This window comes from Strix uralensis, chromosome 24, assembly GCF_047716275.1.
Source record: "Strix uralensis isolate ZFMK-TIS-50842 chromosome 24, bStrUra1, whole genome shotgun sequence".
Lineage (NCBI taxonomy): Eukaryota > Metazoa > Chordata > Aves > Strigiformes > Strigidae > Strix > Strix uralensis.
Window position 1 is genome coordinate 4,266,999 of NC_133995.1, and position 108,389 is coordinate 4,375,387.

General features: G+C 51.4%; 6 protein-coding genes and 1 long non-coding RNA gene across 8 annotated transcripts; 4 read left to right on the forward strand and 3 right to left on the reverse strand.

The window, feature by feature from the left end:
• The first annotated feature begins 23,673 nt into the window (after nt 1-23,673).
• RBM15 (RNA binding motif protein 15) lies at nt 23,674-26,866 on the forward strand. The gene has a single exon (XM_074893667.1). The coding sequence runs from the start codon at nt 23,703-23,705 to the stop codon at nt 26,580-26,582; it is 2,880 nt and encodes a 959-aa protein (XP_074749768.1). The 5' UTR covers nt 23,674-23,702; the 3' UTR covers nt 26,583-26,866.
• Nucleotides 26,867-32,295: 5,429 nt separating this feature from the next.
• LOC141954307 (uncharacterized) lies at nt 32,296-41,138 on the forward strand. Its single transcript, XR_012632145.1, has 3 exons — nt 32,296-32,720; nt 38,886-38,989; nt 40,805-41,138. It is a non-coding gene; the product is annotated as an uncharacterized LOC141954307 (long non-coding RNA).
• Nucleotides 41,139-41,262: 124 nt separating this feature from the next.
• Nucleotides 41,263-54,676, reverse strand: SLC16A4 (solute carrier family 16 member 4). The gene is given in 12 exon segments (XM_074893674.1): nt 41,263-41,472; nt 41,474-41,613; nt 45,714-45,807; nt 47,090-47,301; nt 48,595-49,143; nt 49,663-49,824; nt 50,301-50,444; nt 51,007-51,139; nt 52,692-52,798; nt 53,316-53,602; nt 54,448-54,522; nt 54,646-54,676. Coding segments are annotated over 10 exon segments (1,596 nt in total). The 5' UTR covers nt 53,332-53,602; nt 54,448-54,522; nt 54,646-54,676; the 3' UTR covers nt 41,263-41,433.
• Nucleotides 54,677-55,383: 707 nt separating this feature from the next.
• LAMTOR5 (late endosomal/lysosomal adaptor, MAPK and MTOR activator 5) lies at nt 55,384-57,181 on the reverse strand. The gene is made up of 4 exons (XM_074893681.1): nt 57,094-57,181; nt 56,870-56,931; nt 56,257-56,374; nt 55,384-55,749 (listed from the first exon to the last, which is right to left on the reverse strand). Exons 1-4 carry the CDS (start codon nt 57,126-57,128, stop codon nt 55,689-55,691), a joined length of 276 nt encoding a protein of 91 aa, XP_074749782.1. The 5' UTR covers nt 57,129-57,181; the 3' UTR covers nt 55,384-55,688.
• Nucleotides 57,182-60,725: 3,544 nt separating this feature from the next.
• On the forward strand, nt 60,726-63,914 carry PROK1 (prokineticin 1). The gene is made up of 3 exons (XM_074893680.1): nt 60,726-60,797; nt 62,757-62,882; nt 63,795-63,914. Exons 1-3 carry the CDS (start codon nt 60,726-60,728, stop codon nt 63,912-63,914), a joined length of 318 nt encoding a protein of 105 aa, XP_074749781.1.
• A 3,706-nt stretch (nt 63,915-67,620) lies between these two features.
• Nucleotides 67,621-71,405, forward strand: LOC141954304 (embryonic pepsinogen-like). Its single transcript, XM_074893679.1, has 9 exons — nt 67,621-67,676; nt 68,013-68,175; nt 68,486-68,603; nt 69,093-69,211; nt 69,319-69,518; nt 69,955-70,068; nt 70,568-70,712; nt 70,974-71,072; nt 71,268-71,405. The coding sequence occupies exons 1-9, from the start codon at nt 67,621-67,623 to the stop codon at nt 71,403-71,405; spliced, it is 1,152 nt and encodes a 383-aa protein (XP_074749780.1).
• Nucleotides 71,406-76,075: 4,670 nt separating this feature from the next.
• KCNA10 (potassium voltage-gated channel subfamily A member 10) lies at nt 76,076-87,040 on the reverse strand. Of its 2 annotated transcripts, none has more exons than XM_074893675.1 (2): nt 86,903-87,040; nt 76,076-77,890 (listed from the first exon to the last, which is right to left on the reverse strand). In XM_074893675.1, exon 2 carries the CDS (start codon nt 77,815-77,817, stop codon nt 76,267-76,269), a length of 1,551 nt encoding a protein of 516 aa, XP_074749776.1. In that variant the 5' UTR covers nt 77,818-77,890; nt 86,903-87,040; the 3' UTR covers nt 76,076-76,266. The 2 variants fall into 2 exon arrangements, with proteins under 2 accessions (XP_074749776.1, XP_074749777.1); XM_074893676.1 differs by lacking the exon at nt 86,903-87,040 and adding an exon at nt 81,515-81,573.
• Nucleotides 87,041-108,389: the final 21,349 nt, after the last annotated feature.

The following is a 108,389-nucleotide window of genomic DNA, read 5'->3' on the forward strand; positions in this document are numbered from 1 at the left end:
GACAGGCAGTAGAAAAGGAACATGGGGAGAAAGACCCGATATAACGGGGCGGGGGAGGGGGGGGGTAGTGACAGCATCTCTGGCCTCGGGGCTGGGATTAGCCATCGGGTGCACTTAAAGGAATTTTAATCAGCAAAGATGGTGCTGTCAATAAAAACAAGCGAGAGGCTCCGTGGCGTTGCGCCAAGGAGATGAGCGCATGATTTTTAATCTAGGAAAGTAGCTGTCGGGAGGGGAACGGCACAGGGCTGGGCAGCATCTCCCAGGGAACTGCGTACATGCCAGGGATAACCAAGGGGCTGGATCTGAGCTGGGAGAGGGGCTTCCCCCCCCAGAGCCAGGCCACCCTTTGGGGTGCTGTTGCAGTGGGAGGTGGTGGGGAAAGGGATGGGGGGGTCTGGTGATTGCGTGGGGATGTTGGGTTCCTCTGCAGCTGGTTTCCTTGGGGATGGTTCTCCCATGCCTCAGTTTCCCCTTTCCTAAGTGAAGATGCTTAATCACCCCTTTAAGACAGGCAGATTTGCTGGGTGGGGGTATAAAAAGAGGGACTGCTTGCAGGGTGCTGGGTGAATGCAGCAAGGGGCTGTGGGACAAGCCTGGAGCAAAGCCCAGGGGAAGGGTAGCAGGAGCCGAGCATCCCTGCCATGAGCAGACACCAGGGCTGAGCCAGCTCCGGGTGAGGACGGGTTTCCAGAGCCTTGTGCTGCATTCCCATCCCGTGGCTGCTGCGCTGAGCATCGGTCTGCCCGTCAGGCCCGTCTGAACCAGGCAATTGCTGTAATCTGTAAGGGATTCTGAGCGGGGAGACAGCTCGATGTGAGCAGATCTGCGTGTGCTTCTCAGCCGGCTGGAAGTCGCCTGCTAAACTCAGCCTTACTCTGAGCCCAGAGGGGGAAGAGCTCTCCCCACTGCCCCTGCGCTTCTCTTGCAGGGACCTGAGCAGGGTGACAGCTCTCTGATGGCCACGTAGGCACCGAGATACGGGAAACCCCAAAACACTGGGCCCAGCTCACATCCCCATCAGGTGCATACAAGCCCGGCAGCGGTGCTCGCTCTATTGCCTCTCTTAAACCCCCAGAAGCAGCAGGCACCTTCCCTTGCATTGCCCTGGTTGACTTGGCCCCACACCACACTCATCTCTGGGGCTGTGGTAGGAGGTTGTGGCATCACCTGGGGGTATTTCGGAAGGGGGAGGCTCCCTGGCAGGCAGGTGTAACTCCTCTTTCCTACTGAATACCTGTGGAAAGATGAGGAGGTTGTTTGCCTGCCCTAATCCCAGCTCTTAATAGAGGATACCTGTGCTTGCCACTGCCTGGAGGAGCCTGTGGGTTGCAGGAGGTGGAGCTGGGAGCACTGGAGAGATTATAATCCCACCTCAGAGCAGCCTCTGGGCTGTCCAAGTCTCTGGCAGTTGGCATCACTGGTCATGGCCTTGGAGCAGGAGTGATGATAGTAAGAAAAGTGAGCACTTTGTTCCATTTGGGACTGGGGGGACCCTACGAAGCCCCCTCCTCCTGCTGAGCCCTGCTGCAGCACAATGGAGCCCCAACCTCATGGGCTGGGTGAACATCGACATCGGGTGGAAAACCCCCCCCAGAAGCTCTGTGCAATTGCTCTCCAGTTTCCCAGCAGCTTTATTCCCACCATCCCTACTTCTACCAGAGCATCTCCCCAACTCCAAAGCAACTGGAACCAGTTTGCTGCTGGGAAGAAGCGCTCAGAATTTCTCCCAAGTGGCATTTCAGTGCCCAATGAGCTCACCGGGGTCTGTCCCAGCACCTCTGGCATGGCTCTGCCTGGCAAACTGCTGCTGTATGCACAGGGTGCTGAGCCAAAGACGGGGCTGGGGTGGATGAACCCCGCCTCTTCCCACCCACACAGAGATTTACAGCTGCTGAACTCGGCGGTGGTCCACGGCTGCTGCATCTCGGCATGTCCCCTCCTCGTTAGTGATGCTTCAGGCTCTTAGTTTAATAGGGCTGGTGCTGAGGATTTTGGCATGGAGGGCTAGGGACGGTGGTGTTGAATGTGTCCAGTTCCCACTCATTTAATGTGATGAAATCTAATAAATAACTCAAGCCCAGAATGGTGTTTCTTTACCACCGAGGAATGAATGAGACTTGCAGCTCATTTCTGGCTGGGCCATGTGAGCCTTGTGTGGATTTATTTTACCTTTCTGGTTATTCAGAACCAGTGGCTTTAATCCTACTAGTGCTGGAGGAAGCCTCTAGAAACCACAAAAAGTGACATAAAATGTTCTTTTTTTTCCCCATCCCTACTTTGCACTATTGTAACATGTGCTGAGAAAACCAGATAAGCAGGGGAGAGGCTTAGGAGGGGATGCCAGGGATGGCTGAGCCAGCAGCAAGAAACCCTGGAGCAAGGGCTCCTCTCCCCAAAAGCAGCTGCCTGGAAAAATTCACCTGAAATGGTTTTTACTGGGAAACTGACTTTTTCTTCTTTGGGCGGGGGGGGGAATTTTCTACTGCAAAACCTCATTTATCACCCACCCTGAATCCTCTGACTGTGAGCTGGGGATGCCGTTTCTCCTGCTTCTCTGGTTCCCAGTGGAAGTAAAGGTTTTTAAAGCAGCTTCCTGGGAATGTCGGCTGTTCCCCTGCAGCTGGGACAAAAGCAAACGTGTAAATGCAAAGTTTCCCCAGAAAAATCAACCCCCACTCTCCAGCCAGCTGCTGGGTTGGATGAGCATCCATGCAGCAGTTTGGATGTGGGTTCATCCCCCTGCCCTGTGGTTTTGAAAGCCTTCTAATTAGGAGGCAGTGCTAATTAGGGGTAGGAGGGCTGCAGTGATGGGTGCAGAGGTGTTGCAGGCTGCAATGTTTTGGGGGGAGCTGGGAAACTTGGATTTGCTCCCAGCTTGCAGACAGGTCTGCAGCAAGCAGGTTTGTGCCTCAGTTTCCCCATCTGGATGTTCCTTCCCAGGGAAGGGTGTGCTGCTGAGAGAAAGCCTTTAAAAAAAAAAAAAAAAAAAAGGTGTTTGTGTATTCTGCAAAAAGAAGCTCTGGGAGTCAGCTGAGGACAGTCCTGGCTAATTGGAGAGAGGAGAGCACGATCTTATTTGCCTATTACGGTCCCAGTAACGCTGGGCTGACACATGGCTGCGAGCACAGTGAGGGGGCTGGCAGCGTAGACGGCCCTGATGTCCCGCATCCGGGAGGTAACCATTTGCTGGACCTCGGCATCTTTTTCTCAAAGAGATGATACGACTGAGAAAGGAAAGCACTGTGCCAGGTCACGGCTTGTCACTGGGCAGCCAAGTTCACCCCTCCCCAGATTGTCCCCAAACTCCTTGCTGGGGACAGTTGGCTCCTTCCCCCAGCCTGTGTTAGTGCTACGTGTGGAGCTTGGCATGCCAATGAATACACTGCTCCTCCCGGCTGGCTGGGGACACAGAAAAACCTCATTTTCTTGCTTTTACACCTGGAGAAGGGCATCTTGGAGAGGTGAAACAAGCCCCCAGGGACCCGTGTGGCGCACATCTCCACTTGCTCCTTCTCCTCCATCCCTGGAGTGGGGATATGCTCTTCCCCACCGAGCTGGTGCTCCCTATGCCATGACAAGGGCTGAGACCCCACCATTACCTCCCCCACCCCTTTTTTTTTTTTTTAGCTGATTCATGAAATTTCTGCTCTGGCAGCGCTGTGTTGCTTTAAGCTGTTTACGCGAGTTCAGGAGGCGACAGCGCGTGGGGTATTTTTAGCTCGCCGGGTAGCGGAGCGGGATTAAAATGCAGTCAGTGTTACAGACGCTGGGGCTGAATCAGTATTCCTCCACAAGCCTCTCCGTGCCAGCGTTTTCCATTGAGTGTCTGAAAAACCCAAGTTTCCATGGAGACCCAGCTCCAGGGCAACCCGTTTTCCTTGCAAAAAAAAAAAAAAAAAAAAAGCAGCAGGTAGGGAGCGGGCGCAAGAGATGGCCAAGCTCTGGCTCCAGAAGGAGAATGGTGACTATAAATCCTGGTGATTTCTCAGGAATGCAGGTGTGGAAGCAGAGATGTGGGCGTTAGGCTGTGAAATGCTGTTAAAAGGTTGCTTGGGTGCGAGCTCAGTTGTTCATCCCATCCCAAACCCCTTTGGTGGGTTTTTTGGGTGGTGGGTTTGCTAAGCTGGTGGTGGAGGCTGGCGGGAGGTCTTGGTGTCTCGCTGCAGCGAAAAGGAGTCGATGTGGTGCTGAGGAGAAGGTGGGTTTGGGTTTGCTCTCCTGGAATGGTGGAACCAGGAATTTGCCCCCCATCTCCAGGAATTAAATGAGTTAAATCAGCAGATCCTCTTACCCATGTGTTCTCTTCTGCCTTGAGGCACTTCTGAAGGGGCTTTGCCAGGGGCAGGTTGTCTCCAGTCCACAGTGGGCATGGAAACAGTCTAAGAGGACGTGAGGATGAAGACAATTTCTTAGGATCTCACTGCAGAACCCTCCTGTCTTGGTTTGTCAGTTGGCTAATGTAGACATGTCAGCCACAAGAGTCCTCCATGGAGAAGAAACTGAAACACTGCTGTTCTCTTTCATTTTCTAGCTCTGCAGATCTCCTCTTCCTGCTCTATCTATCTTGGAAATTGGAGGAAAAAAAAAAAATTAGTTCTTGCTAGATATTTATATAATTTCTCCTGCCTGTGCCCAGCACTGTGGTTAGGACTCATCTCAGCTGGTGCAGTGACAATGCTGGGTGGCAAAGCGGGTCAGTGCGCAGAAAACTCAGTGCTCCAGGTTTGGCACTGGAGAAGATTTGACAAGAGAGACCCAGGGCTGGCTGGTCTGCAGCAATGAGATGATCACTGGCTTGTCCTAATAACCGCAAGATGGTTGGTCTGTGAACTCAGTCGGTGGCACCCTTGGAGATATTGTTTTGATGGGGATGTGGACACGGGTTGTATGTTGAACCCCAGGAGCTGGTCTCTGCTCGTAGGGCCCCCAGCAGTGGGGTCCTGCCTTGGCCATGAGTTTTCCAGGCAAGCTCCATCCTTGAACCCACTGAGATCCAAGCTGCAGCCAAGGCATTTCCTCCCAGTTGCTTTCTCTTTACTATGATGGGATTTTTCCATGTGGTGATCCAGCATGTAGAAACCTAGAAAACCCAGCCTGGGACTGCTTGTGGCTGCCCCAGCGGAGGCTGAAGCCAAGTAGTAGAGCACGATGACATGAAGCACAAAGCAAAGGCCAGCTCTTGGAGTGGTCAGCCCCATCGCTGCCTCCTTGCATGGTGCTGCTGGATCTGCAGGGACAGATCCATGGGTGATGTGTAACATGGCACAACTTCTGGGCAGGGTTGGGACAGATCATCTCGGAATCACAGAATCACCTCGGTTGGAAAAGCCCTTGAAGCTCCTCCAGTCCAACCATGAACCTCACCCTGACCGTTCCCAACTCCACCAGATCCCTCAGCGCTGGGTCAACCCGACTCTTCAACCCCTCCAGGGATGGGGACTCCCCCCCTGCCCTGGGCAGCCCATTCCAACGCCCAACAACCCCTTCTGCAAAGAAATCCTTCCTAAGAGCCAGTCTGACCCTGCCCTGGCGCAGCTTGAGGCCATTCCCTCTTGGCCTGGCGCTGGTTCCTTGGCTCAAGAGACTCCTCCCCCCTCTCTGCACCCTCCTTTCAGGGAGTTGTAGAGGGCCATGAGGTCTCCCCTCAGCCTCCTCCAGACTAAACAACCCCAGAGGGATGAGCTGCCTCTGGGAGCAGAAGGGCTCCCCAAATCCAGAGATCCTGGTGAGATCCCGTCCTTCAGCAGGATGTGAGGGTAGGTGGGCTTCACGGGGGGATGGAGCGGAGATTTTGCAAGAAGGGCACTGACAGACAAGAGCCACCAAACCTTCAATGTGGTCAAGTACCTCGAGGTCACGTTCTCTGCAATGTGGTTTGGTATTTTGATTTTTCAAACCAGTCAAAAGCAGCCACGGTTGAACAAATCTACTCAGTTTTCAAAGCAGAGTTTGTGCTTTCCCGTCCTTTACCTAGGGAAAAAAATGAAATCCCATCTGAAGAAAAACTTCTTCAGTTTCTCAAAGGTGTTTTCATTAAAAGAGAAATGGATGTTTAAAACCCCAAGTCCTCCAAGCAAAATCCAAGTTGAGAACTTGTACCAAACAAAATTATTTTTACTGCAGCATTTTTCAGTCTGATTGATTAATATTTTTGCCCAAGCAGAATACTTTCTGTGAAAAGGCTTCTTTTGATCTAAAAACTGTTGTCATTGGCTTTTTTTAATTGAAAACCACTTCCACTTTCATTAATAGCTGTTCTCCCATCCCTAGCCTGCACTCAGCATGCCTGAAACAGCTCCTATCCAACGGGTTATTTTCCAGGATTGGAAACAGCAGACACGATGGGCTTTTATCTATGTTCAGAGCAAATTTAGGCAGACTTGTTCCTATTCAGGCTGCATTCAGAAAATGGTCTGTTTTCCTTGTTCTGGGTAATAAAAGGGGAAAGAAGTCATATTTCAGCCCAGCTCCTTGTTCTTGTGTTGTCTTGGAAACTGTGTCTCCCCATGGAGTCAAGGGGGTGCTACTAGAGGGACTTTGGTGTCTGAGGTTCATGGTTCAGCTCTTGGATCTTGGCTTTGGCCAACGCTTGGCATGGGTTAGTAGAGGACTAACACCCAGCACTCGTGATGCTGCTGGGTTTGGGGCCAGGCACTCAGCTGGGATGCAAGATGTGACCCGGCTGGGTACCTGGGTATGGTGTCACACCATGGCTGGAGTGTCCCAGGGAGTCCCCAGTGTCCCTGGGCTTGGGGACCGTGTGCTGAGGCCATACTCTTAACCCTGCCAGATGCTCAGTGGTAACAGGGGCTTTTTTCACGTGTGTCTTGGAGGCTGCATGAGGCACATGCAAATGAATTGCCTCTTATCGCTGCCGGCTGCCTGGGCTGCTTCATCATCAGCCTTTTGTTTTTTCCTGAGGTGAGCTAGTCTTCATCTTTGCTTTCTGCTCACAGAAAATTATATTTGTGGAACAGCCTGCAGCAAAGAAAAAAAAAACAAACAACAATAAACAAAACCAAACCCAAACTAAATTGCAGGACTCCAGATATCCATTGACTTTATTTCGGTAACCTGGCTAAATTCTCTGTGGGACCCTGTGGCCCTCCTTTGGGAGAGGATGACTTGTGCAGCTTCTTTCCCAGCACCGATGGGAATCAGGGATGGTTGAGCAGGAGTGGGAAGTGCATAGAGTGGGAAACATCGCCCTGTTTGTGCGTGGAGGTTGCAGGAGGCTTGGCTGGGGGAAGAAGGGAGAAGCCCTAAGAGCAGCTTGCAGTAAGGATGCTCTGGTTGCTTCCAGCTGGAGTAAATACCATCTCCTTCCAGACTGCAAAAAAAAAAAAAAGGGAAGGTCAACCGTGTCGGAGCAGCTTTGCCAGGCTGCGGTGGCACCTCGCAGGGTCAGCGCCGGCATCCTCCACTTTGAACGTGTTCCCCTTCTCGCTGCAAACCCCGTGGTTCCTCCCTGCGGGACCTCCACACTCCAGCCTCTGCTTTGCATTTATAGCTGCCATTTGCAGCTCTTTTGTTATTTTCTGCTGTTCATTTAAAAAAAGCAGCTGACACCATCTCACTGTTTGTAGAAGGAAACTATTTAGGGACACAACTAGTGGGTTTTGGAAAACTTACCATAACAAGAGAGCTGTGGTTCCTTCCAGCCTTGCATCTGCCCAGCTCCCTGCCAGCCAGCTCTGTTTAACGGATGCTTTTAATGGGATGTTAACGACTCAAAAAAAAAAATAATTAAATACCACAAAGCAATTTCTGAGCAGAATAATTGGGAGTCAGCTGGAGCTGGGGGTTCTTCGTGCTTCCCGAGTGCTTGTCCCTCTTGCTGAAGGGTGTCACATTCCTGTAACTGGCTTAAACCATGTCCTCGGTGCTGACTGGCACATCAAAAGCCAGTGTGAGCTGAGGAGCCTGGCAGGGCTGGGTTTTGTGGGGAGAAATGGCCTTTGAAGAGGCTGGGGCTGAACTGAAACAACCCCTCCAGGGCAGCGCTTGGGAAGCGATGAGGGAGAAGCTGGGAGAGGTGCACGTTCTCCTCTCTGGTCTTGGTGGTGGCTGTGATGGTGGGGAAAACGTGTTGGCTCTGCAGCAGAACAAGGGCTCCTGAATCCCAGTAAATGATGGGTATAAATTGGGGGTGAATAGTGAGGACCCCCCCTCAGTGTCCCCCATAGTCTGCTAAAACTCATCAGGAGACACCGTGGGCTAAATGCGCCTGGTCATGGGGCTGCTGCTCTGCTCTCAGGCAGCATCCACTGCCCCTTACTTGCAATTCATGGGGTTTTTTGCTTCTAAATTTAGTCCTTTTGGGGCAGGAGGGGTATGGAGGAGGGTGGATGGGGGAAACAGAGTAGGGGAAGCATTTATCTCTCTGGGCCCATTGTCTAATCAAAGGGAGCCCGACTTTAAAGGCTTCCCGTTCGGTGCGGAGCTGACAGGGAACATGCATCATTAAAAATGTTCAAGTGCTTCTGTTCGCCAGCACCTCTTTGAAATCGCTGGCGACTGCACGGCCTCAGCGTGGCAGGGGGAGCCGTCGGCCACCCCACAGAGCCATGCTGTGCCCTCCCCTCCACGCCAGCCCCTAGGTACAGCAACAGGGACCCGGCTTCTATGAAAAGCAATTTAAATGCAGGAGCTCTCTGGGCTGCAGACATCTCCCCATCCTGAAATGTAGCACATGCGCAAGGAATTGTCTTGTTTGCATGTTCACCCCCTCTCCCCATTTCCCTCTGGAGTTGCACAGATGTTAACCAGAGCCAGTGAGCCATTTGGGGATAAAACAGCCCCCTTTGGTCCTAGGGATGATTTTCTCTCTTATATAAGAAAACAGCTTCGTCCTACAATAGTCATACCCAAAAAACCAAGCTAGCAGGAGGGAGGTGATGCACACATCGGAGCTCAGCTCTCAAAGCTGAGTGGTATATTTGGGTTAAGACCCACTTTTTTACTCTTTGATGGGCAGCGTTTGGGGCAATGTGGGGCCAAGGCACTGCAGAAAGATCTACTGGTGGCTGGGTGGGGAGAAGAGGTGTGGGTATGGTGGATATGGAGGCTGGGAGGGAGCCACGGGGGTGGTGGGTGCTCTCGGCTGCTCAGAGAAGCACACGGAGCCCGTGCTGAGGATGCTGCTCCCAGCAAATCGATGCTAATCCCGTTGTCTCTGCTGCAGAGACGGCACCGCCCCGGCAGGCTGAGGGCGATGGGCTGGGCAGGAGCGAAGGGGGTGCAGGGGAGAGCTGAAGTGCTGGCGTAAATCACGATGGCTCACGTGTCTCTGAGGCACTTCGGTCCCTCATTGCTGCTGGGTGATCCTCGAAGAGGTGCAACGGGGGATCCCGAACTTCCACAGTGGGCAAAGAGCTGCCCGTGCTGTTGAGGGAAGGTCTCCTGCCTCTCATGGTCAGGGTCTGTGCCCAACCTTCTCAAAACCTCACCAGGAGGAAGGAAAAAGAGAGAAGTTTCTTAGTGAGCCCATCACCTTTGCTCCTGGCTCCTCTCCCCATGTTTCCTTGCTGCTTTTACCCTCTGGGTTTCCAGCCTCCAGAACAAAACCATCCCCTCCGCAGCTGCCTCCCACCCTGCCACCCCAGCAGGCACCCACACCCCGTCCCACCTTGACACCCCATTGCTGACTGCATTTCCATAGGATCAGAATCTTCCCAAGACGTAGGAAGAAGCATCTTCTGGGCTTCTCCTCCCCAAATTTCTCCTGTGGAGGATGCAGGTGGATGGATTTTGCTTGGCCTGATTGAAATTCGGATCAGGGTGTCCTGGCTGGCTATCAGCCCTGTTAATCACCACCCTGAGCCGCTGCAAAGCAGCTGCTTCATGCTGACACAGCACCGAGCAGCTCCCCAAGACCCCCCGGCATCAGTGGAGCCACGCAATCAGGCTGGCAACAAGGGCAACCCGCTGTGGCTGGGGGGGGTCTAATTAGTCTAATGGGGGAGAAAATTGCTGGGGGGAGATGGGAATGATCGAGCCACATTTGGCATAAGCCCATTGCACCCGAGGCAGGCTCGTGGACACGGGTGAGAGAAGAGCAAATCGCCAGCCATGGGTTCTGCCACCGGTGCACTTTTTAGCCTCGGGCACATCGCTTAACTCCCAGACTCGGCTTTGATATTCCAAATCAAGGCTGCCAGCATGCTCTGCTGCTTCCAAAAGGTTGCTTTGTCGTTTTTCTTGGATTATGCTTATTTTTGTGGCTAGAAGAGACCATTGTGTTCAGTAACTTTGACTTCCTGCATTAGACAGGCCATAAAATGCTGCGTGGTACTAAGCCTTATTATTAGCGTTTATTACTGCGGAGGGAACAGGCATGGCAAGCGCAGCTCCATGGGTGGGGAGCTTTTTAAAGCAATCACCTACGGCCATGCAACCTGTTATGAAAACTCTCTGCATAACCAGGATGGATTTGTTATGTGCATAGGGGATGTGGGTAATTATAGGAAAATCACCGTCTCTTGACAGATAACAGCCTGCCGTGTTTGTTCTGGAAATGAGGGGGGTCGGCGCAGTTGTTGAAGGTGTTTTCCCCCCCACCTCAGGGTTGTTTTGCTTGTGCAGGCGGGGATGGTGGTGGTTGGCAACCCAAGGTGCTGGGTTTGCTTCTGCGATGCCTGCCCAGACCAGGGCTGGCTGCCTGGCTCTCCTCGTGAGAGCAGGGAGCCGTGCTGGGTTAATTCCTGGGTAGGAAACTAGTGCTGAACGCTTGATCGTACCTTTGCCTGATCATCCTCTGTGTTCACCACCGGGCTCTGCTGATGGTTTCAGCTCAGATCTGCCTCCTCTGCCCCTGCTGACCGGCATGTCCAAGAGGGTGCTGGTGGTTTTTAGCACTGGAAGCTCCAGCCTGGGCAGGACCTTGCTGTGCAAGGGGCTTGATGGGCATAAAATGGGACCTGTGTGGCTAAAGCCTGAGCAGGCTTTGGTTTTGGGTGGAAGACAAGAGCCAGGAGGTGCCCTGTGATGGGGAAACACCTTGAGATATGGAAGAGCTGGAAGTGTGATGAGGTCTTGTGGGGAGGCACAGTCTGGGAGCACAACTTGGATGGGAGTTTAAGAAGGCACCATGATCGCTGGGATGTCCCCAAGGTACAGAATAGGAGGAGGAAGGAATTTAGCTGAGTACAGATTAGGAGCCACAGTCCCTTTGGTCTTTATCCTGCCCTTCTGCTCAGCAGCTTCCCTGCACCCACATTCCACCTCAGCAGGTTTCCCCTTAACTCTGCCCACCTCAGCCCCTCTCTCTCTGTCACTGGCCTCTGCACCTACAGCCCCTGGGACACAGCACCGCTGGGTGACTGTGCCACCACCTCTAACTGTGCAAATACCTGTCATCAGTCAACCCAACCCCCAGGGCAAAGATCTCAAGAGCTTCTGTAGACCAAACCGAGTGGCAAAGGAGCTTGGGAGAGTTTCGCATTTTTGCTGCACCTGGATATTTTTTTGCCTCCTTCCAAGTGAAGCTTGGGGAGGAGAAAGGATGACAGGACCTGAGGAGCCTTTGGGGCTGGATCCAGTCCTGCGTTGGGGTGCTGCCATGCGCTGGGCAGCATGGGGACCTTACCTGCTGCTGGGGAAGGGCAGTGCAGGGATGGGGAGAGATGGGAGAACAGGCTGAACTCATCAAGACATTCACAGACTGGCTTCCCTCCCCTCTGATTTTGTTTAAATTAAGCCATCTGCCCACATTAAATGGTAAATTATCTTAGCTGCTGCCTGTCTCCCTGTGGGGACAGTGGCCAGAGGAGTGGGGGGAGAGGGTGAGCGCTGCAGGGCTGCACCCCTGGCCTTGGACCTGGGGAAAACGTGGCTCCTGTGGAGGTGGGTGTCACCTCCCCTTCTGTGTACTGGAGATCAGCCCCAGGCAAACTGGAGCCAGTCACTTGGGAAGATCACAGCCCTGCTCCACTGCCCATGGAGGAGGGTTAGGAACTGGTCTCTAATCCATCTAATCAAGCTGAGCGTGGTGTGACCTTCCTTGGCTCGTGTCCTTGGGAGTCCTTTTCTGGGCAGCAGCGCCTGCTCGAGCGGTAAGAGCTCTCTCCATGATGCTGTGGCTTGGAGGAAGGAAGGGGTGCAGTGTACCAGGACAGAGGGTCTGGAGCCGCCACGGGGAAGGGCAACATGGGGCCAAGGCAGGACCCGGATTAACTCGGGGTGGGCTCTTGCTTGACTTCTGCCTTTGCAAGCAATGCCTGCAAAGAGGGGAGATGTGTGTTGGTCTGGTGGCTGAGGGAGGACCTTATCCGCTTCCTGGTCCCTCAGGGATGTGTTCAGAGGTGAAGCCTGCTCGGGGTGAGCACCCGCAGTCAAGGTGGGGGGACCCTCTTGCCTTTGGGCACCACGGAGCCAGTCTCAAACCCTGCTGTGGGTCCCAGGCAGGACCCTCACCATGGGCTGTCAGCCTCTGGCAGTGGATTCTGCTTCACTTGGACCCTTCCACTCCTGCCACGATGGATGTTCTCCTCTGGCAGTGTCACCACTTTAGTAGCACACGCAACTGCCACCTCGCCCTCCATGCAGCACCCAATGCTGTGCCAGCACCCCGAAAATAGCCACTCTCCCTATATGGCTCCGGGGAGGACACGGGCTCTTGGTGCTCATTGCCGGCTCCTCGCTGAGACCTGGCTCTTGTCATCACTGCAATGAGTTGTGTGGTCTCTATTTTCCTTTGAATGTGTTCCCAGGATTGGGATGAAAGTATTGGGTGAGAAAAAAAGACAGCTGGAGGTAGAGGGGGCATTAGGTACTCCAAAGCACCCTGTTGTCTGGTCACTGGCAAAACCCCAGCCCATGTGCTCGGGCTCCCATGCTGATCCGGGGAAGGGTTGGGATGGGTGCTGGTACTCAAGGGAAGAACCTCCCCACTCCACAGTGTCCCAGCTGAGTTTGCGTCTCCGTCTCTCTGAGTCTGCTCTTGGAGAGCGTCTCTGGCCCGCTGTGCAACGCAGCCACCAGCTCTGAGCACTCTGGATCTGAAGTGCAGAGGATGACTGCGCTCCCTCAATTAAAACTGACTAAATAGTGAACGAGACTGTTTCTCTGGCTATTTTTCTCCCTCTGCCTTGCCATCGCTTGGCCTCTTGCATCCCTCTTGCATCTGCACCACTTTAAGTGTAGTGGGAGCCAGGAGCAGGCAGCCTGGGTCTGCTCTGCGCTGCGTGCCCGGGTCTGCCTTGCAGCAGCTTGGGGTGTCCTGGACCTGCACCAAGAACATCTGTGAGCAATTCGTCTTTGCAGAAGCTGCTGGCAGCCAGCCTGGCTGGTCCAAGGGCATGGTCTGGGGCTGTCCCAGCCCCAGCAGGATTGCCGAGGGCTTTGGCCATCCATGTGATGGTGAGGAAGGTGGTTAGATTGGTGTGTGGGTTGCAGCATTTAAGCTTTCTCACTTGGTATAATGTTTTCTGAAGCTCTAGGGTCTCCTCTCCAAGTCTCGGTGGTCTCCTGGGGTTAGGTTCCCCCTGTTAGAGGCATTTCAGAGCATCTCGCCCCCCCTGTACTTGGTCTTGGTGTGTCAGGCTGTAGCACATGGGTGCTGCTGAGCTCCTAAGAGAGAAGGGTCCCGGATCTGTCCTGTGCTGAAACACAGATGCAGGAGTTGATGGAGCATCTCCAGGACTGATTGTGCAAAAGGACTTTCAAAGGACCTTGGCTGAGAAGTTTTACAGTGAGCCACGCAGTTTCCTCTGTCCTATCTCCCAGCCAGAATTTGGGGAGATTTTTTTTCCAACAAGCAAATATTCACAGCAGCTCCAGCCTGCATTTGCCTGAGGTGTGAGAAACAACCTCAGTGCCAAACCCTGAGCGTGAAGCAGGCGCTCAGGGAGGAGCGGGCTGCACCAGCTCATGCAATTTAGTTTGCTGTGAAAGCACAGAGAGTGTTGGTGGTGGTTATTGCGTCTCAGCGGAGCGATGGTAACCTGATTACCAGCAGCCTCTACCTTGGGGTCATTAAGCACCAAGAAAGAGAAACTAGAGTGTCTTAAAGCTTTCTGGAGAGATTTGGAGCAAAACTGAAGCTCTGAGTGTCCTCAGGCGATGTTTGCTCCTGTATCTGTGCTCCTCCACCTGCCCTGTGGGACAGTTTGGAGGAGTCTGAGTTGGAAATCCAGGCTGGACCCTGATGGTTAAATCTCACTTGTGAAATGCTGGGACTGCTCACCCAGGATGGTGAAGGCACAGGTTAAAATCCTGCCCTGGGGCAGAGGGGCTGGAGGAGCTCCATGGGAGGCAGGACCTCTGCAGGGATCCATTCCCTCACTGGGATCCCCATTTTCTGGTTTACTACATGCTCTTGTCTGTATTTCCTGAGGGATTCTGGAGAGTCAGCACTTCGCAAGTGCTGGAGGTGTCTGAGCAGCCGGGTAAGTACCAAAAAAAGCTAAAGGTGGGTTGCAGGTGAGGAAATTTGGGAGGGAAGTCAGGGATGGAAGGCCGCAGAGAAGCAGCCAGGAGCATTTTCCCCTTTTCTGCTGGAAGCCAACAGGGAATCCTGCTGCTTCCCACTCAACCCACCCAAAGGAGCCAGACAAAATCCCCACAACCACCAAAGAAATGCCCAAACCAAAGCAGTCAGGATGAGGGGGAGTCTACTTCGGGGGGAGATGGACATTGGTGGGCAGGATGGAGCTTAGTGCTGGGAGTTAATCGCCTGTGAAAAGGAGGGATGGTAAGGGTGAGGGGCAGAGCCTGAAGGGCAAATCACACCTGCAGGGAAGATGAATGAGCCGATGGCCCAAGATGAATGATGGTGGCTTCTCAAGGGCATCAGTGGGAAAAGGATGGGGCAGGAGACTGGTGGACATGAAAGGGTTAACCTAACGAAGAGGTTTCTCAGCAGCAGCAAAGACTTGGGTTTTCCACTCATTTGTATTTCTCTCCTGGCAGTGTTTAGGTGCAATAAACCCACATGTGTGTGCGCGCGTGCACACACACACATTGCCCTTCCCCTGAGGGCTGCCTTGGAAAATAACCTCTTCCAGCTGCGGGGTCTGTGCGTGGCTCGTGGCCAGGAGGCACCGGGGCCTTATTAGCTCCAGGGATGGGTGATTATCCACAGGTGTCAGATGGGAAAATTGAGATGTAAAGCAGCGAAAGCATTCTATGATTCGATGATGAAATGGCTGGACCCAAGGTGGAAAGTAAATTGGTTTTGGGGCTATGGATGGACCTGCTGTTTTCTTGCAGCAAGCTGAGTGTAGTGGGGATGTGCCTTTGCTTTTGAGCAGGGACTAAAGGTTGGCCCAAAGCATCAGGACCACGAGCAGATCTTGTCCTGACTGCGTAGGTTTAATCTAAGGCTACAGAGGGGCTAAAAGCCCTGTTGGGTGCCTGGGTAGGGCTGCAGAGGGGAATATTTCACCCCGGTTGCTCTTGGCTGGGGATTAGCAGCACCCTGAAGCAGGAGGGGGGATGGACCCCGCCGTGCTCTTCCCCGGGGCCAGCCCTGGCTGCTATTCTCGCTCAGCCGTGTCTGCTTTTTTTTTTTGGACTGTTTTTTGTCTTCAGCCAGCCAGGCACCCCATCTCCCAGACAGGAGAGATGAAAATGAGCTCTCGTCCTCTGTGGAGGAGAAGATGAGGGAGAGACACGGAGGAAAAGTGAGGGAAATTAAGCAGAAATAGCTTCAGGGGTCATTTAAAAATATCCCCACGACTCCCTTAAATATATATTTAGCAAGAATTCATAGTCCATGGCTGACAGAGCTCCAGGCACCAAATGTACAGAGTGGTTTTTGATAAAGACCCACGGGATCTAGCACAGCTTAGAGGGGAAGGAGGTCTGTGGGATGCAGATGGGGAGATCCAAGGGCAGGAGCAGGAGGCTGCAGGGTTGCTCTGAGCCACCCTCCTGTGCCCATGAACTGCCCCCACACTGCATAAAGCCTCATGTTGAGCCTTTTGGGTCTCTAAAACAAGGTCCTTTTCCATCAGGGTCTACCAGCAGGCCTAATGCAGGGCTTCTGCTGGTGGGGTAGGGCTGGCAACACAACCCTTGGAGACTCCGTGCGCTCTCACCAGCCTGCGTGTGGCAGGTTCGTGGTGCCACCACCCCGTCCATCGTAGTTTTCCTCCTTTGGGATTAACCTGTGCTGGTTCCTCTGCCTGAGTGACAGCCTGGCTTGGGTTCTTGTCCCCATGAAGGCTGGGAGCAGATGAGGAGGTGTTGGACTGAGCCCAGCCCTTCTGGAGAAGGGAGCTACTGACGGACCAGCCAGAGGGTTGGAAAGGCGTGGGATTGAATCAGTAATGAAACACCCGCGAGGAGACATGAGTGGCAGGTACAGTCCCGTGGGAGGAAGAGTACGAAGCCACCGTGGGGCTGACGCTCAGCAGGTTTAAAGCACCAGGGTGGCTGGGAGCAGCACTACACCCCTCGCACCAGCTGGCCCATTGGCATTGAGATCCCAAAGTGTTTTCCAGCTCCAAGTGCCTTAAAAGTAAGAAGATCCCCTTGTTCCTAGGAGCAGCCCGGGCTAAAGACCCCGTCCCAGAGCAGCCCTCACTGCCCGGCTCCCAGATCCGCCCCAGGAGCTTCGTGATCAGCCAGAGTCCATGAATTATTCATTGCTCCTTCGTGGTGCACAGGATTCTGTTACACCATGGAGAAGGGTCTCCTTGAGCAACAAAGTCTTGCCCAGGGCTGTCGGCTTGGAAACCCAAGAGCTAGAGGGAATTCAGCTCGCACGTTCCTTCCTCAGGTCCAGCATTGCTCTGACAGTAAAGTCAGGCGGGTTTTTGACTTTGGGGCCCTGACTGAAGGTTGGTGGGTGTCTCCTTACAGACCTGCGGGCTTTATTGATTGTCTCCTGCCTGAATTCCCACCCCGTCCAGATTGTAACTGTTCCCCTCAAGATGACAAATGGAGCTGCCAGCCTCTGATTTATTTTAATTGCCATTTTTCCCTCCTGCTAGCAACATAAAGACATGATGAACGCATGCTGGAGTATCCAAGCTGGGAGATGCTGGGCTGGAGGGTGTTTGGTGCTTGGTGGGGGCATTGTCCGTCTCCACCTTCCTGGCACAGAAAAACCCCTCTCTGAAAACCCCCAGTGTGGGGAAACTGAGGCAACAGAGCTGGTTAGGAGGAGGTGGGAATTTGCGCACGGGTGATGGGGAAGAGAAAACAGCATCAGGCTGCCTGTGCATGGCAGGGGGTGGTAGGATTGGAAGGGGGATAGCTAGTTAAAAAAGGCATGTGTATCCGCAGGGCAGAGGGGTTCCAGGTACCTTCTGGGCTCCTTGCCTGCCGATGTGTTTCACCACGACGCCTTTATTGCTTGGGGAGGTGTCGGAAGGAAGATGTTGTGAAGACTTGGTCTTTTCTCCTCTAGGGCTGCAGGCAAAAATGCCCTGACGGGACAGGAGAGGACGTGCTGTTTGGCATGATGCTCCCCGCTCCCACCGCGCTGGAGCATGTCACAGGGAAGAGCTGTGAGACATGACACACACCACCCTGAAGACTAAAGGGAGGTGGGGGACTTCTGCATTTTTGTGACAGCGTCTGGCACAGCAGGAACAAGGTGCCGATCCTTAGTGGGGTGGAAGAGAGGCGCGAGGTGCCTGGGAGCTGGCCGGCACATGGCGCCATCTCCTTGGTCCCCTCGTGTGAGTGCTGGGCTCCCTGCAGGCTTCTGACCAGCTTCTCCTTTCCCAGCTGCTTGTGCAAATGGTTGAGAAATGTCTTTTGCTGCAGGCTGTGTCCTTGCTTTCCTCCCCGCTGGGACACGGGGAAAGGGCGCAGGTCTCAGCTGCGGGGAGCAGGGCACTGGTGCCGCCGGCTGGCTTTTCACAGCATCCCTTAGCACTGCCTCTCCCCTCCGGACCTAGTGCCACTTATCCTGCAAACACGTCACACTCGACGGTGACGTTATAGCTAGCGCAGGGATGGGGGGGGGGGGTCTCCCCCCCATATTCCCCCTCTCTCCATATCCAAGGAGAATCCTCCTCCACCAAAGGCACTCAAGAGCCCTGGCTGAGACCAAGCCACACCGTGGGTGTTTGGGTCATTTTGGGGCCCCGTGGTTATGTGAGGTCCCCCTCCTCCAGAGCTGCCACCTGTTTGCCGTCTGCCCAGCAAGACCCAGCTCGTGCGAGGCTGCTGCGGCGCTCGTTCGTCATGTCCCGGCCGTGGCAGCATGTCACCATGCGGTGACATGGCAATGGCTCGAGCGGAGGCTCCAGTGTTTAAAGGCGCCGGCCTGCCGGGATCGTGGCGGGTCTCGGCTCTGCTCGGTGTGAGCACAGACGGGCCAAGTCCTTCTGGGCTGTGCTGCTCCTCGCTGAGAGGACAGCTTCGTTTTCCTCCTGAGGAGGGAGAGGAACCGAGACACAGCGTGATGATGGACCAGATCGCTGCCTCTCGGTGAAAGGGTCTCTGAGCGGAGTAGGATGTAAAACGGGGCTCCTCTGAGCACAGGCAGCGATTGGAAGGCAAAGGCACCAGCTTGCAGGGGGCAGATGGACCGGAGGCAGACATGAGCCAAACCACCTGAAGCCCAGTGGCTTCCCAGGGCGCTGCTTGGCTTCCTCGGGCTGCATCCCCACAGGAGGAACCAGGTGGGCACCCAAAATCAGGTGTCTCCATGCCGTACAGACATCGCTGTCCTGAGCGGGGCCATCCCAGGGAGGGCAGCTGGGGACTGGAAAGGGCAGGAGGCCAAGGGCAAGGAGGGTCCCTGGGTGTACAAATCTTTGTAATTACAGATTCACGTCCGTGCACCAGCTATCCTCAGGACACAGGGCTTTGGTGAAGGATGTGACCCCGCAACGTGATCCTGGATCCCCGATCCTGCCTTAATTCTCTCTGTACTTTGGGGGTTTATTTTTCCCTCTCCATTAATCTCTGAATATTAGGTGGAAAGCGAACAATTACTGTGCTAATGGCTCCATAAATTCCTTCATTACTTATTAAACTCGATCACTCCCCATGCAGCAGAGGAAAAGAGATGAAATGGAGAAGAAAAGGGAGCGGAGCGGGGGTTAGGAGGGGCTGCGCCAGGGCAGAGGGCGCAGCTCCTGCGGCCGGCCCCGGGCAGGGCTGCGGCAGCGGGGCCGGATCAGGCCCCGGTAATTCCTGGGCTGCCGTTGCCCTCTGCCGGCAGCGGGACAGGCAGGGGCTGCCTGCTCTGCCCGCCGGGCAGGAGGGGACAGAACCCCGGGGCTGGGGGGGTCCCCGGGGGGCAGGAGGCTGGGGAGCACCGGGGTGTCTGGGGCTGCTCGTTGTGAGGATGTTCCGAGGAGGTTGACGGGCAGGATGGGGCGCAGGGACCACCCCTGCTTGCAAAAGCTGTCCCAAACCCGCAGGGACGGTGCTGAGCAGAGCTGAACCAGGGCAGGTTGAGGAGCCTGGCTTTAGGCTGCGCTTAACCTGAGGAGAGGCCCAGGGCAGGTTGAGGAGTCTCGAACCACAGCCCATCTCCAGGCCGCCGGCGAGCACCGGACACCGTTTTCCCGGTTGCAGGAAGAAATCCGCTCTCTCCCGGCTTTCCTCGAGGTGCTGGGAGCTGCCTTGTGGTTTGCTGCCAAACCTCACCGGCATCCCACAGGGTGGATGTTCTCCAGTTTGGTTTGTTTGTTTTGGTTTTTTTTTTTTTTTTTCTGCTGGCGAAGGCGAGGTCTGGGTCGCTGTGGAGATCGTCGCAAGGATTGCAGCGACGGTTCGAGGGAAGCTTTCACCTCCTCTCCGGGTCAGAGTCCACGACAGCTCACTTCTGGGCTGGCAGCTCCGCTCCCAGGAGGGCTCTTGTGGCCTCGCCTAAGTGAAGCTAATGTATTTCGACGTCTCTAATGGCCAGCTGGGATCCAAGCGCATCTCCAGGAAGAAAGGCAGCTCGTCTGAATGCAAAACTGCAAACAAGCAAACGCCTCCCCAGCCGAGATGCTCGCAAGTCTTCTGCCTGTGTCGATCAGCGGGGCTCAGAGCGGGGGCTTTGGGATCCTGCCAGGGAGCCTTCTTCGCTTCTCCTCCTCCATCAGGCTGACCTGTTCCTCTGCAGTCATCTCCAGCCAGGTTTTGAAAGGAAGAGGCGCAGTTAAAGTCCTAGAGAATGGGTTTTGCAGGAAAACGGCAAGTTTCTATGGTTCTGCAACACCCAAATATTGTCTGGGATGAGCCCAGCTCCGCAGAGGGACCTGGATGCCCAACTCCCATGGACACCAAATGTAATTAGACATTTCTATCTAGGCCAGGGGCTCAAGGGCCATCTGGCACCTTAATTATTCATACACATATATAAGCACAGACAGAGCGCTCTTTATCTAGCCTGGGCCTGGGGGGAGATTCCTGCTTACGCCGGGTCGTTTCTCATGGCCTGACACAGCGTGCTCTGCTCCGGGGCTGGTTTCAGGTGCTGCGTTGCCTTTTCCTGGTGCCAAAACCAGCTCCAAAACGCACCAGTGCTGCTGAACTAGGCACTGCAGAGATCCACGTCGATGGTGGCTGACGCAGAGATGGAAAAATCCAGGAGGAGAAGAGTTCCCCCTTGGAAGGAGCGGGTCAGGAGGACTGAAATCAGATTAAATGTCTGTCAGGAGGGCCTGTCCCTGTGGTGATGTGGCCCAGCGCTCCCCCAAGGTGTCTTTTACGCTGTGACTCATCAGCTGAGGAATTTCAATTTCTGTCTTTCTCTCCCAACCCGAGGCACCACGAGGAAGCGGTTAGGACCTTGGCAGATAGAAGTCTCTATCACTAGCTGTTTAAAGTGATGCATTTTCTCTCAAGCCAGTGGAGCTGTGCCAGGTTTTACCAGATGTAACCTCAAAGATGAAGCTGAAATATGGTAGAATAGGTTTTTCCCCACAGTTTCATCTTACCCAGCTGAGGAGTGATTCCTCAGCTCCTCTGCGATGCTCTGACAGACACCATGGGACAGGCAGGAGGGGAGCTGGCAGGGAGGGGTTCTGCATGGGATGTGGGTACATCTGATCCAGACTGAAATGATGGTTTTTTTTAAATTGTAAACTGGGATATTCTGGTCCCCAAAGCATGCCGTGGGCTGGGCCTCCTTCCTCGGTCATTTCCCTCCCAGCCTCCAGAAACCTTTCTAGCAACCCTGGCCTTGGAAGCAAGGAATTTCTGTAAAATGGTAACACCTTGACAAAACAGCATTTTTTTCTAGGGGGAAACAATAACGCCTGAGCTTTATCCTTTAGTTGTGTCTCCCCAGGAAAGCGGCTCGACCTGGACAAGAGCAGCGGTTGCGATAAGCCTGTCTGACAGACTCCATGTCTCGCTCAGCCGAGGCTCCTCTGCGCCGGTGATGCCGCCCCTCCCGCACATACCTTTGTATCACTTCATCTGGATGATCTACATCCACCTAATTGTATCTGTCTTCCATATACTTTATGATAATTATATCCACATGAGCCAAGCTCCCATATCATTGCAGGTCTGTCTCCGATACGCCTGTTGGGTTAACTCAGTGTTGTTGCATAGGAGGATCTCATTTTCAGAAGCTCAACATATATTTCAACCACAATTTCTATCACTCCTAGGTCTATATTTAGACATCAGCTATTTACCCACCACTGAAAACCCACCCACAATTTCAGGAGCCTCTGTGTACCATCTCTGTCAGAAGATGATATGACAGGGAGAAACGCGGTCTAATGGACCGCTATTAAAAAATCTGATTCAATTCTCCCTCGGTTGGATTAAGACGTTTCTGGGGAGCGATCCTATTTCCATGGGGTGACACAGAGATGCGAGGACATTTCACTCAGAGGCCCAGCGAGGGAACATTGTGCTTTCTGCTCTCCTTATTTTCAAACCACTTAGGCTGTGATTATAAAACATGGCTCAGGGGGGCCGTAGCATCGCTGGGTTAGAGGAAGTTCTTCCTACTGCAGTGTGGTTGCAGGTTTTTGTTTTTTTTTTTTCTCCTCAGGTACTGCTGGATTTCAATGTTTTCATGGCAGCCAAGAAGAACGAAGGGATAATTCTCCAGCATAACCCTGAGGGTGTGAAATTACGGTTTGGGGAGGGTGATTTATGGGATAGTAGGATGCAGGGGCAGCACTTCCATCAGGGACAGCAGCTTTCTCACCCTTTGAACCTTTTTTTTTTTTTCCCTTCTACACTACGCACAGGCAGAGTAGGGAGGAAAGAGGAGCAAAGTAGGACAGGGGCCCATGTGGCAGCGCTCGGGGGAGTGGGATCCTCACAAGATACACAGATTAGAGCTGCTTCTGTTCGATGAGGACTGGGTTTCCCTGTTCTGGAGGTCGCTGCAGCTCCAAACCTCAGAGGAAGGCCCAAAATAAAGCTCTTTCCTAACCACCTCAACCTTCAGCTCCCAAAAGGTAACACTGGCAAAAGTGAAAATGTATCAGCGTAACTAACGTTTTCTATGAAGCTTTATACAGGGAATACTGCCCGGGGTTTGATTGCCTCGAGCGAGGCAGTAACAGGGCGAGGTGTGACCGTGACCTGCGGTCAGTCCCCTGCTCCCTGCCGCTCCTCCTCAGGCTCCAGCACCCAGGAGGGGAGGGCCGGGCCCCGGGGCTGAGCCCGGTGCTGGCGGCCCAGAGGCCTGCGGGGCTCTGGTGTGTATTTCCCGGGGTGGACATGGACAGGGCACCAGGCACAGGGCGGAACAGGCACTGACTGCAGGCCGAGCTTTCGCTCCCTGCTCGAACGCTCTCTCCTTTCCCCCTCCGGTGAAGTTGAGCCCCAGCCCGCCCCGCTGGCGCTTATCCCCCGGCCGTTCGCGCGTCCCTGCGGGCTGAGGAGACGGGCGCAGACCACGCACCCGCCCACGCCCCCTCCCCGCCGCAGCCCGGCGCGCTCTGAGCCCTCAGCCGCGGCCGCACGGCGAACTCCGCCGGGGAACCGCCCTCTTCCCCTTTGCGACCAATCAGAGTCAGAGAAAGCGTGATTGATCGCCACTGTAGCCTATCTGCAAGCTACCTGACTGCACTCAATCAGATGCCTGGGGAGATTTTTCTCGCCCAATGATAAACGAAGAGTGGAGCTTGGGTAGCGGCCCGCGCTTCTTCGGGAGCGGCGTAGACTTCAGCCAATCAGAGCAGCGCAGGGAAGGTTACCCCTGACCAATGAGGAAAGGGGGCGGGGAAAGAGCGGCTCGCGAGAATTTGAGAGGGACGATGGGAACCCGCGTCTAAGCGAGCGGGCCAATGGGAAAGGGCAGGGCGGGGCCGCAGCAGGACCATTATAACTGGCAGGTAAGAGAGCCAATCAGAAGAAGGAGGTACGTTCGGCCCAATGGTCAATGAGCAGGGGAAGTCCTCCCAGCGTTGAACTGCTACGATTGACAGGGATGCCCCCAATCAGAAGGCCGCGCCCTTTCTAACCGTCCAATGACCGAGCGAGGCGGGGAGGAGTGTGGCGAGGGGAGGCTCTTCCCGCCCCCTCCTCGCTGGCGCTCGAGGCCGGCCGGTGGAAGGACAGCCTGCTAAGCCAATTGAAAACGGCAAAGAGGGGGAGTGGGCGGGCCTTCCGCCCGGCGGGGGCGAGGGGGTGGGGGCGCCTCGCTCGGCGGCCAACGAGGGCGTCGGGCCGGCGCCGAGCGCCCAATGGGCGCTGAGGGGGCGGGGCTCGCTGCCGCCGCGGCTTCCAAGATGGCGGCGGGTGCGTGAGCGCGGCGGTCAGTCAGTCGGTGAGGCCGCCGGCGGGAGCAGGGCCGGGGGCGGGTGGGGGCCCCGCCGCCCGCCGCCATGAAGGGCAAGGAGCGCTCGCCGGCCAAAGCCAAGCGTTCGCGGGGCGGCGGGGGCGGCGAGGACTCGGCGTCGTCCTCCTCGTCGGCGCGGGGCGAGCGGAGCAGCAAGAAGCCGAGCGGCTCCGGCGGCTCCAACGGCAGCGGCGGGAAAGCGGCGGCAGCGGCGGCCTCCACCGAGAGCAACAGCGGGAGCAGCCGGCGCGGCCCCCACCCGGAGAAGGCCGGCCGCGCCGGCAGCCGCGAGTACGAGGCCGGGGCGGCGGCGGCGGGCGGCGGGGGCAGCCGGCACGGCTACGGCGGCGGCAGCGGCAAAACCGCGGAGGCGTCGCGGAGCAGCAGCAGCCGCGGCGGCGGGGGTGAGTCCCGGGCGCCGGCAGCGGCCCCGTCCTCCTCCTCCTCCGAGTCGGGCGGCGGCGGGGAGTACAAGACGCTGAAGATCAGCGAGCTGGGCTCGGCGCTGAGCGACGAGGCGGTGGAGGACGGGCTCTTCCACGAGTTCAAGCGCTTCGGCGACGTGAGCGTCAAAATCAGCCGCCTCCCGCCCGGTACCGGCGCCGCCGACGAGCGCGTGGCCTTTGTCAACTTCCGCCGGCCCGAGGACGCCCGCGCCGCCAAGCACGCCCGCGGCCGCCTCGTGCTCTACGACCGCCCGCTGAAAATCGAGGCCGTCTACGTCGGAGGCGGCGGAGGGAGCAGCCGGCGACGCAGCAGCCGTTCCCCGGCGCTGCTGGACAAGGAGTCTCCCTACGGCACGGCAGCCGTCGGGGTGGCGGCCGCGGCGGCAGCGGCTGTGCGGCACCCTCCGGCTGGGGCGACGCAACGGGCCTTGTCACCCGCCGGGAGCGGCGGGGCCCTGGGTTATCGAGACTACCGGCTGCAGCAGCTCGCCCTGGGCCGCTTGCCGCCTCCGCCCCCTCTGCCCAGGGAGTTGGAGAGGGAGAGGGACTACGGGGGTTTCTACGAAGCGCGAGTGCGGCCGGCCTACGGGCTGGAGCGGGTGGCTGGTGTGGCAGCTGCCGGGGGCTTTCGTGGAGGAGGAGGGGGTGCTGGAGCTGCCGGTGAGGAGGAGATCAGCCCGGAGGATGACCAGAGGGCCAACCGCACGTTGTTCCTGGGCAACCTGGACATCACCGTGAGCGAGTCAGATCTACGCCGAGCTTTTGACCGTTTTGGGGTCATTACTGAGGTGGACATCAAAAGGCCGGGGCGCGGGCAGACCAGCACGTATGGTTTTCTTAAATTTGAAAATCTGGACATGGCGCACCGGGCCAAGTTGGCCATGTCAGGAAAGGTGCTTCTGCGCAACCCCATCAAGATTGGGTATGGTAAAGCCACTCCAACTACCAGGCTCTGGGTGGGTGGCCTTGGGCCCTGGGTGCCCCTCGCTGCCCTGGCCAGGGAGTTTGATCGGTTTGGCACCATTCGCACTATCGATTACCGCAAAGGTGATTCGTGGGCCTATATCCAGTATGAGAGCTTGGACGCGGCGCAGGCAGCATGCACCCACATGCGTGGTTTTCCCTTGGGTGGGCCCGATCGCCGGCTCCGCGTAGACTTTGCTGACACTGAGCATCGGTACCAGCAGCCCTACCTGCAGCCTCTGCCCTTGCCACCCCCTGCTCATTATGAGCTCGTGGCGGAGGCGGCTGCTTTTGGGGCTCACCGGGGAGCCCCACCTGATCCTCTTCGGGGGGCCCGGGACAGGACGCCACCGTTACTTTATAGAGACCGCGACAGAGACCTTTATCCTGAGACAGAGTGGGTGCCCCCCCCACCCCCTGTTCGGGACAGGAGTAATCGGGCAGCTGCCTATGACCCACTGGAAAGCCTCGAGCGCCGCCGGGACGGCTGGTCCTTGGAGCGGGACCGAGGGGAGAGGGAATTGGGCAGTAGTAGTAGGGATCAGCCTAGGAAACGGAGACTGGCGGAGGACGGAGGCCGGCACTTGGACCGCTCTCCAGACAGCGAGCGCTCTTCTTCCTCCCGTAAGCGTCACTGTTTAGCCACAACCTCTCCACCGGACCGCAGCCCCGAGCTCCTTGGAGGGAGGGAGCGTTACAGCAGTGACCCCGAGCGCTCATCCTCCCGCTTGCTCCTGTTGGAGCGGCCCTCGCCTGTACGGGAATCGCGCCGGGGCAGCCTGGAGCGGGGTCAGAACGAAAAACGCGACCGCAAGAATTCCGCCGAACGGGAGCGGAAACATCGCGCTTCCGCGGCAGCCGCTGCGCAGGAGTGCAAAAGTCCAGCCAAAAAGGATGAGCGCGCTGTGGAAGGAGGCGGCGGAGGCTCCCGCCTCAAACCTCCTCCTCAGAAACAGCAGCAGGATGGAGCGTCACAGGCCGGGGGAGCCCCCAAGCTGTGCTTGGCTTGGCAGGGGATGCTTCTGCTGAAGAACAGCAACTTCCCGTCCAATATGCATCTGCTTCAGGGGGACCTCGGTGTTGCCAGCAGTCTCCTCGTGGAGGGAGCGACTGGTGGGAAAGTAGCTCAGCTCAAGATCACCCAACGTCTTCGTCTGGACCAGCCCAAGCTAGATGAGGTCAATCGTCGCATCAAAGTGGCGGGTCCCAACGGCTACGCCATCCTTTTGGCTGTGCCTGGCGCATCAGACAACCGCTCCGCAGCCGGAGCTAGCGAGGCCGCCACCACCTCCACCCAGAGGCCACTCAGGAATCTGGTGTCCTATCTAAAGCAAAAGCAGGCTGCTGGGGTGATCAGCCTCCCTGTGGGGGGTAACAAAGACAAGGAGAACAGCGGGGTCCTGCACGCCTTTCCACCCTGTGATTTCTCCCAGCAGTTCCTGGACTCCACGGCCAAGGCGCTGGCCAAATCAGAGGACGACTATCTGGTCATGATCATTGTCCGTGGGGCGTCCTAAGGCCCTCGTGTCCTCTGTACCCACCCCTGCCTACTCCTCCACACAGCCCCTCCAGCGTGTGCCAGGTGCTATGGGATACAGCCTTAGCCAGCCCTGTTATTATTTTAAATTAGATCTTTGTTTGTAGGTGACTTTCCCTGCCCGTTTTTCTGTTACTACATTTTTCTATAAAGTTAGAAGCCAGAAAGGTTGGTTAGCCGTTAGTGTGAATAGGATATTTTGAGATTTCCCCATCAGTGGGAATAGCAGGGAGGCTAGGCCTGCTTTGATTTACGAAAAAAAAAAAAAAAGAGAAAAAAAACTGGGGGGGGGGGGGGAGGGAAGAGCAAACTCCCGTCTTCTTAATTTCGATTCGTGTCCTTTTTTCATTTCATGTATTTTAAAGCAAGTTTAATAGCTCATCCTCGATAGAGTTACAAACCGAAAAGACCAGATTTAAAGCACTCAGTAGTTTAAATGGAAAACCACATACCTACTAGCGGACTGGTGTCAGCTCATTTTTTGAGTCCTTGAAATTCTGTGATGGCCTCAGGCCAGCGGCCCTTTGGCACGCCTGGTCCCTTTCCTCAGGAGCCTGAACGGTTTCCCTTTGAGTTGCATGGCTCAAGGTTGATGTCTTTCAGGTGACCAGCACCTGCTCTCGGGTACACTGCAGAACATTTAATTCCTTTATTGGGTGTCTGATAATTTCATCCAGCCCCTCAAAATGCATGCACTGAAAGTATGCTTTTTTTAACAGGTGTATTTCTCCTATTTCTCTGAGTTCTGTTGTATCCCATATATGCACTTTGGGTTTGTAGCAGTGACAATGTTTGGTATAATAGCTGAGGACTTTGTTACAAACCATGAATGTCTTGTGCTTACTCTGGTATGCAAGAAACAAGGAGGTGCTTTAAGAATAACTTCAGTTATATTGTGGTTTTTTGTTTTTACTGCCTTTTTTCAAAGAGTTGCAGGTACAGTGGGGTCTGGTTCCACAGTGCAAACTCTGAGCAAGTGTGCTTCTCTCCAGAGATGGTTTTAATTCTGTGATAATTTAATTACATAAAAGTTCTCATTAACATTTTACCTCTTTGTTAATAGCAAGGAACTGCTGTCTGCTAGGGACTTTTCAGGTACAGTACAGTGGGCATTACATGAGGTTTATCATTTTATAGGCATCTGGAGTAAAGTGTTTTTAGCATCTTGGAGAAGTAGTAAAAGTACTCCGAGATGCTGAGGTATGAGCTCTTGTTCCTGTGATTCTAGGAGGACACAGTTTGCTTTTTTGCAAAGAACTTAGTTCATTTTCTCTCGTGTTTTTTTCCCCACTCATTGGGCACTTTTCTCCAGCTGTCTTGGCCACCTTGCTAATACAGGCATTTAGGAGGAAAGAAGGGATCTAAATCCCTGTTGTTTTGTTTAACAACCGAAAGGATGTTGCAGCTAGCTTCTAAACTGAAGTGTAAATCTGACTGTCTCTATTTACAGGCCCCAAAATTGTAATCTTGCACTTAAACCCAGAATGTAGTCTTGCACTTAGCCATGTTTTCAGAGACTTGGGCAATGTAAAAGCGATGCTGCTTCACTCGGTCAGTCCTCCGATGTAATCCTTGGGCAACTGATAGTGGGACAAATTGATTTCTATTTCAGCTTGCGTGACGCAAAAATCAAGTTCAAAATGCAGAATAGTAGATGAAGGAGGAAATGTCTTGAATGTATTTTATGGGCGCAACAGTTCTGAAGTGTGACTGTGGTTGCGTGAGATTCACTGTCACAAAAATACGAATTTCTGTAATACCACTTTATGGACCCACTCGTCAGAGAGTGCTTTGTTTTAATCAAAATCAAAGTGGGCTTTGATTTCCTTTATCCGACTGGTATGAACAGACGTAGTATCCCAGGCATCGTGGTGAACTGAGAGCTTGAATGTGGCAGCATATCTTGAAAATGGATTTTGGTTCTGTAGCTACTTTTCTTTCTAAATGGAAACGTACAAGCCTCATTTAATGCTCTTAAATGTTTGAGGGTACAATCCAGGACTTCTGGGTTGTTGTCCTTCAACGTGAATGTAATAGATGGCAGAATTCAGCTGTTCATCTTACTATTAACAATGAGAATTTTTCGGAATGACACCGATAACGCAAATAACTATGTTTTAGATGATCCAGCATATTTACCACTTATTGCAAAGAATGTCTGTTTTAATTCTAGCAGGTGTCTGTTGTGTGTCAGCAGGTAACCAACACTGCTGCTAACTGACTTGAAGTGCTGCTTGCATCTAGAGTGAATTTTCTCATTGCACCTGACATGAGTCACTTGCAAGTGCGGAGTTTTAAAGGAAAGAAACTTGAACCGCTGGGAATTCAAATCTGCTCAAAACCAAAAAAAAAAAAAAAGAGAAGCACTAACATTGTTTGTGTTCAACACTTAAACTTGCTGAGAACAGTGTTTGTTATGCTGATATGCAGTAGGCACCTGTTAAAACCCATGAAACTTGGGGTCAACATGGCTTGTCAAAGCAAATTCAGCGTGGAAACCCTTTTGGAAAGAGCATTCTAGGTGCAATTCCCTTTTCCCTTGTAAAATAGCAGTGGTGATACCTGCCACAGGCTTGTAGGAGTCAAAATTGTGCTGCGCTGGAGGGTAACAAGGAACAGGCGAGGCTGCATTTGACTCCAGGTTTTCTGGTTCCTTATTTAATGGAGTACCTGCTTCTTTAAATCTGGTTTATTTGTGGTTGCTGCTCTGTTGTGTAAGCAAGGATTTTAACACCCTTTGCGGGTTCTTAATGTCAAAACATAGCTGACTGGCAACATTTTTTTTGCCAGCACTTAAGTTCACGTGCTGCCATCAAGGCTGGTACAGCTTGGTTGGCTGTGCTGTTCTCTTAGGCTCTGAAGTGTGCACCATTGGAGTAACTGTCCACTAAAAGTTGTCTTGGCCAGGGCTGAACATGAGTCGAAGTCCGTGTGTAATACCACTTCTGTATAGAGCAAAACAGATGTAGCAGACTTGAGGGCTCTCGTTGTGTTTGGCATTCTGTTGCTGGAGCGAGAGCTCCGTATTTCTTCTAACGTTGTGTGCAGCTCCTACTCCTGTATTTCATTAGTTTGTTGAATTAGCACGGTGAAAGGATGTCCTTTTCCTGAATCATTTCATGGTTGTGCTTTATGCTTTGGGGAAAGAACCTCAAATGACTCATACTTTTGTTGTAACATTTTAGGTTTTTTTTTTTTTAATTGGAAACTTTGTGCAACTTCCTTGGCTGCCGGCCAGTGGCTTTGTTTGCTCCCGTCTAGGGTACGGTCTGCTGTTCACTGGTGCGAACACTGAGGTTACCCTCAACTCCAGAGGTTTCAGGCTCCTGGTTACAAATACCAACACATCCTTGTAAGCATGGTAGAGAGAGACGGGCGTTACGTTTTTTCTTTTTTTTTCCCACAAGGATGTTAAAGGATTGAAATGTTTCGGTGACAACTTGCTCAGCCCCTGTGGAGGGCGGAGAAGAAAGTTTTAGATTGCTTGCATTGCTTGGGGAACCATCTGGTTGATGGTAACTGAGGTGAAAGGCCTTAAGTGTTAATGGCGAGGAAGAGTGAATCAAAATTGTGAAGACAGGTTCAAAAACTCTGAGGACTCAGGGAAAAATGGCCTGGAAAATTGTAGTTCCTGGCTTTACGAAAAACAGTGTTGCGGGCAGTGCTCCTGGGGAGTCTGCTGAATGCCTGTTGAACAGAAACGAGAGTGGAAGAAATTATTGCCTTGTGACTATAGAGCTTTTGGGTTTCTTTCCCCTTTGTCTCCCCCTTTATTACTTTCTGCAGATAGCACTGAAGGACAGATATTCCAATGATTCGTAAACTGAATGATGAGATGATTTTTTTGTGTTAGGCTTAAAGCAGACCGTATGGTTCAGAGAATGGTTAATTGAATATTCAACTTCATGCAGTTTTGATTGTGTGAAAATGATGAATGAGAAATATTACTTGAATAGAAACAATTATAAATTATATTAGCTGTGTCTTTGATTTGACCTTTTCTTTAATATTGGAGTTGTCTGCTGTTAGAATTACGCAGCAAAGTGAGAACAAAAGAGAAACATGTAACACTACATTTCATACTTTTGTTGATAAGTTGCCTTCAGGAAATATTACTTGAGGAAAGTCAACCAAATTATCAATAATTCGATTGGTTTTTCTCATGGTTAATTATTTTGATGTGTCCCATTAACTGTTACTGAAAGCTGAATACAGTACTGTAAGCCTAGTTTAACCTTGGTCCAAAAAGAAGCCCTGCACTACTTGTTATGCATCTATACATAGAAGGTGACTTCATTTCAAGGTTTCGTGCCCGTGGGTGATATTGGTGCTTTTTGAAGTCCAGGTAGAATATTCAGAAAGGCCTTGTAGCTCTATATGTTCATCTGTATAATATAGGGAGGGGAAAAAAAAAAATCTGTTGTATACATTTGTATTGAAATAACATTTTCTTTCCTCCTGCAAGCAAAGCTGGTGGACTGCAGAAGACAACCGCGTGGGATACCAAGCTCTAATGGACCTTTGGGAAGAGAAGCTGTGGCTTATGTGGAATTTACATGGGCCTCTTGATGGAAGAAAGCTTATCTGTTTAGTATTTGTGCATTTTACTAAAATGGCAGCTTTAAAAAAAAAAAAAAAGTTGTGTATCTGCTATTGTGATGCCAATGCCCGTGTTTTAAGTGGAAAAAAAAAATGACCTCTTTGCTTTGTGCTGTGTACACAAGATTGCTGGAAAAGTAAAGGAATACCCTTTTTATGGCTCACACAGCTTAAAAGTAGCTGTCACTCAAACATGCGCTCACAGTTGAGCTGATTTTGTTTCATTCTAAATAAATTGTTTCTTTTGAGGAAAATGGTTTTTCTGCCTGGAAGTGAATTGACGACAAACGTTTGACCCCTTTGTTTGCAGCGGAGGGGTTACTTGCTGCTGCTGCTCAATGTTTGATCTGATAGTTGTGGGTCTTGAGCAAGAAGCAGGGAGAACCGACACTTTCGCGTTGACCAGCCTGTTGTACCAAATCTGAAGAAATCTAGTTGATTGTCTTGCTGTGGCACCCCCTTTGTTTGCAGTGAAAAAGGGGGTCACTTGCTGCTTTACTCCTCACCTTGACGAGGAAGCGGTGCTGATGCTGGCATGCAAGAAGCAGGGAAGCACCACCCTGCGTCTCAGAACGGTGTACAAGTCTGGGGCTTCGCTGGTTTGAAGAGCTGGAGTTCCTGAATTTTAAGTTTCTGATTTATTTTGTTCACCCAACTCGTTTGGCTTTAGTTTTGATTATTTTTTTTTTTAATTTTGAAGAAAAAGTTTGAAATTGCTTTGAATCTTGCACGTAAACCTTTGCACCAAATTGCCAAAAGAAAAAGAGAAATGAGCCCTTAAAGGTGTTTAAATGCTGTTAATAAAGCCTTTCCTGACATACGTGAGGCGCTCCTCCATCTCCAGGGGCTTTTCAGCAGTTATGCAGTGATGGGTTTAGTGCTGAATGGATGAAGAGTTCCTGAGAGCTAGAGTCGGTAATTTAAAACCTTTGCGTTGGTGTCTCAGTGCCTTATTTTGACCGGTTTTGAAGCAAATGGTTCCACACGCCTCGGATGTGCATGCACCCTGATCGCGTCCCAGGTACGACTGCATGTTTGCTTGCAGTCGCCTCACTGTGTAGTACAGATGGTGAGAGGAAAAAATGGAGGCGGCCTGAAAATGTTGTGTGCTGTAGTTGCTGCGTTCTCCTGTATTGGGGGCTCCTGAGCTGTGGAAGGCTGTTCCAGTGCAGGAGTACAACTCCATGTTTGCTGCAGGAGACTTCGGGGCACATTTGACAACCGCAGACATCAAGAGGAAGCTAACACTGCTGCATCGTTGGCTTCAGAAACCTCTCGTGTTATGCTTGCCGGTCTGTTAGAATTAATGTGACATGCAGATGAAGACACCTTGAAATGCCAGCTTGCCCTGATTGCCTTGACATACTTTAACCTCCTGTGGATAACGAACCTAGTGCTCTCCTGCAGCCATGCAGGATCATTGCTAGGCTGCAGGTGCCTTTCAACCAAAGGATGCCATGGTTGTGCTCTGCAAGGTGTCTGTTCCTGGGGCAAAGAGCTGTGTAAATCCCTAAAACAGGTAAGGGGGTTTAAGAGGTTGAACTGAATTGTAATGTAAAAGAAGATGGTTTTGTTGTTCGCCTTTTTTTTCTTGATTCTCCAGTCTACTAACTTTTACTAACGTGTTTGCTTCGGTCGACGTGCTGCTCCCATCCGCTCTGGGGATGGGAACAAAGGAGGAAACTCTTCGATGTAGCTTCTGTGTTTGCTTTGGGGGCTCCCGTTAATGAACATGAAGTTTCTCTGCCTACCTGGGGGAAGATGCCGCGCGGGTAAAACAACGAGTTTCCCGCTTGGCAAGCTAGAGCTGTTATTTTGACTTCATGAACTGCTTGAATTAACACTGCTTTAACTCAGAATAGTATTTATGATTTGTATATGTTGATATGGAAAGCCAAGCCGATGATTAGGCAGAGATATCTATGCGTTTACGGGATGCTGGTGTAAGCATTTAAATTAAGCTGTTGATTGTAAATGGGGGCAATTGTAGATATTGCTGGTAATGAGGGGAGGGGAGGCTCGTGGGATGCCTTTTCTTCTCAAAGTTGGTGTTTGTAGTGAAAATCAATATTTTTTGCAATGTATTTCATGTTCTGTTGAGATATGACTTCTGAATCTGGTGTAATTTGAAGTGTTGTACAAAAGGTTTGGGGCTGTCAGTAATAACGGGAAGCATGTTTCAACCTCTTTGGGTGGTTGATGCCAGCAGGAGCTGAGTGATCCCTGAGTGTAACGCAAATAAAGGAGGTGGTTTTGACAAGCTGGCTAGCCGCTCGGGTAACCGGGCGTGTGTTTCCCAGCTTGGGCGCTCTCCCACTTTTTGGGTATGCTTTGACTTGTGTTATGGCAAACGGGGCCGTTGGTGGCTGTTCCAGAAGAGGTCTGCCTCTCTGACTCAGATTTCACTGTGTATTTAACAAAGAGGTTGTTCCTTCTCTCCTTTACATTACATATTTATTCCAGAGACTTGGAGGTATCGTGGGATGTGGTGTGGGATGATTCTCCTATGGTTGCTTTGTAATAGCGAGTTGTTTTTCGTGTGCTGGGTCTGTCCCTCTGCCTTCTGAATTGGTTAAAGGGATGCTTCAGCTGCCAGGTAAAGCCAGGCTTTTGTTAAAACTATTCTCTTGGAAGGGTTAAGTGCTCTATATGCATCATATTAATTTGGCTAATGAGACTTCTGGGGAAAGTGGATTTATAAAGAGAACCATTTAATTAACTGCGCTGCAGTAGAAAGTGATGCAAGTGGATTAGACAGGGAACCACTTACTTGAATTCACACGTTTTTTTAGAATTGTGCTTTTACCAGCCGCAGATGAATTAATATGTAAGTTTAAACCATCAGATGGCCCAGATTCTGCTCTTTGCTAATAACAAGCTTATGTTTGCCTTGTGCTGCTAGTTTACTATGAAATGGCAAATGCTCTTTGAGGATACACTCTCGCTGTGTGTCCTGGTTTCTGGTGCAAGCCGATCGGGCAAGGTGTCTGCAGAAAGGCCATGGAGAGGAGTGGAAAGTCTCTTGGGCTGATGGTTTTGTGATTCCTATTGTGTTTCCTTCAGTTATTGTCTAGTAGCTGCGCGCCTGAGTTTAATTATAGCTGGCTTGAGAACTGGGTGAAGTAAACTCTTTAAGGCAGAGTAAGCTGCTGAAGGACTCGGTCAGCTGCACTTGGTGTGATGGGTTACTCGGGGCTGATTAACAAGAGCCTGCTAGTGTTCGTCCTGTTTGTTCATGTGTCGATGGAGTAGAGATGCTTCTAGCAGGAGCAGAGAATGTGTACGTGGCGGCACAAAGGTCTGTTTTGTCAGTCCTTTGAATCCCGCTCCAGGGATGTAGTAATTAAATGTGGTTGAAAAATCAAGGTGTGAATGCTGGCAGACATGCTGGGTTGCTGTGGGTTAACAAGTTGCCACCTCCCAGCCCAGCTCCCGTGCCCATGCTTTTGGGTTTGAGCTCATGTTTGTTGTCCCAGGATCAGGATGGGTTGTGTGTGCCTGTGGTTGGCTTCCACAGATGAGTGGATGAGCCGTAGGTTAATTGTGCGTAACGGATATTTCATCTACTTATCCCCCTGCCTTGACCTTCACACTTAGTTCTGCAATTGGAGCTGAAGATTGGTCTGTAGATTTTTAGCTGTCTTCAGTATTTCCTGTCCCCAGATCCAGTGATAGGTCAGGCTGACTTTTAGCAACGCGTACAACTTAATCCTGCGTCCTGCCCCAAACTGGCAGTTTTCCCTGTGATTTCTGCCGCTTGTAGCAAGTGAACACTTAGATCCTTCAGTCTGTATCTCCTTTCATATGCAAGTGCTGCGTTTCAAGCCTGTAAAATTAGACATTCTAGGTATGCCTTGAGGACACTTGTAGGGTGTAGAAGGATTTCAAGTTGAGGGAAGCCAGCGAGGTCTCACGAGGGTGGTTGTTAAGCTCCTGTTGTCATTCGAGGGGAGTTGTCCTGAGGACCATGGTGGTGTTTGCATCCCACTTGGCCAAGGGATTGCCCTTGGTCATTGCCTGCCGCGTCGGCAGACCAGCCTTGGGTGCTTCAGCTCTGAACCCAGCGCCGTTGCCAGCCTGGGCGGAGGTTTGGTGCAGGATGAACTCTTGAACCACCCGAGCTGCTGTCGTTGAGGCTTGCGGGGAGGGCATGGCGAGGAAAGGGGACGTCATTGTTCCTCATGCTGTTCCTCACGCTGCTGCTCTTGGGTGGATGAACACAAGACTTCATGTTTCACATCTGCCAGCACAGCTTTCTCCTCTTGCACTAAAGCATACTGGCATAGACTTATTCCTGGCTGTCAGATACCTGTTAACAAATGCCTTTGCTTTTCCTCATTGCATGCAGACTTGCGTCCCAGCAGCAGGTTGAGGCTGGGAGAGCCCGGTCCTGGATAGCCCAGCCCTGTGACCACCCTTCCCTCGGCCAGTGTGGCCATAGCTCCTTTCCCTTCTTGACTGAAGGCTGGAGGGGTTGGAGATCAATTTATTGGCATTATGTTAGTCACCTCTCCCGAGCCAGGGTGCAATCCTTGCCCTATCTTGCCCACGTGAGAAATATCTGTAAGGGGAAAGTTTTGCAAAGCTCAGTGGTGACTTAGAGGCAAAGTCTGTATCGCTTTGGAAATAGAGACTTTGACCCGTGAATTACTTCTGAAATTGTCTGTGGCCATGAGCAAGAGCTTCCATCTCCTTTGCTGTTACTGCAGGCTTGAAAGCTTTTCCATGAGGATCTCTTGGCTAAAGCTAAAACTTCTGGATTAACATCTGGTTTAATGTTTTTTCATTAGGGTAGCTGACAAATTCCCATCAACCTCAATGAAAATTGTTATGCTACCTTTAAAGGTGCTTTTTTAATTAAAAAAAAACCAAACCCAAACCCAAGCACAACAACTCCCCACCTCCTGTGGAGGCTTTCATCTCCTTGGAAGTGAAACTTTTTAATTCAGGCTTTGCTGAATTTCAGCCTAATAATGTTCTGCATTGCAAACGCAGCTGATCTGAGAGACCCAGCTGCGGGATGTGTTCCAGGCAGAGAGGGGAAACAAGCACCAAAAAAAAAAAAAAAAAGTCAAGCGTTCCTGTTATCAGCGTGTGTAAGGGCAAGTAAACAGTCGAAACCGCACACAGTATCTGCCAAACAAGCGGGTGAAGGAAGAACAGCCTTGTTTCCTGTTGCTGGAAGGCCGTGTTGTCATATCCTTACCCAGCTATTTTAAATCGCTTTGTGTTTTCTTCCTGAGGCTTAAGGTAAAAGCAGAAACCTCAGGAGGGTTGGTAGCTGGAGCACCTCATTTGGGGTGTGTTGTGTACCTCTGCCCAAAACCCAACCCTGTGCCTGCCGCAGCCGTGAAAAAGCTTCTTGTTCTCTTTTAAAATTTGAATTAATGTAGATTCCCCCCCCCCCCCCGCACCCCCGTGGTTAATGAGTGTCCTGCAAAACTGGTGTTTCTCGCAGTATTGCCGTAGGCGAGAAGTCTTGCTGGTTTTGTGCGTAAAGCAGCCAAGGTGCCAAGAAAGGGTCAACGTAAGATCCCAGGTGATGGGTTAAACCCAAAACTTCTTGCCCCTCACCTGGTCTCAGGCCTCCGAGTGGCTGCGTGATTCCTGGTCGGCTCTCTGAGCTCACGCAGAGCTCGTGCATGTCGGAGAAACGACTGAAATGATTCCAGCCCAGCCCTTGGAGGGGATTTTATTGCAAAATAAAGATCATAGTTTATTATGTGATAAATGTCAGGATCAACTTTCTCTGTATTTAATGCCTAGGTTTATCTGTTGTCGTCATCTGAGAGGAGTGGTAGGAAAGTCCCAGCTTTGGTTGTTACTAGATTTTTTTTTTTTTTTGACAGGAGAAGCTGACCATGGAAAGCGTGAGGCAGGGAGAGAGGTTTATTTTGTGTACTGAGGAATGGCTAAATCTGTGCTGTAAAATCTCTATCCTGACTTTCAGTGACCCAGAGCAGGTTTTCACAAATACAAGTCAAGGAAGGGGAACCTGCAGCTGATAGCAAGGGCCCTCAGAGGTGTACGATGACCATGTAAAATAATAATATAAAATAATTCCAGTGTGAGTTAAGGACTTATGCAGTGTGCTGCTTGATGTGATCTCCGATTGCGCTGAGTTCCGTAGGTTTGATAGACCCAAGCTGAGTTTTAGCATCTTTTTATCCTGGCTTATGTAAAATCAGTGGAAGCAGGTGTTAAGATCCAGCAGGTGCCCACCCTGTAAATCAGTCCCTGGCACGGGCGCTGGGAGCGGGTCCCAACGGGTGACGGAGGATGACTGGGCTCTTCTGGGAGGGCTGAGGTGGCAGCAAAGTCCCAGTGCTCTTGTGTTACTGCTGGCTCTGCTTTTGGTGAGAGCTCTAGCTCCCAGAGCTGTCTTGCAGGATTATACCTGGGAATAAATCACTGAATAATGACAGAAAAACATTTTTCCTCCCTCTAACTCCCGGGAAGGATGGTAGCCTTGCAGCCAAGTTGTTTGGATTAAACAAACCCAGGAGTAACTAATCCTTACCTGCAGCAACGTGTGCTGCAATGTCTTGTTGGAGAAACCAATTCCATGTTTTCTTCTTGTTTTCTTAATCTCGAGGTGCTAAAATTAATCAGGATTCAGAGTAACAGTCCCCTGTCCATCAGTACTCAGAAAACTTTTTATCTAAATGAAGTTGTTTCGGTTTTGTTTTTTTTTTTTTTTTCCAAAGTCACATGGGGTGTTGTGACAGGTTTCTGTTGGGATACAGTGAAAATTGGAGGCTGTTTTCTTGGGCTTCTTGTAAAAAGCCTTTTGTCACCCGGATGCTTTGCCAGCGAGCTCTGGTAGCCTGCATGTCACAGGATCTTTTGGAGAGACCTTTAGCGTTTGCTTTCTCTGCACCATCTTCCTGGCATGAGTTTTAGAAGGTTTTTAAACCAATGAATCTTTGTTAAAATGCTTCCAAATCAGGTTTCTCATCACGATACAAGTTGCGTGCAGCTTCCCATAGCACGTTACCCCAGGCATCACACATGCAAAAGATGAATTTGGGACAGGAAATGTTACACCAAGTGACTCAAGACAGAGTGCCGAGGTTGTCATTAGTTTTACAAGGGTTATTTTATTCACTGCAAGTTAAATTATTTTCTTGGAAAGATCTCTAGGAGGTTGTTAGCAATTTCTTTCCAATACAAAGTGCAGAGTTGATGCTTGAGGGCTACACGTGGGCTGGAAAGCACGAGGGAATCCCATCCTCTGCTGTGGGGCCGCTGCTTTCCCAGGACTGGGAGGGCACTGCATTTAAGCAAAGCATTTTTCACGCTGAAGATCATTATTAAGCCATTGCTGCTTGTTTTCTCTACCCTGTATTCTGCGGTTGAGTAAGGGAGCAGGCACGACGGGGATTTGCTAGTCAGCCTAAGAGATTACAGCTCTTAAACTCATTTGTGTCCCAGCAAACCCTGCTCTTGCATTTATCCAAACAACATGTGATGCTCTTTACTATGCAAAACTGGCTTTATGAAGTTATTTGCAAGATGACTTCAATGGGATGGAAAAATCTTCCTCCGGGCAGATGTTCCCATCGTCATTGCTGTTTGTTTCTCTTAATGCATGTGTTGTGTGTATTTTGCAAGTAAATAAATGGCTTTAGTCTTTAGAGCTGCGAGGAGAACTAAAACATCTGTTCTGTGCTTGCCTTCTCAGCAAAAGGTGTGAGAGCAGAGCAGCGTGTCTGACCACCAGATGTTATCCTGAGCCTGCTTGGTTGCAAAGGCTTGAAGACTCTTCTCCCAGCTCCCAGCCTGATGGTAGGACTGTGCAGGGCAGCTGGGAAGAGTTTCTCATTATGTGGACTGGTTTCCTCAACCTCTTTTCATAGATAAGAGGTGATTAGGGCTAGAGAAAGGTACTTTGCCTGTGCAGAATTATTTTTCAGGCCGATAAAGACTGTTGGTGCCCATCTGTGGGGTAAGTTGCTGTGGTAAATGGAAGCTACTGAGCTCTTTGCTCCTTTGCAGAAGGAAACAGAGGGTACAAGCACTTGGGAGACCCATTTTTCTAAATAAGGATAAGGAATTGGTGGCATATATTTGTCAGATGGAGAGGACAGGGGAGGACTCTCCTCCTTAAAAACCTGGAGCTTTTAAAGGGAGCCCATTTGTTGGAGCAGATGGGATGGGAGGTGTGGACACCGCATCCCACTGCAAGTTGTTTCTTGGTGGCAAAAGAGGTGAAAATGTAGCAGGGCTTACGTTGAAAGGAGGACGGTGTTGAGCAGAGTGGCTTTATTTACGGGGAGAGGAAGAGATTAGAGCATGGGGATAGGCGCTATAAATTGCGTAGAGCGAGAGCAGCGTGGTGAGGATGTGGTGTGTTGTCTCTTCTTTGTCCCCATGTTGCTTTGGTTGCTGGGTCTCTGTTAATAGCGAAAAGCACTACTGAGCTCAAGTATGTGTTAGGGAGATGCAGAATAAGGGGGCTTTTTTTAAGCTTTTGGATTGGAAAACCTGAAGCCATAGTTTCTATTACAGCAGCGAAGCAATGCTGCTGGTAGTCGTTAATTTGTTCAGTAGGAGAGCGACGAAGGGTAAGGTTTCAAGAGGTGAAAACTCAAATTTACAAATGAAAGCTTCATCCCTGCTATGGAAGGTCTCAGCTGTAGGCTTAGTGCAGGACTGGCTTCAGCCAAATTACACGGTCCCACTTGCCCCTCTTAAACTCCCAGTGCCTTAAATGCTTTTAAATAGTCATCCTTAAACCCTGGTTGCTCAGAAAACAACCCACTGGAGATCCTCTGGTGGATATTAACTGGTACACCTGAATCATGTCCTGTGTTTGAGGCAGTGGTTAAGGTGTAAAAGGACAATTTCTGAAGCGCTTGTTGCCTGCAGATTCCTGCAAGGGTTAGGAGAAGCTGTGAATCAACATATGAAAAATTAACTACTTAGTAGCACTGATATTTCCCATCTACTGCAAATTCAAGGCTAAATATTTGCCGCATTTAAGCACGCTGAGTTTCTTTGGCGTCGTGTAGTTGTGTAACTGCTGAATTTGCCCCATTATCTGCGAGGGAGCTTTCTTGCCTGTGGTGATGTTTTAGCTCCTTAATACCATTGTAATGTCCTGTAGCTTTTTATTAAATATAGACCACTTACCTCTGTGCTTGAAATAACCCGTTTGACAGTTTAAAGGAGTGTTTCTATAGGGGAAACAACTCTCTTGTTGGTTTAATATTAAAAAAAAAAGGGGGGGGGGGGGGGGAAGGATAATGCCGGTGGTTGGGATGGTTGCATGTAAAACCCTTATGATATCCCAGATACACGTAATAATTTCAAATATCTGATGATAATGCAAAAAATTGCAACCTCACTACCAGAAAGAAAGTCAAAGCAGCTGTCTTACATCTTGCCCATCCAAATTAAATCTATAGGATGCTGGTTGAATATAGACTCAACAGTGCTGCCTGGCTCTGGGAGGTGCCTTCATGGGTTTGCTGAAGCCCAGGGAGTCACTGGATGATTGGGAGGGTGGGGAGAAGGGGAGAGGAGTCAGAGAGATGGGTATGATCTTTAAGTTTGCTGTATTGTGGTACTGCTTTTAATTAGAATTGGTTTTGCTTCCAGGTCCTCTGTGCTGTGACAAATAACACCGTGCCTGGGAGAGCGAGTGGCCACGGGGCAGCATCCTTCTCGCAGAAAAAGAGTTTTTTGTGGAACGGCTGTTCTGTGTATCCTCATGGAAGTTTAATCCTTCTCTCTCTGTACCATCTCTGTCCTTGCTCCCTGGGGCTAATTATTCGTATCTGAATAGAATAAGCTAAAATCTCCTGCTGTGCTTTGGCACTTTTGAGGTCCTTGGCTGCCTCATCCCAAGAGGTGAGTCAGCTTTGTGCTCTGGCGGTGGCTAGGAAGGCTGGAGGGGCGGCTCTGCGGCTCTGAGACCGAGCTGTCGGGCTGAACGCAGCGGGGTTAAATCTGAGGTACAGAAAGACACGGCTCAGGAGCGATGTCAACGTGAGGCCCGTGTCTATTTGGGCCGTGGGTCTTATTTTTTCCCATCAAATAATGCTTTGCACTACGTATTTCTCAGATGGCTTTAATCACACATGCAGGGGAAATATCTAGATGTACAAACTGTGAATCTGTCATCTAAAAATCCCTCGTTTCATTTTTGCTGCTGTTCATATTTCTCGGTACAGAAGGTCTGTGCTGGCGACCGCTTTCCCATCGTGGATGCAATCAAAGACCATCCTTTAAAATTTCCACTGTAGAATGGCTTCAGCCAAGCCTGGGGCCGGTGTTCAGGTTGGCTTTTTTTAGCTTCCATTTCTGGGCCGAGGGCTCGAAGAAGAAAGAAATAGGTGAGATGAGAGCACAGGCTCCAGCAAAGAGGAAAGAGCAGACATATGTCTGGGTGTAGTCATACAGCCACCCTGCAGGAGAAAAGATTGTTATTAAAGCTGTTGGATTTTTCTCACTGAAAAAATCATTTTGGGAGGTGGGCGGGAAGCAAAGGATGTGTGTTCTCATTTAAGAATTCCTCAGATATTTTCTTTAAATTATCTTAACTCTTCATATGCCTGCGGCTGTGCAGCATTTAATGGACAGTTAGGACTATTGCTGTTGGTGTAACAGGCAAACTTGCAGGTCATTCTTCCCAGAGCTAACTTTTCCTGATCCTTGTAGTGGACGTGGGGTTTAATTTCATTGAATTTAATCCCTGACTTTTTTTCCTGCATAAGTAAGTGGGCCAAAAGTAGCTCCTGCAGCAGATGGAAGATCCCACTGGACTAATGAGATGACCGGCATGTGCTGGTGTTTGCAACATCTGGGCTGCAAACTCCAGATCCTCCAGCCTTGCCTTCTTGTGAGCAGACCCAATTTAATACAACCTGTCCAATATGAGAGACCCCAGGCCAGGAGCTTGAAGTGAACTTGCTTAAAAGTAGCTTTGCGAGCACTTAAAAGGAAAACATAAATTCCATGAAGGCTCGGGAATCTGTGAGGAGACAGGTCGTCTTTTAAAATGACCCTGAAGTGTTTTGTTTAATTATGGCATGTGATCTGGTGTCTAGGCACTCATTTTAAAGGTGGCTAAGTCCTCTGTTTGAATCTAAAATATACAAAGTGATGGTAGTTGCTGCTGCATGTAATTAAAACCGTAATATACTCCCAAATCTGGCATGGGATGGTTGGGTGTCCGAGGTGGGTGAGCAGCTGAGCCAGATCTGCTGCTGGTGTAAAATGCAATTCCTCCGGTGACATCCGTGGACTTGAGTGATGTACACAAACGGCAGATCTGGCCCAAATCTGGGGTTCTTAAAACCAGTTCTGGTTAGGAAGGGAAATAATATAATCCCCAGAGAGGTCGGTTTGAGCTGCTCAGGAGCGTTGCTGTCACTGTTATCTGAGTGCCGTGGCTCTGAGCAGGGAAGGAAACAGTGCTGGTAAAATTTGGGGATCTGTGACAAACCAGAGGTGCTGACATTTTCCCTACTGTAGATTTACACCGCTGCAGGAAGGTTTTGTGAAACAGAGGAAAGACTGCAGGCTGCTTTGCTCTACCCCGGTTTCAGTTTCTGTTGGCTTGTGCCTTTCTCAGGAGGAGTTTCAGCTCTGGGATTTTTCTCAGGGATATCGTGTGAGCCACGGCGCGGGCGAAGACGGAGCTTGCTGTCGGAAATGAGGATCCCGTGGTGATGGACTTGGTGATGTGTGTGGCTCTCCCGTGACCCCGGTGTTTTTGTGGAGTGGTTTGTTCTCGAAGGTGGGATCTGGTTTTGCTGTTTGAAAGTTTCTGGGATTTGGACAGGAGAAGGGATGCTAATGTAGTCGTTTGTAAGACGCACAGGACAGAGTGCTCCAGTTGAGCTCTGATTTATTGCAATTATTTTTTAAATATCCTTCAGGATATTTTTTAATTTTTCTGGGGGTTTTTTGGCACTGCAAGACCGGCATTGCCTCCTTGCCGGCAGCACAGTGATCACCCCAGCCTTTTAAAACACATATAGTATCTGTGCCCCTGCTCCCCATCCAGAAAAAAATTTTTCCTGCTGCAGAAAGCTAAATTAGAAGCTCAGTGTGCAAACTTCAGCAAAGCAGCAGTTTTGTAAGCAGTGCAGGTAAATCCCTGGCACTTAAGTGGCCCAGACTAAACATCCGTGGCACATGCTCATGCTGCAGGCTGTGGTCAGGCTGTTTAAATTGTGCTGCTGATCTGTAATCAGAAGTTTTGTTTATTCCTGATGCCTGAAGTAGCAATGCCTAGTGTGAAGATGCAGGTAAAACTTAGATGAGAGCACGTGCCAGCACAGCTTTCAGATGACTCCATCCTCTCCCCTTTCACCACCTAAATTTGCTGAGGCTGGTGTTTGTGTGCTGGTTGCTGGAATCTCTTTTCTAATTTTGGATTACGTGGTTTGATTTATTTCTTTTGCAGTTTGAGTTACTGACTTGTACTGTTTAGGGAAATAAAATCTACTCTTCTCCCCTTAGCTTGCTTGCAGCTTGCCAAAATAATGTTTGTTCTGTCTTGTTCTGTTTTGGTTTTTTTTCAGCGTGGCAGAAGCACCCAGCAGTGCTGGCAGTTGAGGAGCTGTGAAGGAGCCTTCAAACTTTTCACCCTGGGCTTTCAGTCGGGCTGTCTGCCTCCGATTTAAGGGCTTTTAGTTAAACAGATTTGCAGGTAAGTCACCTTTTCATTGCGTTGTGATCAGGCTTTGTTCTAGTATGCAAAATAAACATTTTTAACCTTTGCAGTTCTCATTATGCTTTGGGCTTCACTGTGTAAAAATACTTGAGTTTTATAAAATTGTAATTCTAAAGTCAAGGTTTTAAGGTGGTCAGGAACACTAAACCCCAGAGTCTCACGTAGCCTTTAAATCCTGTTCTGTATTCTGCAAAGAGCAAATGCTTTTGGACACTTAGAGTTAGCTGAATATGACCAGGAGCTACGGATTTTCACACTTAATACAGCTATATTGGAAGAGAAAATGGCAGAATTTATCTTGGATCACAAATCTAGATCCTGAACTCTGAATTGTTTCCCCCTCGCTCTGCCTACAGTGAGACGGATCAGTGAGAGTTTTGCTTCTTGGCTTTATTTGGCCTTTACTTATCCCAGCAGTATTAAGAAGACTGATTTCTGTGGAAGGCTTTTTGCAGGAAACCTGCTTGCTTTACAAAATCCAGAAGTGTTCAGATGGGGAGTGGTTGGCACTTTCAGAAAGCAAAAGGCTTCCAATTAGTGAAAATATATTGGAAGTGGATGGAAGTGTAACTGCTATCTTAGCACGTATGATGCATGGATAAGAGATAGCCAAGTTATTTAGCTCTTTTCATCCTGTATGTTACTGTGTCGGGGAATTTACTGCGATGCTTGTACAGGAATTGCTTTCTGGTGGACATACATCTTGTATCAGCCGAAGAGATCTTGTCCGATGTAGGCTATGTATCACCGTGACAGTGTAAAGCACGCTGTCAATGAAATGCTTTGGTTGCTTGAAATTGCATCCATATACAGAGTTTTACCAACCTAGAAATATTGATTAGGGAAATCAATTTTTTCACATACTCGCAGCACAGCAGCATTGCTGAAACTTTGCATGGAGCTGATACCTACAGAATCCTTGGCAGCTTCGAGCAAAGGGCCTCTGCAGGCATGGGGCAGCTGATAATGGAGGGCAGGAAGCAATAAATGAAGATCAAGTTGCCAGGTTTTATTCAGGATATGTTTGCTCGGTGAGTGACGGGACATTGTTCACGCTGATATTTGACCTTGCAGCTTTTTCTAGTTTGTTTGCCTCATGAGGACCTAGGAAGAGCTCAGATCCTGTTTCCAGCTATGAGATATGGCTACAGGGTCATCAGGGAAAGGAAGAGCTTTGTCCTGGCCAAGATGTTTGGAGGAGAACAAGTCCCTTGCTTGTAAGCAGAGACTGGAGACTCACTTCTAAGCACTTGAAATCTGCCAGATACTCAAAAGTGCCTTGGTTTGCTGGCAGAGGGAGTAGAGGAAAGGCTTTTCATCCTCCTTATCTTTGGGCCCAGGAACTCTTGTGGCTGAGCTGTGTAATCTTCTTCAAAACAAGAGATTACTGAGACTTCTCCTTATGTTTCCGTGCCTCTTCTTGGTGGGACTGCTGCTGAGCTTTACCTTCCTCTCCTTGTCTCCCCTCCGGTCCCCCTGTCCCAAGTTCAGTGTTATAATGCTCTGTTGGGGGTAAAATCCACAGTAATGTGGTCGTTGCTCTTCTGCTGTGGTCAGGGTTAAAATGTGCACGTGGGCTTTAGCCTCCTTTTATCCATGCAGCTATTTTCCAAACTGCTAGTTGGGTTTTGCAAATTCACGAGCAAAATATTGGCTGTGTATAAAGATAAATTTCTGAAATATAGTTGTGGGTTTTTTTTTTTTTCCTCCACTTGGACAGAAAAACCATCCTTGGATGCATATGGGTTAGGAGAGTGAAGCAGCAGCATGTTTTATCACGGGATGTCTGCAGTGGGTATATATTATCCATAAGATAAGAGTTACCTGCTAGAGGAGGTCCGCCGATGGCTGCTATCCCAGCAAAGAAGGCAGCAAACCCCAAGTAGCTGTGGAGTTTTTCCACACCCACTAGATCCACCTGTTTGTAAAACAAAATGGATAATTATTGACTGAGTTCATGTGAATGCGCAAGCACAAGATGTTTCTTTTCTTTTTTTTTTTTTTTTTTCTGGGGAGTTTCCTCTTCAGCTGCAGTTTTGAAAGGACTTTGCACCTCTAGGTCTGATCCAGCCTGGAATCCGCTCGCCTCCTTAAGGCCAGCACGGAAATTACTGGGATGCAAGATGCTTTTCTGCCTTCCAGCTGCTTGGGCATCTCCCAAAACTAAACGCTGCTAAGACTTTGAGGAGGCCACACCTCGATTACTGTGGTCAGTTTTGGGCCCCTCACTCCAGAAAGGCCATTGAATGACTCGAGCGTGTCCAGAGAAGGGCAACGGAGCTGGTGCAGGGTCTGGAGCACAGGTCTGATGGGGAGCGGCTGAGGGAACTGGGGGGGTTTAGTCTGGAGAAGAGGAGGCTGAGGGGAGACCTCATGGCCCTCTACAGCTCCCTGAAAGGAGGGTGCAGAGAGGGGGGATGAGTCTCTTGAGCCAAGGAACCAGCGGCAGGCCAAGAGGGAATGGCCTCAAGCTGCGCCAGGGCAGGGTCAGACTGGCTCTTAGGAAGGATTTCTTTGCAGAAGGGGTTGTTGGGCGTTGGAATGGGCTGCCCAGGGCAGGGGGGGAGTCCCCATCCCTGGAGGGGTTGAAGAGTTGGGTTGACCCAGCGCTGAGGGATCTGGTGGAGTTGGGAACGGTCAGGGTGAGGTTCATGGTTGGACTGGAGGAGTTTCAAGGTCTTTTCCAACCCAGACGATTCTGTGATTCTGTGTTTTAAACTCTGAATTCCTTCCCAGAAAGAAATGCCAGATTCTAACGATGCCTCCCTGTCCGGATCCTGCCGTAACTGGTCTGTGTGTTACGGATAATTCCGGGACTGGGAGCAGATATACACAACCCTCCATCGTAGCCTTAGTGAGGTGGGGACCAGGATGAATCCATTCGCTTCCTTTGAGCTGGAGCAATCTCCTTCAGAAAGAAGGATGTGGAAGGCAATTAGCAGGGCAAGGTCATTAAAAATCTACAATAAATTCCCAGTGCTTCTGTTGCATTGGGGCTGTGGATACCAGTAGGTGGGTTGGAGAGGAGATTTGGGGCTCTCCAGTGGCTCGGACTGGGAAGGCTGGAGAGGAGACCCGCTCATCAGGTCTGCAACAACCCAGGGTAATTCAGCTTTATGAAAGGATTTTTGGATAATTTTAGAAAGCTGTTGGAAATGCCAAATACTACATTTTTTTTTTTAATGAAATATCCTACTCACCAGCACAGGGAGGACCAGAGCCATGAACCCACCACAGAAAATGGCGAAGGCCACTGCGTAGGTCATGAGTAACGGGAAGGTGGTGGCCAGAGGACAGAGCAGGTTAGTGATGCCGCCGAGGACAAGGTAAGCCACGTGGTAGTGATACTTCTTGGTCCAGTTCTGGTCGGCGACCCAGCCCGAGAGCAGCTGGCTGACTGTCTCCGTGATGCCTGGGGAGAAGAGGAGGTCACAGAAGCCTCAAAGACGACTTTTATTTTTATTTTTTTTTTTGCTATTTTGCACTGCGTTGCTCTGAAACGCGTCTCAATTCCACCTGCTGCTCACTGTAAAAACATGACCACAAAGGGCTGAAATGCCGGGAAGTTACAGGAAGGCATTTTTAAGCTGTTGTAAAATTCATGCTTTTTTTTTTTTTTTTTCCCTTTACCTTGGTGCCTGCTATTGCCAAGTGCCTGTGGGTGCACCAAAGTGGTCTTTAAAAATTCAATTAAGGGCTGTGCACTTGGCAGAAGACTCTGAAATGCCCTTCAGTAAAAATTGGAAAGATAAGCTTGTTGTTTGATCTTTTTTTTCAAGATAGAGAAAAAGCAGCATATTAAGAAATATGCTTATGAGATTTTAATTTTTATAAAGAAACAAAGAAGGACAGAAGCCCAGCATTTTTGAAAGGCTCAGCAAACTTTCGATACTCAGTTTTTACATTTCTCAATATGTTCTTATGAACTAAAGATCAGAGGAGTGCTCAGTGTCAGCTAGTAGCTTGCTGACCACTGTGTCCCTCCTACTCTTAATTCAAAATGTCAGATTAATTGCTGTGCTCTCCTTCTGGATGCCTTGACAGCATACATGATTTCTAAATATTATACAGCAGTGTAGAAGTAAAATTTATTTTTGTACAATAAAATATTTTATGATGACTGAGGTTGGAGCTGCTTTCTTAACCCAATGCGACTTTAGCGTTAATCTCTGCTTATAATCAGGCATGTTCTTGTTTTTTGGAAGGGTTGTGGGTTGGTTTTTGCCCCCTTGGATGTGAATGTGCCAAATCCAAATGGCTAGATCCAAGTTAATGTGGGTTTTTTTTAAATTTTTCTCTCTCTGCACACATTCCTGGGTCAAACTGGAGGTCTTTGAATGCTGAGTGACTCTGGATTTCTGTGGCTTGTGGGTTTAAGCAAAGCAGGGATCGTGGTGGGAAGGCTTTAGGAGGACAGATAGCACCTATGTAATTGGAAACTTCTGTTTGTTTGGTGCAGCGAGGATGGGGGATCATCTAGCTTAGGTTGAGAGAACCACCCACCATGTGAGAGCGACTTTGTACATGTACAGAAGGCAACGCTATATATACAGAAGGGGGTTAAGGGCTGTGAGCTAAACCTCTTCCATGAAGATTTATTCTAGGACGTATTTGGGACTATTTCTTGGCAAGATTTGTGTTGCTTTTCTTTCCTATTTTGGTATCATTGTAATTATAAATGGGTTTAAAAGATTCTTTTGCCTACCAGCCACTGAAATGAGGTAAGAGGCATCCATGCTGCTTATGCCCAGCGTCCTGGCTCGTGCTACCAGGTGGAAGATGGGCACGAAGTAGGCCAAGTGGCTGAACAAAAAAGACCACGTGAAAATGCAGAAGACGGGATCCTTTAGTGGGGAGAAGTCGAGGAGAGGCTGTGAATTTTCTTTTTCGGTCGGTGGAAGGGATTTGTAGCTTCTCTTGGCCTCGGTGGCTGTTTCTGGTGAGCAGCTGTCCATGGGGGGTTTCTCAAGCCTTTCCCAAGCAGGTGTATTTTCTGCCCCGGAGACATCTCTGCCACGGGACATCGTGAGTCCCTCCGTGGTGGGAAGGTCCTGTGCACTGCGTCGCTGTATTTCCCTGTGAGTGGTTTCATCTAAGCATCCCTCGAGGGCTTCTGAATCCTCCTTTGCTGTTAAAGTCCCACAGTTTTGATTTTTAGCAGAGGAGCGCTGAGGTGGCTGGGTGCTGACGGGTCGCAGCAGCATGCTGGAAGGCACGAGGTTTAGCATGATGCCTCCAAAAATCAGGAGAGTACCTGAGGGAAGTCAGAAGATGCTTTTTTTTTTTTTCTTGGCGTGGGAAGGGAAGAGCAGTAAGAAATGATCTTTCTAGAACAGGGTGTGGTTTGCACTGAACATGGAGAAAGCTTTGTCATAAGGAGGAGTTATCTTATTATTCCCATTTTTCTAGCTGGAAGGCCCTTTTGCTGTGATGCAGGCAACAAATCCAGAGCTACCTCTGGGATTTGGGAGTTTGTTTTGTTTTCCCTCATTACAAGTCATTGATGAACCTTCAGGATGGCCTGAAACAGTGCAGTAAAAGTCAGGATTTTCAGTTTTGGTTTCTGAGATCTCTGTTTTGTCTCTGACTTAACTTTAATGACTGATTAAGTGCTTAATCGTTAGCAAGATGTCCCCAAACTCTCCTAGAAGAGGCAGAGTTGTTCCTCGGTGCATCCAGTTTTAATTTTTAAAAAGAGCCTCTTATCCTGCCCAGATATGCTCAAATGCCCTCTTAAAGCTGCTGAATTTGAATAAACGGGCGATGTGCTCACCTTGCCAGCCATATGAATCGATCAGAAGTTGAGTGAACGGCGCTATTAGAAATGTCAGCCCCATCCCGGAGCGGGCGATGGCGTTGGAGAAAGCCAGCCGTGTCCTGCAGCGCTTGGCCGTCATCACCGCGGCCGCCTGGTAAAGGCAAGCGAACCCCACACCTGCAGGAAGGGAGAGAAATTAAGATGTCGGTGTCCAAGAAGTGACTGTTTCATATTGTGAGCTTTAGGAATTCAAAGTCATGCCACCCCAAACTCGCTGTCCCCATAGTGGAGCTGCTCTGCAGGTTTGTGGGCTGAAAGCGGGGGGACTTCTGCTGGTGCAGTCAGTGGAGAGCAAGATGCGTGGTATTTAATATCTGGGGGTTTTGGGGCTGTGCACTTTTAGTAAGGGATGTTAAAAGGCCAAGATTCATGTTGGGTCCAGAAAAAAAGCAAAGTCAGTTGGAACTAGCATGTTGAAATTGGTATGTTATGCTCCTGAGCATGAAGCTTTGGGGTTTCACACATCATCTCATAGAAAGGAGCTGGGGATGCTTTAGTATTAAAGGATCTGCCTGGTTTAATGTTAAAGGAGCTGCTTTTACTCGTGGTGCACAGGAAAATCTCTGCCCGACTGAGAGCTGCAGGCTGCTCACCCAGAAGAAGTCCCATGGAGACGCAGAGGAAGGGGACGCTGGTGGCCTGGGTGCTGAGCAGGCAGCCCCCTCCGACCAGGCCAGCCCCGATGATGGAGGTCGGCCGCTCGCCCAGCCTCCTGCAGACCACGGCCACGAGCGGGGCTGGAAGGGAAAGGAGGGAGAAATCCCAGGCTGAAGATGACAAATGCTGCTTTGCAGGGCTCGGGCACTCGTACTGGGGTCGTTGCATCTGGTGCCCTGGGGAGTGGTCCATGTGCCACCTTGGGAGGGAGGGGGTGACAAGAAATTCGGGATGGGTGGTTATTGAGGAGAGCGGCCAAGAGACTTTGCCTCGTACCCTGGGAGCTCAGGGGACAAGGCAGGGGAAGGAGTCAAAGCCCAAACGTTCAGATGTCCTGAGCCTGCTTCCTAAAGTGGCTGTGAATTATTCAGCAGCTGGCTTGCTCGGATGCAATAATATTGGTGTTAGGGATGAGACTTTGCTCTGAATGTATGTAAGAAACCTGTTACAGCGACGTGTTGTGACACACACGATCCCCTTGGACTACGTTCCTGCTAAGACGCGTGTGGGTAGCAGCCGTGTCCAGCCTGCAGCAGTCTGGGATGGAAATGGGATCTGCAGAGCATCCTCGGTGCCCCTCGTAGCAAAGCAAGTGGCCTTGAGGTTGAAGTGCTGCCCCAATCCCTACGGATGCCAGCTCACCTCCTAAGAAGCGCAGGGAGGACATGATGGAGCCGATCCAGCTGACTTGCTCAGAGGAGCCCCCCACCTCCTCTTGAAAAGCCACGAAGAAAATCCCAAATGTCTTGAGCATCCCCATCACGAGTACGTTGACCTGAATTGGAAGCAGATGGAGGTGAGATGCCACAGGGGTCAGGCGGGAGGAAAAGCTTTGCCTTGTGCTTTCCTTGAATGAATAATTTGTTGTGTTGTGGGAGAAACAAACTGGGACACATTAACTGGTGGTGTGTGCGTTGGTGGAATATCAGCAGGGTGGACTGGTGGTGGCCACACTGCAGTTTCATCTTAGCAGACCCTCCTGGAGCACAGGTCTGATGGGGAGCGGCTGAGGGAACTGGGGGGGTTTAGTCTGGAGAAGAGGAGGCTGAGGGGAGACCTCCTGGCCCTCTGCAACTCCCTGAAAGGAGGGTGCAGAGAGGGGGGAGGAGTCTCTTGAGCCAAGGAACCAGCGCCAGGCCAAGAGGGAATGGCCTCAAGCTGCGCCAGGGCAGGGTCAGACTGGCTCTTAGGAAGGATTTCTTTGCAGAAGGGGTTGTTGGGCGTTGGAATGGGCTGCCCAGGGCAGGGGGGGAGTCCCCATCCCTGGAGGGGTTGAAGAGTCGGGTTGACCCAGCGCTGAGGGATCTGGTGGAGTTGGGAACGGTCAGGGTGAGGTTCATGGTTGGGCTGGAGGAGCTTCAGGGGCTTTTCCAACCGAGAGGATTCTGGGATTCAAAAATAAAACCTTCTGTGCAAACTGGCTTTTCCAAAGGAAATGAACAAAATAATACTAGAACCTGACTCTTGTAGGGTTTTTTTGCTCTGTAAGTTATTTTTTAATACTAAAAAATAATCTACATGGGTCTCAGCACTACTGAAGATCACTAGGAGTTGACGAGGTGTTGAGCGGAGCAGGGATGGACATTAGCTGGTGCAGTTTCCCAGGCTTGCCCTGCCACGGGGGCAAAGGACAGTTTGTGTCCTTAATTTTAACTCCCTCTCTCCTCCCTGGTAGTGGGTGGTTAATGATTGGCAGCGAGTTACTTTGGATGGAGGGGAAGAAGGGAAAGCTTTCCTGCACTTCCCAGCTTTCCTAGCTGGGGGATGGCGTTGTCTTCATCACTGATGGGAAGGTGGTGTGTGGTATTAAAGCCTGTAGCATGGAGAATTGGTGCCTTTAAGTGGTGTGGAGGTGCCTGATCCTCCTGAGGGAGAGTAACCGAGCGTGTGTGTGCTGCCTGCACCCTGTGCTGCTCCTGCAGTCGGTCCCTGGCGACCCATCTCAGCTCCAATCCTGCGCTGCCCTGAGATGGGATCTCACCTTTACCAAAGGTACAAGACACCCCTTTGGGGTTTGACATCCCAGTGGTGGTGTGTATGAGTAGGGAAAAGTCATCTTATCATTGCAAGCTGACTGTTGGCCCTGGGCTGCAGTTTGGGCACCCTCATTTACATCACTGCGATGTTTTCGGGTGGCATTTCCAGGGGAAGGTTTGTGTCTCTGCTCAGCCCCCAGTGAAATGGGTGATGGCACTTGGCACGACTGATTATTGCCCTTAGCTCGGTGGGATCAGCCTGCCCTGTCCTCTGCTCTGTGTGAGTGAGACTCAAGACTTTCTCTCCGCCCCAGCTCCAGCAGGGTTCAGTTGAATTTGTTCTCTGCTTACCAGGAAGAAGTGAAACACCACTCCCCATGCCCACCCTCTGTCCGCAGCTTCGGTGCCTGGGCTCTTCCCAGCTGCCAGAGCCTCCGTCTCTTCCTCCTTCCTTTCCCCTGGAAATGAGAATTTCAGGATATATTAACACCTTTCTGTTTCAATTAAACTGTTCCCGTGAAGGCATCAGCTGCCTTTGAACCCTTAACTCCTTGGCTGTTAATGAGGTAGGCACCAGTATTTTGCATTCAGCTGGCAAAAGCTTTTGAGAGGGGGTGAAGCTTTTACCAACCTTTTTGCCAACAGATGTTCAGTTAACTGCCTGTCCATGTAAAACAGTTTAATACTCTTTCTCTTTCCCACCAAATTACTGTAACCCCTTCAGCTTTAAGGGATGTTAAGTGACAAGCACCATACTGCTGCTTTAGAGCGGGTAGTTTGGTTGGTTTGTGCCAGAAGTCGGGGGGTCACTGTCTATCTCTATCCATCGCTGTGCTCTCCTACACCATCCTTCTCTGCTTATCTCCCTCCCATCTTCTTGCCCGTCCTGTGCCTCTGCCAGTGACAGGATCCTGCCCAGGGGAGCAGCTGGACCCTAGACCAGTCAGGGCTGATGAACCTGAAACTTTTCCTTACCGCCTTGCTGCTGCATGCTGGAAAATCCTCCACAAAACAGTCGATTGTAAAGAGGAATCGTCTCTTCATTTGCTCCAGAGACTAAATCCCCCCTTTCTGATTTGGCACCCTGAAGCCTGGTCCTTCATTCACCTCCGGTGAGGACGATGAGCCCCGAAGCGGGACATGGAGCCCGTCCTCCTCCTCCTCCCCGGAGGCAGAGCCCGGCTTGTGGGGCCCCAAGGCCAGGAGTCCCTCCCCTTCCCCAGCCGGGAGCAGGAAAACCTGGGGCTTTCGGAGCAGAAATCCTGTTGGGAGGAAAGAAGCGGGGAAGCCTGCAAGGGTTATAGCTCCAAGCAAAGCCCTGGGTCTTGCCAGACATTGAGTGGAGCGGTAGGTGGCATTGGGGGACTGAAGCCAAGCCTGGGGCTGCTGGCGGCTGCAGGGGAGCAGAGCCCTGCCTGCCCTGCCTCTGCTGCGCGGCCCTTGGCCCAGGAAACTGCGTCATTTAGGAGGGGATGGTCTGGGAAGCTTGAGGTTTTCCAGCTAAGATGGTCGGCAGCTGGAGCGGAGCAGCTGTGCCGCCGCAGCCCGTGAGCGGAGCTGGTAGTCAAGCGGGATTTGTGTTGGCTCCATGCCTCTATTGTAAATATGCACAAACTCCTGGGTAAATACAGCCCTCACGCTTCCTCCCCCCGTTTTGGCTGACCTGTCACCCCAATCAGCGTTCCTGAGGTCAGATAAAATTGTAGGATCGTGATACCAATCTCTGCTCCCCTCCCTTGGCAGAGAAGGCAATGCTGCATCTTACTGCAGGGGTCCAGGCTATACAGAGCCTATGGAGGAGCTTTCCCTAGAGCAGGACTTCTAATGAGTGCATTAAGCTTTTATTTAAGTGGAATGGTTTTTGCAGTGAGCATGGTTTAAGGGCTTGAAGGACAGGGGGGCTCGGCAGGTGGGGTGCTGGCGGCAGCAGCAGCATCTGGTGCAGCATCTGCACTCGGAGCTGTTGGATGTCTGGGAGGAACCGCTCTGCTCGAGCTGCTCCCAGCTCCGTGGGCTGTCAGGGAGAGGGGAGAAGAGGGACCCTTCAAGACCACCGCAGAGCTTGGACACACCAACTCCTGCTGCTGTGGCCAGAATTAACACTGACCTCGGCACTGACCACGCAGGGCAGGCTCCTCCCGACCGCCTGTTTCAGCAACGTCGCTGATAAATGGGGCTGCTCCTAGGAGTAAAGTCAAAGCAGCGTGAACGTCTTCTTATCTCTGACCCAGCCCAATTTTTTAGCTCATGCTTGGCTTTAAAGCTTCCCTGACAGCTGCAGGCCAGCTCCTTTTTCCTCCCTTACACATAAGAAGCGTTTGAATGTAGCGGTTTTTCAAGGGGAGAGCCTTGTCACAGGATTTCAACTGCTCGAATCTGTAAGAGGGAGAGAGATCTGGATTTGTGAGGATGTTGTCAACATCCATTTCCAGCTCGCGCAGGAATCGGGCAGGCAGGGCCAGCACGGATAGGTTTGACCTTCACTCCAAGGCAGAGTAAGCAAGTAACTCCCGCACAGAACGTTTAACTAGAGGAGGTTAAACATTTCCTAAGAGAAATTCCTCAAAAGTGTTTGAACCTTTACTACTGGAGGAACCTCCGTTAATTCAAGTCTTCGTGCACTATTCCTCTTCTCGAGAGAAACGCTCATGAAGGGAGAGGGAGAAGTTACAGAATCCCAGAATCATCTCAGTTGGAAAAGCCCTTGAAGCTCCTCCAGCCCCACCATGAACCTCCCCCTGACCGTTCCCAACTCCACCAGATCCCTCAGCGCTGGGTCAACCCGACTCTTCAACCCCTCCAGGGATGGGGACTCCCCCCCTGCCCTGGGCAGCCCATTCCAACGCCCAACAACCCCTTCTGCAAAGAAATCCTTCCTAAGAGCCAGTCTGACCCTGCCCTGGCGCAGCTTGAGGCCATTCCCTCTTGTCCTGGCGCTGGGTCCTTGGCTCAAGAGACTCATCCCAAAGTTACGTGGCTTGGCTTTGCAAACAAGGCAAAGCAATGGGGACAGTTTTCACAGCTGGAGCAAAGAGAAGCAAAGTCATGTTTTTGCAGGTAATTTATTGATTTCTCCAACAAATAAGGCCACGCACACACATACACCTTGTAGTATCTGATCATTACACGAGCTTGGTGAGTGACCCATGTTTCATCCTCAGCAGTACAAGTGCTAAAATGTGAGTTGGAGACCCCAAGAGCTGCACAGGAGCTGTTAAGTGGAGAGGGAGAGCCTTCAGCCCAGGTTTGGTACTACAAGCACGTTCCGCGCTGGAGCAGCAGAGTGGTTGTCCAGTGAGGAGGAGCTGGGCCGGAGGCGGAGTGGAGCGCTGCGCAGGTTCCTGAGGGTCAGGACGCCAGCTTGTGCACTGCTACAGTGATGCTGTCGTGCTTCTGGATCATGATATTCCTAGAGGAAAAGTGCTGAGGCAGGTGAGAAGCCAGCTCTGGCGAGGAGGAGCTGACGAGGGTGGGAAACTGGATGGGGGGATCGTTCAGTGGCTGCAGCAACCCCCAGCTCTGCGCTAGACCTGTTGGTCCCTGAGTCTCTTCTGCCCACTCCCATGGAGAGTGCTGGAGAAGTCTGACTGGCTACAGCACAGGTTTCGTTATCCGCAGGGATCCCCAAGGTGGAAGAGGTATAGAGCTGCAGTAACCACCCCCCCCAGCCTCCTGAAAGGTTTCCTACTGCTTTTACACTTCCTGCTTCTTGAGCTGCCATTAATCTAATGAATTCACATGCTCATGGCAGCAACTACCTTCCCCCCATGGCTTCGGAGGTGGGGCTTCTCCCCATCTGCCAGTTTAGCTCAAGATGAGGAGAGTGGCTCTAGGGATCTGACTCTAGGGAGGGTCCCAGTGCTGGGGGGAAAAGCAAATGTGGTAAAAAGTGGCATCCCCCAGGCTGGAAACTCACCCGCTGTCCGACTCCAGGCACACCACGGGCGTGTCGGTCGGGTCGGAGGTGAGCTTGGCTGCCTGCTGGGCCAGGACCGAGATGACGCCGGCGTGTTCATCCGAGAGGGTTCCTCGGCCTGCGAGAGGGGGGAGACGTTGGCTAAAGCCACACGTTAGCGTGAGGCAGCCTCCCCCTGGGGCCGAGGGGGGCTGGTCCCCTCTGCCTCCCCTGTGGGCTGACACAGTGTCTCCCCAAATTGTTGCTCTCAAACCACCGAAAAGCCTGAATTTAAGTGGCAGGAAGAGCTGGGTTTCCTCCAGTGTGTGGGGAAGGGGCGGGGGGTGGTGGGGTGTGTGTGTGAAGCTGGGTACCTGCTGCAGGTGGGTGCTGGCGGGGGGCCCTTGGGGCCACCCAAAGGTGTGGAGGAAGGCTAGAATAGGGCAGGGCCCGGTGTCCTCGAAGTGTGGGGGGGTGCGGCCCCGTGCAGGACAAGGCCCGGTGCCCCCCAAACGGGGGAGGGCTCCAGCAGGGCAGGGCCTGGTGCCCCCCAACCCCCAGGAGTCCTTAGCGGGACCGGGCAGGGCCGGGAGCCCCCCCCGCGCCCCGTCCCCGGCGGTGCTCGGTTACTTACAGCCCAGGTTGAGCCCCTGCGAGTCGGTGCAGAGGACGCCCACCACGGCCGGGCTCTTCATGCTGCGGAGGGGGAGAAACAGCGGCGGTCAGCGCCGGGGCGGCCCCGCACCCCCGCGCCGGGCCTCGGGCCGGCCTAGGCCCAACTCACCCCCCACCCCGCGGCCCCGCTGAGGCACGGCCAGCACCGTCCCCGTCCCCCGTGTCCCCCCCCTCAGCCCGTACGTGTCCTCCAGGTGCTGCTCCAGCGTCCCCTCCATGCCGCCGGGCCCTTCACCCCCCCCACTTCCGCCCTCCCCGGCCGCTCCTGGCAGCGGCGTCACCCACGTGACCCGCGCAGACGGCGGCTCCGCGGGGCCAAAAGGTCTCGCTCGCTGCGCGAAGGCGCCGGCCCAGCCCCGTTGCGGGTGTCCCGGGGCACAGCCCGAACAGCTCCCACCCTCCGCCCGCCCCTGGGAGCCGCCCGGGGCTCCGGGCGCTGAAGGAGCCGCTGCAGGCTCTGACCTGCACCGTGCCCTCATGTCACGGAATCCCATAATCACTCAGGTTGGAAAAGCCCCTCGGGATCATCGAGTCCAACCCTCAGCCCGACTCTACAAAGTTCTCCCCTACCCCACATCCCCCCACAGCTCATCCAAACGACCCTTAAACACACCCAGGGATGGGGACTCCACCCCCTCCCTGGGCAGCCTATTCCACTCTCTGACCACTCTTGCTGGGAAACATTTGTTCCTCATGTCCAGCCTGAACCTCCCCTGTTGCAGTTTCAAGCCGTTCCCTCTTGTTCTGTCACTAATTCCCTGGGAGAAGAGACCAGCACCAACCTCTCTACAATGTCACAGGATCCTCTCGGTTGGAAAAGCCCTTGAAGCTCCTCCAGCCCCACCATGAACCTCACCCTGACCGTTCCCAACTACACCAGATCCCTCAGCGCTGGGTCAACCCGACTCTTCAACCCCTCCAGGGATGGGGACTCCCCCCCTGCCCTGGGCAGCCCATTCCAACGCCCAACAACCCCTTCTGCAAAGAAATCCTTCCTAAGAGCCAGTCTGACCCTGCCCTGGCGCAGCTTGAGGCCATTCCCTCTTGGCCTGGCGCTGGTTCCTTGGCTCAAGAGACTCCTCCCCCCTCTCTGCACCCTCCTTTCAGGGAGTTGCAGAGGGCCATGAGGTCTCCCCTCAGCCTCCTCTTCTCCAGACTAAACCCCCCCAGTTCCCTCAGCCGCTCCCCATCAGACCTGTGCTCCAGACCCTGCACCAGCTCCGTTGCCTTCTTTGGACATTTGGGGGGGTTACCTGCACCCCTGCAAATCCAGGCCCTGCACCTCCTTGCCCCCCAAAACAGCCCTCTCTGGGCACAGAGGTACAGTTGAGGTTCTTGGGTTTTGGTTGTTTTCTTTTTTTTTCCGTCCCTTTTCTCCACCTTTATACTCCTGAGCGTGGTTTATTTGTGTTTCCCTCCCTCCACGTTGCACCGCTCAGGTTTCGCACGGCAAAATGAAATTCAAGTGCTGTTTGAACGGCAGTGCCCCTGCACACCCACCCCGGCCAGAGCATCTTCTCACAGCTGGGCCACAGCGGGGGATGCGGGTTGGGGGACACAGAGATGTGGGGACACAGGGACAGGGACTGGAGCCCAATAGTTACAGCAAGAAGGGCCACGCTGGATGGTTGCGTACAGTGCCGGAGGGGTCAGGACCCCCATCCAGTTCCCATGGGGCAGAGAGGTGTTAAAAGCGATGCTCAGCCCAGCTTTCCTGCAAGGAGCCCCCCCAAAAACAAGCCCCGCTGACAGCGGAGAGTGGGAGGTAATATATGGTGGGTGCATCGCAAAGCTCGGTGATGCTAATAAGGTGCTGGCTGAAGCCGTTCCTGACTGCGCCTGGCAATAGATCTTGGCTTGTCAGGTTGGAAAATTAAAATGTTATTGATGGGGAAAGTGAAGTGCAACAGCATTTTTTATTTTTTATTTTATTTTTCTTTCTCCTTGGTTGAGCTGGGAGCTCTCTCAGACAGCACTGAGAGCCCTGATCCCGACTGCCCAGGGGCTCCCCACTGCATCCCGCCCCAATGGGATGGCTTGGATTTATATTGCCTTTTTTTTTTTTTTGTCTTTCCCCCCCCTCCCGCTAGGAAGCAACGCAGGACAAAAATACAGATATACCCTATGGAGGCTGGGGGCTGCATCCTCCCTGTCCTGTCGGCACCTTCACAAGGAAACCTCCCTGAAACGACTGCTCCCGAGCCATTCCCGGCTGCAAGACTTCTGGAAGGAGGAATTTTTGGAAGAGTTGGGATTAATTAATTGAAGCCCAGGTGGAGGAGACTTTAGTGAAGCAGTAGAACAGCTGCCACATCAAAAGAAGTGCTGGTCTCTGGGCAGGGAAATGCCGGGGCTATTTTTAACTAATTAAATAGACGATTTAGCTCCGGACTGATAGTCTTCAAAAGAAATTCAACAGAAAAGCCTGATTAAACCACGTGGCTCCAATCAAACCCATATTTCAAATCCCAGCCCATCACCTCGGGCCATGTTTCTCCCCCAGGGCCGAGCCCCCCTCCCTGCTTTTGGTCCCTAATTTGCCCTCATGGACCAGGTCTGACAGGGAGCAGCCCCAAAATCAGGCTCAGGGATGTTTATTCCTCAGTGGGAAAAGCCAGAAGGGGCGAAATTCATAGTGGTGGGGGCCCTGATTTCACGGGGATGGTATCTAGCGATCCAGGGCTGAAAAAATTCTGCCTTTTATTTATATTTTTGGGAAAATGGAGTTTTATTTCCCGCCCTCGTTGTGCAAAGGATCTTAGCCACGGACTTTGCTTGCACAGCCCCGGCCAGCACGGCTGTGGGTACTGGGAGCTCGGTCTGGGGAGTCCCAGCTGAATCCAGGCTGGACCACGGGAGCCCAGGACCACGCGTTGACCATGGAAGGGTGTTTAAATTTTTAATTATTTTTATTTTTGTTATTGCTGGATTCCCAGAGGGGCTGCCTGGGATGAGGCGGTGGCAGATGAATGGCCCCAGCTCCGCGGGGACATCGCACTGCAGAGGCTGCAGAGATTTCTTGCTCCTCTCTCACCTGATGGATGTGACTCTGGGGGCTGGTGGGTGTTTTCGTTGAGGCCCCCCATCCCTGAGCACATTGGGATGTTGTCCCTTCCATCCTCCCAGGATATACAAATTAAAAAAGAAGCTGATAATTCCAGCTTTTCCTGCCTTTTTAACCACTTTAGCAATCCCTGGTCTTATTCCCTTGTGCTCCCAGGAGATGCGCCAAATGCAATTTGAGGTATGGGGATATACTTCAAACCATAAATCAACTTAATTACACATTATATTCAGATTCAAACACACCCTCATTACTGAAAAAGATATTATTCCCTCTCCACCTTCTTTTATTCTCACAAATAAATGCAGCCAAGTCTATTTCTACAAGATATTTATCACAGAGCCACATTATTAAGCATTGTGCTCTTAGGAGACAAGAAGCAGCAGGCTAACTTTGTTCTTGTGTTTTCTTTTAGCTAAATAATCACAAATTCTTAATTCAGTTCTTAAGTACATCCGTCAGGGATAAATATGGATATAGAGGTGTACTTGGAAAATCTAGCTGTGTTGGCTTAGCTGAAAAATAACCCTGGGTCGTGTGTGCGGGTGGGAGAGGTGAGGCTTTTTCTCCCTTCCTCAGTAGTTTATTAATATTTCTTTTATACCATTAGAGATTCAGGTCTCATCTGCTTATTCTGAGATCATCAGGGGGAAAAAAAAAAGCCCACGGTGGCGGAGCTGGAAGGGGTTATATAGGGTGGGAGGCGCGGGGCTGCTGCAGACCTCGGGGAGACGGCTCCTGCCCCAGCACCATGGGCCAGCTCCTGCAAACCCTCTGCTTGCTCCTGCTCGTCACCTCCTGCCCCTGCGCCGTCATCACCGGGGTAAGTGCCAGTCCCATCCCCAACCTGGGAGATTTAATTATTTTTTTTATTATTTTGGGAAATAAGGCAGGAAGCGGTGCCTTTTGCTGTTTGCTTTGGGGTTTTTCCCCCGAATTATTACTTGTTTTTCCGGTGTGGATGCTGCTCTTTCTGCTGCTCTTCTCAGCACCGTGTCAGACCTGGCACACAGAGATTTTAGGAAGTTTTCCAGGAGGGAAAAGAGAATATATTTTTATGGGCATCCCCCAGAGCATGTTTCCACCTGGCACAAGGGCTTGAACACCCCAGATTGTCTTTCTCCCTCCCAAACTAAGAGAAATTATTAAAAGAGAAGGGAAATGTCAGGATGCAAGGGAGAGGTATGATGCTTTTGGGGCTCAGCATGTCCGAGAGGTCAGTGCTGCTGAGCAAGAGCTGCACCAAGGGTGATGCTAAAAGCAAGAGGAGAAGTGAGTTTGGGGACAGAACCCAGGATTTTGTGGTGCTTCAGGAGTCCAGATGCTGGTTTCAGTAAAGCCAGGCTTGGCTGAACCTCCTCCTTTGTCCCTGGCAGCAAAAATTCTTCTGGTTAAAACCAAGACGACAGGTTTGCATCCCATCTGATTCTTTGCCTCCTGGCTTTTCCCAACCCATAGGAATTTTGTGGATGCCTTCAGCTGGCTCTTGGCTCCTCTTTTCCCAGACACCCCTTATAGTTAGACCTATTTCTTTCAAGCCTGTGATTTTTTTTGGCTGAATCTCCCCAACCCCTACATACATCCAGAGCTGCAAAGCTAGGTCGGGGGGAGTCACCTCCAACCAGGGCCAAATAGACCCAGCAGCTTTTGAAATTGTTCCCAGGGCTTAAATAACTCATTTTGAATAAGCAGAGAAAACAGGTTGGATGTGCAGCTCCCTGGTTGCCTGCACCCCACATCAGGCCCCCCAGAGTTTGCAGGTGAGGGTCCATCATTGCTGGGATCTGATTTTTAACAGTATTTGGGTATTACAAGGTGCTTTGGATGCTCGAAGAGGATCAGGTTTCCTTCAGGAAAGGGAAGACTCTGCAAAATCCCCTTATTGCCCCCCTGTGAGAGAGCTGCACCCCAGAATTATGCTCTATCCATTGCCCTTGTATTTTTTTCCCCAATTGCAATTTCCACACCTCTTCATCTGTACGAGCAACAGGCTCGTGGCTGGGAACTCCTGGGAGAGACGTTCCCCAGGGAGGGGGGGACCCCGGGGGAGTTGGGTGAGACCCATCAGCTACCAACCCGACCTCAGGAAAACAGGTCAGAGAAGGGGTCGGGGGTGCAGTGAGCTGCTCTAGTGATGGCAACACAGCCTGGGGGCAAAATGGGACCTGCTTGGTGCTCGAGGTGCCCCCCTCCACCTCTTCTCACCATCCTCGTGGGCTTCCAGGTGTGGTGCTGAGCTGGTGCAGCAGTTTCCCCATTCTGGGGGGGAGAAGTGACTGTTTTCCATTTTACATCTGCCTTGGGTGGGAGAGGTCGAGTTGCTGGCATTACCCTGCTCCCTACTGACAACATAAAAAAAGCACTGGGCATTTGCGTTATTTAACAAGTTTTACAGGCTCAGATGGGCGATGTGCATGCAGGCCGGAGGAGCCGGACAGTGACTTTATCCCCCAGTGCTGCTGCTCTGACTTAGCACTGATGCTGCTTTTAAGTTGGGCAGCTGAAAACTTTTCCTGTCCCTCCCATCACTGCATGCACGAGGGATTTCCCCCTTCAACCCCAGCACCTCTAATCCAACCCGTGCCCTGCCCCAAAACCTCCCTATCTTAACCCAAACTGGGAGAGCTAGGAACAACAAACCCCTCTCCCTTCAATCCCCATTAAGGGGTCACACCCAGCAGCTTGGTGCGGGCTGATTTCTCCCCTGACCCCCCACCCCAGAAGAGGGGTCCTTACGTTTTCCTGGCCGGTCGCACTAACCCACCATCGTCCCTCTCCCCAGGCCTGCGAGCGGGACCCGCAGTGTGGCAGCGGGACCTGCTGTGCCATCAGCCTCTGGCTGCGGGGGCTGCGGATGTGCACCCCCCTGGGGCAGGAGGGGGACGAGTGCCACCCCTTCAGTCACAAGGTACTGGTGTGGGGGTGGCCGGTGGGGCTGGGAGGGGGGACAAGGACCAGGCAAAGGGCATCAAGCTCCTCGCATAGGAGAAAAGCTCCATTACAGCCTTGGGGTGGAGAAGGGGGTTGGTGTTGGGGGCTGGGATGTCCCCAACATTGGACAGTTTTAAAATTCATCTGGACAGGGTGCTGGCCCATCTTGTCTAGACCATGCTTGTCCCAAAAAAGGCTGGACTAGATGATCCTTGAGGTCCCTTCCAACCATAATTCTGTGATTTGGGATGAGGCTCCAGGCAGCAGCGTGGTGGTCCCTGAGCAGTTGTGCTGCAGCTGGTTTCAGCCTCTAAAGTATTTTGAACAACCCCCTGCCTGTCTGCGCCACCCTAAATCCTTGGGATGCCCCACGGCTGCTGCAGATGTCAACTCGGGGCTGGGACCGAGCCGCCTGGTCCACTCATTTAAAAGAAAAGCGCACAGCGTGCTGCTCTAAATTGAGCCATAAATGCTCTGCCAAGCGAGGAGAAGCCGAGTTAATGCCGCAGAGCCACCCAGCGCCGTGATTTCTGGCCGATAAGAAACCCCAGCGCACTGGGATTAGCCCAAAGTGCAACACTGCTGCAATTCCTCCTCCGCGAGGATTTAACAGCAGCATCCCAGCCTCGGGGGGAGCATCCCACTCCATGCTCCCATATTGATTTTGCACGTTGGGAGCAAGATTTAATGATGTTGTGCCTTCTGCTGGCACAAGGAAGGAGTGAAGGGCTTCAGAGGGATCAAAAATTAATTTCAGGCATATCCCCATTAAACCTCTGAGAAGAGCCAGAGATTTTCTCAGGGCCTTGATCCCATCTGATAATTTTTTGGTTGCAGCAGAGGCCTGATGCCCTCATCTCTTCTGCATCTCTCCCGTGTTTCTCCGCAGGTCCCCTTCTTCGGGAAGCGCCAGCACCACACCTGCCCGTGTTTGCCCAACCTCATATGCTCCAGGTTCCTCGACGGCCGCTACCGCTGCTCCATCAACTTCAAGAACATTGATTTTTAGGGTTGTGCTTCTGGCTCTCCATCCGTGAGCCCCCAGCACCCATTTCTTGCCCTCTCCCATGGCTGCTGGGTGCCCGCATAGCACCAGGCAACCTTAAAAGTGCTTTTCCAAGGTAGACAGTGTTGTTATAAGCTATATATGTTATATAGAGAAACTGAGGCATGGTCAGGCCAAGCTGCTCCGACATGTGGCTTAGCAAAGCTCTGCCCCAACCTGGAGCAGGACCCAACTCCAGCATCCTCTGCAGAGGAGTGGATTGAAGGACAGTGTGTGTGGCAAATGCCTGTGGCCTCAAAAATCCCTTTCACAAGATGTTGTCTGCATGTAATGGATGCTGTCAGCTAGCTTTCACCTCCCTCCTCTATTTTATACAGTAAGAATCAAGGGTGATGCAATGTGGGACGAGTGACAGTAGATGCCAAGCACCCAGCAGCCAAGAGCTTCCTCCTGTGTTTTTTATCCTGGCACATCATAAAATTTGGGATGTGAAGCTGAGCAGCATCATTTCATCTGCCAAAGTGTCTGCAGGGCTGAGCCCAGTGACGAAGGTGGTGGTGGAGACCTGACTTTAATTCTTTTTACACTTTTCACTAGGAAAGACAAGAATTAGAGGCGCAGAAACTTCCTTTTGTGGGGAGTTTCAGCAGTTTCCCTGCAATTCCTATTGGATAAACCATTTCTATAATGATTAATTCCCATCGTGATATTGCCCAGTTGTGTCTTATCAGCCTAGTTTTTCCTGGAAGCAGCTCTTCAAGCTGGTGATGAATGGTCTAATCTAGTCGGCAATTAAAAGAAATCGGTATCAAGTATCTTCCCCAAAGTTCAAGCAATGCAATGTGTTCAGCAGAGGCTGAAGCAGGGCTGGCTGGAGCTGTGTCGTGTCAGATGTGGGTCTTTGGGACGCAGAAAAATGTTTTCCAGCCTCAGCATCTGCCTGAGGTTCAGGCACCGTATGAGGTTTGGGAGCCTCTCTTTATGTCAGTTGAATCTGAGAGGAGAATGGGATATTAAAGTTAATTAAATGTGCCAAAAGTTTTCTCAGACACGTGCTTTCAGTTCCCCTCTTAAAAACATATTGTGGAAAAGTCATGTATCACCCGAGCGTCCCTTCTGCTTCCTACAGCAACCCCCAGCAGTAATAAATAAAACGAAATAAAAAAAAGAAATAAAAAACAATAATCAGCATTTACAGCAAAAACCCCCCAAACAATTGGTTTCCTTTCAAGCAGATGCAGTGCTTAAACACAAAGCTTATTTTTGAGCTGCTCCTGGACAGCCCTTGGGGTTCAGTGCTGGGAGCTGTGGCACCCTCCTTTGCTCCGGGGCCTCCCTCTTTGGTAGGTTTTGGTGGGTTTTCATGGGTTTTGGTGGGGTTTTTTGGGTGTTGGTGCTATAGCAGCAACTGTTTCTGTTTCTGAAGACCCCAGAGGACGCTAAATATATGGCTGTGGCAGATGCTGTTTTACGGTGGAGAGTAAAGAAATTGAGATTTGGTGTTTGATGCTGGGTGAAAGCTCTCGCCGGGGATGTGTCCCTGCATGGTTTTACCTGCAGTTTAGCAAAAAATCACTTTAAGCTGCTTTCAAAGTGTATTTAGGGGAGCAAAACCCAGCAAATTTGATTATTTTTTTTTCCCTAGAGGTGGAAACCTCCATGCAGGGGAAAAAGCACAATCAACAAAGCAAAAGCTCACGTCCTCCCGCAGGGACGGAGGGAAAAGTCCACACAACCTCGTCATCAGGAGCACGAGGGGCTGTTTGCTTCCCGGGAGCTGCTTTTCCCCACGGCGCGGTGCCAAGTGCCCTTCTCGTCCTCCCGCACGTGCGTTTCCCCACTCGCTGTTTAATGTTCTGGCTCCAAGGTGAATCGTGCCCGGCTGCACAAGCGAGCGCGGGCTGGGACCCGGCCAGGACACGGCCGGGGTGTCCCAGACCCGGCACCACATCCCGGAGATGCTCCTGGGTCTGACCAGTCAACACCTGAAACAATTGCGTGTGTGGTTACCAAACAGCATCGTGCAGTTCCCCCTCTAAAACACACATCAAACCTGTCCCCACTTTTACACCAAGTATAAATTATTGCTCCCACCCTACATTTCTCTCTACAGAAACTTGCAGTGACCCCCATCTTGAACAGGGACAGCAGCCTTTGAGAAGCTGCTTATCTACTGGCAGGGTTAACTGGACTTTGTGAGCTTTATATATTTTTATTATATATAAATATAATATATAAAAAATATTTAAATATATAAATGTCATATTTATTTTTATTATTTTTATTATTTTGTTATACCACGCATCTTATATATCATATATACTATACTAAGATTATAACAATAACATCATTACTATTCTATATTTGTTGTATATTATTATATATTAGCTATTTTTATATTTATATTAATGTATATATATTAATGTATTGGGGTTTTTAAAAATTTCTTTATTTATTTTTTGTTTGGACAGAGGTTTTTGGTCCCACCAGGTTTCTGCCCTTCATCCCGATGGCTTTAAACTCATGTCTGAGGCCAAACTGGGATTGCACCTCGTTGCCTTTTTGGCCTCCATAGCCCCGTCCCAGCCCCTTCCCACCCCTGTACAAATTAACCAGAGAATTTCAGCCGGTTCCCTTCCCTCTGCTGAAAAAATCATTATTAATTTCTGCTTTACTCCATGACAAGATCCAGCCCCACCACAGAAACCCGCCTTCCCCCCACAGCGGAGGGGACCGTCCCAGCAGCGTGGGGATAGAGTGGCTCTGCCCACAGCATCCCAAGTGGCAACACTGCTAGGAAATTCAAACAATAAAGACCAAAAAAAAGGGTTTGTTGGCTTTTCCACACAGTCATCAGAGAAACCCAATATCCTGCAGAGACACCAGCAGCTGCTGCCAAGTTTTGGGGATCTGGAGGGGGTGTAGGGGCTTGGGCCATGGTGCTCCAATAAAACCAGCACCGAGCAGATACCAGGATCCTTATCCTGCTCAGCGTCACCTCCGACAGCCGCCTCCTTCCCGCTCTCTTTGCATCCTGCGAAAGGCGAGCTGGTGCCTGGAGCCATTATCACTGCGGGCACTCGTTAGGAGTTTTAATCTGGTTTTAATTGTCCCCGTATCACTGGGCAAACCACGCTGCGAGGGGTCAGCATGCTGTTGGGTCACCTTTCCGCAGCCTGTTTGCACCCCACTGTACTAATTGGTTTTTGCTGATAACAGCGGGCACCAGAGTGTCAAAACGTGCGTACACCCCACGCACACACCTCCCCGGGGTGTACACACATATCAGCACCCTGTGGGGCCCCCTTCCCCATCCCAACTGGGGAGAGACACCCATAAATGGAGGCTGGGGGGGTCCCACTGCTGCTCGCAATGGCTTTGGATGCCGAAATGAAAAGTCACAATGTTGCCCCCGCGCAGGCAGTGCCTGATTGTGGTGAAGGATTTGGGGTGCTGAAGGATGGAGCATTTGGAGGGGGGATACAGATATCATGGTCAGCACGGTGTGAGCGTGCCCCCACCTTGCCACGTGACGCGTTGAATTTAGCTGATGTTTGCTGTGTCCTTCGGTGCCTGGGTGTCACTGCCTTGGCCGGGTGCCCACCGGAGGGGATGGGGCAGCAGCGGTCCTGGTGGCTCTTGGTACCACAGGTGGGGTGCGCAGGGGCTATATAAACCTCCGGGTGTTTGCCCTGGTAGCCCCGGCACAATGCGGTTCCTCGTGCTCCTCTGCGCTGCCTCTGCCCTCTCCCAGGGCATCACCAAGTAAGTCGCCGCAGCATCGCTCTCGCAGGCCACCCGAGTCAAATTGAAGGGGGAAAATGAGCATTCAGAGCCTTTTAATGGGTTTGAGAAGTGGAGCTAAGGTCTGGGAAAGCTGCTGCAGGGGTGCAGAGGAGGTGTGAGGGGGTGCCTGGAGGGGATCTGGTTTCTGGAGGTGCTTTGGGGTTTTGCAGAAATCCCCGACTCAGTGTTTTGGGGGAGTCCACTGGGCTTCTGCTGTTGGATCAGCACAAATATTGAAGGTGTTAAACGCTGCTTGCAGGAGCTGCAGGCAGCAAAATCCTATCTAACTTATTTTTTCCTTGGTGCTTGTGCCAGATTGCGCTTGGAAAGGGGGAAGAAGCTGAGACAGGTCCTCAGGGAGAAGGGTTTGCTGCACCACTTCTTCCAGCATCACCACTACGACATTGGCACCAAATTCCCACATGCTTTTCCCAACGGGACCAAAGTGGCCACCGAGCCCCTGCTGAACACCCTTGACGTGAGTATTGGCTTTGATTCCCAGCGGCACAGCCCTGGGGTGGTTTGTGGGCTGCCCATCCCCATGTCTGTGCTGTGCATGGGCCAAACCCAAATCTTTTTACCCCAAAGCCTTCAGCTCACATCCTTTGCCCCTTCTTGCCCGTGCTGGTGGCCCTGGACAGAGCCAGGACACTGAAATGTGCCCCCAGCAGCTCTGTGAGAAGCAAGGTGTCTCCATCAAGAAGGGCACCATGAAGGTTGCAAGCCTGGGGAAGCTCCAGGTTTGGTTTCATGCCTTAAAAGCAACCCTTGGTCCTGCTGCCCCACAGATGGAGTACTATGGGGCCATCTCCATCGGCACCCCGCCACAGGACTTCACCGTGGTCTTCGACACCGGTTCCTCCAACCTCTGGGTTCCCTCCGTCTCCTGTGCCAGCCTGGCTTGCCGTAAGTAGGGGCAGGCAGGGGTCCCCATTTGGCACAGCTGGGTCCAGCAGCGCATCCTGGGCTTATAACTGCACAATCAAGCCCGAAAAATGAGGTGACATTGCCATTGCCAGGGGACCAGGGGACACCTAGCCAGTGCAATGAGCAGACCCCATGGTGCTGGGTCCATAGCATCTGTGAAATGCACTGGTGAGATGAGTATTTGGGGTGTAGGAACTACGCAGTGCTGTACTCCACAGGGTGATGTGCTTAGTGCTCAGTGCCTCAGTTTCGCCATCTGTCCAAAGGGGGTGATGGGATTTCCTGCAGATCCCTGGTCGCTGGAGGAGGGGCAGGGACAGCAAATGCTCACAGCTAAATTGTTCCTGAAAGCAGGATAATAAATGGCAGGTCTAAACAGCAATTCAGCAGGGTTCCTCCTCCCACGCTTCCCTCACAGCTTAGCCTTGCTGAAAGTCTTCGTTTCTGATTTTCCCACTTACCTTCTAGAAAACCATCAGATGTTTAACCCATCGCAGTCCTCCACCTACAAAAGAACAGGGCAGAACTTGTCTATTCAGTATGGCACCGGCGCCATGGAGGGCACCGTGGGCTCCGACACCGTCATTGTGAGTGTCATGGTGGCATTTCCAGTGGAGGTTCTTTGTGCCTTCTCCACCTGATTGACATCGATATTGCAGTGATCCATATCTTATATCATCCTCCCTGTTCCTAGCTTGCATCTCTGGTGGACATCAACCAGCAATTTGGCTTGAGCACCACTGAGCCCGGCCAATTTTTTGTCCATGTCAAATTTGATGGGATCCTGGGCTTGGGCTACCCAAATCTGGCTGCTGATGGGATCACACCGGTGTTTGATAATTTGGTGAATGAGAGCTTGCTGGAGGAGAACCTCTTCTCGGTCTACCTGTCCCGGTAAGCCATGTGGGTCTCAAGGGCTGGGGAAGGCATCAGATGAAGCTCATGCAGATCATTGCATTTGCTGGTGGCTCCAGCTCCTCTGCTGTCACTGCTGCCATCCAGCTGTTGTCACTGTGTCCTGAGATGCAAAGACTGGGGGGCTCATAGCAGATGGCCACCAGACTCACTGGGGAGCTTATGACTTGCGGGGCAACCTCTCTAGTTTCCAGCCACGTGCTCCCTTTTTCCCTTTTTCTGGGTCCAAAGGCCCTGGCACACACTGCTGTTGTACCACTGCCTCACTCCTCTCTAACGAGGAGGGGAGCAGGTGTGACCGTGGCATTGCAAGCGGCATCTCACCCCATGGGACATGCAGCCCTGCTGGTTTAAGCTACCTGCACCGAAGCCAGGTGGCAAACCCTCCACTCTCTTTCTTTTTTGCATCATCCAGTGAGACAACAGGGAGTGTGGTCATCTTTGGGGGCATTGATGAGTCTTATTTCACCGGCTCCATCAACTGGATCTCTGTCTCTTACCAAGGTTACTGGCAGATCTCCATGGACAGGTAACAAAACAGCTCTGCTGTTCCTTTCTAACCATTGTTTCTAAAGAGACCTTGGACCCTTCAACATTGAAGGTTTTCCACTGGCATCTAACACCCCACAGCTGTGGGATGCAGAAGATAAAGGGACTGATATCCACAGTACTTTGGTAACTGTCACCTAAAATGGGGATGCTTTGTGCCTGGGACACAGCCCAGTTCTTCTCTGCACAAAGCCTGTGCTCCTGGGGACGTGTCTGGTGATGAGTAGAGCAAAATTATGGTCTAAAAACTACTTTGTTGGGCTTGGTTGGGTCCCAACAGCTGGGCTGTGTTCAGTGCTTCAGTGCCCATGTGTGCAATAGGAGCTGTGATACCAGCTGGCATTGCAAACTCCAAGAAGCAAAAGGCTCAAGGGCAACACTTTGGGTTACACAGCTTTAACTCTTATAAAAGAAGTTCAAAAACATCACTAAAATCCAGCTGGTTATTTAATGGCCCCATGCTTTGTCTGTCCCCCCAGCATCATTGTGAACAACCAGGAGATTGCATGCCGTGGTGGCTGCCAAGCGGTAGTTGACACCGGCACTTCCCTCGTGGCTGGGCCACCCTGTGACATTAGTAACATCCAGAGCACGGTTGGGGCCAGGCAGGAGACGTACGGAGAGGTAAGTGCACCCATGGCTTGCTCTGCTTGCCCTGGAGGCAGCCTGGTACTGCCGAGCCCAGCGCCAAACCTGCTGCCACACACAGCAAAACCACATCTCTGCTCATGGCAAACCAGCCCTGCTCCTCTGATATCTCCAACACAGATCACCATGAGACACTCCTAGTCTCTAGTTTATACTGGTGAAATCAAATCACTTCACTCCTCGCCCTGTAAACATGTTGTTTCCCACCTAAAAGCCTCTTTCTGCTGCTCTCTGCAGTATAACGTGAACTGCAGCTCCATTTCTGCCATGCCTGACGTCATCTTTGTCATCGATGGGGTTCAGTATCCTGTGTCCGCCTCGGCTTACACCGAACAGGTAAGGGGGAGCTAGGTGGTCCTGGTTTCAGGAGCCTCGCTCAAGGTCCTTCTACTTTCTTCAGTGGCTCTGGTCACTTTGGCTTCTCCCATTCCCATGGGAGATGGGGGATGGATGACCATGGGCCTCCAGAGCAATGCAAGAGAAGATACTAACCCACATTTCCCCCATTTGCCTTTTCTTGGTCAAATGCAGAACAGCCAAGGCACTTGCATCAGCAGCTTCCAGAACACCTCTGGGAACCTCTGGATCTTGGGAGATGTCTTCATCAGAGTGTACTATAGCATCTTTGACCGGGCCAACAGCCGTGTTGGACTGGCCAAGGCTATTTAGATCCATCACGATGGCAGCGGTGCTGTGGTTTCATCACACAACCAGACCACAACCGTGTTTTTTGGTGTAGCAAGAGATCCCCAAGGAATCTCTCGCTTACACACAAATAAAATGTTGATGGTTCAGAGTCAGTGGCTGCATATTTTTGTGTGATAAAATGACAGGAATTAGGAAGGAGCTGTCATACACTTGATGCTTTGTGGTCTCTAAGCAGCATTTGGTCCCCATAGTCTTAACTATGGCCTTTGGGAGGTGTGGTCATAGCCTGCAGTGACTGAGGGGTGGGCCCCTAGGAAGTGAAGACTGGCTCTTTTATTGGGGCTGCATCAAGTGAATGAATATGGAAAACCCAAATTTCCATCCAGGGAGGATGATCTCACCATCCCAGACACAGCCTGTCTCAGAGCAGATCCCTGCAGACCCACAGTCATGTCCCACCAGTTGCTGACCGGGTAGTTCCCCATCCCTGAGCTCAAGGTTTGTCCCTGAGTCCCCTACATAGTGTCTGATAGCACAAAGACATCTCAGGGCAGTGACTGCCCCAGGAGGTTGTGGCTTGGCTGGAGATTTCCCTTGGAGCACCCAAGAGAACAGGGCAGGAGATGTCTCTCACCCAGTGCGTGCTTTCCCATCATGAGGCTTTTACAGAAGCACATCCACAGCTGCACATGTGTAGAGGTAATGTCTTATTTCAGCTTCCATAGTTTAGAGCAATACAGTTACACTTAGTTGTTTCCCCATAAAGAATCTCAATTAAGCACCCAATAATGACCAGTCTGTGCTATGAGGTGGTCACCAAGAGCCTGGAAACACCAGCTAGTCCTCAGTTAAGGTCTTTACTACTGTGCAACCCCCACCCCACCCCCCCCAAAAAAATCTAATCTATTTTATGATCATTTTCCCTCACAATAGTCAGGACGTTCCTTCACTAATTTTGTTGCATTCCTTTAAAGTAGCAGTTCCCATTTTTGAAAAGGAAATTACCTCCATTCATATAAAGTCCTATTAAAAATGGAGGCTGCCTCTTTTCTCCCGAGCAGCTGCAGTGAAAACGTTCAGCAGGCGGCCGGGAGAGAGATCCAAGAGTCCCTGCTGCTTCTTCATGTCTGCTGTGCTGAGGGATAAGGGGTTATTTGCATTATTCATTGATAAATGAGGCTCCATCACTGGTGGGGCCCAGAGTTTGCTTACCCGATGGGAACAGGGATGTGGAGGGGGAGATCCAGGTGACTGGGGTTGGGAATTAATTTTTGTCTCCTCTCACTGTGCACATGTTGCTCTCTCTTTGAGCCAGCTAGAAAGGCCTATATGATGTGGGATGGTGGAAATGTGATTTATGTCCCTCCAGCTCCCTGAGCTCACACAGACCTGGGTCAGTCAGCCCCAGCCTAAGCACAAGAGGGACCCAAGCCCGGATTTTGGGCAGATGGGACTTTAACTTGGCTCCATCACAGAAATTTTCTCATTGTTATGAGCAACAAGAAATGAGCCCGATGCAGTGGGAACCACGGCTGAGAGGAGCAGCAACCCATGGACCAGCCCCTGCCAGGATGGACAAGACCCAGCAGGAGCACCCAGGGGCTGTAGCTGAGCTCTCCGTGAGTGGGATGGCAGAGGGAAGCTGTGTTCTTGTCCCAGACAGGGCCAACAGCCCAAATCCTGTGCCAGGAGGCAGCTCCTAAACCCTCCTGGCACGGCTATTCTGCACCAGTGCCGAGAGTCCCTGGCAAACACCACCCTGCAGTGGGCTTCCTCCATGAGAGCATCCCCCATGGCCAAAGCATCCCTTCCCACATCTGCGTTCACACATGCAATAAAGAAATAAATGAGCTAAAAGCTTCCAAGCATGAATTAGAGAGGGGGAAGCACATCAGGACGGTCTACGTCGAGGGAAATGTCTATCCTGGAGTGCCATCTCGTGGCTGTGGTGCCAAAACTGTACTCCTGTGCATCGGGGAAGTCCAGAAATATCTGCGTGGTGGCCAAAGGATGCTCCAGGGCTTGCTTGGAAATCTCAGCTCAAAGGAGGAGGGAGACGATTCTAGCTGATAAATATTTCACATGTGGCCAGAGGTTCTAACTTCCTCCAGGGATAAAAGGCAGCCAGAACATCCTTCTGATAAAGCAAAGAGGTTCCTTGTCATCTTTTTAGCTTTTTCTGTGGCAGTACAAAATTTCAAGTGGGAATGCAGCCTGTGTGCTAGAGGGCATGACAGATTGGCTCAGTAGGGCTTGACTGAAGAATAGTAGAGTTAATAAGAGCCTTTTATGGGTTTCATTGAGCTGTGAGCTCTGGGCCTGTATTTGGGAAGGTACTAAGCTGCAAATTGTGTGGGAAAATGGGTTTTTGGGCAGGTGTTCATCAAGCACCAGCTGAGTGTTGACACTGGGTACCCATAGCCTGGTTTTCCTCCTCTTCACTTTAGGATAAAGCAGGCTAAAGTGTCTGGAGAAGTTTAATGCCTCTGACCCCTTCCTCATAGCATAAATCAGAGATTCCCCTCGGACCTGGCCTCCCGCAACACATGGTGTAAGCCAAAGTGCTGGGGAAATCCCTGCAGAGTTTGTCCTCAGCTCACAGATCTGGAGATCTATAATGTCCCGTATCTCAACCCCCACACATGATTCCCAACTGGGGACCAGATCCCGTGGAGCAGCACACAACCAAGAACAAAAGGTTCAGTCCAAATAAACAATATTTTCTGCATGCCAGACTTTGAAGCATCTATTTTTTTATTTGAGAATAAAGTTTACAAGTTAATAAGAATCACGTTGTTCATCCTTCTTTCCATCCATCCATCCATCCATCCATCCATCCATCCATCCATCCATCCATCTATCCCTCCTTCCCTCCCTCCCTCCCTGCCTCCCTCCCTGCCTCCCTCCCTCCCAGCACCATTTTGGTCCGTGTTTGCTAAGGGAGCAGGAGCAGTGAAGATGTGATCATAGCAAGAAGGCTGAATATTTCCCAGCCGAAGCCTTTCCACCAGGGTTTCTCATGGTGACTTCTCAAGGAATAAACACCAAAAGTGCTTCAACTTTGACAGGCTGAGAGTGAAGTTTGAGGAGGAGCACGCTAAAAAATGAAAGAATGTGAAAAGTTTAGGCTTTCTAGAGGAAAAAGAGAAAGAACCTGCTATGAAATAAAAATAGAGAGAATTGAGGGATGAATGGAGAGGAGCTGGGGATGTCTCAGGGTGCTGCTCTCCAGCTGTGTCCAGCTGTGCTGTCCCCACAGATGATGAGAACTTGAACACGGTGGGAAGATTAAATGGCTCTCACAGCTCCTCCTCCTGTCCGGGATGACAGGCTGGGGGATTTCAAGGGATGGGATGAGGAAGATGATGGTGTAGGGATGGGACAAAACCAGGGAGAGCAAGCAAAAAGGGGGATTTGTCCCAGATGGAAAAATCCATCCCGAGGGAACTGTGCTGGTCATGTCCCAGATCCATCTCCCTGGGGTGTGAAAGACGTCACTGCAAAAAGACAGTCCATAAAAAGACCCCCAAACCAAAATAACAACTTCCCCAGACCAGGGTTGCAGAATTTTTGCCATGGGGAAAATCCAGACAAGCCCAAACTCACATTTTCCATCAGACTAGGAGTTTAAAAAAAAAAAAAAAATCCATCTTTCACTGCTCCTTCTGAATGAAATTGCAAACCAGCGATGCTGGCACGTTGCGTAATGATCGTGTCGAACCTTTAGGAGATGAGACATCAAGTATAACAGATGTGGGATATAAAAGCGGATGTGTAGACACTGCATGAGAAACTGTGATTTTAATGTAGGCAGAAACATCAAAAAAAGCCAAGTGAAACAGTGAAGTCAGAACAAAATGTTTTTGTGGGAAGAAAACCTGCTAGCATTAGAGAGAACGGCAAAATGATCAGTTGCTGGCTTCTCCCATCAGAAGTGCCAGTGGAAATTTGCATGTTTTAGAAAACCAGAAGTGCCTTTTTACAGTGCAAAGCCGAGCTGTTGGGAAACATCAGCCCTTGTTACTCTGTGCCCCATTTGCAGTAACATACGGGACAATAAAAGCTACAAGGTCATGGTGGCTCATCCCCAAGGGCATTTGTACACCAGATAACCCCTGAGTTGGGCATTTGTTGCTGGAGAAATCCCCTTCCCTCTCTCAGAGCACAGTTTTCCATCAGAAACCCCAGCAGGTGTTGAGCCATGGTGCCCTGGAGCTTTTTTGGAGATTGTGTCACCGTGACCGGTCACCATCCCTCTCCTCCTAATCCCCTCACCTAGTGGCTTGGTCCCAACCATCACTGCCCACCCTGCTGTGCCAACCAAATTATTTAGGCAGGTCAACCAGGGAGCTCATCCTGTTAGAAATATAACTTTTAAATTTTTTGCCAGCTTATTTTTCAGCCAGAGCAGTCCCAGATCCGGGAATTGGTCAGGCCCCAGATCCTGAGTGGTGGGTGGGGAGGAACTATATAAATGGATTAAGAAAAGCAGGGAGCTGGACCCATCTTCATCCCTGGACAGCTGGGTACCACTGAGCAAGGCATTTCACATCATTTTGCCCTTTTTTCCCCTCCAGCAAATGGGGGAAATCTTTGTATATGGGGAATTCCACTCTGACGCCACGGAGAGAGAAGCTAAATGTCAAGCAGATGAGCATCAAATAATAAAAACCAGACTGATGGGCCAGGAAGAGAGATAAGAAAGATGGTATTTATTTGAATAGCCACAGGAAATCAGAGATTCAAAAATGTCTTGGGAAAAAAAAAAAAAAAGCAGCAGCACATTTGGTTTAAAAAAAAATAAATCACAGCGCGCAGATGTTTTATACCTTATCCAGCCAATCCCACCTGACAGTGCCCAGTCCCATCATGGCCTTGACCATCATTTTTTGGCCTTCTCTCGAGGGTAACCCCCATTGGTCTTATTGAGCGACTCCATGCTGCCATTTCCCGTCACCACGCTGGTGAGGAGTCGTTCCACCTCCCCAGGCAGAATTTGCTTCTCTTCATTCTCTGTCTCCCTGTGGTAGAAATAGTTGAAGTTCGAGACGATGACGGGGACGGGCAGCGCAATGGTCAATACCCCTGCAATGGCGCACAGAGTCCCCACGATCTTCCCACCCAGGGTGGTGGGACACATGTCTCCATAGCCAACGGTCGTCATCGTGACCACAGCCCACCAGAAGCCATCGGGGATGCTGGAGAAATGGGACTGTGGCTCATCCACTTCTGCAAAGTAGACGGCGCTGGAGAAGAGGATGACGCCGATGAAGAGGAAGAAGATGAGCAAGCCCAGCTCCCGCATGCTGGCCTTCAGGGTCTGCCCCAGGATCTGCAGCCCCTTGGAGTGCCGGGAAAGCTTGAAGATGCGGAAGACCCTGACCAGCCGGATGATCCGCAGGATGGCCAAAGACATGTTCTGCTGCCCATTGAGTTCGCTCTGCTGGATCAGCTCAGTGGTGAGTGTCACGAAGTAGGGGATGATGGACACAATGTCGATAATGTTCATGATGTTCCTGAAGAACTCGGTCTTGCTGGGGCACACAATGAACCGGACAAATAGCTCGAAGGAGAACCAGATGATGCAGGCAGTCTCTATGACGAAGAAAGGGTCTGTGAAGGTACTGTGGGCCAGCAAGGTGTCTGTCAGATTCTTAGAAAGCTCCTGGGTGGACTGAAACTCCCTTTCCTCCCTGAACTCTGGCAAGGTCTCCATGCAGAAGATGATGATGGAGATGACAATGACTAGGACAGAGACCAACGCTACACCCCTGGCTGCACTGGAGCTTTCAGGGTACTCGAAGAGCAGCCAGAATTGCCTGTGAAAGTCATTGGTTGGTAAGAGGGTCTCAGGGTCCTTGATGAACCCTTCATCCTCCCTGAACTGGTCCATGGCTTCATCACCCAGCTCATAGAAGGTGATTTCATCAGCAAAGACGTCGATGGGGACATTGGCTGGGCGCCGTATTTTCCCACCGGACTGGTAATAGTACAGGATCCCATCAAAACTGGGCCTGTTCCTATCAAAGAAATATTCATTCCTCATGGAGTCAAAGTACCGCATCCTCTTTTCCGGGTCTCCAAGCAAGGTCTCAGGGAACTGGTTGAGGGTCTTGAGCCGCGTCTCAAACCTCAGTCCAGCGATGTTGATGATGACTCGCTGGTCCCCCTCATCCATGCCCACCCTCTCCCCCACCAGGTGCTCACTGAACTCGGCAGAGAACCTGGAGAAAATGGTCTCATTGTTGGCATTCTCACTGTTGATAAGGATTCTCAAGTTGGAGAGGAGGTTGGCGCAGCTGGGATGGCCTTTCCGCGACTGGCCAGCCGGGCTGAGGTCATTTGAATAACAGGGATCCTCCACGATCTGATCAGCGTTGTCAAAACTGACTAGTGCCACCTCCATCTCCTTCCAACTGGACACGTCCATCATACACTAATCAGATTAGCAGCATAAATCCCCGGTCGGATGCCGGCAGCTTGAGTCTTTCCCACGCTATGAGGATCTGCAAGTGAACGGACAGGGAGACAGAGCTGAATTGTGCATATGTATTGTTTGGCTCGACTGAAAAGAGTAGAACAAACCCGAGGTCAGAAAACCCTATATTTTTTTAATGGAAACATTCATTTCATTGACTGGCAAAAGCCTCATATTTCCAGCAAGTTGTTCATCTCCAGATCCTGCAAGCCCTTTTGGCATGGCTTCATTATAATTGTTAAACTTCCCAACAGCATTTACAGCACCCAAGGATAAAAGGTCAGGCAGTAGTAGAGGATGGGGATGAACCCAGGTGTCCCACCCAGCCTTTCCCCAGTAATCCCATCCCTGCAGAACAAGGGGTCATTTCAGACATTTTCAGGTGCAGGTCCAGAGTTTGGAGCAGGGTTTGGAGGTATTAAACATGGATGTCCTGTTTAGCAGCAGCGCTTTCTCCAGCTGGGAGAGGCATTGGGTCAAACCCCAGGAGGTCCTGGGCACATTGCAGCTGGGTCAACTGGAAAGCAATTCCCAGATTAGGGGCCACACTGGGATTTGGGGAGTGCAGTCCATGAGGAAAGCAGGTCAAGAGGAGAAGGACATGTCCACCAGCCTTGGAGGCCCCTTTGCTCTGCATGAAGAGGGGTACCCCTTGTCTTGATCTAGACTTTGGGGTGGGCAGTGGGTGAGGTGATGTCCTCCAGAGCTCTCCTAGGCCTCCTTCATGGTAGACCTGATATTCCCAGCCACAGGAAGAAGATGAGGACTAAACACTCAGGTCACTTGGAGAGCATCTTTTGGATAGATTTTTTCCTAGACCGGCTCTGTCAGGCACTCGGCAACGGACCCAATGTCCCCAAAATACTCCTGGGTGCACATCTCCCCGACACGCCGCTGCTGTTGTACTGAACTCGGAGGCAAAATCAAAGAGGAGTCCAGGGACCAGTCCAAGTTATGGAGCTGGGAAATAACCAGTCCTGCCTCAGGGAGAAGCATGAACAGAATTTAGAGGTTAATGGGAAATTGTTCTAGGTAGATTTGCCCAAAAATGCAATTTCCAAGTAAATTCAACCCCCTGATTTATTTTCCCTTCAGCTCGTTCCCCCACAAATATGTTTTCCAGACATAAGAAACCACAGAGGGACACACAGAGCTGTTCCACGTGACCACTAATCACCAAGGGCACGCTGGCTTTCTTACCCAGCAAAGTTCAGAGAGAGGGAGCGAAAAAACCCAAATGCCCTCGACTGCCAAGAATAGCAACGCAATTTAGGCCACGTCTGCACAGAGCAGCAGCGGCACTGGGGCTGGTCCTGCGATGAGGACGCTCTCCACCACAGGCTTTGTTTCCTGCAACCAGGTGCTGCAAAGGGACCATCCTGTCCATGGGGACCAAGCTGCACCTCAACCCCCCTATTTAACTGAAGTCATTTGGGGCTCTGAAGTTTTTCCGTCCCCTTTCCCCAGAAGCGGACTCATCCGTCCGTGCTGATGCACTGCTGGTGAAGTTGGGTTGGACAAGCTAGAAACCCAAACTTGTTGCAGAAGTAGACGTTAACATCACAGCTTGCTACAAATCCTCCCTCTTTGCTCTCAGCATTACAACCCTGAAAGAAAACTTCATAGAGGAGCCAACATCCATATCCCAGACGAGGGCTCAACCTTGCTCTTTCCTCAGCAGAGTCATGAGATTTGGGATTTGTGGACAAATCCCAGAATTTATCATAAGCTACTTAAAGATCATGTTTCTTTGCTTAAAAAAAAAGCCATGGAGCATGGTTGTTCTTAGGCGTCCATCTCTATAAAGCTGCTTCTGGCTGGTTTCATGCTGATTTTCCCACCTGGGGACATTTAGAGAGGAATATTCGGCGCAATGGGGCAGAAGTGATGCCTGGAGGAAGCAACAGCAGCACGATTTTGCACCCAAAGCAACCTGCTGCAAAGCTGAAAAGCCCCAGTGACTCTAAACCCAAGTCCTCAGCCCCAGTGATGGACACGTGTCCTGCTCAGGCATGTCCGAGGCACAGCGGCTCTCCGCGGGGCTGGATTCAGCTCAGGCTGGACGTTTCGGTGGCTTTGTTGTAAGGCTGTTGTGGGCAGGGTGAGATGTAGCATTGGAGCAATGGGGGGTGCAGAAAGTGCAACACAACCTCTGTGGGGAGACAACAACTGAGAGCTGCAGATAATCCACGCTTCAGTGCCCATGTAGCATCAGGACGGAGGCAAAGGGCTACTGCGATAAGCCCAGCCTAAACAAAGCTGGTTTGAATCTTTTGGAGGAAAAACAAGCACTAAAGAAAAAAGGAAAAGCAGCACATATCTTTCCCCTCTTGTGTATTCTTATTTTTTTCTTAATATAACTGCCAAAGATGAATTTTAAATCAGAAAAAAAAAAAAGAAGAAAATCAGTTTGAATCAGGAGAGTGGGAGCGTTGTGCTCAGCTGGAGGGGTGAGCTGAACCACTCCACCACACCTCCGTCCCGGTGGGAGAGCCCAGAGGGGACCACGTGCCTGGGAGCTTCTCTTGACCATGGAGCAAAGTTAAAGCAGCTAAAGCTGACTGTGAAATTACATCCTAAGTCAGCGCCGTGAGATGATCTCGGTATTTTAAGTATTAAGCGTGCTTAACTCTTAATACTGCACACTGGCACTGCAGCCAAGAAAATTCCCCAGTCCTTGCTTGGTAGGAGAGCTTCAACCCAAGACCTTCTGTCACAGAAGAAATCACGGTATCTTGAAATCTGGCTTTGCTCCACAGTCTCCACGCACATTGAACTGAGCACCCCCCCCCCCCCCCCCCAGCATCATCCCTCATGGGGAAACTGAGGCACAGAGCTGTGAAGGGACAATTTGCATGTCATGGTCACAGTTGAGAGTGGACAGTTGTGCTCAACCTCCCCACTTGGACACGGAAAGGTGCATTTTAGCTCCGCTTCAAGCCCTCGGGGGAGATGCCCAAGGGACGCAGGACTCTGACTTCCCTTTTCTTGCCTTCAAAGCCCCAAAATGTGCTGATGTCTGCGTCTCCCTGTCACCGGAGGTAGGTGCCCCACCTGTCCCCACGCCCCCAGACCACCCCATCTGTCTCATTTTGAAGTTAAACTAAAATGAATGGCACTGCCCGAAGCCACAAAACATCCTCCCACAGCTTTGCGACTCACACTCCCGGCTCCAGTGGAGGCTTGAACTAGAAAGTTGCCTCATTTTTTCCTCCTAAATCACCTAACATCTGCTTCTCAGAATCTGATTAACTAATAACCTTCAGCTGAAATCCCTGGCTGGGGAAAATAATAAAAAAAAAAACAACCGAGGGAGAGAGACAGCGAAAGAGAAAGGTCATTTTGAGGGAGTTTGTGTTTTGCCCATCGCATCCCAGTAAATCGGGGCCGTGGTTTCCACCAGCCCCTCTGCAACCATCGAAACTTCCCTGTCTGCAATTCCCTTCTGCTTCCCACCCGTCATTCTTCCATCCCCAGCGACCCCTCGCACTCCTGGGTCAAACAACGGCCGTTTCCGAGGTTTTTTCCAGAAGATCAGAGATGCTGAGCCTCTCTCCCCCTCCATCCCCTCCCCATCACCCATGTACTGGGATGAGAAAGGAGGCGATTCCTCCCGTAGCCCCCCCCCCCGCCATCACCTACAGGGACTTACCCGCACAGGGCATGGAAGTGCCAACGCTCTCTGCATCTGGGAAGAGAGTTATTAAACACACATAGGGATGTGTAGGGAAAGCGGAGATAAAAAAAAAAAGTCCAGCCATACCCTTGAAAGGTCCCTTTGGGATAACACAGGCAATGTCATTTAAAAGGCTCTTCTCTATTTGATTCACTGTATAATTGGCAGCCCAGCACGCCGGGGACGGGCTTTGACAGGCACAGCGGCAGGATCCAGTGCGGTTCAGAGCCTCGGCACTGCCATTGCCCTGGGGGCCCTAAAAAGAGTCGGGGGTCCATTGGGAAAGGGGGCTGGTGAGGCGCAGAGAACACCCTGTCCCCATTCCCCGCTCGCCTGGGAAAAGGGGACCTGGCCACCCCCTTCCCGCTGGTCGGCGGGCGAGACGGGGGGGACGTGTCCTTCTGGCGGATGCTACCTTTAATCCCCAATAATGCTCTGGATGGTGCAGCGGGGACAAGTCTTGTCTGTGACGTGGCGAGGTCTGAGCTGGTCCCCAGGAGGGAGGTGGAGAGGGCGGACAGGGACCCGCACGCCAGTGGCACCGGGAGAGAGATTTACAGCAGGCGATAGGGCTCTTTTTATTATTAATATGTAATAAAGATATTAAAAAGAGGAGGGGAAGGGAAAGCCCAAGGGTTGGAGCATCCCCCATTGCCCACCTACCTCTTGCCTGTGGCTGTGGGTACAGCGGGCTCCTTTCCAGGAGGGGATGGCCACGGTGCCACCGCCACATGGGACATCTCCGTGTCCCCCCCCGGGGTGGCTGGGACCAGAGGCAGCAGCAGGTACAGCCCGCATAGCCCCGCGGAGGGCATCGGTGGGGGGCGAGGGAGAGAGGGGATGTGCCCCTTCCTCACGCCTGGCTGCCGGCTGGCCTCTGGCTCGGACCCCAGCACGGCTGGGCTTATAACCTCTGGTAATAAATAAATAAAAGCCCTGGGTGGGACTGGGCAGGTTGGCACGATTCACTGAAATGACTGGGATTATTTTTTTTTTTTCTCTTTCCCTGTTTTTCTTTTCTTCTTTTCTGGAGCTTGCTATGCTCACAGGCATCCTCACTTTGGGTGCTCCAGGGTGGTTCCATCCCTCCTGGGTGGCCTCCCACGGGGCTGGGTCCCACCTTTACCTTCACCCAGGTGACCTTCCCACCCTCCTTTTCCTCTTCTTCCATCTCCACTCAGGCGTCCACATTTGGGGAAAGCAGAGGAGGGGGTGACACATTTCTGCCCACGTGCTTCAGCCTGAATTTCCTCCACAGTGACACTCCTTTGCTCTTGCGGGATCTGGTCACCTCAATTTCCTTCCCTCCAGCATCCTTTTCTGTCCTCTGAGCTATTTCTCCCCCCATGACGTTAATGAGCACATTAAACCACCCCATCCCAGAGGAGAGTCCAGGACCTGCCAGCTTGGAGCATCTTATCTCTGGCCATCTGCGATGGAAACGGGACACAACATTATCCAGAGCTTTGACCAGGCCCTTCAGGGTTGGGTTATTTTATATACCCCCTTCTGCACCCCTATGGACTACAGTGCTTATGTTTGCCCACCCCTGGTGAGGTAGCTGGAGATCTACTAACAAAAAGGTGTTAAATCAATATTCCTGGCACCTAAATTCAGCCTCAGCCTGTGCCCATCTCCCCTCCAAATCCAGCTTTGGGATGGTTTGGACCACGGGGTGATGGCGTTTGTTGGCAAAACTTGACCTCTTTTGGGGCTTTTTTCCCCAAAAATCTCTCTGGCATTAACCAGGGTCACATCCTGCACCCGGGCAAAGAACATCTGTGACCAAGAGAAATATGGAGTGTGAAAACCTTCCAGAGGAGCCAATGATTTGGCTCGTGCTGGGGGTGAGAAGTCAGCTTGAGCAAAAATCTGTGGTTATTAGGAATATCCCTGAAGTCAAAGCAGGGCTATGGTCCAGGGGAGACGGGCACGGGGGGAGATGCCCAGAATAACATCATTGCCTCCAAGAAACAGGACAGTTACACAACTCACTCATCTCTGGAGATTTCGGCTACACCCTGGACACCCTCAGGAAAGTTCTGCCTTTGCATTCAACCAAGGTGACTTCAAACACCCTTTTGTCCCTGAGGATTTAAACACCCCCCAAGCCGGGCTGCCCCAGGCACTCCTCCTGCACTACTTTCCCTCTAATCCTCTGCTCCATGCTCCCAGCGTTTCTGGCTCCGCTGGGATTTATCCCACGGACAAATTTGGCCCCTGAGGGTGTCCAGCATCTGGGATGGTCAGGCACCCAGTAAGCACTCGTACGGGATCGCTGCCCAGCAGCTCTGCACGCACAGCTCTGCCGCTGGAAGGGAGATAAAACCCATCCCGCAGCCTGTCCCGCTGCAAAGAGAGATTAGCTGGTAAAAGAGGGTTTTTTTGCAGCAGGTCTCTGAATTACTGCTTGGACCCGTGTTTGCACAGGAAGCTTCATTTTCCCTGTGGGAAAGAGGACTGACCAGCTCATCACACCCATTTCCCCTGTGATCTGACATGGGATGAACTGGACCAGGGTGGGAACAAGGAGGAGAAGACAGGAGGGGTCCTGCACTCCTGAGTAATGAAGCAATGGCACTTAATTTGATTTTTTCCTAATTCTCAAGCAAAACGATGCCTGCAGAGACTTCTGCAAAGCAGAGCGTCTGCTGGGCTCTGCTCTGCACCAGGCATGTGCTTCTGTCCACAGAGCAATTTACTGCAGTAATGAGCCCCTGCTAATTTTCCTCTTTCTTAGCAGAACTAATTAGCTGGGGTTCAGCACTACTATTTCAGCTACACGGCTCTTGGATGGAGCAGGATTGGCTCCACAGCACCTCTGCGGCCGCTTGAGATATTGGGGTGAATATTTCTTATTTCTCAGCCCTGCATGAAGTGCCCCTCAATTAGCAACATCCCCCCCACCCCCCCACCCCCCGCATCAGGGACAGCTGGATTTTGGCAGGGGGGGAATGCGATATGCAAAAGCACAACCCAAGCCCTCAATTTAGGGCTGGGTTTATGGACCAACTCCGGCCAGACAGGCTGCCCTGGCACTGAGGCTAATGAAACGAGGGATGGTGATAATTAAAGGGGTATTTGAGCTCTGATTCAGGCATGGAGAATCCTTGGAGGTTTAGTGAGGTGGATGGGGCATCTACCACTGCTGGGAGTGGGGCAGGAACCATCCCCCCACTGGAAATAAAACAGGAGCTTTTGGGTTTGCTGCCAGGAAAGATCCTGCAAAAGTTTGTGGCTCATCCCCCTCCTTGTGAGAGACATTTGCAAAACGACCTCTTTAAATTCAAGGTGTGCAGCTGTGAGGGAATAAGCAGGAGGAGAGATGCTGGTAGTTTATGAATGATAAAAAAGTAGGAAAGAATATTTCAAACCTTTGGGGGGATGGTAGGGGTCTGGCAAAAGCTGCCTCTGTTTTCAATCCTCAGTGCGGGAACAGCAGAGAAATGGAAAAGGGGCCAAAATATGCTGAAATAACAGTGGCTCAGGGCGAGCCCAGGGTTCCTCCTGCCCCACAGCACCAAAGGAGCCCTGTGCTCAGGAGCAGCCTGGTCTGAGACCCCTACACAAGACCTTTACTTTTAAAAGGAGAGGTTAGAGTGTGTCTTAGGCAAGGGGGGCCAGGATAAGCCCCAACATTTAAATCCACAAATCACACCAGCAAAGAAATGATCATCCAGAACCAGCGGCCACCGACTCCTACGGGCTACTTCTGTCTCTGTGCCTCAGTTTCCCCAGAGCTGCTGATGTGCTCCACAGCCAAGCAGGAGCCCTGCAGGAAAAGATGCACAGGAGGAAGATCCCAAACTGGATTCCTGGGGAGGGGTCCCTTGCTGCTGACCCCTGCGGCAGGCAGAGAAGCATGCCCAGCCAGACCCCTTTAATCCTCCCCAGTTTGCATACCTCACTTCCACGCATATTTTTTTATATATATATATAAAAAAAAATCAGATTAACAGAGAGCACAGTACACGCCATGAGACAGATGAAACCTCTCTGATACCCAGCCATAGAGTCCAAAATTAATCAGCTACGGATTAACCAGGTCAGGATGTAATTTAATAACAAGCAAGGGTGAGTTGCTACTAGGAGGGAGCCAACATGGTCCCACACCCGGTGCCCCATAAAAGCTGCCACAGCCCAACACAGGTAGCAGGAAAAGCCAGATGGGGTGAAATGAGCTCTGCGGTGATGCAGGCTGCTTGCCGAAGGGAGCTGGTGGTAGCCTGGGTCCGGGCCAGGCTTTGCTGCAGCTGAGCCCTCCTTGTCTTCCTGGTGCTCTGAGTCAGGGTTTTATCTTGATTCAGGAAAAGATTTAAATGGATTTTTGACTATGGGGATGCTGAATGGGCTTTTTGGAGGCTGGTGGTCTGCTCTCTGCTGGGACTCATGAAGCAATTGCAACTGCAAAGTGTTTAACACGCTTTAGGAAGCAGCTGGGGGATGGACAGACACAAAGCACTTGTAAAGGGCAAGTAAGTGCGGGTGCATGGAGTGACCCCTTTCCCCTCGAGCATCCCGGCTCCATCAGGGCGCCTGGAAGGGAACGGGGGGGGGAGGCAGCCATCCTCCCTGCTCTCACCCTCCTGCTTACCGTGGCTGTAACGTGATAAAGACAATTCGATTTTGAATCGATGGGAAACTTTCCCAGTCTGTCCAAAAGTGCTGGGACAGAGGCAGAGCCCCCCCCGACCCAACATCCAGAGCTCAGCACTGTAACCTCAGTTACAAATAAATGACCTTGTCCCCCCACCAGAATCCGCACTGGCAGCAAACCCTGCTAAGAGGTTGTCAGCCAGAGCCAAAAATGGATATATGTTATAAATGGAAAGCAATAGGAAGCCACTAATTGGGTCAGACAGATACCTGCATTGATCCCGATTTTTGCAATAACGGCATCTAAAAAGAGCCAGTGGCAGGGTTTGGGGTCCCGGCGTCACTCGGGGCTCACAGCATCGTGTGCTGAGCCAGAGCCACTGCAGAGATCAGGGCAGCTCTCCCAAGCACATCACGGCAGCCCGTGACCCCATGGTCCTGTCCAGGTGAGGACATTATAATTTGGACCCGGCAGCAAAAAGTAATTAAGACTTAAAGTGATTGAGGTGATGCCAGTGGGACCCTCCGGCTCCTGGCAAAGCCGTGGTTATTTGCAGCATGTCCCCAGCGATCGGGAGGGCTTCACCCTCCCTTTTCCTCCAAGAACAAACTAAACTTCTCCCCTGGCCACCACCACCCCAAAAATACCCAACAGAAAAGGAGTGCAGCACCCGACTGCCCCAAACCCACCCGCCAAACCCTCCTCTCCTCCACCCCCAACTTCAGCCCACCGCAAAGGCTGCGGCAAAGAAGGAGGGAACAACAAACCCGGCTTTTGCATCATCCTCATCCTCCTCCAGCGCACAGGGCGCCTGGTCCCCCTGTCTCCATCCTCCTCCTCCTCCTTCAGCTCCGCTGGCTGGGGGCTGCCCGGCAGTGCTGCCCCTTCGCCTCTCGCGGGCGCATGGCCACGGCAGCGCGAGGATGCTCGTACCTCTCCTGTGCTGGGCGGAAAGGTGATGCCAGTAGCCACGTGAGCCCGGTGGGACTCCTTGCCCTCATTCTCCTTGTGCCTGAAATGGGTTTTCGTTCCCTCGCTGGGTCCTGCCCAGCAGCAGCAGCGGCACCCAGGACCCCAACCCACCACTTTTGTGCCTGTAAATGTGTGAACAATCTTTGCTTTCCAAGTGAGGGTGAGGAAGAAGCAGCCTGGAGCAGAAGAAGAGAAGGTGAGGCTCAGACATGGCCCTTTCTGTCCCCTCCATGCAGAGCTGCTCACTGGGACGCTCTGCCACATGCAGCTGGGACACTGCTGGTTTCACAGGGACCCTGTTCATTTGCACCCACTTGAAAGGAGAGAGAAGCTGGAAAAACAGGACCCTCCATTGCTCCTGCTGTCAGCACCGCTGCACATTGAGGTACCAGCTGGGTGGAGGCATCCAGGGCTCCTCTGGCCATGGGTCCCTTTGGCCGGGCAGTTCCTTGGCTGCTGCCAACATCTGGGCTTGACTGAGCAAAGTTGTGGGAAAATCCGCTGTTCCTGGGAGCCTGTGATTGACATTACAAGAACTCCCAAACTGCCAAAGCTTCAAAAGCAGAAACTGCCTGCCTGGGTGTTTTTTCCATCCTGTTTTTATAGGGCCAGGGGTGCCTGTTCCTCTGTGAACCTCTGCAGGGGGTCACACCTTGCCTCTACAACAACGGGTCCTGGCTGTAGCCTGGACACAGCCAGGAGCAGCCGCAGCCAGGCGCAGAGCAGAGGTTGCTGGATTCGGCCATAACCCCTCAGTTAGTCCAAAGAGCCATCAGGGCTGTGAGCATCACCTACTGCCTTCAGTGAAGGCATCTGAGCTGCCGTTTCAAGCCCCTGCCCGCTTTGCTGGCAGGATTTGATGAAACTGCAGCTATTTCCCTTTCCATTTCATTCCCTGGTCCCTGCAGAGAGCATTGCCTTCCTTCCCTGCCCCAAAACTTCACAAGCAAAGGCAAAAATGAGAGCATCACACTGGAAAGGGACACAGCAGACAGGAATGGGGTGAGTACCACACAGGGCACTTCCCAACTGACCTCCAAAAGCCATCCCCAGCCCTCGCCTGCATCCTGAATCCTCCTGCCAGCAGCTCAGGATGCTGAGCCTTTCCCTCAAGCTTTATTCCAGCTTGTGTAATTGGGGCAGGTTTCCACGCTGTGCTGTTGAATTGGGAAAGGAAAATATTGTGATCAGCCTGTGCTGAGCCCTTTCAGCAGCATCCCATCAGCGGGGTGTGCAAAGTTGGGGTCTCCCAGAGGTGCTGCTCAAAAAAACAAAACAAAACAAAACAAACAACCCAAGGAAATAAAAAGAAATAAAACCAACCATCTTTTCACATCCTGGAAAATCAGTCCTGGAAAATCTCCCCCTAGCTGTGGGGAAAAGGAGATCTCAAAGCTCAGGGAAAGGAAAAAAAATGCCCCTTGGGCTCATCTTCCCCTGACAGGCTCCTCTGTGCAAAGTTGGGGCCAATTTTGTCTTAGAGCAAGTTCCAAACCTCCTTCCTGTGACCTTTGGAAATGGATATGGCTGAGCCCCACAGGAGCTGAGCCCAGAGGGGTGTACGGCCGTCCTGGGCTACGGGTACAGGATGGGGTGCCCTCGTCCCCCCTCTGTGCCCAGGGCAGCACTTAAGTGACCACAGCAAAGTCATGGTTTTCCCAACTGCATGCCATGAGCTGAATTTCATCTTGGGATGCAATGGGAAATCATTCACCGGGGCACAGATCTCAGCTGTAAAAGCTGCACTTTTAAGCCACTTCAGGGTTAGGGGAGATGCAAAGGGAACAGCTTAGCTGAGGGAGACAAATTGTGTTGCTCTGGGAATCAGCAATACAGCCATTTTTCCCCCATTAAAAATTAGGCTTTATTTGGTTGAGGCTTTGCTTGTATGGAAATTTCTGTGATCGCTACACAGATTGCCTCCCCCTGAGACCACGAAACCCATCACACTTCAAACATGAAACAACTCTTATGGAGTAACCCTGGGGTGATGTTTGCTTGATCCTGAACTCAATACTAACCAAGGAAAGTCACTTCAGCCCCTTCTGATCCTTTCGCCCAATCTTCACCCCCAGTGCCTGGTTTTCTATGGGGTTTTTCATTAGTGCTTGGAGGATGGAAACATTGGTTAGTGCGAGAGCCGCAGTGAGCATTGAGGCAGTGCCAGGACCAGCTTCGTCTGTGCTCCTGTACTGACCCACAAGACCAGGGAAGACAACCTAAACTGGACTCTCTGAAAATCATATGTTATTCTTCATCACTAAATGCAAGCTGTACCGAATCCACTGGAACTAAAAGCAGTTTTGACCCAATATTCCCATTAACCCTCCCCACACCCTTCTCTGCGTCACCAGAACAAGCGCTGCGCAGCTTTGTGCAGTGGGGATTCCCATGCTCAGTCCGCTGGGATCACCTAAAATATCCCTTTAATTTCCAGGCAAGACCAAGCCAACCTAAAAAGCAAGATCCCATTAACTCTAATTACTGCAGCCTGAATCTGATGTCGTCCTCTTCTGCACCACATCCCCTCCCCGTTTAATTCATCCCGACGGAAAGGATGCTCCTGCCGCTGTTTCAGGTTTTAAGTGACTACTTGGCAGCCATAGATTTCAGCCTGTCAGAAATACTGATGAATTATTTCACCCCATGTCCTTATGGTTTAATTTGAGCAGGCTGAAGGCAACTAATATTTTCCTCGCATGTGTTTCAATGTTTTCAGCGTTTCTTGCATATGCTCCAATAAAGCAGATTGCAACAGCTGATGATTTTCTAATGGAAGACTTGCAAAGCATTCAAACCCATTAAAAAGATCACAGCCAACAGTAACTACTTTATTTAAGTCTTGGAAGAGAAACAAAGGCTGTAAACGCTCAAAGCACAGAGCGTATCTGTCTGGGTTCAGGCACGCACCCAAGAGCATCCAAAAATCCTGTATCAGCACAACTTGGTATAAAACCACAAGCCAAGCACCAGTTTAGCTGGAGATAAATGGAAATCTTTTCAACCAGGTGATTCTTCTACATGCTAGTGGTAATAAATTAAAATAAAAGGAGTGGGTTAATATAGGTGGGAACTTTCCATGGGTGTTGGGCTCAGTTACATTTCCATTATGTCATCGATGCTGTACAGACTTTTACAAGCCCAGTAAATAAAATTAAAACCAGTCACTCACCTGCAGCTTCCTTCAGCCAGCCTAAATTACAGCCCCTCCTCAAGCAATAAGCGTTTCTTGGGTGGTTAAGGATGTGGCTGGTGCCTGCGCATCTCTGACACACAGGTAAGGATTAGAAAGAGTTTGTCTCAGGAAAGACTCAGATTCGGAAATCCTATACCCTCGTGAAACCCTACCTTGTCTTGCTGTCCTTGGCTTTAAAGGAAACATGGGGAAGAAATGCAGTGCTGAAAGCTGGGCTGTGGCACATCTTCACACACGGCAACAACTGCCCCGAACAAACCCAAACTCTTCAGCAACCAGCCCCAAGGGAAGGGATGTACCCCCAAGAGCTCAGCTCCTGAGCTGACACACCCCCCCAAGTCATAGCTTCATTACTTGGGAGCAGATCTGTCCCCATCACTGCTCCATGGGCAACGTACACATGGGGACAGGGATTCCCCTTGACATTAAGAGCTGCCCACCTGGCAGCAACACCAGTGTTAAGAAGCAACATTCACATTTTAGGACTAAAAGGCACCAAAGAGTCCATCTTACCTGCCCAGATGTGGGCTGTAGTCCAGTCTCTTGGTCCCATCAAGGCACGTTGCTGTCTCAATGGGATCTGCACGACTTTGGGTCCTGGCCTCACCACTCTTCCCTGTTCAATGCCTGAGGGACACAAGGCCAATACTTTGGGGACCATTTGACTTGTGGCCCCTCCATGTCCCAGGGAGGCCCTGGAAGCCTTTCAAGGGGTTTTCCAGGAGACACTGAGCATCCCACGCTGTGAGCAAACTCAAAAAGTGGCTTTGCATTCAGCTCTGAGCAGCAGCATCAGGCAACGTCAGGGAAAAGGTGACATACCCCAAGGTCACAGAAGGGTCTTCCCATTAGCAAAGACCCTTCTCATTCCCTGAGCCACCAAGAACCCGCTGTAGGAGACTTTGGCTGCTCTGGGTCCTTCCAAGCCTATGGTATGGTGTCATGGTCATCTTTATCCCAAGAATACATGGGATGGGTTAAGCCCATCTATCTTCTGGGAATGCACATGCTGGAGGCTGCAGGGTAACCATGAGTTTGTTGAGCAAGATTGATGGATCTTCTCCACCTCTCCTTGTTACATTGAGCTGATCCACATCTTGGTATCAGGTATCACATCCAATCCTGCAGCAATCATGGACAGCAGGTGGTGGAAGGAAAGGTCCATGGCTTGCCCAAGTCATCAGCTTGGCCATTCTGCTTTAACCCAACTCACAAGAAAGCCCCCAAGATTTACCTCATCCTGTAAGCACCACCCAAAGCCATGCATGCCCGGTATCCCTAGGAGTTGGTACTGCATCATGGGTATTTCCCAGAGGTTACTGTTACACTGCAGTAACGGGGAATCTCATTAATTACTCTTTCAGCTGAATCGTGGTAACGAATGCACAGGACATATCAAGAATCATGTTAGCATGGCAAGTGGCACAGGAACACCCAGAAAGGGTGATGCTCCACAGAAAGGCCTGAAGTTGTTACAAGGACGTCAGGAGACTTGATACAAAAGGCCGACTTATTAATAGCTAATGGGCAAATAAATTATGTACCCACTTGGGTGGATTGTGTTTCTCCCTCCTCATGGCACTCAGCCGTCTCCATCACCTCCTTTCTCTGTCCCACTTGGTTCTTTCTTCTCCTTTATTTTCCTGCTTTGCAGGACTTAACCTGTGTTTGCTCATCACCGAAAGCTTCGAAGCTGTAGCTCTGAATCCAGTCTCTCCCCAGGGTCTTGGCTGCCCACATCCATCCAGAGCAGGACAGGGGACCACTGGCCACCCTGAGCCCTCTCCGAGGAGGGTTGGACACATCCCCCATCACACCAGGGCTGCTCCCAGAGACGGCCTCAATGTCCTGGAAATGCCAAACCTGACAGAGAAGCTCCAGGCATCAAAACAAAAGCTTCTCACTGTGGCTTTCTCCAGGCCACTTTGCAGGATATGACCTGCCCTACCTGCCATCTGCCTGGGCCCAGCAGGAGCAGCCCGAGCTGCCGGTGGCACAGGCAGCCAAGCGCCAGCAGCTCCGCGCCAGCCACGCTCCAGCGGGTCCCTGACAGGCAGAGAGGGCAGGGGAAGGCTGAGCGATGGCATGGAGAGGGAGAAAAAGGGGGGTTCCTCCATGAACTTGGGATTTGGGGTCCTCAGCACCACAAAAACCCCAGAGCAGGAGAAGGGAAAGCTGAGACTAAGTAAAAGGAGGTTTGGGGATCTCCCTGTTCCCTGCATGACTTAGCCGCTGCCCCCAGCTCTGTGAAGCCCAGGGAGGGCACGGATCTGCCTTGCCAGTGCATCCCCAGCCAGGATAATGCAGCAGAGGGTTTGAGCAGCTGCTTGCGTTGCAGGCAGGCCGGGACTGCCACCTGCTCCTACTTCAACAGGAGCAGCAATTTCCCCTCTCACCTTCCCGAGCCCCATTTCCCATCTGGTTTGCAGGCAGCACTCTGGTATCTGCCTGACACTGCAGCCAGTGTGGTGCTTCCCATCAGATGCTCCCTCCCTGAGCTCTGACTGCTGTTCGTGAGCCCTTGCAGCACTTTTAGAGGAAGCCAAAGTCTGCTGGACTGTGTGTTTTGTTAAACACCTTGGAGCCCACCACACCACCCCTGAGCTTCGGGGCTGGCTCCTCTCAGCAGGAGGAGCACAGAAAATAAGGGATGCTCATACAGATTCACCCTACACTATTGCCTTGAGTTGGGGATCTCAGGCAGGTCTGCGGTACAACCCCATCCCCAGGACACAGAGAAGGTGAAGAGCACTTAGGGCAGAGCCAGGAGCAGCATCCCAGTCCCTGGACCAGCTCTTTAACTGGAGGACAACGGCCCCACCATTGCTGTCCCTGTGCCCCGAGGCCCCCTTTCCTCAGCACTCCCTCCTTCTCTAATCTTTCATTATCACTTTCTCTGCCCACTCTGATTTCATCGGGCCATGCTATGCTATCCCTCGTGCCTGGGCGGTGTTGGGCAATCTGATCCTCACCCCCTCGCCAGGCTGTCTATAAACACTGTCACTAATCACCCTGGACCCCGTGCTGACCCTGATGACGTTCCACCCTGTGGGTCTTCATTGCCCAACTCAATGCTGCCCCATCAACGGGCAGGCTCCTGTTCCATGCCTGTCACCTTCTCGGCAGGTTTGTATAACCCTAACCCACGTCACGGCAGCTCCTGGTCACTGAAATCAGGCTATTCTGTATCAGTAATAAGAAACTCTCACCACCTCTGACCAGCGCACGTATCTGCTCACACTGTCGCTTCCTCCCTGGGGAGAGCAGCATCCCCAGCATCCATGATGGCGTCAAAGCATCCATCCTTATTTAAACCCCACAACAGCCTCCTCCACGAAGGGGCCATTGTTTTTCCATTTTCTATCAGCCAAAGGATAAGGAATCATAGAACAGTTGGGGTTGGAAGGGACCTTTAAAGCTCATCTAGTCCAAACCCCCCGCCATGAGCAGGGACTAATCAGGTTGCTCAAAGCCCCGTCCAACCTGGCCCTGAATGTTTCCAGTGAGGGGGCATCTACCACCTCTCTGGGCAATCTGTGCCAGTGTCTCACCACCCTCATCACAAAAAATTTCTTCCTTATATCTAGTCTGAATCTCCCCTCTTTTACTTGAAAACCATAACCCCGTGTCCTATCACAACAGGCCCTACTAAGAAGCCTGTTGCCATCTTTCTTATAAGCCCCCTCTAAGTATTGAAAGGCCCCTATAAGGTCTCCCCGGAGCCTTTTCTCCAGGCTGAACAACCCCAACTCTCTCAGCCTGTCCTCACAGGAGAGGTGTCCCATCTCTCTGATCATTTCCACGGCTTCCTCTGGACCCGCTCCAGCAGGTCCATGTCTTTCCTGTGCTGGGGACCCCAGAGCTGGATGTGGGACTCCAGGTGGGGTCTCACAGAGCAGAGGGGAAGAATCACCTCCCTCAAATCAGCAGCAAAGGGAGGAGGAGACGTGCTCGTCCACCTTGTCTCTGCTGCTGGACCAGTTCAGGGATGTAGATGTGCCTTGCGTCACATTTTGGGGTGAGCAGTGACGCAAAGGAGAAGGAGATGGTTTCTTTTCAGACAATCAGGGAAGAAAAGAGACACAGATGGAAAATTAAAGGCTGCAGCAGGAAAGAGAGAGTAGTAATACCCCTCCTTTGGTGGCCCTGCAAACCAGGGAAGGAAAGATAGAAGAGCAAGAGGGAAAGTCTGAAATTAGGACCTCGCTGGGTCCTTTCTTCTCCCTGCACATGATGGGGACAGCCAGGAGGAAGGTGAGGAGATGGCTCTGGTGCCCTGGTTGAGAACTGTCAATGTCAGGTTAATGCTTGGACTAGGTGATCTTCAAGGTCTTTTCCAACCTAGATGATTCTGTGATTCTGTAACCAGCTTCACTGGGGCCATGGCAGAGGGGAAGGCTCCCTCCTATGACGTGCAGGAGTCAAGCATGAGGCAACATCCATCCCAAGCAGGTTTTCTGCTTTACAGAGTCATAAGGCCAAGCATGGCTTTACATCATTGTCTCAAAACTCTGCCCAAGGGGAGGTTATATATGGGGAAACAGGCACAGAGCACACAGGAGGGCTGAGCTGCCAAAACAGCCTTTTGCAACGGGTGAGGAGGGTGCAGGTCTGCTCCCTTCACTCCTTCAACGCACGGGCAGCAGCTCTGCCTGTTCAGGTTACTCCATCTGAGTCTCCAAACCAAGTCCTTGCAGCAGCTAAAGCCTGGTAACATCAGAAGTGCTTGCTGGTGTCTCCAAAGCAGCTGTTTCTGTCTGCTCTGTCATTGCTGGGCCTTGCTGGCCAAGGGTGGCTCTGAAAAAGTGACCAAGAAAATTAAAGTTACTGTCAGTAATCTTAAATTCACCTCGCAGGGGAATTTATGCCCCTCCCAGAGAAGCTTTAGTGGACCATAAACCAAAAATGATCAAAATATCTTGTAGCAGGAATTAAATCCAACAGTGCCCCTGTCTGGGGGATGAAAAAATAGCAGTTTAATGCAATGCTGTATTTTTACAGCATGCCACATTTAAATAGATCTCATCAGGATGGGGGGCAACCCACTGTAGCACCCCATGGTCTCCAGGACCTGATGGCTGCATCCAGATCCCCCTCCCTTGCTCCCCAGAGCCAGGGTTGTGCTGCTGCTGAACTTGGGCCCCCAAGTCCCCATCCTCTGCAGTGGAGAGGGATGGCACATGGCAAATTTAACCAAAAAAATAAAGGTCCTGCAGGTCTTGGCAAGCAGCTGCAATACAACAGTGCAAAAGGCTGCGATGTAACAGCTCCAGCCAGAAGAGGACAGTGGTGCATATGCTTTATTTAGGGATGAGCTACCTATGGGCACACACCCACCAAGAGGGATTTTAAAGGCTCTAGTTCCCCTCTTCACTGTTAAAAATACACCCAGCAGGATATGACGGGCATCAAGGCTATTCCCAGTGATGAAAACCCATCCAACCGTGGGTACAAATGAAGCCATTGCACTAAGATGCTTAATGGGACATTGGCTGCATCAGGTCTCAGCTCTGACAGCCTCTGCTGGGGGGAGCAGGGATGCATTGCAATGAAGGCTGAGCCTGGGGACAAAAAGAATTGGTCTTTTTGGGGAAAACTTCCAGCTCAAATGAAAATGGAACTTACTGGGCTGATTAGAAAGGTGTAGAGGAAGCTGCTTCAGCTGGTGTCTAGGGAAGGAGATGAAGTGTGTGCATGTACATATATATATATATTTCTCTACCTGCATACATATATAGACACAAAAGAGAATGCAAACACATAAATATCAACATGCATATAGATATAACGACACAGGAACAAGTATTCAAGCTGTTTCCCATATCTCAACACATCCTCCTAACGCCAAGATGCTGTTATCTGACCCCAAAGGTGACCACAGAGGGGCTGGCACAGGCTGCCGGGGTAATTTCATGCTTGTAATTAAAAAGTTGAGTATTTGGGGTGAAAGCAAAGCTGGAAAGCTGGCAGGCCCCACTCATGCACCAGGCTCCTGCTGATGTTCCGTGCTCCAGGGAGGAAGGCAAGGATGGAAATACAGGGAGGGACCCTTCTGCTAACAAAAGCCACTGGATTTGGGGATCTAGGATCAAAATGTCACCAGGATTGAGGCACCAGCTCTTAGGAGCTGCAATAAGAGGGTGATTCACAGCTGTTTCATATTCTGGACCTCAAGTCTGTATATATTCCTCTAAAAATCATTCACCTCTGGGATGAAAAGCCAGGTTTGTGCCATAACAAGGATTTCCTCAGCCCCACTCCCCTAGGGCAGGGGGGAGAGGGGACTCTTGGTGATGGGTACCAATGTTTTTATCAGCCAGGATGCTGCAGGCACTGGAAAGGTCCCATTTCCCCTCTCCCAGACCCTTCACCTTGCTCACCTGCTGCAAACCCCTCATTTTTCTGCTGGTTTAGAGCTCAAACAGGCTCATGCCAGAGTTGGGGAACACGCAGGTACTTTTCTTGGTGGGAACAAAGTGTTAGGTCATGGAACTTCACTCCCGTGATGGAGGCAGAGGTGCTGGATTCAAAGGGCAAAGATATGGCTCAGGAACGGTCTTGGTGGAGATGGGGCTTTCCAGCATTCTCCCTAAATGCTGTTTTCTTCCCCCAAGCTCAGTTCTTGCAATCCACAAGCCAGTTTCCAGAGAACCCCCAAAGCCTGGCAAATCAATGCGATGACCTGTCACATCCCTCTCTGTCAGTCCCCTCCACTTCCATGCACAACCCAGAAGAAGGGGTGGGAAAAGACCTGACAGACAGGAGCCCCTTTGCCCTCCTTCCTTCATCCTCTCCCTTCTTCATCCCCAATGCAATGTTTAAAAACCTGCCTCAGTGCAGTGATGCTCCTGGAAGTTAAGGGGGTACAAGTACCCTCTGCAAAATTTACCCTTTTTGGGGTAAAAAAGGGAAAAAACAACCCACTCAGCACCTTCCTATAGTCCCTTGGGCAGGAACAAGTTACACTTAGACACTCCTAAGCGTGGACACACTCATCAGGAGCTCTTAGACACTGATATATTCATCAGCCTAATGGCCTTTGCCTTCCTGGGGAAAATGCTAAAAATAAGCATTTGAAAAAAAAATGAGGTGCTTGCTCCTAACTCCAGGTGGCTCCTGGGGGGGCTGGTTTCTCATTGCTGCCCCAAAAAGGTCCCCTCCATCCCCCCCAACCCTTCTTTTGCTCCTTGCCAGCTCAGCACCACACCCCCACTTTGACAGCACGTACCCTTGAAACAAGTCAGCAAAATTCACTGGTGTAAAACAAAACCCACAGCAACTCACCTCTCCTCATCCTCTCCATTAACAAACCCTCCTCCCCCTCCCGGATCCCGCAGGGGAGGACAATGCAGACAGGAGCTGCCAGAAAGCTGTCACAACATCCCCAGCGCTGCTGCATGTGAAATACAGATCCGCACCCTCAGACAGTCACATCTTGGGTTTGATTTCTGTCTAATGATCTAAACACAACCTCTCTAAGCTCTGCCTAGCCTTGTTCACCTACTTTAACCCAAAAGCAGCATATATCTGGCTGTCCCAGTAAGACCAGCACCCTCAGGGATGGTCCTAGACTGGTTTGGTTTTGCCAAAGGTCCTTTTCTAAGCTCAGGCAGGTGGAGCTGCTCACCAGATTATCAGCCTCATTCCTCAGGTGCCCAACTGGCCCATAGTTTTGGAAGGCTGCAGCTCCCCTGATGATGCTAATGAGCAGGTTTTCCTGTTGGTCAGGACCAGAGGTGCCGGTTGAGCTCAAAATGTGGGTGAAAATCTAGGAATTGGGCAGGGAATAGGAAGGAAAAGGATCTTGGTGGTGATCAGCACCCAGTTTGAGCCCAGCTCCAGCACTGGTCGCAGCATCCTCCCTCCCCATTGCCCACTGCTTTGGTAGGAGGGTGAAAAGCAGCTATGAAGGTGCTGGACCATGCCTGACGGTTGGCCCATCTTCCCAGCCCCACAAATCACGTTCAGGGACAAAGTCATGTGGAGCCAGGCCGGGCTCTGCAGCACAGTCCCCAAGGCACATGTCCCTGGAGATGTGACATGGGAAAGGCCTGGAGATACTGTCCCCATCCCTGTCCTCCATGGGCAGCTGGTGTTGATCGCTACTGGAGGATCCTGGGGTAGACGAACCTCTGTTTGCACCCATAAAACTGCAAGAAGTGCTGCACCCCTCAGAGAGCTGAACCGTGGGGGGCCTCCAGAAGCAGTTCCCAAGAGGGAAATAGTTCTCTGGACTGTCCCCTCTCCAGCACTGACTTTCTTTGCTGGGATTAGGGAGAAACATTCCTTTTCATCCTAACATTACCTGTCCCATGGGCAACCCGTGATGCTGCTCAACCCTGTGACCTCCCACTGTCCCCCCCCCCAGCTCTGAGGAGCTTCTTGGAAAACTTTTAAACAAAATATTAACGTTATCCCCCAGCAATTTTCTGCAGAGCACTGAAAGCCAAAGGACAGGGTGAAATTTGAGTAGCCAGATGTTGGCTTTTGAGTGTGTGTGGGGGGTTGCATTGAGGAAGCCCCTTAAAGGGACTTTAGAGGGAACTGGGGGGGTTTAGTCTGGAGAAGAGGAGGCTGAGGGGAGACCTCATGGCCCTCTACAACTCCCTGAAAGGAGGGTGCAGAGAGGGGGGAGGAGTCTCTTGAGCCAAGGAACCAGCGGCAGGACAAGAGGGAATGGCCTCAAGCTGCGCCAGGGCAGGGTCAGACTGGCTCTTAGGAAGGATTTCTTTGCAGAAGGGGTTGTTGGGCGTTGGAATGGGCTGCCCAGGGCAGGGGGGGAGTCCCCATCCCTGGAGGGGTTGAAGAGTCAGGTTGACCCAGCGCTGAGGGATCTGGTGGAGTTGGGAACTGTCAGTGTTAGGCTGATGGTTGGACTGGAGGAGCTTCAAGGTCTTTTCCAACTGAGATGATTCTGTGATTCTGTGAAAATCCCACATCAAACTGGAGCTGCCCCTGATTTGGACACAGGGACAGCGACAGCTCAGTCAGCTGCCTGGGCACCCCAAATCCTCGCTGGTGATGAGAAGGACAAAACAAGAAATACCTTTTTTTGGGGCCAGCAATGACTAATTCTCCTCTGGGAGCAAGGAAATAATTATGGGTCTTTCCCAGGGAAGGGATAGCCCTTAATTATGAGGCTGGCCAAACCCTTGGTGTAACCTTCTGAATTTCTCTCCTCCTCAGATGAGCTCCTCGTACCTCATTTCTCCATCCGAACGATCCCTCTCTCCCACCCCACTGGCATGACACAGCCCTCCCTGGGATATCTCCATGGGATTAATTACACAGAATCATTTAACACATTTTTTATCATGGCTGAATAACCTCTTAGGGAAGCCCCAGTGATGGTACGTGCCTGCTCACCCACAAACAAGGAAACGGAACTTTTCCCATCTGCAAAAACCCAGAACATCGTCCCTTTGCAGGCTGATGATGCCGAGTCTCTAACCGTGCGTGCGACTGGAGCTGCTTCATAAGATCACCCAGGTTTTGGGGTGCAGGCATCCAAATGCTCCCTTCTCCAGCCTTTAATTTTCCCCTGTGGGGGTATGCAAAGAAATACCCTCCAAGGAAAAGCTCCAAAATCCCATATTGCCATCAGTTACAAACTTAATCCCTCAGAGCTTTGTGTGGTGGCTGTTTCGGGCATGGGGAAACTGAGGCACAGAGGGATTGTTCTGTGGGTTCAGTGAGGATCTGGGAGCTGAGCCCGGGGCCAAAAGGGTGCAAATCTCCCACTGACTGCAGCTGTGGATTTAAGGGGCCAAATCCCCAGCTGGGGTAACATGGGCTATGCCCAGCAAGTCAGGCTGGCCCCCATGTCAGAGATGACTTAGAAGGGGAGTTTTGGGGCTGAATAATGGGTAAGTGCCCTTTAGGAAAAGCCTCCGGTGCTTGGCATGGGCCAAGCTGGCAGCAGAGACTGCTCTGCCGCCCTGGCAGCCCCACAGGGCCCGATCCTGCTCCAAGCTGTGTCACGAGCTGCCTTTTGGCTGCCTGCTCCCCTCTCGCTGCTCCACGAAGGATTTGCAGCCTCCACGGGGAGGCAGGAGCTATAAATCCCCATTTCAATTTTGCTCTCGCCGCGGATGGCAAAGGCAACAGAGCCGCAAATCAAACAGCCTCGCTCCACGCCTCCCGCTGCAGGCAAAGAAAATGCAACAGCCTGGAAAGCCGGAGAGGGCCAAATCCTGCTGCAGTGGGAATCAAGGGGCAGGGATGTCCTGCTCGTTGCAAACCACCACCATGCCGCAGTGGGCACGGCGAGGCCGGGGCTGCCTCCCCTCCTTCTGCACAGGGCATTTAGCAGGGCAGGGGCAGACTTTGCCACCGAAGGCAAGATGCTCCTGGGTTCTTCTGTATGGCCGTACTGGTGAGACTGGTCCAGCAACAGGCTCAGGTTTATCTGGATGAAAACAAGATGCCACCTGCTTGAGAACAAGCCCTAATCCCAGGGAGAGGAAACAGAGGGTTGTGGGGTTTTTTTTCCCAATGTGTTTCTCCCCCACTCCTCCCCTCCAAAAACTGACTCCGATTTACGTCACCTGCTCCCCTTTAGATCCGAAATGGTGCCAAAATCCATCTGCAGGCTGGTGGGAGTCAATCCTTATGGGGAGAAGCTGCCAGGGACAGAAAGGCAAAGAGGATTTTCCATCCCCCTTTTGCAGTTGAGGTTTTAAACACTTATTTTTGCCTCGAGGGTGTGATTGAAGTCCTTGAGTCCCCAGAAAAAGTGTCTTGCAGGGGGATGTGTTATACTTTCTGAGAGCCTCCTTGGGGTAAATTGCTCAGGGGTGAGCAGGAGTATGGAGGGATTTGCAACAAATTCCCCAATCACTGGAAACCACTTGTGTGAGCAGTGTTACCTGTGGGAAATTGTTCCCTTTCGAGCTGTGCAGGCTGGGCTAAAAGACGACCCAGTGCCAGGGATGCCCGAAGTGGCAGTGGGATGCAAACCCTTTTGAAATCACCCCCTTGCCCCAGGCTCAGGGATACACAGGACTGGGGACAAGCCTGGAGCCAGGGCTTACACCCATGCACAGGGTCGTGCGAGTGCCGCAGCATCTCCCGCACCCCGAGAGCCCCGGCGCGTCGGCAGGTAGCAACGCGTCCTCCCCGTGCACCAGCCCTGTGCCACTCAGAAAGACAAGCAAGGAGGAAAAAATACATCTTGCATCAGTGCCAGGTTCGTCTCGCCATGCCCCACACATGCCTGCTCGGTTTCGCCCCAGCCACCCCGAGACCCTCCCTCCCTCCCCACTTTCTCGACCACCTTCTTGACCACTTTGCCCAGCCCGAAGCAGCCCATCCCTCCTCCGGAGGAATCCTCCCTGCTAGATACAACAGCCCTTGCCAAGATAAAAGTGAAGTTCTGAATAATTCATGTTTCAATCTTTTCTACCACCGTCTGCTGTAAATATTTAAATAGCACCAAGATGTCTAGAGCTGAACTTGGGGAGGGGGAACCTGAGCAGAGCCTTTGGCTTGGGCGGCAGCCCCGTGGAGGGGGGCAAGGTGGGGACGGTGCATGGGGAGGGTGGCAGATGCTATGGGGACAGGATGGGACATTTCTTTGGCTGTGTGTACACTGGGGCAGGGACAAGGGAGCCCCAGGGAAAAAAAACTGATTTATATCTCAGTAAGGAGCAAATGTCCAAGCCTTTCTGCCCTTCTGAAAAAAGGGCAGTTCAGAAAGCAATGTATTTCCACCATAGGAAGGAGGTGAACATTTTATTGAAAGAAGTATCCAAATGGCACGGTTCAACTTTCAGCACTCTCCTCCTCCCTCCTCCGCTGCCTTCCCCTGGCTCAAAACCTCAGTTGAATTTCACCCGAATTTATGATTGCCAAAAACACGATCAGCAAATCCCCTCTGCTCCAGTCTGCAGCTCCCTGTGCTCTTCTCTCCACCTGGAAAACAAAAAAACAATGTCTGACATTAAAATAACGTGTGGCCCCATGCTGACTCCCACCTCCCGGTGCAGCATCTAGCCCAGACACAAGGGGCAGCTGCTGGGGATATTTACCTAATCCTAATGGATTTGGAACATCTGGGAGCAGGGATTAGGGATCCCCTCCAGACAAACCCCATCCCAACCCTGGTTTTATTTTATTTATATTTGTGGTCCATGGGAGAACAGCATGTCCCTGGGAAGCTGCTGTGTGCCTGAGCGTCTCCTCCTGCTTCAGCATCACTTCGGTGTTTTGCAGCCCTTCCCACAGATAATGGTTCAGCGCAATTATTGCCACCGTGTCTGCAGAGATGTGGTGCTCCTGGGTCCTCTGTGACGTGTCCCTTGCTGGCCACCTTGTCCCCTCCACGCACAGTGAGCCTGTGTCTCCTGAATGCTCTGCTTCGAGTACCCTCTGGGGATGCACTCAGCTGCTGAAACTCTGGGCATTTTCTTCCTGGAGATTTAAGTAGTCTTCAACAGGATTGGGGGTCTTCCAGCTTTGCAAAAGTGGTTTTAAATGAGCTGTGTGCTCTTTGCTCTTGCATTTCTCCCTGCACCAGCCTGTGCATATGAAGCTTGTGGTGCTGCTGGTCCTCCTCCCACCAAGGTTCTGGTTGTAAATCCCTTCATCATCCTCCAGTGAAAAGGCAAAAAAAAAAAACCAACCAGGAGGGGTTTTGCCACTGGCTCCAGCCCTCTCTCCACGTCCCAGTACGATGTCCCAGTCACTGAGCTGTCAGCCGAGAAGGAGGGACCAGCCAGCACCAGCAGCTCCTGCCTGTGCCACAGCTTAGATCTACAGCTCCATCACCACAGCAGCTTGAGGGCCATCCTTGGACACAAAACAGGTCCAAGGTACACCCCAGAGCCTGACCTTCTTTTACAGACAATTCCTGTGCTGGAAAAAGCTTTTCCACCTCTGGAGGCTCTTTGTGGGGGTTGGTTGATTTTCCTCCCTATAATTAGAGTAAATGAAGAGTTTGGGACACCAAAAAATTTTGCAATTTGAATATTTGAATGAGTGTTGCTTTTAAGCCAAGCATTTTACTCAGTTTTAACCTTTTAAAAGCCTTTTCCCAATCAACTTAACATCTGAAACAAAAGAGATTTTATTTTCCCAATGGGATGCTTTGAAAATTTCAAATCTTTTTCCTCATCTACATTCCCAAGACAAGATATTAATCAAAACAATATGCTTCCCACAACAACAACAGCAGCAAAAAGCAGTCAGTCAATGAGTCATCATTTTTCTGTGAAAAAAACAAACATTTCCCCAGCTCCCTGCTCAGGAATGGCTCTAATCTCTGCACCAGTCCCTGGGACCAAAGCAGTTGTGGCGGGTCATGGCCAGATGTGGGGGTTTTCTGGGCATAGGTGCAGGCTCAGGTTATCTGGGCAAGGTTTACTCCTTCCTCTGAGGCTGATGGCAAGATCTACAACCTTTTTGGCATTGCAGGCTTTGCCCAGTTGATTTATTCCACCCACCCCCAGAGATTTTGAAGCCTGAAAAGGGGAACGAGAGCGTGCAGAAGAACTAAGCTCCAATGTGCAGATTAGCTGGGGATGGTTTCTCAGCTCTTGGTTGCTCTCCCCACCTCTGGAAATGAAGAGAGAGGGAAATGTCCGTGCACTGGAGATTTTACCAGTCTGTATGGACTGAAGCACCCCATGGTGGGATGTCATCCCCTTTCAGCCCAGGGACCGCACCAAGAGCAGTAGAGCCCACAGGCAGCTCAGATATCCACTCCATGGGACCTTGGACACTGACTGGGCTCAAACTGTCCCCAAACCCCCAGGGTTGATGGGGGGAGCCCACTGGGCACAGGGACATCAGCTGTTGGGCTTCGTACTGTTGCACAAGAGGTGGGAGCAGGATGGAGCCCATTGGGTGCTGGGTGACATTGCTGAGGGTGGCCCAAGTAGCTTCAGAAAAACAGAGAAAGAGAGACAAAGGGGGCAAAAAAAAAGAAAATACCAAGATTAAACCCTTGGCTGATCAATTTTCTGCAGAAGGCTGCTGGAAGGCTGGCGGGTTCGCTCTGTACTGAGTGGTTTATAGATTTCCTCTAAATAGGAGGATGCAGCTGCCAGTGTGCCACATCGAGGAGGACACAAATTTGGCATGAGGGGACAGGGGACAGAGGTGGGGGCTGCTGGCTTGGCCCCTTCCTCCTTTCTCCCCCAGCAAGCACCTTCAGCAGCAGGCAAGGGGTTAACGAGGGGAGACAACCCAGTAAATGCTCCTTCTTACCCAGGATAAAACCACATTGTGCATAACCACGGGCTGTGACTCATTGCAGGGGGACAGGGACCCACAGAACACCAAGCCCTTTGTTTTGAGGGTTTGTGCTAAAGGGACTTGCCCAAGGCCTTGTAGGAGGGAGAAAACAGGCAGAGCATCCTTCCCTGTGATGCACAGGGATGGGCTGGTTTGTGGGCATAATCCTGACTTAATGTACCCCTATCTTGGCCAAGTCCCAGCAGTGAGGACCCCAGAGTGGGTGCAACCACCCCGTTAACAGCTCTTCTTCATCCCACCCCAGGGATCTGCATACATCACATAGCGACCCCATGGGTAAGTGGGTGAGCAAGGATAAAACCAGCTCTATGTCTAAGCAAGGTGGGAAAAGAGGTGAAGGAGAGATTTTTCTGATGCTTAAACACTCCCACCTCATCCCAAGGGGAATTGCACTCTGGTACCATCTAGAAGAGTTTGGAGAAGTTTCCATCTAAGCCAACAAATGGTCGGGGGTGAGAGGCCTGGAGTTGGAGGGAAGTGACTAATCAATCCACTCATCATTTATTTATAAAAAAGGCAGATGCAAGCGTGAGCTGAACCGCTGAAGACAGCAGCCAGCTACAACCATTGCAGGAGGATTTTGGAGGAAAAATGGACAACCAAGGCAATAGCTTTCAGAGGAAGGTCTTATCTGGAGTGTCCGATCAATAGGGAGAAGAACTGTACGAGACTTCTTGTCTCTTTCAAGGCCACTGAAAATCATCCCATCCTTCCCAATGCTTTTATGAAATAAGCAGTAAAGTCACTAAAATGGAGTGGCTTTGCTCCAGGGTGGAAACAATACCAGGACATGCTGAGAAGGACGTTCTTCACTCCCAAGACACTTGGGTTCAGCCTGATCTCCTTGCGAATGCCTCGTCAGGTCCCTTGCAGTGTATTTTGCTCCTCTGTTGGGCATGGAAATCCGTGTAGACAGATCTGGTGGAGAGGACACATCTGCTTGGCTTGGGAATGTGTAGCCATGAGGCAGTTCCCATGGGCATAGCCAATATGAAGAGAGCAAGAAATAGAGGATACCCTTCGAAATAATACCTTGTAGCTCCTACTTAGGAGTCTGCATGGAAACACATGCAAAATACTCACCTCCAGGCAGAGTCTGGGGTCTCCCATGGGACCCAAAGCAATGAGTCTCCCCGTTCCCATGGGACTTGTGCACCTACACCCTCACAATCACCCTCCCTGCTGCAAAATTTCACCCTTAATGAAGCCAGGGAAGCAGGACCAAGATCTCTAGGTATTTTAAGGTCCATTAACTGGCAATATAAGGCCTGAGCCTTATCAGGCACAAAATTGGAGTAAATCCAGGGACATGTGCAGGGTCAGGGCACCAGAGTGGTGGCAGAGGAATGCTGGGCCTCTGGCAGCACTAGAAACCAAAGGCACTCTGAGCTGTGCAGTTGGGGCTGAGCCAGTTCAGTAGCACAGAAAATACAGCGCTGCGCTGCCACGAAGCCCTGTTGACCCTTGCATTGCCATGGGACCTTGGTGCTCCTTTGGCTTCCTCTTGCAGCACCAGAAACCACTGCTATGAGCAGTGATGACTCGAGGATATGAGAGGATGACTCGTACTTGGTGTGGGGAAAGACAGCACCTACGGGAACCTGGAGCCCCGTTGACTCAGCTTCTCATCTCTCACACATATGGAGGCATCTGCAGGAGAACTTCATGGGGTCTTGCTGTCAAGAGTACCATTATTGTCAGCAGAGTGAAAGAGGACCCCCTCCACGTGAATCATCTGGCTTAATTTAGAAATCTGTCTTCAGGCCAGAAGAGCTCAGATGGACCATAGATGCTCACTGTTGGTGCAAGGGATGCCGCTCAGCAGAGCCACATGAGGAGCCTACAGTCCTCTACTGCCCCCAAAACCCCTTCACCATGCCATCGCCAGGGCTCGTGGCACCCGCGGCATTGTGCTGGCTGGCCATCCAACCCGTCTTCACTTGGCAAGAGCTTGCCTCGGGAAACCATCCGGCCAAGGCGTGAGTGGGCATCGTGCCACTGCAGCAGACGGCGGGAGCACAGACAGCCGGGAAAGCACATCCCCAGCACGCCAAAGGCACGCGGCCCAGAAAAGAGCATCCAGAGGGGTCTTCTCTCTTCTCTGTAGGCATGAAAGGCACCAGCTGAGAGCATGGGGGACAGGTCCTTATGGCTTCACTGTGAAAATATGGATCCAGGCTTGGAGCTGGTGATGGGAAGCAGTTAGAGTCATGCCAACCCCACATCTCAGCACTGCTCTGCTTGGGCACTTATCAAAGTCATCCCATCCCACACAGCTCCGAACTGTTAGGTCTTAGTAAGGGTCTTTCAGGCATCGGTGCCCTGGAAATCTGAGTGGCATCCCTTGTACCAACAGTGGGCAAATACAGTCCATCTGAGCTTGTTTCCCTGGCTCCTTTCCCCATGAATGCAGAAAAATGGATTCGTTTAAGGCATGCCTCTTCTGGCCCCGAGGCAAATGGTTAAATTAAGCTGGATGAATCATGCAGAGGAGTTTCTCTCTGCATGACCCTAGTGGGGCTCCCACCACTAAGACCAAGTGGAGAGGTCCTCCTGGGGATGCCTTCATAGGCATGAGACATCCCCAGGGGACCAGCCTGATGGGGAGCCTGGCTCTAGGGCTCTTTGCTCCCAAAGAGCACTGCCACCGTGATAAATCTTCAGTTCCTGGCCACAGGGTCAGGCCCTGGGGTTGGCACAGGGCGAGAGGGAGGTGGGGAGCAGGACGAGGACAGGGATCGATAGGACAGTCATCTTCCTGCACATCAGCAGCCTCTCAGAATATATTTAATACACTAAAACCATTCCCCCAATTTTCTATTTATAGCAAATGAATGTCTAATCCTTGAGCTGCGATGTTGCAGCTTTGTGCTGAGCCGGCGGTTCTGCTGATGCTGGTGGGGAGGGAGAGAACGAGCTCGCGGGAGCCGCAGAGCGCAGCAGAGCTGAATCGAGCTGCCCCCGAGCCATGCCAGGGAGAAGCCACCTGAGCAAACCCTCTCCCTCCAGCAGAGCATCCCAGTGCCATCCCACCGATCCTGCACAGCACCAAAGCAGTGCCTGCACTGTGGTCAAAGGTGCCTTTGCTTCTCTTTCTGGAGCTGTCAGGGGCTGTTTTCTTCCAGTGACGACTCCCACCATGGTCAAGGTGCCACCATCCCATGTGGGAACTGCTTGAGCTAAACCCATGAGATATTTTCCCCTACAGCATCATCACTAAGGCTGAAGTGGACACGGAGGGGAAGGGATCTGAAACCAGTGCTCACTGGGATTTAACGGATGTATTTGCATGTCCATGCATAAAGAAATGTGTCCACACACACGTCCCATGGCCATGGACTGGTCTGGGTGCGTACACACTTGGGTACACACCTATCAACCAATGCAGAGGAGATTTTCCAATGCTAAAGGAACCAAAGAGTAAAGGGAACCAAACCCCTGAGTCCCACTTGTGGCAGGGAGCTACATGCAGTGGAGAGCCCCTGGGCTGAGGCCGAGCTCGCTGCAAACCCCCGCAGACAGCCAGCAGCACCCATGTGCCACCTGACATCAAAACTGGGCTCCTTCCAATGGGGGCTGAATGTCAGCAGCACCCAGGAGCGTTTGTGTGGGTTCAGAGTGCACCCAGAGACCCCAAAACTGAAGCACAGGCACAGCCTTTGAGCTGGGCTTTTGCTGTTTTCAAAGCAGTATTTTCCCCAAGCCGGTGCATGAGGCCAGCTCACCTTCAGCCGCTCCTCCCTGCCCACAGATGCTGCAGGCAGCGTGAAGGCAAGGACAGACCTTCCCCGAGGAGGCTGCTCTGCCCGACGCTGCAAGGATGGAGCTAC

Coding starts and splice junctions, on each gene's coding strand:
- RBM15 (XM_074893667.1), top strand. CDS start 23,703: ATGAAGGGCAAGGAGCGCTCGCCGGCCAAAGCCAAGCGTTCGCGGGGC.
- LAMTOR5 (XM_074893681.1), bottom strand. CDS start 57,128: ATGGAGGGGACGCTGGAGCAGCACCTGGAGGACAC. Junction 56,932..57,093: donor GAGCAGCACCTGGAGGACAC/GTACGGGCTGAG, acceptor CCCCCTCCGCAG/CATGAAGAGCCCGGCCGTGG. Junction 56,375..56,869: donor GCAGGGGCTCAACCTGGGCT/GTAAGTAACCGA, acceptor CCCCTCTCGCAG/GCCGAGGAACCCTCTCGGAT.
- PROK1 (XM_074893680.1), top strand. CDS start 60,726: ATGGGCCAGCTCCTGCAAACCCTCTGCTTGCTCCTGCTCGTCACCTCC. Junction 60,798..62,756: donor CCTGCGCCGTCATCACCGGG/GTAAGTGCCAGT, acceptor CCCTCTCCCCAG/GCCTGCGAGCGGGACCCGCA. Junction 62,883..63,794: donor GCCACCCCTTCAGTCACAAG/GTACTGGTGTGG, acceptor GTTTCTCCGCAG/GTCCCCTTCTTCGGGAAGCG.
- LOC141954304 (XM_074893679.1), top strand. CDS start 67,621: ATGCGGTTCCTCGTGCTCCTCTGCGCTGCCTCTGCCCTCTCCCAGGGC. Junction 68,176..68,485: donor CCCTGCTGAACACCCTTGAC/GTGAGTATTGGC, acceptor GCTGCCCCACAG/ATGGAGTACTATGGGGCCAT. Junction 69,519..69,954: donor TTCTCGGTCTACCTGTCCCG/GTAAGCCATGTG, acceptor TGCATCATCCAG/TGAGACAACAGGGAGTGTGG.
- KCNA10 (XM_074893675.1), bottom strand. CDS start 77,817: ATGATGGACGTGTCCAGTTGGAAGGAGATGGAGGTGGCACTAGTCAGT.